The 144,179-nt window shown below is 42.3% G+C and overlaps 2 protein-coding genes across 4 annotated transcripts; both read left to right on the forward strand.

Moving 5' to 3' along the window:
* Positions 1 to 570: 570 nt before the first annotated feature.
* On the forward strand, positions 571 to 2,678 carry LOC115206069 (putative uncharacterized protein DDB_G0292636). Its single transcript, XM_029772639.1, has 4 exons — positions 571 to 699; positions 1,185 to 1,285; positions 1,437 to 1,661; positions 2,326 to 2,678. The coding sequence occupies exons 1-4, from the start codon at positions 678 to 680 to the stop codon at positions 2,350 to 2,352; spliced, it is 375 nt and encodes a 124-aa protein (XP_029628499.1). The 5' UTR covers positions 571 to 677; the 3' UTR covers positions 2,353 to 2,678.
* A 3,328-nt stretch (positions 2,679 to 6,006) lies between these two features.
* On the forward strand, positions 6,007 to 118,040 carry LOC115206070 (immunoglobulin superfamily member 11-like). 3 transcript variants are annotated; one of them, XM_029772640.1, is made up of 8 exons: positions 6,007 to 6,753; positions 35,654 to 35,683; positions 99,936 to 100,099; positions 106,949 to 107,156; positions 107,583 to 107,738; positions 108,899 to 109,021; positions 113,324 to 113,471; positions 115,921 to 118,040. In XM_029772640.1, exons 1-8 carry the CDS (start codon positions 6,693 to 6,695, stop codon positions 116,444 to 116,446), a joined length of 1,416 nt encoding a protein of 471 aa, XP_029628500.1. In that variant the 5' UTR covers positions 6,007 to 6,692; the 3' UTR covers positions 116,447 to 118,040. The 3 variants fall into 3 exon arrangements, with proteins under 3 accessions (XP_029628500.1, XP_029628501.1, XP_029628502.1); XM_029772642.1 differs by lacking the exon at positions 6,007 to 6,753 and adding an exon at positions 35,419 to 35,469; XM_029772641.1 differs by lacking the exon at positions 35,654 to 35,683.
* The last annotated feature ends 26,139 nt before the right edge of the window (positions 118,041 to 144,179 follow it).

The raw sequence follows: 144,179 nt of genomic DNA on the forward strand, positions 1-144,179 counted from the left end.
TGCGGACAATAAGGCAGCATGGTCCATCATCCAGAAGAAAATATAAAAACATTTTTTTTTCGGAATAAATGTTTGAATTTACAAAACTGTTTTTTATTGGGAAGGCAGATAATGCATTGTTATAAAAGCAATTACCTTTGCATGTGAAAACACAATCCCACTCATTACTACACGTGCGTGGCTATGTCACGTTTGTTTTGTCAGTGTTCGCGGTCGGCGAGCGCTGGGCACTGGCTCACGCCCCGGAGGCAGCCCCGTTCCAAAACGAAAGCAATCACGTTTCACCCGGTTCAAACTCTTCGGGCCAGATAAGCGAACCCCCTCCGTGATTGCAGTCTCAGACTAATTTGCCTATGTAGCGGACGACAATAATTTAGTTTTAATCGTCATGCTACCGGACTAAGACTCCACCAGGTAAATGCCACCCTGGCCCAATCAGGGGCTCTTTCAAAACCGTTAAAAAAACATGATCATTGTTATTGGACAAAATCAGATAGCCCCTCCTCCATTTAAAACTCCTTATGCCGTTTTGTGCCTTCTGACCAACATGAACGTGTGTTGGTCACGTGGTCGTGGGGTGGGGTCAACAGGTAGGTGCGTTGCATGAGTTTTTCCGTTGATAAAGTGCAACATTGCTCTTGCTGGCTGTAACTACTGCCGTGTGCTCTCAAGACAACATGGATTTCGATTTGGCTTCAGGTAAATCTTGATTTCTTGAATCATAATTGAATTCAGCTCGTTCCACTCTAAAATATTATCTGAAATACAGAAACTACATTGTATGCATTTCTCAATTGATTTGGTGGTTATTAGTCTAAGATGTGAGCCTAATATTTTCCTATTATTTGAGCTGATTGAATGCACTTCACACCTATTAAGCATTTCATTATTCTGAAGACTGCCTTAGTTGAGACAATATGTTTACATTAGTAATGACAGAAGGCAAATATGCCTCTGAAGGACTTATAAATATATATATATTACATGATTAGCAATCGAACATGGACAGGTGGAGTAGGCCTTATGTCCTTTCAGTTGAAGAATGCATAGTGCCACTATCTATTTATTGCTATTGAGGATGGTAACCTATAATTTTAATGAAAAGGTTCTGGTCAGTTTATTAGGCTGTGATTGTTCATGTAAAGATAACTAAGCCTACATGTTCTGTCTGTTATTTTCCACAGCTGTAGGTAAAGATGATCATGTGAAAAAGGATGATGCCTCTGGCCAGGAACAGAACGCCCTATTTGGATTGGGGAAGAAGAAGGACAAAGATGGGGATAAGGTAAGAAACATACTGTTACCATTACCTAAACCAGTTCCTTGATGAGTGCTTCAATTGTATTTCAGCCAACAATGGCAATTTGTGTGCAATTAATGCTGACAATCATGCACACACTGCATACAAAGTATTCTGACTGTATACCAACTTTCAGTGTGTGTCCAAGGACAAATCAAAGGACCATGACAAATCGAAGGACTGTAAGCACCATGACAAATCAAAGGACCATAAGGAGGACAAAGACAAGTCTAAGGAACATAAAGACAAGAAACATGGTGACAAGAAGGACAAAGGTCATAAGAAGAAGAAAGACAAGAAGCCAAAGGAGCATAAGGACAAAGATGATGGGTCATCATCTTCCTCGTCCAGCAGCGATGAGGTAGTGCACAATAGCCTTGATTTGTTATTTTTGTTGTTGTGATTATTGTTCCAACGAATGTTAATATATGACTGCTATAGAATGGGGTCCAACAAGTCGTGTTGACAACCACTCCTTTAGTTCAAGGGTTCCTTACTATCAATATGGGTAAGTCAATAGAGGCTGTGCAGGTTATGCCAGTTGTGGCAGTTTTCGGGTTAAACGCCCTAGTTATGTAGGTGTGGTTGTTGCCATTTACAACACTTGAGACTCAGAACTTCTACTATCACATGCGGTTCCATACACTATCAGCTAGTAAAACATCATTTTAGAAACAGATCTCCGTTTGCAGTCTATTCATGCTACCTCTTACTGTAAAGGTTATCTGTTGTCGCTAGGTATATTGGCAAGACAGTAAGACATGTAACCTTGGTCGTGCCGTTAATGTAAAAGAGGAAATGGACAAGAATGCTCTGAGTTACTAGGTGTGTCTGTGAAAACAGATCAGATAGGAGAGCAATAAAAAGGTGTTACCTGCCCAACAGTCACATCAGGGCCTGACTGCGTATTTCACCCAAGACAAGTGTTTATTATTAGTACATGTAATGGTTCATACTGGCACCTTAATGTGGTACATAATCACTAGGGTTATCTTTTATTAAATGTATGTCTTTTGTCATTTTAGGATGAAGGCAAGAAGAAGCATCACTGATTCTGGTGCTGTGAGGAAGTGCTACTGCCAGTGAACTTTTACAATGTTTTGTACTGCAATGTTGCATGCATGATATTTACTGTGTACTGTTTCCTTGTTGTTCCTGATCATGTTTTGATGTGCCAGACTGTAAAGTAGTGGTTTTACAACCGAATATTAAATAACACAACAACCAGGATATATGGTGAATGTCAGACTTCTTTCCTCCCTAGTAAAAAGTCTAATGTCCACCAGAAGGGGGAGGTGTTCTTCATTGAATGTTTATTTAATAGATTGAATTCAATTGCTTTCAAGTTTTTTTTGTTAAATTGTCCAGTTCAAAAGATTGAATTGCATTCTCTTTTGTTTATTTTAGCACAACTTATGGGAAAGCTCAATGTTCTTAGTTTGAAATAAAAAGCATAAGGGTGCATATACCTAAAGGTTTTCTCAACAGGGGATAGATAGTGTTGGGAGTGGGACATAGGTACCGTGCATGTTACTTCAGTACGTACGTATTGTACTCCATCTATGCAGAGTTAAGATGGCAGTCCATTCCTTGTCTAACCTGAGTTGACTTAGTGAGCAGGTGCACTGGCCTTGAGTAAATTCATTCTGCAAAAAACTAACTAGGAAAAGCAAAGCTGTACATGACTGGGGTACACAAAATGCGTGACATGGCAAAGCCAGGAAATGTTTCCGTAACACTGGCATCAATATTGAAGAGGACCTGAACTCTAACATGGGTTGTCAGGAAAGAGGAATTAAAACATTTAACATACGGAAATTGTTCACATACTTAATCTTTTATACCGGGCGGAAAAAGAAAATGGAGCGATTGCAAAATGTATCAATAAATAAATAAATAGTGTGTGGATGCTGCTATTGCTGTATGGTAACTCCTATCACACTAGGCTGTATCCCTGTTGGGATGCATAGGAGGGGAAATGAACAGATATACAGCCTGTCTTTCTAGTGAACTTGTCAGCAGAACTAGATGGTCACTTTTCATTTATGTTTTCATGGTTTATGAAATGAAAAACAAATGGTATGCTCATATGGTCTGTTGGCTACTAAACTCAGCAAAAAAAGAACCATCAACTGCGTTTATTTTCAGCAAACTTAACATGTGTAAATATTGGTATGAACATAAGATTCAACAACTGAGACATAAACTGAACAAGTTCCACAGACATGTGACTAACAGAAATGGAATAATGTGTCCTTGAACAAAAGGGGGGGTCAAAATCAAAAGTAACAGTCAGTATCTGGTGTGGCCACCAGATGCATTAAGTACTGCAGTGAATCTCCTCCTCATGGACTGCACCAGATTTGCCAGTTATTGCTGTGAGATGTTACCCCACTCTTCCACCAAGGCACCTGCAAGTTCAGACATTTCTGGGGGGAATGGCCCTAGCCCTCACCCTCCGATCCAACAGGTCCCAGACGTGGTCAATGGGATTGAGATCTGGCTCTTCGTTGACCATGGCAGAACACTGACATTCCTGCCTTGCAGGAAATCACGCACAGAACAAGCAGTATGGCTGGTGGCATTGTCATGCTGGAGGGTCATGTCAGGATGAGCCTGCAGGAAGGGTACCACATGAGGGAGGAGGATATCTTCCCTGTAACGCACAGCGTTGAGATTGCCTGCAATGACAAGCTCAGTCCGATGATGCTGTGACACACCGCCCCAGACCATGACGGACCCAAATCGATCCCGCTCCAAAGTACAGGCCTTGGTGTAACGCTCATTCCTTTGACGATAAACAAATCCGACCTGGTGAGACAAAACCGTGACTCATCAGTGAAGAGCACTTTTTGCCAGTCCTGTCTGGTCCAGTGTCAGTGGGTTTGTGTCCATAGGCGACATTGTTGCCTGTGATATCTGGTGAGGACCTGCCTTACAACAGGCCTACAAGCCCTCAGTCCATCCTCTCTCAGCCTTTTGCGGACAGTCTGAGCACTGATGGAGGTATTGTGCATTCCTGGTGTAACTCGGGCAGTTGTTGTGGTCATCCTGTACCTGTCCCACAGATGTGATGTTCAGATGTACCGATCCTGTGCAGGTGTTGTTACACGTGGTCTGCCACTGTGAGGACGATCAGCGTCCATCCTGTCTCCCTGTAGCGCTGTCTTAGGCGTCTCACAGTCCTGACATTTCAATTTATTGCCCTGGCCACATCTGCAGTCCTCATTCCTCCTTGCAGCATGCCTAAGGCACGTTCACGCAGATGAGCAGGGCATCTTTCTTTTGGTGTTTTTCAGAGTCAGTAGAAAGGCCTCTTTAGTGTCCTAAGTTTTCATAACTTAATTGCCTACCGTCTGTAAGCTGTTAGTGTCTTAATGAGTGTTCCACAGGTGCATGTTCATTAATTGTTTATGGTTCATTGAACAAGCATGGGAAACAGTGTTTAAACCTTTTACAATGAAGATCTGTGAAGTTGGATTTTTACAAATTATCTTTGAAAGACAGGGTCCTGAAAAAGGGACGTTTCTTTTTTTGCTGAGTTTATATTTTTATTATTATTTATTTTTTCACCTTTATTTAACCAGATAGGCTAGTTGAGTACAAGTTCTCATTTACAACTGCGGCCTGGCCAAGATAAAGCAAAGCAGTGCGACACAAACAACAACACAGAGTTACACATGGAATAAACAAACATGCAGTCAATAATACAATAGCAAAAGTATATATACAGTGTGTGCAAATGAGGTAGGATAAGGGAGGTAAGGCAATAAATAGGCCATAGTGGTGAAATAATTACAATATTGCAATTAAACACTGGAGTGGTTGATGTGCAGATATACATTCTCACACGTGTGTCAAATGAATTTAAGAATAACTCAAGTTTTACTGCTTTCTCAAATCAAAAGGTAGTTAGTTACCAGCGGTACTTTTAAGATACAGTAATCACATCTGATAACATATGCCAGGGTTCTATAAAACGGTAACAGTATATCAGAAATAAAACAATCTGAATGGCCTCGGGCAACCTAAGGAGTAGATATTTGTACCTAAAGTCAGGAGTGACAGACATATTCTTTGGAAACGCTGCCAACAACCCCAGGCAGTACGGAAGAGCTGGTTGAAACACTGGCCCTTGTCACGCCTTCTCCTCTTCTCTCATACATTTTTAATTACTCAAGTCTAAAAAGTTGAATAAGATAAAAAGTTTTCATCAAATGTTTGTCTACAAGCCTTGACAGATTAAAAAATATAATAATAATATATAAATATATTGGGACCAGAAGTGCTCAGGCTCTATGCATGCAGTGTTTAGTGAGACACAGGGAGTATTTTGTGCTGAGCTGTGGTGAGATCACATTTTGTTCAAGAGAACACATTGACAGTAGCCTCCCTTTGAGAGCTGTTGTTCTGTGTTGTTGGCTCTCTAATATGGGCGGTGGTGACAAAGACAACTGTGTTGGGCTTGAAAAATAACCAAACAGTGTTGGTTTGCTGTTACATGCATGCAGAAAACAACTTTTTGAAATTGAATTAGGCTTAAACTTTCTGAAAAGCTTGTCACTTCTGCAGAATTAAGATGTGCATGAAAGCTGGAGCAATCAATCAAACAAAACTTTTCAATAAACCAGATAAATGGTAACCTGGCAAGTCCATAGACTTTATTTACTTGATATCAGCTTTTATTCAGCACGTGCATTGCATTGTATGCATAATGCATTACATCCGTACACATTGGAGCTGGCTTGGAGCTGGCAGCCGCACAGTTTTATTTTTTTTTACACCAGAAGGGGGCATTACTACCTCTAGTCTAGACCGGCGTCACTGGTCTCCTGGCAACAGCCCGGGCGAGTTCTCGATCAAGGTTCCAAATAGAATGCTGTACAGAAAAGGAGTGCATGTTTTGCGTTGAGAAACATGGGCCAGCCTTGTACAAGAAGAAACAACTACCCTCCAAGAAATTGTACTGTTTCATGTCTTCTGTGAATGTGTATCTACAACAACAAGACTGTCGACAATTTTCAGACCGTGCGTAAATTAATTAAAGGTAAAATACCAAGTACTGTCAGCAGGCAAAATAGTGCGAGAGTGTGCGACCAACAACAAACAAATAACAGTGAACAACGAAAAGATAGGACGACCAAGAAGAAGCAAAGGTTTGGGGTGGTGGAAGTCTATGAGGAGATGCAACATTTTGTTACTCTTTCGACTTTTAGAAAATTTTAAATTTTGTTTTGCGACATTAAACGCATCTGATTATTGCGTAAACCATTGGGACTGTATTCATGTATGCTGTTTCGAGAGACCGCTATTTTCCATCAAATAAACTGTGAAATAACGATTTATTTAATCAAGAAGGCACACAAAACGACTTGCCAAGTAGTTACGAACCATGATGAAATTCCATAATTCGGACCTATGGATTGCTTGGCTGGTTTTATTTTGCATGGAAGGTAAGACATTTATTTATTACTTGAAAAAGTTTTTAGGCCTAGCTACTTGAGTGACAATAAACTGTCCCTGCGAGTCTAACACCATGACAAAATGTGATGGATTTTTTTTTTTTACCACTATTGACATTCATTTGAACAAACATAAGACCGGCCTACACAACAATTTTTACATGAGATGTTATATTATATCAATGTGATCATAAGTAAGTGATTGGGATACAATATTGCATTTATGTAATCTATGATTGCAATATAGGCGACTTTGGAATTACAATTGTGCCATGGAAGCAACCTCGCCAAGAGCGCATGCCATGCTTACGTTTGATCCTTCCCTTAATATATTTGAATCTCTCTGTAAATCCCCTCCATTTCAGCACAATCTAAAGCAATGATTTAGAATTACTTTGCTTAAATAGGTTTTCCCATATCGCATGAAAATCACTTTTGATTGCTTTCATATGCACACGATGTGCGTTTTTTTGGAACATCGGACAGGGAGCTCAAATCTTTATTCTCTGTTGTTGCCAATGCCATGGATACGGAGTGAAACATGTAGTGGAACATTCAGTGTTTGTCTGAGATAGAAACGAAGATTCGTCCAGACGACAAAGGGTGGCATCCGATAATCCGCGCGATTAAGAAGAGCACTCGATTCCCTGTGACGACGCGCCCTGGCCGCCTTATCGTTGTAGCTGTACAACCTCATAAGAAGTTTTCAGAGTATATAGATGGGAACTAGGTGGGGTTAGACGACAATAATATACAAAGTAATCTTTATATTACAACAAAGTATGTGCAGAACAAGTTGAAATGGCCAATGCTTGTGTAATATATTCGCTACATGAACCTGCACCCTCTGAATTCTCCCTCACATGGTTGTGTATCACAGAGAAGTGTCACTTTGCATTCTGGTTTGATCCAATTGAGTGCTAGTTATTTAACATAACACTATACTTTGCTATATGTTGTGTGTGATGTCTGATGTCATCCGTATTCAATAGTGGACAGAGACAGAGCATCCTTCTCCCCATCCCATCCAAGTCTACTCCTGTAATCAGGGTCTCACTTTATCTGCTCTGTACTTAAAGTAATCCAGTGGAAAATGCAAGAGTTCAAAGGGTGAGGTACAGCAGTTCTCCCTTGTACTCCAAAGAGATGACCGTGAGTGGTTCATACTGTACAATGTATCCAAAGAAGACACATAACTGAACACAAGCTGTTGATTTACTTTTCAAATATGTCATCTTTCTATCTAGGTGTTTGTCTATAAATACAGTGAACTGGCAATAGATTTCTTCTTGTTTCTGCTGTATATTGATATTGACCGCCCTTGGGTGCAATGTGCATCTCATGCATCATCACTCAGTTATATGAAGTGATCTGATCAACTCATTATAAACTCCCTGAGTTACATCTCTAGTATGGGGAAGCTAGGTCTGTTGATATGGTACTACTGGTTTGTTGGGGTAAAGTGTTTGGGTGAAGAGGAGAGATACAGTGCACTCTACTGGCCCGTATTACTTCAGCGTCACTTCCCACTGGGCACAAACTGGTTGAATCAACGTTTTTTCCATGTCATTTCAATGAAATTATGTTGAACCAATGTGGAATAGACATTGAATTGATGTCTGTGCCCAGTGGGTTGTCTCCCCGTGCTGTGCTGTGGTCTCTCTTTAGCTGACTGTGGCTGTTAGTTTCCGCTAGAACTCCCCTGTGTCTGGGAGAAACCGTGTCACAAGGGAACTCTCTCCACACAAGTGACGCCAGACATAGTCCCCTTCACACTGTCGAGTTCACTGAAAGTCCCTTCAAACTGTCAGCCTTAGTTGGAAAAGTAGCCTGTCCTCAAGCCTTCCAACATAAATGTTGCATTCCTGTCAATTAGCTAAGGCCAGGCAGACAGAGTACGGACATTCAGATACATGCAGAGCACAAAGTGATGCAGAAAAAGTTTTATGTAAAAAAAAAAAATCCACAGCTGGTTCAAGGGACTTTTAAAAGGACAGAATAAATGGCGGATTGGTTCTGCTTGTGAAATGATGCCCAGGGCCATACCCAGAGTGTGTCTCTCCGTGGCCGGCTCTAAAGATTTCACTAGATAGCTGGAGGGCTGGAGAACCAATCCGGCATGCTGATCAATTCTGCAAATTAAATTCATCTGAAGTGGTGTCCCTGAACTTTTCAACTAGTTGTTGTTGAATATAATGCATTTTAAATTGCCTGGTTCCACCAGTGCCGCGATGTAGTGGCATCTCGTTTGAAGTTCTCCGCACCCCATGAGTTAAATGCTGTGTTGGGAAGATGAAGAGTCGGCCTAGGCGAAACATAAAAAATCAAAAAAGCAGCAATGGAAAAACTCATAATAGCAGTAAGGTACTTTATCTGCATCAATTTAACACCGATTTCTTGGCAATAAGAGTTTCTATGCAGGGACTGTAAGCTTTAACCCTCCAGACATCAACAGGCTTTCTGAAATACCATAACCCGGGCAAAAAGTAGGGGTGTTAACCGGGTGGGTGTCTTGGCTGAATTTCCTGGTCCCTCATAATGCCATGGCCAGTTTCCTCTACACTGGTAATTTAGAATAAGTTAACGAATAGAACAGAATTGAACAGATAAATACGATTGACACTGGCAGAGGAATCTCTGAAAAGAGAAGCACTTGGGTGAGAGAGCTGGGAAAGCAGTGCTCAATACAAAACACACGGTCTCTGTGATCATCTGTGATCCTTCATGATGAGTCTCCCTTCGAAATTATATTGAATATATGATTTCAATAATCAATTATTCTTTAAAAACACATTTGAGTACGATTTATACATTAAATACGTGCTCAAGTCATTTGTGTTCGTTTTCTCTGGAAAATGTATGCAAAATAAAAATGTTCACCACTAAAAAGGAGCAGCTGGAATGTGTGTAGGACAGATGGAAGTTTCCACCTCGATTATTTTAAAGCTAAAAATATCTTCTCAAAAATTAAAAGACCTTTGGGACTACTTGCAAATTGCATGAGCGACAGAGACGAGCTAGGAGGACAAGCCTTCAAAAGACGACTGTGATAGCTGGTTCTGGGGAAATGTATAAATTAATGATGGAGATATTTGAGAGAGAGAGAGAGAGAGATACCACTGGCAGACCACTAACAGTACCCAAAAGAGAAGCTTGAGGCTATTGAGCCGAGGTCATGCCAAAACACCTCAGTGCAATGTTTCGTTATGGCTGTTTGGATTCGGCGGTTTGGTAGCCTAGCTGTCAAGGGCGTAAGGCCACTAACCAAAAGGTTGGTGATTTGAACCCCCAAGCTGACAAGGTGAATAATCTGTCGATGTGCCCTTGAGCAAGGAACTTAACCGTAATTGCTCCTGTAAATCGCTCTGGATAGGAGTGTCTGCTAAATGACTATAATGTCAATCTCATTAGTGTCATCAAACTGAGCTGTGAGAATACACACATTTTAATTGAGTAGAGATAGGAGAGAGTTTGTGTCAGAAGGGCAGTGTATTCAAACCCTTGCTGAGACGGTATATGTGCTCTGAAGGTTGTTGCTCTAACCACTAGACTGCACGCATACAGTATGCGCAGGGTTGGGGAGTAACGGAATCCGTAACATGTAAGGGATTACGAAAAAACGGTAACTGTAATCCGTTACGTTACCAGCAAATATATTGTAATCAGATTACAGATACTTTTGAAAAACTAGATGATTACTTCAAGGATTACTTTTAAAAATCAGAAAGGAAGTTTGCTAAAAAAAAAAATCTTTGACACTTCTGTTTTCTCAATGACATTCAAATCAGCATTGAAAAAAGGCGCACTTTTAAGTTTGTTCCACCTGAGCGAGTCTGACCACAAATCAGAGACCACTAGGATGACACACCAAATGGGTTTGAAGGATCGTGGGAAAGAGCTGGAATAGGCTTTTGTAGGCTACAGTCCAAGCTATGTCTTCCAATGGTGCGACTGCTGTCAACATCCAAAGATTATCCAATTTGAAAATACGCTTGGAGGTAAGGATGACAGCAGTGGTGTAGTCTACGGCGATACGGATATCACTTATTGTTGATTTCTACATAGCGCATTGATGTGAATATCACTCTGCTCCTTTCTCATTTAGCTATTTGCGCCTCATGGATTGTGGTTGTTGTGAATGGCTATTCACAAATCTAAATGTGTGTGTGAATTCAAGAAGTTTAAGCTGCCTATCAATCATTGTTTTTGAAACCAGTGGACAGACAATGAAAAATGCGCTCTTGCAACAGCTGCATAGTGTGGATTCCAGCCTATGGAATAAAAGTGTTGTTTTTATTGCTCAATCTAATTCATGGTGATAGACTTAAAGGGGCAATCTGTAGTTGCTACATCCATTTTTGGACTTATAAATTATATATGTGGTCCCGTGTGGCTCAGTTGGTAGAGCATGGTGTTTGCAACGCCAGGGTTGTGGGTTCGATTCCCACGGGGGACCAGTACGGAAAAAATGTATGAAATCTATTCACTACTGTAAGTCGCTCTGGATACAAGTGTCTGCTAAATGACTAAAATGTAAATGATATATACACATTTGAAGTCAGACGTTTACATAGACCTTAGCCAAATACATTTAATCTGTTTTTCACAATTCCTGACATTTAATCCTAGTAAAAATTCCCTGTTTTAGGTAAATTAGGATCACCACTTTACTTTAATAATGTGAAATGTCAGAATAATAGTAGAGAGAATTATTTATTTCAGCTTTTATTTCTTTCATCAGACTCTCAGTGGGTCAGAAGTTTACATACACTCAATTAATATTTGGTAGCATTGCCTTTACATTGTTTAACTTGGGTCAAATGTTTTGGGTAGCCTTTCACAAGCTTCCCACAATAAGTTGGGTGAATTTTGTCCCATTCCTCCTGACATAACTGGTGTAACTGAGTCAGGTTTGTAGGCCTCCTTGCTCGCACACACTTTTTCAATTCTGCCCTCAAATTTTCTATCGGATTGAGGTCAGGGCTTTGTGATGGCCACTCCAATACCTTGACTTTGTTGTCCTTAAGCTATTTTGCCACAACTTTGGAAGTTTGCTTGGGGTCATTATCCATTTGCGACCAAGCTTTAACTTCCAGACTGATGTCTTGAGATGTTGCTTCAATATATCCACATAATTTTCCTGCCTCATGATGCCATCAATTTTGTGAAGTGCAATAGTCCCTCCTGCAGCAAAGCACCCCCACAACTTGATGCTGCCACCCCCGTGTTACACAGTTGGGATGGTGTTCTTTGGCTTGCAAGCCTTTCCCTTTTTCCTCCAAACATAACGATGGTCAGTATGTCCAAACAGTTCTATTTTTGTTTCATCAGACCAGAGGACATTTCTCCAAAAAGTATGATATTTGTCCCCATGTGCAGTTGCAAACCGTAGTCTGGCTTTTATATGGTGGTTTTGGAGCAGTGGCTCCTTCCTTGCTGAGCGGCCTTTCACGTTATGTCGATATAGGACTAGTTTTACTGTGGATATAGATACTTTTGTACCTCTTTCCTCCAGCATCTTCACAAGGTCCTTTGCTGTTGTTCTGGGATTGATTTTCACTTTTCGCACCGAAGTACGTTAATCTCTAGGAGACAGAACGCGTCTCCTTCCTGAGCGGTATGACGGCTGCGTGGTCCCATGGTGTTTATACTTGCGTACTGTTGTTTGTACAGGTGAACGTGGTACCTGCAGGCATTTGGAAATTGCTCCCAAGGATAAACAAGACTTGTGGAGGTCAAAAAAAAAAATCTGAGGTCTTGGCTGATTTCTTTTGATTTTCCCATGATGTCAAGCAAAGAGGCACTGAGTTTGAAGGTAGGCCTTGAAATACATCCACAGGTACACCTCAAATTGACTCATATTATGTCAGTTAGCCTATCAGAAGCTTCTAAAGCCATGACATTTTCTGGATATTTCCAAGCTGTTAAAAGGCACAGTCAGCTTATTGTATGTAAAGTTTTGACCCACTGGAATTGTGATACAGTGAATTATAAGTGAAATAATCTGTCTGTAAACAATTGTTGGAAAAATTACTTGTCATGCACAAAGTAGATGTCCTAACCGACTTGCCAAAACTACAGTTTGTTAACAATACATTTTTGGAGTGGTTAAAAAATGAGTTTTAATGACTCCAAACTAAGTGTATGTAAACTTCTGACTTCAACTGTATATATTTATTCTTGAAGAATATAAGTTATAAAAACCTCATTAGCTTATATTAACTGTCACACTCCATGAGAGGCCAAAATATATTAGTTTGTTTTTCTCCAATGTTTGTAAACATTATAAATGTAAATAAACACTGTATAGCCTCATAACATGGTTAAAACATTACTTTTGACCTCATGGATGGTCAGTCCTTGCATCCATAGCTCTGTCTATTAATCTGAGAGTGGTTACATTTCTCCAGGCCCATCCCTCAGCTTTTTACCAAAACAGAGGCGGGACAACCGTTCATCTGTGGAATTGCCCTTTAAACAGCTGCATATTACCAAGATATGAAAGTGTCGCCAACAAAAAGGTAAACAATATGCCTATAGTAAATGCAGCATATGGCATTCATTTGTCACATGTAAATGGCACTTTTCAGTAGTGCTTAAAGCACGCCATTCCATGAGCGCAGCATTTATTTTTCAACTCGAATCAATGAGCCCAATCAGTCCTCAATAACAACAAAATCATAAACAACAGAGTAGGGCTGGCTAATAAATCCTTAGTTTTGGGGTTATGCTCAGGTAAAACAATTTTGACTAATCAATACTTCCATATTTCCAAGTCCTATTCTTGAAGATCAAGGGGTATAACATTTATTGGAATGACTGGAATTCTGATAGACTTTGTTTTTTAATGTAAAAATATAATGTAATCGTATTATTATATGTAGTAGAAAGCAATGGGTTAGAAGAAGCCTACATAACCAACCCATAAAGTAAAATGTAACATCCATATGGCCAGCTATGTAAACTTTACATTGATTTATCCTGCAATAGATGTTGTTCAATTGGTAAAATACATTTTTGTCTTCTTCTAATACCTCTTAAGGGGAAAGTAATCTAAAAGTAACTTAATGTAATCAGATTACGTTAATGAGTTTGGGTAATCCAAAAGTTACATTACTGATTACAATTTTGGACATGTATCTTGTAACTGTAACAGATTACATTTAGAAAGTAACCTACCCAACCCTGGGTATGATTGTACGGCCACAACTTCCTGTTGTGAAACTGTTGGGAGTAACTTTCTGTTTTGACACTTTTGTGAGTGAGGAGAGGGACACATCTGTGGTTCACACACTAACCTGTCTTTAATGTGGATTTCCTGTCCCTGTGCGTTGCTCCCAGGGCTTATGCATCTTTTAGGCGGATGTTGTCCTGCTGTAGTAGCATCCTGAGAATGGCCTCAAATTGCAGTTTTGATTTTCAGCTTCAGTGGCTTGAAATTTGATGGCCTTGCAAGGGAGGGTTTAGAAATATTCCTTGTCTATCTATCTGTAATACAGAGACAGTCTTGTATCGTGCTTTATGAAGATGGCTAATTTAGTGCTGTACCTTGGTTCTCCATTTTAACACCAACGTAAAATGTAAAGCTTGCATGGCAAGCATTTTAAAGCTATCATTAAACTTCCCAGGTGCAGTTATTATTCGTAAGCCACATTCTATCACATTTAAACCTACAACACCTATAAGACACCTTGCCTCCTTGTGCGTTAGCCTATCATAATCCTCCAACAGTGTCTGATAGAGGATTATTATGTATCAGGGCATTAGCAAGGATTGTTTGTTTATAAACCGAGGGGTCAGGGGAATCAATGGGTCAGAAGGTAGAGTAGTGTGCTCTAATTCCCTTGGCATGGCAGTGAGTGAGCATCCCAGAGGTTTAATGCTCTCCTGCCTTGTATGACCACATAGCTGCTGTAATCCACCTCACACACTGGCCACCAACCAGCATCACTTTATGTTTGTATAGTGTATGCATGTAAGCTTTTTCTCAGGTTCAAGGATTTATTCAATCTCAGCTTTTGTTGTATAGTGACATATAAGTAATATCACCATAGTGACAGAAAAGTAATATGTCACCTCAAGTGACATGTAATTAATATGTCAGCATAAGTGACATACAGGTAACTGCCAAAATAATAGTAACACTTGAATAAATGAGGCATACAAAGTATATTGAAAGCAGGCGCTTTCACACAGGTGTGCTTCCTGAGTTAGGTAATTAACATCCCATCATGCTTAGGGTCATGTATAAATATGCTGGGCTGGCCATTATTTTGGCTAAACCATATGCCATGGCCGTCTCGGTCACCAGATCTCAACCCAATTGAACACTTATGGGAAATTCTGGAGCGGCGCCTGAGACAGTGTTTACCACCACCCTCAACAAAACACCAAATGATGGAATTTCTTGTGGAAGAATGGTGTTGAATCCCTCCAATAGAGTTCCAGACTCCGAGCATGCGTGACCAACTGGCAAGTGTCTTCACTGACATTTTCAACCTGTCCCTGACTGAGTCTGTAATACCAACTTGTTTCAAGCAGACCACCTTAGTCCCTGTCCCAAGAACACTAAGGTAGCCTGCCTAAATGACTACCGACCCGTAGCACTCACGTCTGTAGACATGAAGTCCTTTGAAAGGCTGGTCATGGTTCACATAAAAAACATTTTCCCAGAAACCCTAGACCCACTCCAATTTGCATTCCGCCCCAACAGATCCACAGATGATGCAATCTCTATTGCACTCCACACTGCCCTTTCCCACCTGGACAAAAGGAACACCTACGTGAGAATGCTATTCATTGACTATAGCTCAGCGTTCAACACCATAGTGCCCACAAGCTAATCACTAAGCTAAGGACCCTGGGACTAAACACCTCCCTCTGCAACTGGATCCTGGACTTCCTGACGGGCCGCCCCCCAGGTGGTAAGGGTAGGCAACAACACATCTGCCACGCTGATCCTCAAACCTGGGGCCCCTCAGGGGTGTGTACTTAGTCCCCTCCTGTACTTCCTGTTCACACACGACTGCTTGGCCAAACACAACTCCAACACTATCATTAAGTTTGCAGGCTACACAACAGTGGTAGGCCTGATCACTGCCAACGATGAGACTACAGTAGAGGGAGGAGGTCAGAGACCTGGCTGTGTGGTGCCAGGATAACAACCTCTCCCTCAATGTGATCAAGACAAAGGAGATGATTGTGGACTACAGGAAAAGGAGGACCGAGAACGCCCCCATTCTCATCGAAGGGGGTTTTATGCAGCAGGTTGAGAGCTTCAAGTTCCTTGGTGTCAACATCACCAACAAACTATCATGGTCGAAACACACTAAGATAGTTGTGAAGAGGGCATGACAAAGCCTAGGGTCCTCAGATCCTCAAAAAGTTATACAGCTGCAACATTGAGAGCATCCTGACTGGTTGCATCACTGCCTGGTATGGCAACTGCTCGGTCTCTGACCGCAAGGCACTACAGAGGATAGTGCGTGTGGCCTAGTACATCACTGGGGCCAAGCTTCCTGCCATCCAGGACCTCTATACCAGGCGGTGTCAGAGGAAGGCCCTAAAAACCCTAGTCAGACTGTTCTCTCTGCTACTGCACAGCAAGTGGTACCAGAGACCCAAGTCTAGGCCCAAAAGGCTTCTTAACAGCTTCTACCCCCAAGCCATAAGATTCCTGAACAGCTAATCAAATGGCTACTCGGAATATTTACATTGTCCCCCCCATCCCCACCCCACTTTTACGCTGCTGCTACTGTCTGTTTATTATCGATGCATAGTCACTTTACCTCTACCTACATGTACATATTACCTCAATTACCTTGACTAACCTGTACCCCCGCACATTGACTCTGTACCAGTACCCCCTATATATAGCCTTGCTACTGTTATTTTACTGCTGCTCTATAATTATTAGTAAAAAAAGATATATATATTTTTTTACGTATCTATTTTTTTTACTTAACACTTATTTTTCTGAAAACTGCCTTGTTGGTTAAGGGCTTGTAAGAAAGCATTTCACTGTTGTATTCAGCGCATGTGACAAATACAATTTGATTCGACACTTGTAGAATCCAAGCCAAGGTGCATCGTGGTGGCCCAATGCCCTATTAAAACACTATGTTGGTGTTTCCTTTATTTTGACAGTTGCCTGTACTTTGGTTAAATGTCACTATTTTGACATATTCAAATGGAACCATGTTGCTTTTGTATACTGTAGGCAGAGGCAATTCCAACATAAGCACTGTGAGTGTGTACTTGTTACCATAAATTCCCCTATAGACTAGAAGGAATAGAGACATAACCTCTTGAACCTGATAGAGCTGATGATTGGAGGTTATGCCCCTGATCATAGTAATGGCTTCGAATTCCGAGATATTATGTGGTTGAAGACTATTATGTCTGATGTTTGTGATAAAATCACTGAATATTACACGGCTCTAGTGAAAACAGGAAGACCAGGAAAGTGTCTTGACCAGATAATTACCATTCTCTAAAAATACATGAAGGATAATTCATATTATTCTGAATGTAATTTAGAAAAATTGCACATAGTTGCACCCAGCGTGTCGTCTGGCGCTCTGTAATGGTGACTTCCGCGTTTCATCCCTCGAGGTACGGTTACTGACCTCCGTCGATAGCTTTCATGTGCCTGGGAATACTTTCACTTTTATATATTTAGTGTGCCAGCGTGAGGTGTGCAAAATTTAAATGCTTTGAAAAGGGTTTTCTGTTTATTGGCATTTCAATGTTAGAAGCTTTTAAATGTTAAGGGAGGTGGTGTGCTCTTACTGATGGCTGTATGTGACGCAGCCAGTGGCTAGTGTATGTTTCCTTTTTAACCCAGAAAACCCAACTCAGGGGACACTGTAGTACAACGTCAGTCAAGTGCCACTGTACTACAAAATGCCTTGTTTGTCTAGATTCTCTTCCTCTGGAACTGGTCATTCTATTGCAATTTCATGCTGTTCCTCTGACATTAAGCACAATTAATAGATATTTACGTCACCATTCAAGAGTTTGGGGTCACTTAGAAATGTCCTTGTTTTTGGGAGAAAAGCAGTTTTTGCCCATTAAAATAACATCAAATTGATCAGAAATACAGTGCAGACATTGTTAATGTTGTAAATGACTATTGTAGCTGGAAACTGACATTTTTTATGGAATATCTACATAGGCGTACAGAGGCACATTATCAGCAACCATCACTCCTGTGTTCCATTGGCACATTGTGTTAGCTAATCCAGGTTTATCATTTTAAAAGGTTAATTGATCATTAGAAAACCATTTTGCAATTATGTTAGCACAGCTGAAAACTGTTGTCCTGATTAATAAAGAAGCAATAAAACGGACCTTCTTTAGACTAGTTGAGTATCTGGAGCATCAGCATTTGTAGGTTTGATTACAGGCTCAAAATGGCCAGATAAGAATAACTTTCTTCTGAAACTCGTCAGTCTATTCTTGTTCTTAGAGATGAAGGCTATTCCGTGCCAGAAATTGCCAAGAAACTGAAGATCTCGTACAACGCTGTGTACTACTCCCTTCACAGAACAGCGCAAACTGTCTCTAACCAGAATAGAAAGAGGAGTGGGAGGCCCCGGTGCACACCTGAGCAAGAGGACAAGTACATTAGAGTGTCTAGTTTGAGAAACAGACGCCTCACAAGTCCTCAGCTGGCAGCTTCATTAAATAGTACCCGCAAAACACCAGTCTCAATGTCAACAGTGAAGAGGCGACTCCGGGATGCTGGCATTCGAGGCAGAGTTCCTCTGTCCAGTGTCTGTGTTCTTTTGCCCATCTTAATCTTTTATTTTTATTGGCCTGTCTGAGATATGGATTTTTCACTGTTGAAGTTGAGACTGGTGTTTTTTTTTTATCCTGTGATTTTCTGATGCTCAGTTTTAATGAAATCTGTAAAGGAATCATCCAGAGAGATCTTCAGAGAAGCAGCGGAATATAGAGACCCTGCTGCATTAAACATGCCACAAGTTTTTTTTACAGCCATAGGTAATGCATAACCTGACAGGGTGTTATGTTATCTCTCTCTTTTACAGCCATAGGTAATTCATAACCTGACAAGGTGTGGGTTTTTTTCTCTCTCTCTCTCTCTCTCTCTCTCTCTCTCTCTCTCTCTCTTGATGAATATACTTGTCACGTCCTGACCAGTAATAGGGGTTATTTGTTATTGTAGTTTGGTCAGGACGTGGCAGAGGGTATTTGTTTTATGTGGTTCGGGGTGGTGGTTTGTTTAGTAGGGTATTTGATTTATGTATTCCGGGGGTTTTTGGGCACTGTTATATGTTAGTGTATTTCTATGTTCTGTCTAGTCTTTCGTATTTCTATGTTTTGTTAATTGGGGTTGGACTCTCAATTGGAGGCAGGTGTTTTCTAGTTGCCTCTGATTGAGAGTCCTATATATAGGTGTGTGTTTGTTGAGTACTTTGTGGGAGATTGTTCTGTGTATAGGCTTGTGCCGTACAAGCCTGTAAATAGTTGTTGTGGTGGTTTCTTTGTGTATGTGTTTATTTTGGTTCTCCTTCTTGTCTGATTATAATAAAGAAGATGAGTGCACATTTCCCCGCTGCATTTTGGTCTAAATCTGACGACAGCCATTACAATACTGTACATCGTCAAAAGATCTCAGAATATGTATGCAGCACAGGTTCAGTCTGGCAAAAATGTGTTTAAACTAAACATGAATAAGGTTGTAGCTAAGTGATGGACAGCGACTAGCAACGGTACATTTAACACACTGTAGAAGTTTATTGCATGATATTTTACTTCTCCACCAGAGGACAGCCAGGTTAATGTGTGCTGAGTGTCTGAATTGATCCCTAATGGTGTGTTGTCTACACAAAGTTTTCACCAGTTCCCTTACCTCACCAACTTATAACAAGAGCCAAATGGCTTTCCAAGGCCGTGCAACATTACTTGAGTATGAACGAGCACGTCAGGTCTGATGCGTGTAAGAACTGCAGAGTGAGCATGCAGGAGATCCCATCTGTACATGGTTACAGCAGATTTCACTGGCCTCAGAGCCGGGGCCCCTGTCATAGAAGGGAGAAGGGCTACTGCAATGTGCGTATTCTGGGGGAGGGGGGGGATGGATTACGTCCCCATAATCCACTAAATTGTCCTCAGTCACTGACCACACTTTGAAACCATGCTCTCAGAGAAAAATGTGATAACCTCTACCTTCACGTCACTGTGTTACGATATCATGATCACATCTTTGCACATGATGCGCAAACAGACCAAACACAAGACACAAGCTTCGTTTGGTCTTGGCACAGTTTTCCCTCTCTGTTCCAATGCAGACATGGTCATGCAACACCAACCAACAGCAGATTTAATATGATTCACTTAATAAACAATGCTACAATGTACAGACTTATATACAAACATGGGCAGTAGAATGGCCCATACTGAAGAGCTCAGTGACATTCAAAGTGGCACCATCATAGGATGCCACCTTTGCAAAAAGTCAGTTTGTCAAATTTCTGCTCTGCTAGAGCTGCCCCGGTCAACTGTAAGTGCTGTTATTGTGAAGTGGAAACGTCTAGGAGCAACAATGGCTCAGCCGCGAAGTGGTAGGCCACCAAGTCACAGAACGGGACCGGCGAGTGCTGAATCGCGCAGCGCGTAAAAATTGTCTGTCCTCGGTTGCAACACTCACTACTGAGTTCCAAACTGCCTCTGGAAGCTACGTCAGCTCAATAACTGTTTGTTGGGAGCTTCATGAAATGGGTTTCCATGGCAGAGCAGCCGCACACAAACCTAAGATGCTATGCCAAGAATCGGCTGGAGTGGTGTAAAGCTCTCCACCATTGGACTCTGGAGCAGTGGAAACGCGTTCTCTGGAGTGATGAATCACACTTCCTCATCTGGCAGTCCGACCGACAAATCTGGGTTTGGCAGATGTCAGGAGAATGCTACTTGCCCCAATGCTTAGTGCCAACTGAGCCCTGACCTCAAAACCATCGAACACCTTTGGGATGAATTGGAACGCCGACTGTGAGCCAGGCCTAATCGCCCAACATCAGTGCCCTACTTCACTAATGCTCTTGTGGCTGAATGGAAGTGGGTCCCCGCAACAATGTTCCTACATCTAGTGGAATGCCTTCCCAGAAGAGTGGAGGCTGTTATAGCAGCAAAGGGGGGACCAACTCCATATAAACGGCCATGATTTTGGAATGAGATATTCAACGAGCAGGTGTCCACATACTTTTGTCCATGTAGTCTATCTATCAGCCCTGATATTAGTTGTGTCCCAGATGCCTTGTCCAGCGGTGTGTTACCTATTAGTGTGTGTTATCCCACAGCAGAAAGGATTTTAAGTAGATTCAGGCTATTGAGGGGCTTTAAGCTAGTGTGGGGCGTAATTTAACAGCCGCGGTTCGCAAGTACCACATGGACGCGAGACAATGTGTAAAATATTAAAGTGCTCCTCTGTTTATTTGCCCCAAATCGTTCGCTAAGACAGGCTTTTCGGCAGATTACAACCCTCAGTTCCCTATGCAGTGATTTATAGATTATAGATAGCTTTGGGTTTATGTATTCACGAGACTCAGTGGACAGCAAGCCTCTTTGGCCCTACCTCACATGAACGAATTCTCTCCTCTCTCTACTTCCCTTCTTGTTCTCCTCTTTCCCTCCATCTCTCTTCTTTTTTCTCCAGCCTCTCATCATCCCTCAGTCTGCTCTGCCCTCATCCCACCACCATCATTTCTCTTTTTCCTTCCTGTATCACCACACTTCCTGCTCCTCTTCCCTCTCCTCCCTCTGAGCCATACTTCACTCTTCTTCTGTGGATCCCGAGTAAAAATACAGCACAGTGTTATGGCCATGGGAATGAGCTAATGATTAGAGTTGAAAAGGTCTTTGGTTTGAAGCCCTGGTCCTGCGTGGTGTCTGTTTAGGTCCCCTGTGGTTATTTTTCAGTTGTCCAATATGCAATACACAGTGTTAACAATGCAATTAACATCAATCTAGTCAATATGGGTAATTAGCCATGCACAATTCATTATTAATTAATGAATCCCTGCATGTTATCACAGCTGTAATTAGCCCAAACCAACAATAACCATGCAATTGCCATGCTGTCCCATCTCTCAATGCCAACACGAAGAGTATTTCCTGTGTTGATAGATACTGGTGCTTTGAAGTGCTTTGAAAGGCTGGTCATGGCTCACATCAACACCATCATCCCGGAAATCCTAGACCCACTACAATTTGCATATCGCCCCAACAGATCCACAGATGACACAATCTCAATAGTGTTCAACACTATAGAGTCCACAAAGATAATCACTAAGCTAAGGACCCCGGGACTTAACACCTCCCCCTGCAACTGGATCCTGGACTTCCTGACGGGCCACCCCAAGTGGTAAGGGTAGACAACCACACATCTGCTACGCTGATCCTCAAAACGGGGGCCCCTCAGGGGTGCGTGCATGGTCCCCTCCTGTATTCCCTGTTCACCCACGACTGCGTGGCCAAGCACGACTCCAACACCATCATTAAGCTTGCTGATGACACAACAGTGGTAGGCCTGATCACCGACAACGATGAGACAGCCTATAGGGATGTCAGAGACCTGGCAGTGTAGTGCCAGGACAACAACCTCTCCCTCAACATGAGCAAGACAAATGAGATGATAGTGGACCACAGGAATAGGAGGGCTGAACACGCTCCCATTCACATTGACGGGCTGTAGTGGAGCGGGTCGAGAGTTTTAAGTTCCTTGGTGTCCACATCACCAACAAACTACCATGGTCCAAACACACCAAGAAGGTCGTGAACAGTGGTGGAAAAAGTACCCATCGTCATACTTGAGTAAAAGTAAAGATACCTTAATAGAAAATGACTCAAGTAAAAGTTGAAAGTCACCCAGTAAAATTCTAGTTGAGTAAAAGTATTTCTAAAAGTATTTGATTTTAAATATACTTAAGTATCAAAATTAAAAGTATAAATTATTAAAAATTCCTTATATTAAGCAAACCAGACAGCAAAAAACATTGTCTTGTTTTTTTAATTTATGGATAGCCAGGGGCACACTCCAACACTCAGAATTAACAAACAAAGCCTGTGTGCTATGAGTCCGTTAAGTCAGAGGCAGTAGGGATGATCTCTTGATAAGTGCGTGAATTGGATCATTTTCCTTTCCTGCTAAGCATGTAAAATGTAAAGAGTACTTTTGGGTGTCAGCAAAAATGTATGGAGTAAAAAGTACATTATTGTCTTAGGGAATGTAGTGAAGTAAAAGTAAAAAATGATAAATAGTAAAGTAAAGTACATATACCCCAAAAAACAACTTAAGAAGTACTTTAAATGTTTTTTTTCTTTACACCACTGGTCGTGAAGAGGGCACGACCAGTCCCCTTCAGTTGACTGATTTGGCATGGGTTCCCAGATCCTTAAAAAAGTTCTACACTACAGAATGCTGTGGTAGCCAGGCTGGTTAAGTGTGCCTTGAATTCTAAATAAATCACTGACAGTGTCACTATCAAAGCACCCCCACACCATCACACCTCCTCTTCGATGCTTCACGGTGGGAACAACACATGCGAAGATCTGCGTCTCACAAAGACACGGCGGTCGGAATCCAAAAATCTCATATCTGGACTCATCAGAACAAAGGACAGATTTCCACCTGTCTAATGTCCATTGCTCATGTTTCTTGGCCCAAGCCAGTCTCTTCTTCTTATTGGTGTCCTTTCGTAGTGATTTCTTTGCAGCAATTCAACCATGAAATTTCCGAGGCTGGTAACTCTAATGAACTTCTGCAGTTTAGATAACTCTGGGTCTTCCTTTCCAGTGGCAGTCCTCGTGAGAGCCAGTTCCATCATATCGCTTGATGGTTTTTGCGACTGCACTTGAAGAAACGTTCAAAGTTCTTGAAATGTTCCACATTGACTGACCTTCATGTTTTAAAGTAATGATGGACTGTCATTTCTCTTTGCATATTTGAACTGTTCTTACCTTAATATGGACTTGGTCTTTTACCAAATAGGGCTATCTTCAGTATACCACCCCTACCTTGTCACTACAACTGATTGGCTCAAATGCATTAAGAAGGAAATAAATTCCACAAATTAACTTTTAACAAGGCACACCTACTAATTGAAATGCATTTTAGGTGACTACCTCATGAAGCTGGTTGAGAGAATGCCAAGAGTGTGCACAGCTGTCATCAAGGCGGCTATGGCTACTTTGAAGGATCTCTAATTGTTTAACACTTTTTTGGTTACTACATGATTCCATATGTGTTATTTCATAGTTTAGATGTCTTCACTATTATTCTTCAATGTAGAAAATAGTAAAAAATTAAGAAAAACCCTTGAATGAGTAGGTGTGTCCAAACTTTTGACTGGTACTGTAGAGGAAATATTATTATAAAAAAATGTTTTGCCCATTTTCTCCCCAATTTCTTGGTATCCAATTGGTAGTTACAGTCTTGTCTCATCGCTGCAACTCCCGTATGGACTCGGGAGAGGCAAAGGTCGAGAGCCGTGCATCCTCCAAAACACAACCCAACCAAGCCACACTGCTTTTTGACGCAATGCCCACTTAACCCGGAAGCCAGCCACACCAATGTGTTTGAGGAAACACTGTACACCTGGTGACCGTGTCAGCGTGCACTGCTCCCAGCCCGCCACAGGAGTTGCTAGTGCACAATGGGACAAGGACATCCCTGCCGGCCCTCCCCTAACCTGGACGACGCTGGGCCAATTGTGCGCCGCCCCATGGGTCTCCCGGTTGCGGCCAGCTGCGACAGAGCCTGGACTCGAACCCAGAATCTCTAGTGGCACAGCTAGCACTGCGATGTAGGCTGAGCCACTTTGAGGCTGAGCCGTTGTTGATCACTTACAGTTGACCGGGGCAGGTTTAGCAGGGCAGTAATTTGACAAACTGATTTGACAAAGATGGCATCCTATCACTGCCACGTTGAAAGTCACTGAGCTCTTCAGTACGAGCCATTCTACTGCCAATGTTTGTCTATGGAGATTGCATGGCTGTGTGCTCGATTTTATACACCTGTCAGCAACGGGTGTGGCTGAAGTTGCCAAATCCACTAATTTGAAGGGGTGTCCAAATACTATTGTATATATAGTGTACCTGTCATTTCCTTTCAAATCTACAAAGGGAAGAAAAAAATAATCCATTTCATATTCATCATCTCCAGCACCACCCCAACATCAACATATGTGAAAATGTTTTGTAGTAAAAAAGATAGAGGAAGATAAGTGTTTCCAATGACATCATCGGTGTGCATCGTGTGATTTTAACCAATTATGAGCAGGCATTGCCTGGTAATTGCCTAGCAATTGGTTGATGATGTCATTGGAAACACTTATCTTCTTTACTACAAAACATAGAAACGCACCATTTTCATATATGTTGATGTTGGGGTGGTGTAGATGATGAATATGGAGCTAAACATTTTTGAAATGTCCCTTTAAGTGTACAAGAAAGGAAAGATTATTGAAACGCAATCAACATCCTCATTTAGGACCTAGAGAGGAAGGCCTGTTCATATTCATGGATCATAATCAGTGAGTGAATAACAAGAGATCAGTCAGCCTCCCATGTGTGGACAAGGCTGACATTTTCACTTTAAAATTAGCACAGGTATTTCATGACACTCTCCAGAAAAAAAGGAAGAAACAGAAATTAATGGCATTGTTGGGTCTGAGGTTGTTTTGAGCAGGGTTTTCAATACATTGGAGGTATGCTTCAGCTGTCTTATTGAAATTGCCTATTGACTTTTAGCTGTGACTAAAGCTTTAGGAGAGTGGAAGAGGGACTGTAATATGGTGGTGGGTGCAGAAAGCGATGGCTTCGCTATTAGAGGTAACACAATAGAAAATTGAGGGTGGTTGAAAATGACAGAGAGCCCCATTGAGCCAACCATCCTTTTGCTCACACAGCCACAAGAGATGCTATTTTCAATTGCTAAAAATGGCGCCTAGATAAAAGGGTAAACGCCTGCTCGACCCAGCTATAACTGATTATATGGCTATGCATGTCAAAATGAGCGGAATTTTAATTCATCCTTGTTTAACATTAGGATGAAAAATGAATTGCACATTGGTATGCAGATGAGCCTGTGTGAGACTGTGTTGTAGTCAGAGTTAATAAACCGTAAAAGGGAGTTGGTTTTAGCTGTGCCGTTAAAGTGTGAGCCCAGGAATAAACTGCATACTTCCCTTTAGTTATCTGACAGACACTCCTCAGGAGAGACCAGTTGACTGTAGATGGAGAGGTCAAAGTGAATCTTTTAGAAATGCATACATGGTTGAGAGAGTCACCCACCGAAGCACATTTCACACATGACTGCACAGCGTGGTAAGGGCTGTACTGCCTCTCTGCCTCTATCTTGAGGAGAGTCAGTCAGTCAGTGTACTGGCACAGTGCAACAGGATTACAAAGGAAAGAACTACAACACTTTGCTTGAGCTTCCTCTACCCACTCGACTTTCCTCCTTTGTGGTAACAGACCTGGGTTCAAATACTATCTGAAATCATTTAAAATACTTTAGCTGGGCGTCATTGAGCTTGCCTGTTGCAAAGAAACCAATAGAATAGCTTTGAAACGGCAAACCCTGACCATTTGGCACTCCAGGCAGACTGAAGCAAACTCAAAAAAATATTGGATTTTTTTCAAATAGTATTTGAACCCAGATCTGCCATGGTATCTGAAAAACAATTCTAAGTTAACATCTGGATCATACCAGCATGTCTTAAATCCCTGCTCTAACACCATTACCACTTGTTTGCATGCTGTCAGCTCTAATTTTGGGCAGAGGGTTCGAATCCAAACGCTTGATTTTTTGTTGTTGCTGTAAGGTTCTGTATTTATTTTCTTAGTCAACCTTGTGTTCTGTTTCATTGTGTTCTTGAACGTAGCCCTGTTTTTCATTTTTGTTCATTGATTTCACCTGTGTTAGTTACTCACCTGGTCTCATCAGCTCCTTATTTAGTTCAGTTCATTCTGTTTGTGCCTTTGTGAGGTATTGTTCATTTTGACTCTACTAAGCCTTTTCATAGCTCGTTTGTGAGAACCAGTTATAGCCTTCAGTCCTAGTTTTGATTCACCTGCCTGTTTACCTACCTGTGTATGACCATTGCCTGCCTGTGACCACGATTTCTGCCTTCTGCGAAGGCGAATTAAACACCTGCCGCGCTCTGTGCGTGAATCTACACCTTTTTCTCCCTGAGTTTTCATTATAGTTGCCTGGGGAGCAGTAAAATAATACTTTATTTTACATTTTATTTGGGCTTCGTTGTCTTACACCCTGCCTACAGTACCGAGGACTCAGGTGGACTGTGCATATAAGATAGAAACTAACAGCGATGACGTGTTTGGAGAAAATCACACATGCGACATATGATATTCAAAACAGCATTCCAATACAGCCTTTTACAGTAGGAAATATACCAAGGGTAGCTGTGTGTTTTTCTTTGCTGAAAGACAGTCCTCTGGAAAGCCTCGGTTCGTTCAGAGCTTTGTGGAATCCTTAATGCCCTCACTGTCCCTAGGCACTGTCAGGGTCCCGTTTCCAACTGGTCTCCTTGGCGATGGGTCTTTGAGAGAGGGCTAGCTGGTGCCAGGACACTGGAGGTTTTGATTGTCCTGCTGCATGGCTCATTATCATCTGAATACATCATGTTTCCTGCCACCATGTCAACGGGAACAAGAGGCCCCCTGTTCCACTGGCCAGAGCTTGGGTGAAGCCTGGGCTCAGTGTGGTTGGTTGGTTGGTTTCTTGGCTGCTTGGCTTTTCAATGGCACTACTTAGCAGACGTTTGTGAGCTGCTGCTGTATCACATCTCCTCCATATTCCGACCTGTAGATCTGGGGCACAATATTAAAGGGATAGTTTGCTGTTTTGAAGATTGAGCTTTTTCAACTTTCCTAAAGGGAACTATCCATTTAACCTGGCTATGTGGTGTTTCTTGGCCAAAGTGATGGTGTAAGTGCTAAAACACTTCACAACCTTAACTTAAGCCTTATTAACTGATCGTGCCCAGAGCCGGCTCCAGGAATAAGAGCCCCCGGCCCAAAGCGACCACTTTCTTTTTTTAAGGAACTGAGTCGGGGTTTCAACTTACTGTTGAGAGTTAGAATAGTAGAATACACAGAATGTAAGTTATAAATGTGGTTGTGCGTCAGCAGTTTTTCTGATATGTCAGTCACTGACAGTCACTCAATTAGTCATGTCAGCTAACAATTTTTAGATTGTTATTAAGTTAGTCTAGCCAGTTATTTAAACTTGTAGTAATCATGGCCAAATACCAACCTCCAGGGGGCCCCCGTTGATTTTGTTAGTCACTCTCAGTCAGATATCGTTAACATGGCATAAGTCATGGCAAAATGAGTAGAATTGCATAAAAGTTGTTATAAAATTGCAACAACAAAAAATCGTCCCATGGCATACAGTGCATTGGGAAAGTATTCAGACCCCTTTACTTTTTACACATTTTGTTAAGTTACAGCCTTATTCTAAAATGGATTAAATCTTTTTTTTCCCTCATCAACCAACACACAATACCACATAATGACAAAGCAAAACAGTTTTTTAGAAATCTTGCAAATGTATAAAAAAATAACAAATACCTTATTTACATAAATATTCAGACCCTTTGCTATCAAACTCGAAATTAGGTACATCCTGTTTCCATTGATCATCCTTGAGATGTTTCTACAACTTGATTAGAGTCCACCTTTGGTAAATTCAATTGATTGGACATGATTTGGAAAGGCACACACCTGTCTATATAAAGGTCCCACAGTTGACAGTGCATGTCAGAGCAAAAACCAAGCCATGAGGTTGTAGGAATTGTCCGTAGATCTGGGGAAGGGTACCGAACAATTTCTGCAGCGTTGAAGCTCCCGAAGAACACAGTGGCCTCCACCATTCTTAAATGGAAGAAGTTTGGAACCTCTAAGACTCTTCCTAGACCTGGCCGCCCCGGGCCAAACTGAGCAATCGGGGGAGAAGGGCCTTGGTCAGGGAGGTGACCAAGAACCCAATGGTCACTCTGACAGAGCTCCAGAGTTCCTCTGTGGAGATGGGAGAACCTTCCAGAAGGACAACCATCTCTGCAGCACTCCACCAATCAGGCCATTATGGTAGAGTGGCCAGCCGAAAGCCACTCCTCAGTAAAAGACACATGACAGCCCGCTTGGAGTTTGCCAAAAGGTACCTAAAAGACTCTCAGACCATGAGAAACAAGATTCTCTGGTCTGATGAAACCAACAATGAACTCTTTGGCCTGAATGCCAAGCGTCACGTCTGGAGGAAACCTGGCACCATTCCTACGGTGAAGCATGGTGGTGGCAGCATCATGCTGTGGGGATGTTTTTCAGCGGCAGGGACTGGGAGACTAGTCAGGATCGAGGGAGAGATGAACGTACCAAAGTACAGAGAGATCCTTGATGAAAACCTGCTTCAGAGCGCTCAGGACCTTAGACTTCCCCTTCCGACAGGAAAACGACCTGAAGCACTCAGCCAAGACAACGCAGGAGTGGCTTCAGGACAAGTCTCTGAATATCATTGAGTGGCCCAGCCAGAGCCCGGACTTAAACCCGATCGAACATCTCTGGAGAGACCTGAAAATCCCCATCCATCCTGACAGAACTTGAGAGGACCTGCAGAATTTTTTTGAGAAACTCCCTAATACAGGTGTGTCAAGCTTGCAGCGTCATATCCAAGAAGACTCGAGGCTGTAATCAATGCCAAAGGTTCTTCAACAAAGTACTGAGTAAAGGGTCTGAATACTTATGTAAATGTGATATTTCAGTTTATTTATTTTTTGTTGCAAAAATGTATAAAAACAGTTTTTGCTTTTTTATTATGGGGTATTGTGTGTAAATTGATGAGGGGAAAAAACTATTTAATCCATTTTAGAATAAGGCTGTACCGTAACAAAATTTTGAAAAAGTCAAGGGGTCTGAATACTTTCCTAATGCACTGTAATTTACATTTTACATTTTAGTCATTTTAGCAGACGCTCTTATCCAGAGCGACTTACAGTAGTGAATGCATACATTTCATACAATCTCATACATATCATACTTTTTTTTTTCTGTGCTGGCCCCCCGTGGGAATCGAACCCACAACCCTGGTGTTGCAAACACCATGCTCTACCAACTGAGCTACAGGGAAGGCTGTGTAGAACTGTAGAACTGTAGAAAACTTGCTTTAAAACTGCAACATTTTCTCTAAGCTCCTTGGCAAAATGTGTAGAATTGCAGGGAATTAACTTTAAAACTAAAATGTTTCTCTCCCGTCAAGGCCGCCACTACATTTTTAGCTGCTTGGTGAGGGGGGCCCCAACCAAATCTCACTTAGGGCCCACAAAAGGCTAGCGCCGGCCCTGATCGTGCTGACAACGACTAGTTCTCTTGTATATAAGACAACAGCAAAGGTCGGGCCTCAGCCGCGGCGGAGTGATTTCACTGGGACCAATTTAAAAGTGTAATAGGTGGATGGTGTCATGCCCAGGGCCTCAGGGGCCCCTGTGTACTGTGTGCATTCCCATCCTCCATATCACTGTTCTATACATGAGGCTATGGATGTGTAGCAGATTGAAATGTTACACACGCCGGTCTACCATGGTATAGCTAGGTTAGATAGTGGTGAAGACCGTTTCTCTTGCATGCAAGGCATACAGAGGAGGCCTAAGTATTTATTCTGGTTATGTTTGCATAATAAAAAATCGACAATCATGACACCTGGCAAATTTACTTCAAAATGTTTTGTAGCTTTAATGCGGCAGAAAAATGGTGGGTTCCATACACTTAGGAAGCAAGTGGGGGGGCGTCATGTATAATTGAAAATGGTGTAGAATTGTTTTATATTAACTGCAGATCTAGCACACTAGAGATAGAGGGTGGAGATGGTGCTGAAACCCAGAGACCTAGGAGAGCCAGTAGGCACTGTGCATAAGCATGTATCATACACCACCCTGTAGGTTTCCTCTGTAAGCTTCATCTCCAGTGTGTGTGTGTGTGTGTGTACAGCCAAAGGATTTAAAGCCCAAGTCTCCCTCATGTTCTGATCTCATCCTGTAATTAATGTTAACCTCTGATTAAGACAAATGTAATCAGTCAATCTGACTGTTGTTGTGGGCTTTTGGAACCAGGCTCCTCATCACCAGTCTTGGCAGATGACTTGGATCCCGTTTTCTCAATATTTTCCTGGCTGTGTCCAAGTGGTGGTCTAACTTTGTGGGGGACTCATCATTGACCTTTTGACATCCTTTTCCTTTTAGAGTGTTGCTGATGATCATTATCTTTTGATATTGGCCAACGATATATGGGTATTTAATTGCAGTGATGGGGTTACACATACTGTACAGTGATTGGTTTGTCGATTGTTCACAAAGCAGAGTAAGCAGTGACAGTAGTTAATTAATACTGGCAATCGGCCTATGGGTTTATCTTATTTTGCTATTTATGCTGCTTTTTATATACTGAAACATTGGCATTATGATTTTGCAGGGAATACTAGTCTGGGTGAAAGTACATTTGGGGTGTGTTTTGGATGAAATTATTGGTGGTGCTGCCGGTCCACACAAAAATAAAGGAAATATTGCACAGCATGTGTTCATTTAGGTGCAAATGTATTATATTTGAGCAATATTAAAAGGTCTGATCATCAATGATTAATAGTCGTTGTGCTGTAATCTAGGTTAGGGCCCAAGAGGGAGTGGGGATGCAAAATAAAACAAACAAATCATTCTGTATAAAGAAAACAACGTGTTTTACTATCGGGCCCAGATCCTGTTAATTATACAATATAAATGTACATTTGAATGACAAAATGATCAGTAACACGTTTACTGAGGGTTTCTGCATCAGACTGTCATTATTATTGTAAGACATGCTTGCTCACATGCACACACACACAAGCACACACACGCACAATTAAACAAAGAAGTTAATACTTACTCTTGAAATAAACAGCTTCAATTTTGACTCCTGAAAGAAAACCAGGTGCAAACACCTTGGGTCATGAATTCATGTGTGAAACTACAATCAAGTTGTGCTAATCTTCAAACGCTGTTGTTATTCTCAAAATATCTTCTAAGAGTACAGGGAAGCTTAACACACAGAACTGTGTTTTATAGGATTCGGGAACTTAGTCTGAGCAGAACTTGAAAAGAACTGGATGAATCAAATGGCAGAATCCTACACAGTATCAAGCGGACCATGACCCAATAGCCGCTCATGCTAGTGAGAAGATAGCTTTTTAAACCAAACCAATGGGACTTGATCATGTGCTGAACCTACAGACTCATTGTGGCACCATATGGGATGTGCTTGCAGATGAGGGATGTGTGATCAGATCGGTCTCATTCATTGCACCCAGTTATGAGGAGGTCAGTCTGAGTGCGGAGAGTATTGACAATAGGAGAGAGAGGATATAGGCTCTTGGAAGCATGAAAATGGTCTGTTTTTAGAAATAAAGGCTGCATGGACGAGGGCATCAGGACAGGGCTATCAATTATGTGTTAGTGACCTGCTTTAAGCTTGCAGGTCATTATACAATCTGGTCTTGAGAAGACTAAGGAACTGACCCGATAGCATTCTATTGAATCTATTTCTATTAACTGTACTTCCACACTCTGCTGAATCCTGCCACTGCAGTTGTAACATGTTTAAGTCCACTGCCAAGCTAAGATTTAGCATGGTTTACCTGGCGATTCGACCAACAAATACCAGTAACATTTAAACCAACTACCAAAGTACACTAAAGCCAGTGTCCTCTACCTCTCAAATTATGTCTTTCTGTGCTGTCATTTGTTTACATTGCCTTGATTCATATGTTTTAATCTCCTTTTAAAACTTTACTTTGAGTACCTCTGTGAACCAAAAAATCAGCAAGGGGAATATTAGCAAAGGGATACTTGTGCTACTTGTGTTGTTAAATATGAAAACAGATTCTCAAAATGAAAACAAACTTGATATCATCATCTCAGTGCTTCGTACTTGTAGTGTGGCGAGGAGGTTAGAGCCAGCCGTCTCCGTGGTAGCCGTCTCCGTGGTAACTGTCATTCTCTTTAAGGTGCTTGGCTGTTAGCGGACAGTTGTTTGCCTGGGTAATGGCTTGGAATTCTCACCAACGTGCTTCAAAGGTCGGAATTAAATTCAAAGGGGAACTTCAATGAAAATTGCCTTGTTCGGTTGGTGTTTCTATCTAAAAAGGCTTCTGTTACAGCCTGTGATTGTCAACTGTTTTCAAATATTCATGTTTGCAACCCTGTTTGGGTTTAACCCTGTTAAAAAGCACTTTTATACATGCTACAGTACATTCACATTAAGCATAAGACTGACACACCTGAAATAGAACAGGTCTAATGCTGTGTATGCTGGAGTGAGATTTACACAAAAATGATTATTGAACATTAAATCAGAATTTGTGGTCTAATTCTGTCAGTCATACGATCACTTCTCTAAATATCCAAACGACAGTGGTTTCTTATGTTTCCTGGCAGTTATCATTCATGGTAGAGGACAGCCTAGCTACTGTATATGCCTGAATCTCGGTAAACTACCGAGATTCCCTCTTTCCCCAGCAGCCAATGCTTTTGAAGGTAGCCTATTTCAGTCAGAGCACTCTGGCCCAGCTTGACAGCTGATTAAATGATTGCCCCTTCGTCTCTGAAATGAGAGCACTTTAGCGATACAGCAGGTACTATTAAAATCAATGGTGATAGCCTGTGAACATTCTCAGTATAGGAGCAGTGAGGCAAAACGTCAGCTTCACATCTCGTTGCCAGTTCATGCAGAAAATATAGAAGATTATTAAAGGAGTCCGCTGTGCTTTGGGTGCATGTTCCTCTCCTGAAGCCATGGGGGTTTTAAAATGCTCATTTACATCAACTGGGGAATTTCTAACACTTGAAGATGCCAATGTCCAGAATATCAAACTCCAACCATTCTCCAAAGGTAGACTATATTGCATTTCACATTGGGTGTGTAATGGCATTTAAAGTGAGCGGGGAGCGTACTGCGCATTTGAGAACAATAACATTATCTGAAATGCAGTGTATTATTTACATTGATAGCGATTTATTTGGCTGTCAACGTGGAAAAGGGGGATGGGGAAGTTGTTTGTATGATGCACCCTCCCTTACACGATACAGTAACAGAGAGTGGAACATTTCCCGTAAAACCAACTTAAGTATGACACCCAGCGTGGTCCTCTCACCCCATGCAGTGTTTTGATGGCATGCCTAATGAGCTCTAGTGCTGTTATTGGTATGCTGGTGCTCACTCCAGTGCTCACTCCAGTTTCTAAGGATTCTACTCTAGGACTGTACGTTTCAGCTCGGCAGAGAATCAAAGGTTCTGTATACTGTCCCCCAGAGCAGGGTTCATGAAAGCCAGTTTTTCACATGATTCTCTTCAGTTTATCGAGGCTGCTTGGGTTAGAGCTAGCCATGGAGACGCTGTGTGTTCTTCTGGGCCGTTGGATCTATGGGAGGGCACCGAGAGAGGTCCATTTAACACCAGTGGAGAGAGCAGTGAAGACGCCACCATATTGCAATCTCTAATTAGAAACATTCTAGTGTATCAGAGGAGAAGAGCCTGTTATTGGCCAGATATATCAAGCAGCATGCAAAGCTTGAAGAGCTTTATCACAGAAGAGCTTCCTCTCTCTCTTCAGCAGTTACTGTAACTACAAGTAATATGCTGTTTGTTATAATGTATCTCTAGATTAGGGAAATGTTAATTCCAGGAAAATAGGATAAAGGGGAATGAGAAAAATGGGATTTATGGAAAGACCCTCCTTTGGCAACATAGGTGATATTGCTTTAGCTTGAATTCCTCGGCGATGCATATTCAATTAATCTCTTAAATGCAGATGCAGTGTATGTAATACATATTTCTTATCATGCACTTTGTATACACAAGCTATGGGGTAGATAGACCCCCACACATTGACTCTGTACCGGTACCCCATGTATATAGCCTCGTTATTGTTATTTTTCTGTTACTTTAAAAATGTTTTACTTTAGTTTATTTAGTAAATATTTTCTTGACTCTTATTTTTCTTAAAACTGCATTGTTGGTTAAGGACTTGTAAGTAAGCATTTCACGGTAAGGTCTACCTACACCTGTTGTATTCGGGGCATGTGACAAATAAAACTTGATTTGATGTCAATACATATTATTATGATAAATGAAAGCCCTCCAGGACTTATATAAACTAGACTTAATATCCCTGTATCATGATGCCTGATTTATGCCTGTACGGTTAACTCACAATGTGGTCAATTATAGCCAATCGTAATGGCGACAGCGGTGCTGATTGTAGTGGCACATTGTGGAAAACCAGTCAGCGGTGCCATCGAGTCATTTGATCTGTTTGGCACACGATTCACTCAGTGGGGCGATGATGCAAAGCTTGTTCCCCGTTTGCAATGTGAGCTCTAGGGGATAATGGGGGTGATGGGGGCAGATCTATGAACTGTAATTACATTACCTACTGTACCGGGGGACCTTTTTAATTAAGTGTCCCATGTCAAACAGTATATGGAAAATAAATCGATGTATTCTGACACGCTGCAGCAAATAGAGCAGGGTGCATTGAGTTTGCCATCAATTAGTGTTTCTTTCTTTTTCCAGGGATCTAAAATCACACCCCCTTGACTGCATGAGCTCAATAGAGCAAGAACAATTACACTTGACAAGGTGCCCTACCAGGAATTCACTGTAGACGGGGGTGGATTGCCTTTTGAAAACCAACAGCTGTTCATGTTCTTGAAATGCATATTTGCATTACTTTATCTTTACTATGTATAGGCCTAAGCTCTTTTACATGCATGCAAGCGTTTGCTTCAATACTTAGCATTGTTTTCTTATTCTCTTTTCTCAGGTTCAAGATTTGATCTACACACAGGAACAGGTACCTTTTCAACACAGTTTTTGATGATTCAAGAAATAAATACAATGATGATCGTTGATTGTGCAGAATCCATCCACTAAGAGTAGGGTGAAGTGGTGGAGACGTATTGAAATGCATGATGAGAACGTCGCTCGGATGTTCAGGTGTGACACTAGTTTGAATTAAACCCTTTTTTAGGAATGGTAACTCATTAATTTGATTAGAAATTAGTCACATTCGTCCCCTATGTACTGTTAAAGCACTGCCCTTAATATAGTCCGGTCCATAATTATTGGCACTTTATTAAGATGAACAAAAAAGACTGTATAAATAAATAAATAATACAAACTGAGCTATATTGTATGCTACATTTTGGGGGGAAATTATATTTTATACTTGTACAATTGCTCAGAGAAAGAGATTTTGTTTAACAAGAAGCAAAAACAATCTGGTCCTGGGGCCCTTGTTAAGGTAAACGGCACCACAAACTGTACCTAGTACTAGCACATTTTACCCAAAAACCTGATACTTGGCCACAAGTGGATCTCTTCCAACAAGAAATTGTATATTGATTAATTGACCACAAAAGCTCCCTGTGAGGAGTCAAAGGAAATCAAAGATCTGGAAAGATTGTGTATAGAGGAATGGTCTAAGATCCCTCCCAACATGTTCTCCAATCTCATATATACAGTACCAGTCAAAGGTTTGGACACATCTACTCATTCAAGGTTTTTTCCCTTTGCCTCCATGACAGCTTTGCACAATCTTGGCATTCTCTCAACCAGCTTCACCTGGAATGCTTTTCCAACAGTCTTGAAGGAGTTCCCACATATGCTGAGCACTTGTTGGTTGCTTTTCCTTCACGCTGCGGTCCAACTTATCCCAAACCATCTCAATTGGGTTGAGGTCGGGTGATTGTGGAGGCCAGGTCATCTGATGCAGCACTCCATCACTCTCATTCTTGGTTAATTAGACACAGCCTGGAGGTGTGTTGGGTCATTGTCCTGTTGAAAAACAAATGATAGTCCCACTAAGCGCAAACCAGGTGGGATGGCGTATCACTGCAGAATGCTGTGGTAGCCATGCTGGTTAAGTGTACCTTGAATTCTAAATAAATCACTGACAGTGTCACCAGCAAAGCACCCCCACACCATCACACCTTGTCACGGCTGTCGTACTGGAGAGAAGACCAAGGCGCAGCGGGTTGCGTGTTCATCATGATAATTTATTAACTAAACGTGAACACAGAAAAACAATAAACAAAAGCGAACGACAGACCGACAGTTTTACAGGCTAGGTACTTACATACAGCGCAATGCAAAAACAACTACCCACAAAATAACCAAACCAAACACACACACCTCTATATAGGACTCTCAATCAGAGGCAACTAGAAACACCTGCCTCCAATTGAGAGTCCAACACCCAATCCTAAACATAGAAAAACTAAACTAGACAGAACATAGAAATACATACACAACACAAACCCCCTGCCACGCCCTGACCAAAACTAATACAATTACTCCCTCTGCTGGTCAGGACGTGACACACCTCCTCCTCCATGCTTCACGGTGGGAACCGTGAGATCATCTGTTCACCTACTCTGCGTCTCACAAAGACATGGCGGTTGGAACCAAAAATCTCCAATTTGGACTCATCAGACCAAAGGACGGATTTCCACTGGTCTAATGCCCATTGCTCGCGTTTCTTGGCCCAAGCAAGTCTCTTCTTATTGGTGTCCTTTAGTAGTGGTTTGATTGCAGCATTTCGACTATGAAGGTCTGATTCACACCGTCTCATCTGAACAGTTGATGTTGAGATGTGTCTGTTACTTGAACTCTGTGAAGCATTTATTTGGGCTGCAATTTCTGAGGTGCAATTTTTTATATGTTTTATTTAACTAGGAAAGTCAGTTAAGAACAAATTCTTATTTACAATGACGGCCTACATCGGCCAAATCTGGACGACGCTGGGCCAATTGTGCGCCGCCCTATCACAGCCTGGTTTCAATCCAGGGTGTCTGTAGGGACGCCTCAAGCACTGAAATGCAGTATCTTAGAACGATGCGCCACTCGAAAGCAACTCTAATGAACTTATCCTCTGCAGCATAAGTAACTGGGTCTTCCTTTCCTGTGGCGGTCCTCATGAGAGCCAGTTTAATCAAAGTCCTTATGGTTTTTGCGACTGCACTTGAAGAGACGTTCAAAGTTCTTGACATTTTCCGGATTGACTGACCTTCACGTCTTAAAGTAATGATGGACTGTCATTGCTCTTTGCTTATTTGAGCTGATCTTGCCATAATATGGACTTGGTCTTTTAACAAATAGGGCTATCTTCTGTATACCACCCTTACCTTGTCACAACACAACTGATTGGCTCAAACACATTAAGGAAAGAAATTCCACAAAAGTACCTTTTAACAAGGCACACCTGTTAATTTCTGTTAACTTCTGCTCGCCTCCCTACCTCTGCGGAAGCACAGTTCCCACTCAGCCCAGTCAAAACTGTTCGCTGCTCTGGCACCCCAATGGTGGACCAAGCTCCCTCACAACGCCAGGACAGTGGAGTCAATCACCACCTTCCGGAGACACCTGAAACCCCACCTCTTTAAGAAATACCTGGATAGGATTAAGTAATCCTTCTAACCAAACCCCCCCCCTACACTCCCCCCCCAAAAAATATATAGATGTACTATTGTAAAGTGGTTGTTCCACTGGATATCATAAGGTGAATGCACCAATTTGTAAGTCGCTCTGGATAAGAGCGTCTGCTAAATGACGTAAATGTAAATTAATGTAAATGTATACCACCCTTACCTTGTCACAACACAACTGATTGGCTCAAATGCATTAAGAAGGAAAGAAATTCCACAAATTAACTTTTAACAAGGCACACCTGTTAATTGAAATGCATTCCAGGTGACTACCTCATGAAGTTGGTTGAGAGAATGCCAAGAGTGTGCATGCTGTCATCAAGGCAAAGGGTGGCTACTTTGAAGAATCTCAAATATAAAATGCACTTTTTAGGTTAGTACATGATTCCATATGTGTTATTTCATAGTTTATTCTACAATGTAGAAAATAGTAAAAATGAAGAAAAACCCTGGAATGAGTAGGTGTGTCCTAACTTTTGACTGGCACTGTATATATTTTTTTTATTAATTGCTCATTGTCATTATCTTCGCAAGGGGAGGGTGCTAGAGTATTGAAAAAAAGGGTGCCAATAATTTTGACCTATCTTTTTGAGATTACTTGTTAAACAAAATCTCTTTCTCTGCGCAATTGTTTTATTATGAAATAATAGAATTTCCCTTTTTTTTGTGCAAACAATATAGCTCAATATTTGTATTATTTATTTTATACTGTCTTTTTTGCTAATCTTTTTCGAGGGTGCCAGTAATAAAGGACCTAGCTGTACATATTCAGTGTGCAAACAGCCATAATCAGTTTAATCACATTGACTACATAGTGTTTACCATGGTGGCGTTGGCTTTAGCATAGAGCTGGTCCTAATCACGGTAAATGGAGAGTGTGTTTGTGTGGACACTAGTAATAGTGCTCTAATATTTTGTAGGGACAGTCCTAATGAAACTGTTTGGAATTCCCTTCCCCTCTCGTCTCTTTAGTTCCCCTGGGCACGGCTGTTATTCTCATATTATTACTTCTAGTATTTATTGTTGTAATGAGTGAGCACGGACAGTGCGAAGCAAAAAAGCCCAACAACAACAGGGATATAAAAGAGGCATGCTAGTCGATTGAACGGTTCGTCCTGCTTTTATAGGTATTTCTAGCAGAATCTTGTTGCGATTTATGTCTCTAGCCTCCCTCAGTGGATCGCAGAGTATTTTAGTCCCGAATAATCCCCACCATCTGCTGTCTCCTCTCTCTCTCTCTCTCTCTCTCTCTCTCTCTCCTCTCTCTCTCTCTCTCTCTCTCTCTCTCTCTCTCTCTCTCTCTCTCTCTCTCTCTCTCTCTCTCTCTCTCTCTCTCTCTCTCTCTCTCTCTCTCTCTCTCTCTCTCTCTCTCTCTCTCTCTCTCTCTCTCTCTCTCTCTCTCTCTCTCTCTCTCTCTCTCTCTCTCTCTCTCTCTCTCTCTCTCTCTCTCACTCACTCACTCACTCACTCACTCACTCACTCACTCACTCACTCACTCACTCACTCACTCACTCACTCACTCACTCACTCACTCACTCACTCACTCACTCACTCACTCACTCACTCACTCACTCACTCACTCACTCTCACTCACTCACTCATACAGCAGATCCAGTCTGGCAAATGTAATCTGGACTCTGGTCAGGGTAGTGTTTCCTCCTGCCAACCCTATAGGGCCCTTACTGTTGGCTATTGACCAGTAGCATATTCATGTGCCTGGTGCTTACGCCTAACTAATGTCTGATGTCTGTTACTGTTTTATCCAGTAGCTAGATTTGAATTTAATGTTTGCTTAGTAAGCGTTATATTTGCTACACTATCAGGTAAACATAGTTTTGTTCCTCATTGACAGCCATAACAGTCAGCCATATGACCTTATGTGTACTGCTGCAGTGCGGTTTGCATATAAACATTCTCGGTTCAAAATATCAAGAGTCTGTTTCAAATGCCAGACAGCACTCTAGCATGAACGGATCATAAACAATGGTTGACCATGCACAGGATGTAGTGATTTCAAACAACCAGGCATCCAGGCCTACTGTATAAACACTATACCTTACATGTTCGTCCGCCATGTTCATGTTCTATGGATTACTAATGGTTATGAATGGATTATGGAGGAATAAAAATAAACTAGTGGTGACTAGTGGGGGCATGTGAGTATTTGATAAAGCCATCTATACCTCAACAGAGATAGACGTCTCATCATCAGGCACAGCTCTGCTAATGATAGATAGACACCCTCTGAGTGGATAGGATTCACATTTTCCACCCAAACCTATTATCCATTACCAGGACACAGTCTCTCTGCTCCGTTTCACATTGACTTTTCTCCGGATAATTCGTTTTTTCCTGAAACGATATGATAAGCCAGAGACCGTCAAAGAAAAACATTAGGGCCTATAAGCTTTTGCAGTGCGGTGTGGATTGTGGATTCCAACTGCCTAAAGTAGCTAGCTATCCAGTGAACCCATTGCAAAGGCCAATATCCAAATGATGTAATTCTGCTTGCCATACAGCAACTTCGAGTTAATTATCCTTACAGTGATTTGAATGTTGGATTATTGTAATAGTCATTAATCTATTGGTTATTGAAAAATACGCTCCTTATTGAATGCTGAAAGGCACTTTTGGGTAATCAGCTTTCAGCTTGGATATGTAATAGTTTGGAGATTCTTAGTACACAGAAACCACTAATCTTTATTAGAACTCAATTCAACCACATTTCATTGTGCTAATCTGCTGGAACAATGGGCACTGCTGCCGAAGTGAAGCAGTGTTGCAATAATGAGGTGATGAATCCTCTATTCACAACATTGAAGTCAGAGGTGTCAGACAGCCGCTCCACTTAACACATTGTCTGTCTGAGAATGAAATACATCTGCAATAAATTGCAAATGCTCTCTGTTATTCAGTTTGTATAAGCACATAAGCACATTGGTAGAGAACAGGGGAAAGCTCCGCACAACAGGATTTGATGGAAATTATACAACGGGTGGGTTTAATCCTGAGTGCTGATTGGTTAAAACCACTTTCCAGCCGGTGTCTATTACACAACTTACCACCGGCTAAATCTATGATGTCAAAATGCTTATTAACTCTGTTCCATCTGACTGCGCAATCCACTGTCTCATCAGCCCAGCCAGGCAATTTATAAACTTGATCTCCACTATAAAAAGCATCTAGACATTCCCACATTTCTTTTACACTAACATGTAGCTTTCAACAGCGGAGATTTCTATAAACCTTGCTGTCTGTCTCTCCGACATTTGCAACATTGTTTCAATTTTCAAATTCGATCTCCAGCTGTCCAGTAGTAATGAATGTGTTGGTAGTCGGGACGAGACAGACAGGCAGGCAAGCAGCGTTTCTCAGCCAGTCATCTGGCATAATTTTTATGGCTATATACAAAGAAATGTCTATTGAAAAAAGGAAAAACTAAATGAAGTGCAGCTAGTTTGCAGTCTTTCCAGCTTCAGTTTGAAGTGATTGTGTCAAAGGGGTCGTAAAATGGAGACCAAGACGCAGCGTGGATAGTGCTCATTTTCAAACTTTTTAATGAACACACTTAACAAAATAACAAACGACCAACACAGTCCCGTCAGGTACACTAGACTAGAACGGAAAACAACTACCCACAACCCCAAAGGAAAAACAGGCTGCCTAAGTATGGCTTCCAATCAGAGACAACGAAAGACACCTGCCTCTGATTGGAAACCATACCCGGCCGAACATGAAAACCAACACATAGAAAATGATAACTAGAAACAGAAAACCCAAATTACCTTCAAAACAAACCCCCCTGCCACGCCCTGACCACTCTACTATGGCAAATGACCTCTTTCACTGGTCAGGACGTGACAGATTGTGTTAGCTGTGTTGTTGGCTATCTCCTCTCAACAACAGTTTCCCGACGAGTGAGCAAATGTTCTATGCCAGGCGAAATCGTGCCTCATTAGTGCATTGTTATGGTTGTATCCAAATAAATGTCACTAGAAAACAGCCTAAACTAATGGAAATGCCGCTACTTTTCTGTTATTCTGGCTGCACTTTTTGACATGAATGTAAGTTAGCTGTAGTTGGCAAGCTAGCAAGCAAGGGATAAGAACGTTGTCAGCCAGTATTGCAATGGAACATTTGGAAAGAATGACTGGGTCGCGTCCATAGATACAGAACAAAAAGACTGAACGACTGGGTCGCGTCTCTAGCAACTCGACTTCTTCTCGGGCCTAACAACACCCATGCCAATATATCCTCCAAACACCGGTTTCTTGGGCATTATCACTTAAATAAACGGTAGAAATCAGATCCTTCAGTTTTCAGAGGAAGTGGATGATGAATTCTTAGTTCAATTCATTCCTTGGTAGCTACAAGCCCCATACTCTATCTAAATTCCTTAGCACACCATAGGTTTGTGGAACAGTAAGGCATTTGCTGCCATCTCCATATGAGTCATTGGTAGTGTAGCAGACTGTTAGCAGAGGTGCTACTTGGCCGTGTCTCATACCACTCATTCCTCACAACTCCGACCCATATCTGTTAGAGTCCAGCCTCTGGAGAGAAGAAATGTAGAGCAAGACCGCATGACCCAACACACAACACAGCTAGACTTGGACTCCTGGGAGATACTAAAGAAAATGAACATACCACTCAACCAACCCAGCGCCAGATCCTACTGGTTACATACTGTAGAGAACAAGGCCTGCATAGACAACAATACAGTTCACTATTTCCTTTTTGATTACTGCTAGTCAGGGTTGGGTAGGTTACTTTCTAAATGTAATCCATTACATTTACTAGTTACCTGTCCAAAATTGTAATCAGTAATGTAACTTTTGGATTACACAAACTCAGTAGCGTAATCTGATTACATTCAGTTACTTTTAGATTACTTTCCCCTTAAGAGGCTTTAGAAGAAGATAAAAATGTATGTTACCAATTGAACGACATCTATTGCAGGATAAATCAATGTTAAAGTTTACATAGCTGGCCATACATGGACGTTAAATTTTACTTTATGGGTTGGTTATGTAGGCATCTTCTAACCCATCGCTTTCTACTACATATAATAATACGACTAAATGATATCTTTACATTAATATATATAATTTATAAGTCCAAAAATGGATGTAGCAACTACAGATTGCCCCTTTAAGTCTATCAAAAGTGTGCGAGTTTGAGCGTGTGTCCATTAGGCCTATGGATGTATTTTCTTATCAGCATGAATTAGATTGAGCAATAAAAGCCCTACTTTTATTCGATAGGCTGGAATCCGCACTATGCAGCTGTTGCAAGAGCACATTTTTCACTGGCTGTCCACTGGTTTCAAAAACAATGATTGATAGGCAGCTTAAACTTCCTGAATTCAACAATTATTGGGTTCAAATATACATTTAGATTTGTGAACAGCCATCCATAATCCGTAAGGCACAAATAGCTAAATGAGAGAGCAGCAGTGTGATTCACATCAATGTGCTATGTAGATATCAATAATAAGTGATATCCACATTACTGTAGACTACCCCATTGCTGTCATCCTTACCTCCAAGCGTTTATTTAAATTGGATAATCTTTGGATGCCGACAGCAGCCGCACCATTAGAAGACATAGCTTGGATTGTAGCCTACAAAAGCCTATTCCTGCTCTTTTCCCGCGATCCATCAAACTCATTTGGTGTGTCATCATAGTGGTCTCTGACTTGTGGTCAGATTCGCCCTAAACTTGCGCCTTTTTTCAATGGTGATTTGAATGTCATTGAGAAAACAGAGAAGTGTCAAAGATGTTTTTCGCAAACATCCTTTCTGAATTTGAAAGTAATCCTCGACGTAATCATCTAGTTTTTCAAAAGTATCTGTAATCTGATTACAATATTTTTGTTCGTAATGTAACGGATTACAGTTACCGTTTTTTTAATCATCCCTTACATGTAACGGATGACATGTAATCCGTTACTCCCCAACCCTGCTGCTAGTGGATACAAAGATCAGATGCAAAGATCTGGATACAAAGATCAGAGAGAAAATTGATCCAGGATGTATAGTGTGTGTGAAAAGGAATCACTATGGTGCTTGTTCTCCCGGATCAATCGGTTGGATGTACACTCATAGATCTCTGTTAGATCTCATATATCTCTGTTCACTTGAGTATATATCTACAGTGCATACTGTTACATTTGCTTAATTTAGCAGACACTCTTATTTAGTGTCAATGCATTCAACTAAAGTATGTAAAAACAACCACATATGACAATATGTGATTTGCATACCACGCATACCACTTACAATTCACATATTGAAGTTGTCTGATAGCATTATCCCATGAAACCAAAAATGGGCAGTGCTAGCTAGCCATAGACCCTCTAGGCAGTGCTAATTAGCGCAGGCAGATGCCAACGATGGCAGAGAAGAACAAAAGAATGTCCTGATTCTCATTCTTCATAACACCTAAGTGTGTGTTCCCACCCGGTTCAAATCCAAAAGACCCAGGCCCCACTCATTAATGAGTCACAATTGGGGTGATATTTTTGCCATAGGCAACACATCATGTGCACTGTTGGAAATACACATCTGTCTTCTGATGAGTAGACTAGCAGTAGCTTCTTAATCCACCCTTGTATTTGGTTTTTAGAAAAACAGATAGCAAGTAGGCCTATGTTTGTGCTTTTAGATGATATATTATGTACACTATATATACACAAAAGTATGTGGACAGCCCTTCAAATTAGTGGATTTGGCTATTTCAACCCACAACCGTTGATAGCTGTATAAAATCGAGCGCACAGCCATGCAACTTCCATAGACAGTAGAATGGCCTTGTCATAGAATGCCACGTTTCCAACAAGTCTGTTCATCAAATTTCTGCCCTGCTAGAGCTGCCCCGGTCAACTGTAAGTGCAGTAATTGTGAAGTGGAAACATCTAGGAGCAACAACGGCTCAGCCGCAAAGTGGTAGGCCACACAAGCTCACAGAATGCGACCGCCGAGTGCTGATACGCGTAGCACGTTTAAATCATCTGTCCTCGGTTGCAACACTCACTATTGACTTCCAAACTGCCTCTGGAAGCAACATCAGCACAAGAACTGTTCGTCGAGAGCTTCATGAAATGGGTTTCCATGGACGAGCAGCCACACACAAGCCTAAGATCACCATGCGCAAAGCCAGTGTCGGCTGGAGTCATGTGAAGCTCACCACTGTTGGACTCTGGAGCAGTGGAAATGTTTACTCTGGAGTGATGACTCACGCTTCACCATCTGGCAGTCCGACGGACGAATCTGGGTTTGGCAGATGCCAGGAGAATGCTACCTGCTTAAATGCATAGTGCCAACTGTAAAGTTTGGTGGAGGAGGAATAATGGTCTGTGGTTGTTTTTCATGATTTGGGCTAGGCCCCTTAGTTCCAGTGAAGGGAATCTTAATGCTACAGCATACAATGACATTCTACACAATTCTGTGCGTCCAACTTTGCGGCAACAGTTTGGGTAAGGCCCTTTACTGTTACAGCAGGACAATGCCCCTGAGCACAAAGCGAGGTCCATACAGAAATGGTTTGTCGAGATCGGTGTGGAAGAACTTGACTGGCCTGCACAGAGCCCTGACCTCAAACCCATCGAACACCTTTGGAATTAATTGGAATGCCGACTGCGAGCCAGGCCTAATCGCCCAACATCAGTACTCGACATCACTAATGCCCTTGTGGCTGAATGGAAGCAAATCCCCGCAGCAATGTTCCAACGTCTAGTGGAAAGCCTTCCCAGAAGAGCAAAGGGGGGACCAACTCCATATTAATGCCCATGACTTTGGAATTAGATTTTTGGCGAGCAGGTGTCCACATCATTTTGGTCATGTAGTGTACACTATCAAATGATGACATAATGATGACATTATCAAAGACTGGGAGATGGGGTTGTGCATGGCGTTCACTGGGGTGAAGGTGTACAGCTAACCATCCGGCTTGCCCTCTGCCCTCCCCGCCCTGACCCCCTTTACCCCTCACCCATCCTTCCCTTCTCCCCGTGGGCTCCACCTGCTGCTGGTGCTGGCTGTGAGGCATCCCTCACAGCCAGGGCTCAGAGACGATTAGCGTCGCGCTAAGGGACAGCTAATTTAGAGCCTGCCGCGTCAGAGTAATAGGATCTGTAAACAAACTGCCTCCACACATCCCTGGCCGGCACCATTTAACTGAAGCACCTCCTCCCTCCTAGGGGAGGGAGAGGAGAGGGAGGAGGGGGGGGGAGATCTCTGGAGGCATCTGTCTCCTCCAGTGCCTCTGTGGAGAGGCCTGGTAATGATGTGTTGCAGATCACAGCTCCTTTAGCTAGTTCCTACGTGCCTCTTCCCCCTCAGGAGGTTGAAAAAGTTTGGCATGGGCCCTCAAAACCTCCAAAAGTTCTACAGCTGCACCGTTGAAAGCATCTTGACTGGCTGCATCACTGCTTGGTATGGCAACAGCACCGCCCTCGATCGCATGGCACTTCAGAGGGTGGTGCTGACAGCCCAGTACATCACTGGGGCCGAGCTTCTATACCAGGACTTCTATATATCAGGTGGTGTGAAAGGCCCAGAAAAACGTTAGACTCCAGCCTCTATGCTTCCGCACAGCAAGCGGTACCGATGCAAGTCTGTCACCAACAGGTTCCTGATCATCTTCTATCCCCAAGCCATAAACCTTCTAAATAGCTAACGAAATGGCTGGTTCTTGATATCAATGTGTTGGTGATGGATATGAATCACAGGCCACTTTACGGAGAGATCTCTGTCAGATCAAGTACAGGTGAATGGGATTGTGTTAAACCCTGAGCCATTAAGTAAATCATGTTCTTAGGTCAGAAAGACTCTCTCAGCCTTGTATCCGAGTCAGCGAACTCACTAAATGTGCTTACACACACACACACACACACACACACACACACACACACACACACACACACACACACACACACACACACACACACACACAGGCTGCTCAGTACAGGAATTACATTTTTGCACTCCAATGAATCATATAATTCCAATTTTTTACATGCTTCCTACATAAATGACCAGGCCCAATAAGAAACACTGTTGTGCCACAGCTTGGGTAAAACATACAGAGTGGTGGTGGTTGTGGTCTAACCTGTTAAGTGCCTTGCTGTAATTTCATAAACCCAGCCAGTAGCATAAAGCCACCATGTGCTTTAAGCCTAGAGTCTTCATGATCTGTCATATCTTATCTGGGAGGGAATGAGTGATGTCAGGCAACACATTGATATACTAAGTAATTATGAAGCAATTTGTTTTGGGGATGATTTGGACCACGCCACGCCATAGTGGAATCTATGAATAATGAATGTTCTCTGCTGCACAGGAGGAGAAAAGCAATAAACATTTGTATCATCTGTTATTCTTGGTGGGAAATTAAAGAATATTCCCTTTGAAGCACAGACCCATGGATCATGTTTTCCAGTCATTGTTTTTGATAACAGCTAAACATTTGCATGCTTTAATATTGTAACATTTGTCGTAGTGGAGAGAAGACCAATACACAGCGGGAATGTGGACACTCATCTTTTTTTAATAAAACATGAGTAAAGCATCCACAGGAAAAAAACAATACTCACGACACGAACAGTGTGGCAGGCTAAACAAAGCAGTGCTCACAAACAACTACCCACAACCACAAAGAAAAACACACACCTGTTTATAGGACTCCCAATCAGAGGCAACTAGAAACACCTGCCTCCAATTGAGAGTCCAGCACCCAACCTACACACAACACAAAACCTCTGCCACGTCCTGACCAAAACTAATACAATTACTCCCTCTGCTGGTCAGGACGTGACAAATATCTGCTCAAGGCAGGGATTGCATACGTCAAAGTCGCTGTATAGCGAGATAGCAATATTCTGTTTAAAACGAGACTATCCTCCTGTGGAATAGAAGTTGTACAGAGATCTGTTTTATGGATTCGTTTGGATTAGGGTTGAATATTTTCCCGGTATTTTACAAATGTTCCATCCTGAGAATAAATCACGTTTCTCCCGAGTAACCTGGTATTTCCCGCCGGAAGTGTAATTCAAACGCATTATAAAGCATATAAATAGGCCTATGTCTACAGTAGATTTGATTAGAGCTTTGATAGAAAATTCAAGCCTGATGCTACCTAAGCTTGATGGGCCATACATTAAAGACATTTAATGAGCCCAAGCCCAAAAAGCCCAAATGATTGTGCCGTTATCCAATACATACAGTACCAGTCAAAAGTTTGAACACACCTACTCATTCAAGGTTTTTTTTTTTTTTTTACTATTTTCTACATTGTAGAATAGTAGTGAAGACATCAAAACTATGAAATAACACATATGGAGTCATGTAACCAAAAAAGTGTTAAACAAATCAAAATATATTTTATATCTGAGATTCTTCAAAGTAGCCACCCTTTGCCTTGATGGCAGCTTTGCACACTCTTGGCATTCGCTCAACCAGCTTCATGAAGTAGTCACCTGGAATGCATTTAAATTAAAAGGTGTGCATTGTTAAAAGATCATTTGTGGAATTTATTTCCTTCTTAATGCATTTGAGCCATTCAGTTGTGTTGTGACAAGGTACTGTAAGAGTGGTATACAGAAGATAGCTCTATGTGGTAAAAGACCAAGTCAATATTTTGGCAAGAACAGCTCAAATACGCAAAGAGAAACAACAGTCCATCATTACTTTAAGACATGAAGGTCAGTCAACTTTGAAAGTTTCTTCAAGTGCAGTCATAAAAATCATCAAGCGCTATGATGAAACTGTCTCTCATTAGGACCGCTACACGAAAGGAATACCCAGAGTTACCTCTGCTGCAGAGGATAAGTTCATTAGAGTTACCAGCTTCAGAAATTGCAGCCCAAACAAATGCTTCACAGAGTTCAAGTAACAGACACATCTCAACATTAACTGTTCAGAGGAGACTGCGTGAATCAGGTCTTCGTGGTCGAATTGTTGCAAAGAAACTACTACTAAAGAACACCAATAAGAAGAAGAGACTTGCTTGGGCCAAGAAACACGAGCAATGGACATTAGACTGGTGGAAATCTGTATTTTGGTCTGATGGGTTCCTGCTTTGCTGGTGACACGCTCAGTGATTAATTTAGAATTCAAGGCACACTTAACCAGCATGGCTACCACAGCATTCTGCAGCGATATGTCATATCATCTGGTTTGCATTTAGTGGGATTATCATTTGTTTTTCAACAGGACAATGACCCAACACACCTCCAGGCTGTGTAAGGGATATTTGACCAAGAAGGAGAGTGATGGAGTGCTGCATGACCTTGCCTCCACAATCATCCGACTTCAACCCAATTGAGATGGTTTGGGATGAGTTGGATCACAGAGGGAAGGAAAAGCAGCCAACCAGTGCTCAGCATATGTGGGAACTCCTTCAAGACTGTTGAAAAAGTATTCCTCATGAAGCTGGTTGAGAGAATGCCAAGAATGTGCAAAGCTGTCATCAAGGCGGGTGGCTACTTTGAAGAATATAAAATATAAAATCTATTTTGATTTGTTTAACACTTTTTTGGTTAATACAGGATTCCATATGTGTTATTTCATAGTTGTGATGTCTTCACTATTATTTACAATGTAGAAATAATGAAAAACCCTGTGGGTGTGTGTCCAAACTTTTGACTGGCTACTTTGAAGAATCTCAAATATAAAATCTATTTTGATTTGTTTAACACTTTTTTGGTTACTACATGATTCCATATGTGTTATTTCATAGTTGTGATGTCTTCACTATTATTCTACAATGTAGAAATAATGAAAAACCCTGAGTAGGTGTGTGTCCAAACTTTTGACTGGTACTGTATATATGATATAGGCTACTGCACAACAGAAAAACAGAAAAACCCATAGATTTAGCTAGCTATATGCACTCTTGGGTAAAGAAATGAAACGAGCTCCAGTAGGCTAATCTTTTTGAGTGTGAACTGTATTGCTGTATTGTATGGACTGGAATTATGCACATCGTTCAAACCATGATGAAGCAGGGAGAGAACATGTGATTTTGGTGCAGCACATGCCTACAAAGTTACAAGTATAGGCTATGGACTTTGATTTAAAATGTTAAATAAAATAGGGCCTATTTGTATAACTAGTAGGCTGACGCATATATACCTTTCAGAATATTTCCCCTAATTATTAGCCCACCTTCTCTCTCTCTATTGTACTTTCATTCCTTACGCGCTTTCAACAGTTGAATGAAATACGTTTTGTTGTCCTTATCTTCATCATTCTAATGGCATCCTTGAATAATATAGGACTAGAATTAGATGCAGAAGGCTTTCACTTCTCTTCACGAAGATTGAATGGTTAGGGGTCTGAATAAATAACTGCTATAGCCTACCGCCGTAGCGGGTTGGCTCTTCTTTCAAACTACCTGTGAGTTCTATAGGCTGTTGTATTTAACATTCAGCAAACAAGAGCTTGTGTCCCTCTTTGAATAGTCTATTGGTATAAGAAATGCAAAAAATAAAATAATGTCCAGCAAGCTACAGTATGCTAGTTTAGATTTTCCTGCATGGGGCCTCCCAAGAGCCAAGGAGCGTTTTTTAAGGAGAGAGGCCAGCCGAGCACAGTTGGGTGCGTATTGCGCAAGAGACAGAGGCTATAAATTATAAGCTTCTTATGCATAATTAGTCACATAACATTAATTAGCTAAATATAAGGCTAATACTGCATTGCATTTATTACTTGAAAGAGGTAGGCTAAGACATCTATATATAGGGCTATATATCAATCTAGAACAGGATTATCTATTTTGGATGCAATTTGAATGGAGTTGATGGAGAGACAGAGACTGTGAGAGAGTGCAGTGATAGACTGTTTTAAAACTGCAGCTGCAATTTAAAGATAATCATCTTTTCAATATAAGGTCACCTTGAAAGTCAGATGGAGAGGGGTAAATTAGATGCGCATGGTCTATATATTACTGTAGCATAGACTATGCTGCAGCAAATGCAGGCCTACCTGCCACAAGAAAAAAAGTTACCATGATGAGATGATAGGTTTACATGCATTGTGAAATGCGCTCCATATTGAGATGGGCTGTCTGTCCCCACCCCGAGCATTGATGATTAATCGTGCAGAGGCCGTAGAGAAGCCAGATTTAGACATTGCATATCATTTAACAGTTCAATTTCACGCCATGCTGTTCACATAAATAATTTATTGTAATTTACTGGTTTCTCGCAGTTATTGATCACGGGAAAAGAGAGTGGTTTTGGCGGTAAATCTCGGTAACCGGGTTCATTCAACTTTAGTTTGGATGTCACGATACGTGAAGTCTCGGTTTGGAAATTCTCATTATTCAGCATGGTAGTTAATGCTACATACAAACTTCTGTTTTTTAGGTAAAGGCTACTAGACATGTTTTATTTAGTCCCCGTGCATTATTCAATAATTATTTCTACAGTCGTGGCCAAAAGTTTTGAGAATGACACAATTTTCACAGTCTGCTGCCTCAGTTTGTATGATGGCAATTTGCATATACTCCAGAATGTTATGAAGAGTGATCAGATGAATTGCAATTAATTGCAAAGTCCCTATTTGCCATGCAAATTAACTGAATCTCCCAAAAAACATTTCCACTGCATTGTCAGTGGGCAAACGTACAAAATCAGCAGGGGATGAAATACTTTTTTCCCTCACTGTAAATACCTTGGTGTCTGGCTAGACTGTAAACTCTCCTTCCAGACTCATATTAAGCATCTCCAATCCAAAATGAAATCTAGAAGCGGCTTCCTATTTCGCAACAAAGCATCCTTCACTCATGCTGCCAAACATACCCTCGTAAATCTCTCTATCCTACCGATCCTTGACTTCGGCGACGTCATCTACAAAAAAGCCTCCAACACTCTACTCAGCAAATTGGATGCAGTCTATCACAGTTTCATCCGTTTTGTCACCAAAGCCCGATATACTACCCACCATTGTGACCTGTATGCTCTCGTTGGCTAGTCCTCGCTACATATTCGTCGCCAAACCCACTGGCTCCAGGTCATCTATAAGTCTTTGCTAGGTAAAGCCCCGCGTTCTCAGCTCACTGGTCACCATAGCAACACCCACCCGTAGCACGCGCTCCAGCAGGTATATTTCACTGGTCATCCCCAAAGCCAACACCTCGTTTGGCTTCCTTTCCTTTCAGTTCTCTGCTGCCAATGACTGGAACAAATTGCAAAAATCACTGAAGTTGGAGACTTAAAGTTGAAGTCGGAAGTTTACATACACCTTAGCCAAATACGTTTAAACTTCGACATTTAATCTCAGTACCACTTTATTTTCATAATGTGAAATGTCAGAATAATAGTAGAGAGAATTATTTATTTCAGCTTTTATTTCTTTAATCAAATTGCCAGTGGGTCAGAAGTTTACATACACTCAATTAGTATTTGGTAGCATTGCCTTTAAATTGTTTAACTTGGGTCAAACGTTTTGGGTAGCCTCCACAAGCTTCACACAATAAGTTGGGTGAATTTTTGCCCATTCCTCCTGACAGAGATGGTGTAACTGAGTCAGGTTTGTAGGCCTCCTTGGTCGCACACGCTTTTTCAGGTCTGCCCACAAATTGTCTATGGGATTGAGGTCAGGGCTTTGTGATGGCCACTCCAATACCTTGACTTTGTTGTCCTTAAGCCATTTTGCCACAACTTTGGAAGTATGCTTGGGGTCATTGTCCATTTGGAAGACCCATTTGCGACCAAGGTTTAACTTCCTGACTGATGTCTTGAGATGTTGCTCCAATATATCCATATCATTTTCCTTCCTCATGACGCCATCTATTTTGTGAAGTGCACCCGTCCCTCCTGCAGCAAAGCACCCCCACAACATGATGCTGCCACCCCCGTGCTTCACAGTTGGGATGGTGTTCTTTAGCTTGCAAGCCTTTCCCTTTTTCCTCCAAACATAACGATGGTCATTATGGCCAAACAGTTCTATTTTAGTTTCATCAGACCAGAGGATATTTCTCCAAAAAGTACGATCTTAGTCCCCATGTGCAGTTGCAAACCGTAGTCTAGCTTTTTTATGGCGGTTTCGGAGCAGGGGCTTCTTCCTTGCTGAGCGGCCATTCAGGTTATATCGATATAGGACTCGTTTTACTGTGGATATAGATACTTTTGTACCTGTTTCCTCCAGCATCTTCACAAGGTCCTTTGCTGTTGTTCTGGGATTGATTTTCACTTTTTGCTCCAAAGTACGTTCATCTCTAGGAGACAGAACGCGTCTTCTTCCTGAGCGGTATGATGGCTGCGTTGTCCCATGGTGTTTATACTTGCGTACTATTGTTTGTACAGATGAATGTGGTACCTTCAAGTGTTTGGAAATTGCTCCCAAGGATGAAACAGACTTGTGGAGGTCTACAATTTTTTTTCTGAGGTCTTGGCTGATTTCTTTTCATTTTCCCATGATGTCAAGCAAAGAGACACTGAGTTTGAAGGTCGGCCTTGAAATACATCCACAGGTACACCTCCAACTGACTCAAATTATGTCAATTAGCCTATCAGAAGCTTCTAAAGCCATGACATAATTTTCTGGAATTTTCCAAGCTGTTTAAAGGCACAGTCAACTTAGTGTATGTAAACTTCTGACCCACTGGAATTGTGATACAGTGAATTATAAGTGAAATAATCTGTCTGTAAACAATTGTTCTAAAAATGACTTTTGTCATGCACAAAGTAGATGTCCTAACCGACTTGCCAAAACTATAGTTTGTTAACAAGAAATTTGTGGAGTGGTTGAGAAACTATTTTTAATGACTCCAACCTCAGTGTATGTAAACTTCCGACTTCAGCTGTATATCTCCCTCACCAACTTCAAGCATCGGCTGTCAGAGCAGCTTACCAATTGCTGCAGCTGTACACAGCCCATCTGTAAATAGCCCATCCAACCAACTACCTACCTCGTCCCTATATGTTTTTTTCTCTTTTTTCTGCTCTTTTGCTCACCAGTATTTCTACTTGCACATCCTTACCTGCACATCTGTCACTCCAGTGTTAATTGCAAAATTGTAATTAGTTCGCCACTATGGCTTATTTATTGCCTTACCTCCTTACTTCATTTGTATACACTGTATACAGATTTTCTATTGTGTAATTGACTGTTCGTTTGTTTATCCCATGTGTAAGTCTGTTGTTGTTTTTGTCGCACTGCTTTGCTTTATCTTGGCCAGGTTGCAGTTGTAAATGAGAACTTCTCAACTGGCCTACCTGGTTAAATAAAGGCGAAATAAAAAAAAATGAAAAAGATGGACTTTCATTATTGGTGATCTTAAAGGTGATTTGTTTATCATTATGGTAACACAGTATAATATATATTTCAGTGCTTTCGGCTTCTTTTCCCCTCCCATTTCTTCACAAACAGGCTGGTTGCTGTAGATTTCCCTGTGACAACCTCACCTACTCATGTCATCACTTGGCTCCGCCATGATTAAGAGGGCTCATATGAGTCTCCTTAGGTGTGTTGAACATCATCTATGATATGTGCTAAACATCATCCATGACAGGGGTAGGCAATCATTTTGTCTCGAACGGCCACATTGGGATTTCAATATTCAGCGGGCCACACAGATTATTTTCTGTATCGAATGTTCATCAAAAGCAATGTGGGCCAGAAAAAGTGTTTATTTGAAAACGTATAGGTCCATTAGAATTTCTATACACTTTCTATCTAGTTTTAGATGTTCAAGAGTGGCATGGAGTGATTTGTAACCCCAAATAATTCCCCAGATTGTATGGGCTCACGGGCCAGATCCGGCCTGCAGGCATCATCCGTGATATGTGAGGATAACAACAAGCTGTGTGTCTGATACAACAAGGATCATCCCGGATATCTGTTTTTGTGGAGAGTGTATTTTCCCCAGTGGTCTGCTAAAGTGTTCTTACAAGGCTGTAACCTCACATGATGAAGTGGGCCATACAACGAGCTTAAAAAAATGCAAGTAAAACTGAGTGCATGCTCTTCAACCGATTGCTGCCCGCACCTTCCCGCCCGACTAGCATCACTATTCTGGATGGTTCTGACTTAGAATATGTTGACAACTACAAGTACTTAGGTGTCTGGTTAGACTGTAAATTCTCCTTCCAGACTCACATTAAGCATCTTCAATCCAAAATGGAGCTATACACATCAAAATAGCTTAAAAATATTTTCCTCCCCACCAGAACAGGAGGTATCTTTTCTGTCAAAAACGGCCTCTATTTAAACTATCAAAAAATGAGGAACATATGTTGTTAATAAATAAAATTTAAAAAAAGCTTAACAAATATAAAAAGGGCCATTATGGCCTCATAAACTACTTAAATCTCCAAAGACATTGGAGTGACACAACTGCACACATCATCGCATCTGTTTTTCCTCTTTAGAGGAGGAGAGGACAGAGCTTTTAGGAAATGATCTGTCCTGATACATTTGTGTACATGCAGGCCATTTGGCAGAGAGCGCACTGCACAGCTTTTTCTGAATACGGATTATTACTTTACATTACAGATGGTTTTACTGTAATGTCTGTTGTTTTACAGTCTCCCGTGTCTGTCCCCTATGGTCAGTCAATATTAAGACAGTGAAGAGTCAGAGCTCGCTCATAACAGATGAGCATACAGATGTAGGATCTTAATTTGTTCACCTTGTTGCAGGAGAACTTCCCTACAGTACAGGACAGTGTGAAACTTGTAGTGTATTTGAGGTTTAAAAAGGCTTCTGAAGTTTGTAATTTCCCATTTGAAATTTGACTTGATTTTCCCTTACGAAAAATGAATGATCCCCTACAAAAATATTGAAATGTCCATGAATTATATTCCACATAATAATTCACATTTCCTGTTGCTGCAGGAATATTTTCCCACTGTAGCAAACTGACTCAAATGTAGATCTTACATGTGTACTCATATTGCTCTCTCTATTTACTTGTTAATGGTGAGGCAGCCTGTGATATTTTCTATCCTTCTTTCTATTAGACATTTAGAAATGGGGATGGCTGGAATTTCAGAGGAGTTATTCCCCCATATGACTCAGAGAAAGTATCACTGTGCACATCATCTATATGCATTCTAATCCTCAAAGGAGTGTGTTAGAGGCACAGGCCAGACTGAAATGGAGAACCTCCCCTAGGAGGTAATTGATGTTATCGCATACATTTTCATCAAACCAAGATAAGGTACTGTACGCTACCCCTCTCTTGGAATCCTAGAGATTAATACAATTTCTACATTTCAAATTAGATTTTCTTTCTTTGCCAGAAGCAGGGTTTCTTTTTTTCGACAGGCTTTTGTTAGAGTGCAAGAATATGTGAGGGGCCAAGAGACAAATTGAAGGCATAAAACTATTCCTTTTCATGCAACACAAGAAAGGGAGCTCTGTTAGCCCTTGACATTCCACTTAATTTGATTCATTATGGGATGCTGCACATGCACAGTAGTTCCAGCTGAATACAGGCAACGTCTACTTATAGAATAAGGTTCCTCAGTTCTCCATATAGGCTAGTGGTCAGCAGAGAGATAGTCAGCTGGGGATCCATATTCCAAATAACAGCAAAGCATTTTTCAGTAAATCTGTTCACTGTAGTAGTCATTTTCTATCCGAGGGTAGAATCAGGGTGATGGATATTACTGGTGATACAGTACATTGGCACCAACCACAGTCTATTTGTCTGCTTGGTGTTTCATGACTCATGAACGCACTCGTTTGCATGCGGAGGCTGCCAAACAGTGTCAGTTCATTTACCAGGCAGTGAGCTATACAGAGGGAACCCCCTCACGGAAAATGAAAGATCTTAGGGAGGTCCATGCAGTATGATATGAAATTGGATTGAGTGTGATTGAACATTTTATTTTAATATTCACTCCCCTGACTTTGATGACCAGACAATCCATGAAATGTACCTGTATAAATGTCCTTTATGTCAGTTGGAAGGAAGAGCCAGAAAGCAGAGTGTCTTTAGGCTTCATATTGGTCAGCAGTGTCAATGGAATCAATGTACAGGCTATTCTCTGTCACTGATCAGACAATGACAAAAAACCTGTAGTGGACAATGAAGAATACAGCTTTTCAGCAGCCAGTCCATTTTTCACTGTCAATATCAAACGACTTCCTGTCACTGGCATCCCAAAGAGTTAGGGATGGAGAGTTTGCTATTGTTCTCCATGACAACCCACAAATCCATTTAATACCCAAACAGAGATAATCGGAAATAGGACTTTAGTGTGACTGTCTACCCTGAACCTTGTTTTTTTTTTTTTTCATTTTGTATGTTGAATGTAATAACAAGCCTAGTTTCTCTCTGTGTAAAACATACCTTCTCCGATCTTACCCAGAATGCTGATGATCCACCATCTTTCTATACTGTAGTACTCTATTTAAATACCATACAGTATCACTACTGCTGCTGCTCTCCACCATCACCACCTTAAAGTCATTTCATTTCTACCACCTCCTCGGGTGTGCCATAAATCACCCTATACAATAAATCATCCTATACCGTAGGCCACCGAGGCACTGGCAAGGTGACACATATCCACCTGGCACAAACCCAGAAACACTGTCAGCACACCACAGCACTGGAGGTAGGAAGATCATTACCCATAAAGGAGTGTAGAACCTCTTCCCAACCCGTCTTAGTGGGTGGGTTGTCTTTCAAACAAACTTGATTCACATGTGAACATTAGAGAGATAGAGACATGGAGTACACTTTATTAAATCCCAGTGGGATCTATCTACCTTTAGGAAAAGTACATGTTTTCAGTTGTAGAATTGCAGGCTTCCTATGGGCATTAAGGGCACTGGTGCACAATAGAAGCCTGTTGTCGTGTCTTAATCAACTCTGATCCGATGACTCCTTGTAGATCTTGTGATTCTCACATCATTTAACCAGTGTGAGCTACTGACCCATACAGTGTGGCCTGTGAAGCAGGACTGTCTCTTTGCTGTATAGTTCATGTCTAACACCCATGTACACCAGTCAGTTTCGGTTCCACGCATTTAATCACTGTGACTTGAGAAATATGCTAGTTTAACCTGTTATTTTTTACTATTGACAAGTGAATATTAGGTCAGTATTTCAATGTACATGAATAGCCTACTGTACAACTTGCATCACATTCACAACATAATCATATCACTCTTTTGACTGTATTTTGATCTTATGAGCTCTTGCATCCTTTACACAATCTAAAGCAGGGTTCTACAACTGGTGGCCCGTGGGCAGAATTTGGCCCACAGTTGATTTCATTTTTATTTGTTGGACATAACACGACTTAAAACATCAGCAAATCACCTACAAGTGATTTTAATTGTGGAAATCTGTGCCAAAGTATTCCCACGCATAATCGAGAGATATATGTGATTGTATACATATGTAAGCAAGGTTTGAAATGGTTGTTTTAGTCAAATGTTATATCTGTTTGGGATTCTTGCAGTCAATTTGCAGTCTACAAATGATTACAAAAATAAAAATATAACATACAATAATTTCAATGATTTTATTGAGTTACAGTTCATATAGGAAATCAGTCAATTGAAATAAATTCATTAGGCCCGAATCTATGGATTTCACATGACTGGGCAGGGGCGCAGCCATGGGTGGGCCTGGGAGGGCATAGGCCCACCATCTTGGGAACCAGGCCCACCCACTGGGGAGCCAGGCCCAGCCAATCAGAATTAGTTTTTCCCCACAAAAGGGCTTTATTACAGACCGAAATACTCCTCAGTTTCATCAGCTGTCCAGATGGCTGGTCTCAGACAGGTAAAGGAGCCGGATGTGGAGGTCCTAGGCTGGCGGGGTTACACGTGGTCTGCAGTTGTGAGGCCGGTTGGACGTACTGCCAAATTCTCTAAAATGACGTTGGAGGCGGCTTATGGTAGAGAAATTAACATTACATTATTTGGCAACAGTTCTGGTGGACATTACTGCAGTCAGCATGACAATTGCACACGTTCTCAAAACTTGAGACATCTGTGGAATTGTGTTGTGTGACAAAACTGGACATTTTAGAATGGCCTTTTATTGTCCCCAGCGCAAGGTGCACCTGTGTAATGATCATGCTGTTGAATTAGCTTTTTGATATGCCACACCTGTCAGGTGGATGGATTATATTAACAAAGGGGAAATACTCACTAACAGGAATTTAAAGAAATTTGTGAACAACATTTGATAGAAATAAACTTTTTGTGCACATGGAACATTTCTGGAATGTTTTATTGCAGCTCATGAAACATGGGACCAACACTTTACATGTTGTGTTTAGATTTTTTCAAAAAAATTGTCTCCCTCCTTTCACCTTCACTCAATCTTTATCTGTGCATAGTGTGTATCTCACACAAAGTGTATATCAGAGTCAGACAATGGGAGTACAGAAACCAGCTTTCACAGTGCTACATTCAACACCTTGAAGTGTAATGAACTCAGGCCAGTAAAGGAGGGAAGGTTATGAGAATAGCTCAGCAGTAGGTAGCTATGCAATCACCACCATCTCCACAGAGGGTATTACAGTACCATTTTCTCACTGCTGAGCCAAAAGGAGCTGAGCCAAGTCAAGCTGTACTAGGATGGCCTGGTTACGCATCCAACATAGTTGCTGAAGAGGGCATAAAGAAAATAAAATATCTGAGCCAGCACAGTACAGTTCGGGTCAGCCCTATAGTGGGAATCAAGCACAGGATGGATGTTAAAAATAAACTGCAGACTACACTCTGTAGTTGAGGGTTGAGGGTCAGGTGGAGACTCCAGCTGGTTCTCCAGTTCTCGATGAAAGGCATCGTAGATGACAGGATATGCACAGCTGATTAAGCCTCTAAGTTTTTTCTGTTGGTGTCAGCTTGACATCAGCTCACGCATGGCTTCCTCTCAACAAGTACACCCCCCCCCCACACCCCCCGAACTGAAACACAGCACAAAGAGCAAAGCAAGTTCTTAAAACCATTCCTCCGTGAAGCTGTTTTTTTTTTATCTCACTGTGTTTTTTAAAGACATATACAGTACCAGTCAAAAGTTTGGACACACCTACTCATTCCAAGGTTTTTCTTTATATTTACTATTTTGTACATTGTGGAATAATAGTGAAGACATCAAAACTATGAAAGAACACATATGGAATCATGTAATAACCAAAAAAGTGTTAAACAAATTCTTTAAAGAATTCTTTAAAGTAGTCAACCTTTTCCTTGATGGCAGCTTTGTACACTCTTGGCATTCTCTCAACCAGCTTCATGAGGTAGTCACCTGGAATGCATTTCAATTAACAGGTGTGCCTTGTTAAAAGTTCATTTGTGGAATTTCTTACCTTAATGCGTTTGAGCCAATCAGTTGTGTTGTGACAAGGAAGGGGTGGTATACAGAAGATAGCACTATTTGGTAAAATACGAAGTCCATATTATGGCACGAACAGCTCAAATAAGCAAAGAGAAATGACAGTCCATCATTACTTTAAGACATGAAGATCAGTCAATACGGAAAATTTCAAGAATTTTGAAAGTTTATTCAAGTGCAGTCACATAAAACATCAAGTGCTATGATGAAAATGACTCTCATGAGGACCGCCACAGGAAAGGAAGACCCAGAGTTACCTCTGCTGCAGAGGAATAGTTCATTAGAGTTACCAGCCTCAGAAATTACTGCCCAAATAAATGCCTCACAGAGTTCAAGTAACAGACACATCTCAACATCAACTGTTCAGAGGAGACTGCGTGAATCAGGCCTTCATTGTCGAATTGCTGCAAAGAAACCACTACTAAAGGACACCAATAAGAAGAAGAGACTTGCTTGGGCCAAGAAACACGAGCAATGGACATTAGACCGGTGGAAATCTGTCCTTTGGTCTGATGAGTCCAAAGTTTAGATTTTTGGTTCCAACCGCCATGTCTTTGTGAGACGCGGAGTATGTGAATTAATGATCTCTGCATGTGCGGTTCGCACCATGAAGCACGGAGGAGGAGGTGTGATGGTGTGGTGGTGCTTTGCTGGTGATACTGTGTGATTTATTTAGAATTCAAGGCGCACTTAACCAGCATGGCTACCACAGCATTCAGCAGCGATACGCCATCCCATCTGGTTTGCGCTTAGTGGGACTATCATTTGTTTTTCAACAGGACAATGACCCAAAACACACCTCCAGGCTGTGTAAAGGCTATTTGACCAAGAATGAGAGTGATGGAGTGCTGCATCAGATGACCTTGCCTCCACAATCATCCGACTTCAACATAATTGAGATGGTCTGGGATGAGCTGGATCGCTGAGGGAAGGAAAAGCAGCCATCAAGTGCTCAGCATATGTGGGAACTCCTTCAAGATGGTTTGAAAATCATTCCTCATGATGCTGGTTGAGAGAATGCCAGGAGTGTGCAAAGCTGTCATCAAGGCAAAGGGGGGCTACTTTGAAGAATCTCAAATATGTTTTGTTTTGTTTAACACTTTTTTGGTTAATACATGATTCCATGTGTTATTTCATAGTCTTCACTATTATTCTACAAATGTAGAAAATAGTAGAAATAATGAAAAACCCTTGAATGAGTAGATGTGTTCAAACTTTTGATATGTCTTTTTATGTCAGCCCTTGTCATACATGTCTGTGCCTGCTCATGGCTTTTATTTAGTGGGCTATGGAATGGAGTGATGCCCAGCTCTGTCAGGGTGTATTGGGTAATGCGCACACACACAGACACACACACACACAGTCGTCTTTCTTGCTGTAGTCAATTCTTCTGCATGGCTTGAAGTGCTTCTAGCTTGCTCGATGGAGACATTTCGTTTTCCAAATTCATTCTACGTACAATAACCCTGTATACTCAACCTCTCCTTCTAGTGAGACAGACTCTCACCCAATCCCATACATAACTCTAAATAGATCTGAACAAAGCAATTCTCTCTCTGGTTGTCTGCAGTGAGTCTGTTCTCTTCATACCACTTTTGAAGTGCTACTTTTGTTTTTACATTTGATCAGAATTCTAAATGTAAAAATAGAAAATGAAAATATAAAAATAGCTAGAGACGCATGGACACTCTCACTCTCACTCTCTCACGTACACGTACACACACACACACACACACACACACACACACACACACACACACACACACCTTGAATGACTGTTCTCACCAATTACATCCTTGCTCGTTGCCTTGCTGTGATGTGCCAGACAAATATCATTGAGAGTTTCACACCTAAGCATTTCATTACTTTTGCTCGACAAGTGGTTCTGTTTATAGCCGTATCCCCACTTGATCACACATGTATAGCCTAGTTGACAATATTTCAAAGCAGTTTGGTCCTGCCAAGTTATTAACCAAGGCAGAATTGTACATATTTTGCCTGATGATAGCGCACAATAATAAAGTGCCCAGAATTGGAAATGTTAGATTGAAAATGAACTCATATTTCCTGGGCTATTTAATACACACGGGATGAATTAAAAGTTTGCACTTAAACTGCAAGTTGTCTTCATTTCATACTTAGTTTTTCCTCAGGCAGATGCTAGACTCTATATACAGACCGTTTCTCCTCAATCCTCAGATGCTAGACTCTATTTGCAGGCTGTTTCTTATCATACCTCAGATGCTAGACTCTATTTGCAGACCTTCTCATCAATCCTCAGATGCTAGACTATTTGCAGACTGCTTCTCATCAGTCTTCAAACTGGGATGTCAGTGAATTCTGTATGTGGCACGTGGAGCTCCAAAATACACTGTTGAGCTCCAAACTACACTGTGGAGCTGCAAACTACACCGTGGAGCTCCAAACTAAATTTTTGCATATAGAGGATAGTCTAAAACCACTAATTTGTACCGATGTGGCCCTACAGCTACGAGACTAGTGTGTACGGTATTGTAGAGTACATCAAAAGTACAACTGAATCTTGCTCATGAAAAGCCTTTGTGGCTGTGTATAGCTCTGCCAAAGATGTCCGGGGAGGGGAGTCGAACAAATATTAATTAATTGGCAAGTGTTCCATTCCAACTTTGGAATGCACTTCAAAGTCTAGGGCTCATGTGTTAAACAATTAGTGCCTAAAGTGAAATAGGTTGAGAGAGCACACACTTGAGGATGACTGCTGCGCTTCTAGGGGAAAGGCAGCACACACGCGGCTGTTGTTGTTATTGTTGTTGGAAAAGCCTTCAGGAGGCATGAATGTTCTCGCTACATGGATCATTTAACGCTACTGAAGCGGGAGCGACTTAGAGCGCTTATATTGACTTATTGGTTAACCAAATATGCATGTGGGTTATAGAATGTTTTGTACGGAATGATTTGTTTTAGAGCTTACTGTTTTACATAGTTTTGTAGTGGAATTTGAAAAGGCATACTGGTGTAACAGCTGCCCTATGCTATTTGACAAAGAACAACATTCCATACAGCACCAACCCAAATATACAAAATATTTAAAAGGTCAAAACATTTAGGATACTAATGCATGTGATGATTTACATTGATTCCCGAGAATGTAGTTAGGGAGAAATGATCTACTGCACTGTACAGAGAGAACGGCTTAGCTATGCCTCTTTTTCATAAAGACACAGTTCCATCTTTCTGACAGTCAAGAGGTTTCTCCAATTTCCCCACCAATAGCCTACTGTTTCTGTTTCGTGTTTCCCTGGCTGTATCTCTGACCCAGCTGTCCCATGTCCCTGGCCTCTCTCTCTCTGACTGTGGCTCGCAGTGGCTCTGTGTTACCATCACACCTGGGTTCAAATATAATTTGAAATAATTTCAAATACTTTATCTGTGCTTGTTTGAGCATGCCTGAGGCAATGACACCAATAGAAAAGTCTCAAAAATACAAACCCCGCCGACATTGCATTCCAGGCAGGGTTAAGCAAATGCTCAAAGCATTTGAAATATTTAGAATAGTATTTGAACCCAGGTGTTGTTACCATAGAACCCTTTTCGCTGGGTATTGGTGTACATCTATTCCAGGGATCTGAAGAAAAAGGTCAGCCACGTAATCTACAGTCTGGGCAACCAACGTGGGTCACATAATTGGTCACATGATCCCTCCTCGGTCTACTCCCCGTCCAGTGGTGCCAGCTGTCGCTTTAGTGTGAAATAGAAACAGGCCAAAACCAAAAATCTCTCTCCCAATCCTCAGTGCACGCTCTTCTTCATAACTCACTCTCATTCCACTCTCTATTTCGCCCTCTCTAAATCCTCAGCGCACACTCTTCTTCATAACTCACTCTCACTTCACTCTCTCTCTCTCTAAGTCTGTCTGTCTGTCTGTCTGTCTGTCTGTCTGTCTGTCTGTCTGTCTGTCTGTCTGTCTGTCTGTCTGTCTGTCTGTCTGTCTGTCTGTCTGTCTGTGTATAGACTCTCCACTCTGGTCTCAATCTCCTCTTACCCATGCCTGACAGACCCTCTCTAAACTCACTGGCTTCTCAGATGATTCTTGGTCCTCTTACTTCTGCTCAATGCAAACTCTTTCCCTGAAACCTAATCACTGCAGAGAATGACTACTGCTCAAGGGCTGGAGGGACTATTGTGAAACATTACAACATGGTTTATTTTCAAATATATTAATCTGTTCAACACACCCCAATCAAGTAAGAACCTTAAATAACAGGTTTTAACTGCATATGTTTCTAACAGTTTAATATTTAAGCCATAAATATATATTTTGACCTTTTTGGTGGTTTGTAGAGCTGGCAGATAAGCTCCAACTGATTTAGGCAGCCTTCAGGAAATTACCAAATATATATCTTCCTCCATTCGTAATGGACATTCCAGGAAAAGTATCAGTATGTCTGGTTTTAGGTAGACATTTGATTTAGTCCACATTTGTCAAACTCTGCAGGTTTTCGCTTCTCCCTCGTACTTGATTGACGAATTAAGGTCACTAATTAGTAAGGAACTCCCCACACCTGGTTGTCTAGGACTTAATTAAAAGGAAAAAAACTAAAACAAGCAGACACATGGCCCTCCATGGAATGAGTTTGACACCCCTGATTTAGTCCAACAACAACTATTCCAAAACAACTGGAACTGAGGATCATGAAACATGTCGATCCATTCTATTTCTACACATTATATTTCTATTAAAACAAATCTATACATTCTACTTCTACACATTCTATGCTGGGGAATAGGGTTATACATTTTGGGGAATATTCAGAGGTGGAAACTTTACGTGGCAATTAACGAGAATATAGGGGAATTAACGGAAAAATATGGGTATTAACGGAAATATATGCAAATTAATATTAATGCCATTTAAACGTAGATGTTTTTTTGCATTTTATATACACTGCTCAAAAAAATAAAGGGAACACTTAAACAACACAATGTAACTCCAAGTCAATCACACTTCTGTGAAATCAAACTGTCCACTTAGGAAGCAACATTGATTGACAATAAATTTCACATGCTGTTGTGCAAATGGAATAGACAACAGCTGGAAATTATAGGCAATTAGCAAGACACCCCTAATAAAGGAGTGGTTCTGCAGGTGGGGACCACAGACCACTTCTCAGTTCCTATGCTTCCTGGCTGATGTTTTGGTCACTTTTGAATGCTGGCGGTGCTTTCACTCTAGTGGTAGCATGAGACGGAGTCTACAACCCATACAAGTGGCTCAGGTAGTGCAGCTCATCCAGGATGGCACATCAATGCGAGCTGTGGCAAGAAGGTTTGCTGTGTCTGTCAGCGTAGTGTCCAGAGCATGGAGGCGCTACCAGGAGACAGGCCAGTACATCAGGAGACGTGGAGGAGGCCGTAGGAGGGCAACAACCCAGCAGCAGGACCGCTACCTCCGCCTTTGTGCAAGGAGGAGCAGGAGGAGCACTGCCAGAGCCCTGCAAAATGACTTCCAGCAGGCCACAAATGTGCATGTGTCTGCTCAAACGGTCAGAAACAGACTCCATGAGGGTGGTATGAGGGCCCGACGTCTACAGGTGGGGGTTGTGCTTACAGCCCAACACCGTGCAGGACGTTTGGCATTTGCCAGAGAACACCAAGATTGGCAAATTCGCCACTGGCGCCCTGTGCTCTTCACAGATGAAAGCAGGTTCACACTGAGCACATGTGACAGACGTGACAGAGTCTGGAGACGCCGTGGAGAACGTTCTGCTGCCTGCAACATCCTCCAGCATGACCGGTTTGGCAGTGGGTCAGTTATGGTGTGGGGTGGCATTTCTTTGGGGGGCCGCACAGCCCTCCATGTGCTCGCCAGAGGTAGCCTGACTGCCATTAGGTACCGAGATGAGATCCTCAGATCCCTTGTGAGACCATATGCTGGTGCGGTTGGCCCTGGGTTCCTCCTAATGCAAGACAATGCTAGACCTCATGTGGCTGGAGTGTGTCAGCAGTTCCTGCAAGAGGAAGGCATTGATGCTATGGACTGGCCCAGACCTGACTCCAATTGAGCACATCTGGGACATCATGTCTCGCTCCATCCACCAACGCCACGTTGCACCACAGACTGTCCAGAAGTTGGCGGATGCTTTAGTCCAGGTCTGGGAGGAGATCCCTCAGGAGACCATCCGCCACCTCACCAGGAGCATGCCCAGGCGTTGTAGGGAGGTCATACAGGCACGTGGAGGCCACACACACTACTGAGGCTCATTTTGACTTGTTTTAAGGACATTACATCAAAGTTGGATCAGCCTGTAGTGTGGTTTTCCACTTTAATTTTGAGTGTGACTCCAAATCCAGACCTCCATGGGTTGATAAATTGGATTTCCATTGATTATTTTTGTGTGATTTTGTTGTCAGCACATTCAACTATGTAAAGAAAAAAGTATTTAATAAGATTATTTCTTTCATTCAGATCTAGGATGTGTTGTTTAAGTGTTCCCTTTATTTTTTTGAGCAGTATATTTACCATATTATATGGAGACAGAAACATAAACCTTTTATCTTATTATAGGTAGACATAATTGCAAATGATTAATCCTTCCAATAGAAATAAAAAAAACAATTTAGTTATGAATTTAACTTTAATTAAATGAGTTGACTCTTCACATGGGATGATTTCACTGAAGAACAAAATAAAGGGAATATTGAATGATCCCCAATGATCCATCACATCTCCCAAAAACGTTTTCAACATACATCTGTAAAATGATAGTCTAGAAACTACAGCTTTGGTTGTCTTCCTCTCAGGCTTCCATGTCTTCTACCTGGACCTCTTCAATATCCACCTCTTGAACATCAGACTCTGAGGCCTCATCGTCACTGTCACTTTCCGACCTTGTTGAGTATGGCTCGTTGTAAGGCTCAAAAAGCCTCAAATTTACCCTTGTATTGGCTAGCCTGTTGCGTGCTTTGGTGTGTGTGTTCCCAAACAAGGACCAGTTGCGCTCTGAGGCAGCTGATGTTGGTGGGATTTGGAGGATGATGGGGAAATAGCCTCAGATACACAAAGCCCCTTCCACCAGGTGGCTGATGAGATATGTTGGCACGACTGCCATATTGCATCTCCATCCCAAAGCCCTTGCTTGGAAGTGTACTTTGCCAGACTGCCAAGAACCTTGCCCTCATCCAGGCCAAGGTGGCGAGACATGGTAGTGATGACACCATAGGCCTTGTTGATCTCTGCACCAGACAGGATGCTTGCCAGCATACTTGGGGTTCAACATGTACGCTGCGGCGTGTATGGGCTTCAGGCAAAAGTCTTCATGCTTTTTGATGTAATGCAGAACTGCAGTTTCCTCTGCTTGGAGCAACAGTGAAGTGGGCAGGGCAGTACAGATTTCTTGGAGAGACTCCTTCCCCTTCAGGAGACTGTCAAACATGATGGCAACACCACCCCAACGGGTGTTGCTGGGCAGCTTCAATGTGGTGCTCTTATTCTTCTCACTTTGCTTGGTGAGGTAGATTGCTGCTGTAACTTGATGACCCTTCACATACCTAACCATTTCCTTGGCTCTCTTGTAGAGTGTATCCATTGTTTTCCGTGCCATGATGTCCCTGAGGAGCAGATTCAATGCATGAGCAACACAGCCAATGGGTGTGATGTGAGGTTAGGACTCCTCCACTTTAGACCAAGCAGCCTCCATGCTCGCAGCATTGTCTGTCACCAGTGCAAATACCTCCTGTGGTCCAAGGACATTGATGACTGCATTCAGCTCATCTGAAATGTAGAGACCAGTGTGTATGTTGTCCCTTGTGTCTATGCTCTTGTAGAATACTGGTTGAGGGGTGGAGATGATGTAGTTAATTATTCCTTGCCCACGAACATTCGACCACCCATCAGAGATGATTGCAATACAGTCTGCTTTGTCTATGATTTGCTTGACCTTCACTTGAACTCTGTTGAACTCTGCATCCAGCAAATTAGTAGACAAAGCATGTCTGGTTGGAGGGGTGTATGCTGGGGGAAGAACATTCAGAAATCTCTTCCAATACACATTGCCTGTGAGCATCAGAGCATCACAGCTCGAGAAAGACATTCATCAGCATTTCTCTGACTACGTTCCTCCATTGAGTCAAAAAAACTTGATTCCAGGAGGACCATGAGCTGTTGCTATCAATACGGTTCATAATTTTAACCTTGAATAGAAATTTACCGGAAAGTTACGACCCTTTGCAACCCTACCGGTGATCTCTCGATTGCCCTGTGGTGCAAATGCTTGTCTTTTGGAATGCACAGAGTAGCACTAACAGGAATAAGCTTCATATAGCAGACAGGGTATCAACTGGTTTCATGCGAGTATACACTGCAAAAACAGCACACAGTGTAATGGAGAAAGCCAGTATGGTCTTGTGCATGGATTGTCTTCCCGGCAAGCTAAGTTACCGTACCTAGCATTGCCTTTCAACTGTAATTCACAGAGTAAGCTTCACAAGATAACAGAGAATGGAAAAAAATGATCAAACACATCTCATGTCAACTAGATACTAGCCCAAAAAGAGATCAGATATATTTGGATTTTAACTATGCCCTCTCTACTTGTCTGTGGAGTTTCACCATGCATTTTCCAGCAAATGAATTAGCATTCTATCATTGATCATCTCCTTATGTGTGACTTAGCCTCACATTTTTTTTGAGACACCTCAAGACTCTTTTTTTGTAAGTCCCAACAGCTGTGGCATTTGAAAGATTGAGAAATTGTGTAAACAGTTATTTACAGCAAAGGCAACCAGGAAGGCAGGGATCAGACTTTGAAGGCCTGGCCAAACTACTGGGGTAGGACCAATGACTCCCCAGCCTGGCCTGTTATGTGAAGCCAGGGAAGATAGAGTTTCCCATGTCGCTGAGTGAGATGGTTATTCCAAGGATACGGTTTAATCTTTGCAATGTTCAAATACCAAGGCTGTGACTGTCTCAAGAAGTGAGTTCTAATTCGGAGCCCCTTCTCAGATAGTGTCACATGCCGGTAGATGTGCGTCTCTTTCCAGGACTTGCACTTTATGAGAGCCAGTCCGAGTGGGGGAATTGAGGGCGTCAATCAGAGTGTCAAGGTGCTCTTGGTCGGTAAATATTGCAACTTAAAGCCCCGTATTTGTCAATTACTGGATAATTGCCTTGATAATTCCTTCTTGTACTGGATAGGAGACTTTTGACATGATCTATTCTGTTGATTGATCATTATGACAAAGCTGTGAGAATTGTTTTCTTGGGTTGATCTTCTCTTTAGGTCTTTGAGAACTGTGGTGCATATGATACGATTTGCAAGCGATCACTTTTAACCATTCGCGCTGCATAGAGGTAGTGTTATGCACCTCACGTCAGCGCCAATTAAGCCAGTGCAAACCGGAGCCCCTTAAGTGTGATTCTTCACAGAGGGAGCGTGAAATCCCGAGGATGAGATCCAAATTACACAAAATCTATATTCAGACCCTAAACTGAGCTGCTGCCCTTATACCTCCCCATGCCTATGAGTCAATATTCCCCACACGTCCTTGTTGAGGCCCCTCAATACCATACAAGTATATCTGCTCTGCTCTCTGGTGACACTGGATGAAATGTCTGACAGGTTCTATGGATAGTTTTCCAGCAGAATCACTGGATGGATATTCTCAAGTCTGTTCATGTTGGTAACTCTGTATGTATTGTGGTTAGCTACGGTGTGAACTGACAGTATTTTTAGACACACAGTTCTCTCTCTCTCTATCTGATTGCACTAATGGAGTTCACACGTGTGGTATCACACTCCGAGGTGTGAATGTCTGAGCCAGGTGTGTATACAGTACGTGGTTCCAGAGAGAGACGGGACTCAACATTTAATTAGGAACTAAAGTGTCTTAAATGATTTCTGTACTGTTGAGTGATCGTAAAAGGCTCGTTAAATTGTGAGGAGACACGATGCCCTATTTGAAGTAGTATTAATAGCAAACAGTCTTTAATAGTTGACCGTTGCCTGAAATAAAAATGGCCATTTGTCTCAATGTTCTGTCTGGTGTAGAGGAGGTCATATAGGCTGCAGTCTTGTCTTCTTCCTATGCCCAGGGATGTAGTCATTACTGCAAACCGCGTTGCAAAATTGGAGTTTCTATTGGGCAAATTCTGACAGGTCCCTCCCCGTTTCATCCTGTTTGGGTTCCTTTGTCCTAGTGAGTACATCCCAGGACTGTGTTCTTTAATAAGACAGCATAGCCCTGTTGAATAGACTGAATCATAGGACAGTCATGACCCAGTCTGGCTCCATGAATGAAGACTACAGAACCACTAACAGAAGAAGACAGTGGCACTGTCATGTGGAAAGAGAAAAGGACTCTATGGGTTTCTGTGTTCATTCTTCAGTTAGGTTAGAGCTTTCTTCGTAATATTTGGCTGGCTTGGAGGGGCTCGGATTTCAAACCAGTGAATATGCTGTTGAGGGCTTGTCACAGACATGTGGTATGATGGAGTATCCAATAAGCAACAGAAACCTATGGAAATTTGGAAGTCTAATCTGCCTTATGCTGACCAAGATAGGAGTGCAGCTGATGTGCTGTTTACATAAATTCATATTACAACTACTGATCCTTTGGTCTACCTCCTTCTCACGGTGTAGTATGTGTTGGCCAGATTCATAATCCTCACTGTTAGTAGCATAACTGTGACGTCCTTGAAACAGCCCATGGGTCAATCATGTGAATTATCTTTCATTTAAGAAGAGTGGCCTTATTGTCCGACACCCACACATCCAAAATACATTAGTTACAGTCCACAGTCTCAAATACTTTTTTCTTAAAATTAGAAAAAAACTCTCAAACCCTATTTTCTTTATTTAAAAGGGGTGGGGGATAGAATTTAAGAGAATCTGATTATGCTAATTGATATTCGAAACTTGCACATCTCATGCCGTTGGCAAGGCCAATTTCTATTTAATTATATAGGATAACTTACAAAACTTTTTTTTTGGTCTATCTAAGCATAACTTTAGATTGCACTACTTGATTTCTTTTAGCAGACAACCTCCAGAGGACAGTCTTCACTTATTTCTCTCAAGAGCGTTATCATCAAGTTTTAGGAAACCATCTTGATAATAGTCACTCAGCAGACAAGTTACCTTACAACTGGCAAAAGCATGTATTGTAATACAACTTCACCTCAACATAGCCCACATGCAGTAAACAAGTTACTGTAGTTGAAGAAAACAATATATTTTCCTAGTACTGTAATGTTGTTTCCTGAAGTCTGAGAAGGACCTTCTGGCATGTCTAGAATCTTGGCTGTAGCTGTCAGGCCAATCTGTGCCATTATAGTGATTTTCAACATGATCAGGAGCATGGTACAATAGATAGGTAGCTATTTTGGTCAGACAATAATGCCATATGTCTTAGAAAGAGGACCATCCCCAAGACAAGACCTCTCCAGCAGAGTCTTTCTGGGACCATCCCCAAGACAAGACCTCTCTCACAACTGTTCCAAGGTCATCCATTTTTCTTTCTGCCTTGACAGCTCCGTGGTAATAATGTGGGTCAGGGTGTTCGAGCACGTGCTCAGTTTCACCTTCATTCATTGGAAAGGAGATCTGGAAATCTCATTGGTTTAGATAATGAACCCCGTTTTATTGACGTACTATGGTGTCAAGACATGCCCTTACCATAGACATTCTAATTCAACGTGTCCCTCTAGATTTCCTGCATGTCATTGTCAATCATCCCTCAAATCTGTCTTTACCAATGGCATCGCTCATTTAGCCACACTCATTGTGGTTATTATTAATCAATGATGTAATACACACTGAAAGGTGATCTCAACACTAGACTGTAGTGTTGATTCGTCTTCTGTCTTACCACATAATAGACAGTCACGGTACCCATGAGTCCATTATTAGAGAGCAGTGAATGGAGACGATATAGCCACACATTCCAGCTTGCTCGTTTAGTCATTTTGTCATTGTCCAAAGCCGTAGATACCCATGTGTTTACAGTAACTCAGTGAATATTACCTGTTTGGTTGTATGTTTTTAACAAGTAGTGTACTTGGAGGAATGTGAATACACTATTATGGTAGTCTATTGCATAACCATTAGGCTCAAAGGGAAGAGTCATTTGATGTTTTCATGTGTATCTGAGCTATTGCCATTCAATCAGGCAGAAATTTGGCCAGGTATGTTGAGAATTGCGATAAAGCCGCTCTCACTATACTGGAAGTTATGTGACTTTTAGATTGCGAAAACGTCTATCATACATGTCAGATTTCATAACGTGGTGGGTTGTCTTCTCTCGAATGAGCCATTAATCATATTTTTGTGATATTCCTACCTAAAGAAATATGTAATTTAACAGAGGGTTCACCACATTTCTCCTCTTTGTCTGCCTCTTCAGTCCAGGGTGCATTGCATGGTGCTGTTGCATGGCCATTGCGAATGTCAAACTCCACTCTGTGAGGCACGTCAATCTGCAAGTTGAACATGGTGAGACATTTGTGCCATTTTCTTTAGAGATATACACTTTTTGTGCGTATGGAACATTTCTGGGATCAAACATGGGACCAACACTATACATAATGTGTTTATATTTTTGTTCAGTGTATTTTGTCATTTTGAAAATGTATAATGAAGTTTGAGGAGGCATATACATGATTCTGTTCTCGTCATATCTGTCATCTATTTAGGCATATTTTACAGCATACTGCACTTTCATGTGATCCTAACTCACGAAGCATGTTCAGAGTTACGTAACCTAGAGTTAACCATATCAATTTGCAGCCTCATCCATAATCCAAAGGAAAAACATTAGCTGGCTCTCTCATGTCCGACTAGTCTATGTTCAGGCTCTCTGACTGCCTCTGCACTGTCTGAGGCAGTGGTGATTCAGAGGAGGAAACACAGGAGTAGGATGGGAGCTACACTGAGTATACAAAACATTAAGAACACCTGCTCAGTTCATTACATAGACTGACCAGGTGAATCCAGGGGAAAGCTATGATCCCGTATTGATGTCACTTGTTAAATCCACTTCATGAAGGGGAGCAGACAAGTTAAAGAAGGATGTTTAAGCCTTGAGACAATTGAGACATGGATTGTGTATGTGTGTCATTCAGAGTGTGTGTGTGTGTGCCTGTGGATCTGGGTCGATCAGGCATCCCTCCCTACACACTCCAGGGTGACTGCACGTTCTCAGCGATGATGAGATTACGTAATAACAATGTTGCCGAACCTTGATAGTTGATAAACCCAGTTTACCATGGATTATTCCCCCCCCCCCCCCCCCCCCCATCTCTGTGGTCCTCTGTGGTCCTCTGTGTGTTAGGGGGGAGGGGGGGGGGCAGTGGTGAATGACGCCGTAAACGCTAAAGCCAGATGGGACAGGCCTAAGCTGCTTAGAGTCACATTAATCATGGGGCTAAGTTGCCATCAACGGTGTGGCATCTCATGCTAGAAGGGGTACACTGTACACACACGCCCATATCAGTGAAACGCTAGAGAGACGGAAAGGGAGCAGAGCAGTAGGAAGCACAATTAGCATATTAGTAGTGTGTTAAAGAGAGCTAGAGAGTGACAAAAGAGACAGTATTACGCTCATCCTCATGCTACCAAGATATTATACACAAGAATATGGAAATTACATGGTGGGTGTCACACTAGAAGTATGAAGGCCTTAGGGAATGGAGAAAATCAATATTGTTTTGTCAACAGCAATCTGTTCGGAATTGAAAGTTGAAAAAAATGTATTAAGGAGAAAAGAAATACAGTGAAATGTTCAGTGACTCCAGCCTTCCATCCCTTCCACAAATACACAGCAGACATGGAACATCCAATCACAAGTCATGTGTTTTGATGTGCTGACTTCGTTGCGTAAACACATGAACCATACCCATGTTATGAAGTGTTCTCTTTCAAACATTTTATTTTTATCTGCACACCCACTCTGAGGGAGAGCCTTCACCACAGAAAAGCTGCAATACCCACGAGAGTGCGTTGCATGAATGTATTTACCTACATCAGTATTCAATAATGAGGCAGTAGCACTTCACAAAGGGAAGTAATCACTAATTTATGTATTCGTGTTTTTGATATGCCATACAATCACAGATCCCTGTTCTCAAGCTCCCCAAAATCAGTATAGGAAATACCGTGGTTCACAGTAAAACTAACCGACGTAAAGACCACTATCTATACTACTATAGCCCGCTAGATCAATGATGGACATTAGAATACGGTTTTTATAGCCCTTTTTATGGTCTGTGTTTATAGTGACTGAGCTGCCGGAGAGTATCGTAGTCTTTGAAGGTAGAGTGATGACAACCAGTCCACTCTCCCCTCATTAAATATGCAGCTTGCTTTTGATGGTATTCATTTGAATACAAATGTCCTCCTGATGAAAAGCTCTCATTGCCTGAGTTAAAATGTTACCATAGTAATAGTAACACACGTATTATCCTGGAGCTATTGGAGGTGTAATCTCCCATTTGTTAGGAATGTCCTGAAGCAGACATTTTGATTGAAAATCAACAATCCAATGGAATTGGGGAACCCATTAACACGCTAGCGTAATGAAATTCCTTATCAGTCTATAGAATTGATCAATTAATTAATCAATAAATGTTTTACTGTTATTTCTTAATTGTCAATAGAAAGCCAAAGGATCTAGATGACATTGTGTGCGTATCAACATGCACAGGGCAAAATAATGTGAAATGTCACAGTGCTGCTGTCACTGTTACATAGAATACCAATTGCTAGCTACAGTAGCTACATTGCTTGGTTGTTGTCAGTGGAAAGGTTGAAGTAGGTGTTAGCATTCTCTAAATGCAGCTACAGTTAGATTTGAGGGAATGGCTTTGTGTCACGTTCTGACCAGTAAAGGGGTTATTTGTTATTGTAGTTTGGTCAGGACGTGGCAGGGGGGTATTTGTTTTATGTGGTTCGGGGTGTGTGTTTATGTAGAGGAGGTTTGGTTAGTGTTTTCCGGGGTTTTTGGGCTATGTTCTATGTTAGTATATTTCTATGTTCTAGTCTTGTTAGTTCTATGTTTAGTTTATTGATTTGGCCTTCAATTGGAGGCAGCTGTTCCTCGTTGTCTCTGATTGAAGGTCCTATATAGAGGGGTGTGTTGTGTTTGGGTTTTGTGGGAAGTTGTGATTGCATAGCTGTGTTTAGCCTGTAATTCTTAAGTGTTCAAAATAAATATATAATGAGCACTCAACCCGCTGCGCTTTGGTCCACTTACTACGACGACCGTTACACTTTGTCTGTGTTCAGTACATTCCAATCTCTGTGTAAAACGACTACAGTACTCCTGGAGGTTTTCGAAGTCTTTCAGTTGACTCCTGAATTCAAACTCTTTGTTTTCTGTACTTTTCACCCTAAGGCTTCATCCTCCCTTCATGTCCTATCTAGCCCTCAGGACTTCTCTTCCCAGCGTTGTCTTCTTTTTCACATGCCTTTTGCCCTCTTTCCTTAACTTGCTGCTTCGTAGAGCTCTTTTCTTATTGCGTTTAGGGTGCATGCTAACTTGCATTTCAACCCTTCCACTTCACCTATGTTATCTTTCCTCCACTCCCATCTCTCACTCTCTAGGGTCTCCTTCTAGATTATATTGTGGTTATATAAAATTCGATCATATACAATTTATATTTGAAGAAGTGTATCCTTCTATAACCACAATGAATCACTATGTATGTTCATTTGATTGTAGGAGTCATCCTTCCGACCTGCTGGGGATCCAGCCAACATAATATAAGGACTCTCCTATAGTCTGCTGCACCCCAGGCTTGTCTTTGACCTATATTGATACCACCTATCATTGGGTGGTGAAAGCACTCCCCTGTTCACCCCACCCTCATATACTGTATCACCTGGCATTTAGCCTTCACATCTCATATCTCTTCCATTATGTCATCATATCCTCAGGATGATGGGCTCTTCACTTTTTACCTCCATATTTCATGTTACAGTAGCACTCTTCCTGAATCTACCCTTCTTAGTCCGTCCAAGAACGAAAGTTATTGAACATAACCCATTTTATAGTCCATTCAACATGATAGTCTTACATCTCTCATTATTTTTTCATTTGCAACACTATGGATTTCCATTAGATTAATAGATGAGGGGAAATGGTAAATGAATGAAATTGGACTGAAAACTCAAAGTTGTATTTATTTTGATTTTTTTTTATTGAGCGGATGGTAGGTGGGCTGGAACATATTAATTTGAAGACCTTAAGAAGCCAAAACAGATATAATATTTGACTAAAACATAATAATTTCAAACCTTGCCTACATTTGTTCACAATCACATATTTCTCTATTATGCATGGGAATACTTGGGATCATATTTCCAGAATTAAAATCATTTGCAGCTAATTTCTGGGTGTTTTTACAGTCTTTTATGTCCCCCAAAAATTATAAATAGAAAATAGATGGGCCCAGAAAACTTGGGGCCAAATATGCCCGAGGGACACCAGTTGGGGAACCCTGCTATAGACATTTTTTAAGCGATTGCGTTTAATGTTCTCTTTGGCATACGAGACAACAATAGAATATGGAGGGTAACTGTTTGTATGGTAATTACAGTCTGAATATGTTCACTCCTGCAGGAGATGGGTGTGAATAGCTCAAGTGGTTATTGAAGACTAGGTGATTGAAGGAAATGAAAACAAGGATTTGGAGAGACTTGAGACCACAGTCAGCCACAGCAGTATTAGCAGCCACAGCTAACACAGTAACTGTTGACCGTATGGCATCATACGGTCAACCATCAATGCTCTGCAGTTATAAAGTGTCATAGACGTCTTATGAGTGGTCATAGAACCCTCTCACTGTCAGGTGGTTGTTTTGGGTGGTTTTGGGTTTTCTGTTTATATTTGGGCTTTTCCTAGATTTCTATTTCTATGTTTTGTTTTCTATGTTTTGGCCGGGTATGGTTTCCAATCAGAGGCAGGTGTCTATCGTTGTCTCTGATTGGAAGCCATACTTAGGCAGCCTGTTTTTCCTTTGGGTTTTGTGGGTAGTTGTTTTCCGTTTTGTTCATGTACCTGACGGAACTGTTGGCTGTCGTTTTTGTTATTTTTGTTTAAGTGTCGTCATTAAAATAAATATGAGCACTTTACATACTGCGCCTTGGTCCCCTTCATACGACCTTTGTTATACTCACTTTAATATCCCACCACAGTGCAGTTTATCTATTGAAACAGAAGCATGATTTGTAGCAACACGGCTCTTGTACTTGTGTAAAAGGGTGTAACATATCACGCCTTCAACATTTAACCCCCAGATTGGATTGACTCTGGGTGAGGGCTTGGAGTCTGGCCTCATAGGGGCCTATATAATGGGATTCTCTCTGCTCTGACTGGTGTGTTCGGCAGGTGATAATCTATCTGCCTGTGGAGGCTATGAATGCTGGGTAGGGGGGTTTAAGAGACAGATCCTGCTTTCTGGGACCCCCAGGGTCCTAATATCTTAATGCCCTACGTCAGCACTCCTAGCACCCGTCTCTCGTCTCCTTCATCCCCAAGCTCTCAGTCCAACAAGCTCTCACAGTCTCACTGAAAACGTCAAATTTCAAAATGTTTTTGACACCCTGGGTTGCCCCTGCTGCTCTGTATCGTTCCTTTTCTCCAAACACATTGTTCTACTGTGCGTAGGGTCCTTTGGGGGGCATGGTGGTTGAGTTGGAGGGAGGGTGGGTGGCTAGATGTAATTTACACCATCTTTGTGATTAATCTGGGCTACAAATTACAGGAAATCGGAGGAACGTTTGTCTCTTTCAGAGTGAATACATCAGCTGTTGTGATGTTTGCAGCCGGCCATCATGATGCACCTGAATTGTGTCTCGGGTTCCTGTTTCTTCTCGCTCTCTCTTATCCCCCTCTCTCTTTCTCTTCTCCCTCTCTCTATTCTCCCCCCTCAATCTTATGCGGAGGAGGAGGAGTGCTTACCAGCCCATATGGCTTTGCCTCAGGCTCCGGAGCAGATGTGCTTGGCATAGGGCTCCGCAACCCTGTGCTGCACGCCTGTTACCGACTGTAGAGGTCACACACTTAAAAAAACCCATACTACCCCCACTGCACTGGCTGTCATGTACATGCAGAGCAAAGCACATAGAGCGGCTCACACTCATTAGCTAGCTTCGTAACAGGAAGCATTTTCCCCCTCTAATAGAAGGCTATACACTGAAAAGAAAAGACAGTCAGATGCAGAAAATTCACAAGTGTGCCGTTGAGTGAGTGGTTTATGATGTACTGTAACCAGCAAATGAAAGTCCACTTTCTGTGTGGTGCTCTATGGGGGCTCCATACAGTGTTTTCTCATTCAGTTTGGGTTGTAGGCTAACAGGCTAACCCATTGCTGGTGGGTATGTTTTAAAAACCATCCAAAGAAAGTGTCGGTAGTTTCCGTGTACTTAGAGAAGCAACCTGTTAGTGCAGCAAGAGAGATAGCCAAGTCAGCTTATTTGTGTTGATTTTCATCCCTGCTTTTTGCTGAATACTGGGGGAGAAGGAATGCAAATGATGACCAGCGTGCGGTATGAGAAAGTTTCCCTGAGCCGTTTGCTGAGGCAGCGTTTGGCCTGCAGACCCCCAGAGCAGACAAGGCGCTAAAAACCTTAAAAACCTCATGGTCAACACTTAGACATACAGAATATCAAAGGGAAATCCAGGCCTCAATCTAACATCACTTGCTGTACAGTGCCTTCGGAAAGTATTCAGACCCCTTGACTTTTTCCACATTTTGTTACGTTACAGCCTTATTCTAAAATTGAATAAATACTTTTTTCTCCTCATTAATCTACACACAATACCCCATAATGACAAAGCAAAAACAGTTTTTTCGATTTTTTTGCTAATTTATTACAAATAAAAAACTGAAATATCACATTGACATAATTATTCAGACCCATTACTCAGTACTTTGTTAGATCACCTTTGGTAGCAATTACAGCCTCGAGTCTTCTTGGGTATGACGCTGCAAGCTTGGTACACCTGGGCTCCCGAGTGGCGAAGTGGTCTAAGGCACTGCATCTCAGTGCAAGATGCGTCACTGCAGTCCCTGGTTTGAATCCAGGCTGCATCACATCTGGCCGTGATTGGGAGTCCCAAAGGGTGGCGCACAATTGGTCCAGCGTTGTCCATTGTAAATAAGAATTTGTTCTCAATTGGGGAGTTTCTCCCATTCTTCCCTGCAGATCTTCTCAAGCTCTGTCAGGTTGGATGGAGAGGGTCGCTGCATAGCTATTTTCAGGTCTCTCCAGAGATGTTTGATTGGGTTCAAGTCTGGGCTCTGGCTGGGCCACTCAAGGACATTCAGAGACTTGTCCCGAAGCCTGTGTTGTTTTGGCTGTGTGCTTAGGGTCGTTGTCCTGTTGGAAGGTGAACCTTCACCCCCAGTCTGAGGTCTTGAGCGCTCTGGAGCAGGTTTTGATCAAGGATCTCCCTTTACTTTGCTCCGTTCATCTTTCCTTCGAGTCTGACTACTCTCCCAGTCCCTGCCGCTGAAAAACATCTTCACAGCATGATGCTGCCACCACCATGCTTCACCGTAGGGATGGTGTCAGGTTTCCTCCAGATATGACTCTTGGCATTCAGGCCAAAGAGTTCAATCTTGGTAATCAGACAAGAGAATCTCGTTTCTCATGGTCTTTGCCTTTTGGCAAAGTCCAAGCGTTCTGTCATGTGCCTTTTACTGAGGAGTGGCTTCCGTCTGGCCACTCTACTATAAAGTCCTGATTGGTGGAGTGCTGCAGAGATGGTTGTCCTTCTGGAAGGTTCTCCCATCTCCACAGAGGAACTCTGGAGCTTTGTCAGAGTGACCTTCAGGTTCTTGGTCACCTCCCTGACCAAGGCTCTTCTCCCCCGATTGCTCAGTTTGGCTGGGCGGCCTGCTCTAGGAAGTGTCTTGGTGGTTCCAAACTTCTTCCATTTAAGAATGATGGAAGCCACTGTGTTCTTGGGGACCTTCAATGCTGCAGAAATGTTTTGGTACCCTTTCCTAGATCTGACACAATCCTGTCTCGGAGCTCTACAGACAATTCCTTCAACCTCATGGCTTAGTTATTGCTCTGACATGCACTGTCAACTGTGGGACCTTATATAGACAGGCGTGCGCTTTTCCAAATCATGTCCAATCAATTTAATTTACCACAGGTGGACTCCAATGAAGTTGTAGAAACATCTTAAGGATAATCAATGGAAACAGGATGCACCTGAGCTCAATTTTGAGTCTCATAGCAAAGGGTCTAAATACTTATATAAATATGGTATTTCTGCTTTTTGAATTAATTAATTTGCTAACATTTTCTAAAAACCCCGTTTTCACTTTGTCATTATGGAGTATTGTGTGTATATTGCTGAGGAAATTGCTTTATTTAATTAATTTTAGAATAACGCTGTAATGTAACAAAATGCGAAAATGTCAAGTGTTCTGAATACTTTCCGAAGTAACTGTATGTACCGATTGATATTTGAAGAATATCACTTATAAATGCCTCATGAGCTTAGTTCAACTGTCGTACCCCATCAGAACCCAAAATATATACGCCCAAATCAAATAATTTTTTATTGGACACATACACATGGTTAGCAGATGCTAATGTGAGTGTAGCAATATCTAACAAGTAATCTAACAATTCCCCAACAACTACCTAATACACACAAATATAAAGAGGTGAATGAGAATATGTACATGTAAACATATGGATGAGCGATGGCCGAGCGGCATTGGCAAGGTGCAATAGATGGTATAAAATACAGTATATACATATTAAAGTGGCATTATTTAAAGTGGCATTGTTTAAAGTGACTAGTGATCCATTTATTAAAGTGGCCAGTGATTGGGTCTCAGTGTAGGCAGCAGCCTCTGAGTTAGTGATTGCTATTTAGCAGTCTGATGGCCTTGATAGAAGCTGTTTTTCAGTCTTTCGGTCCCAGCTTTGATGCACCTGTACTGACCTCTCCTTCTGGATGGTGTGAACAGGCAGTGGCTCGGGTGGTTGTTGTCATTGAGGATCTTTTTGGCCTTCCTGTGATATCGGGTGCTGTATGTGTCATGGAGGGCAGGTAGTTTGCCCCTGGTGATGCGGTCTGCACACCACCCTCTGGAGAGCCCTGCGGTTGAGGGCGGTGCAGATGCCGTACCAGGCTGTGATACAGCCCAACAGGATGCTCTCGATTGTGCAGCTGTAAAAATTTGTCAGGGTTTTGGGTGACAAGCCAAATTTCTTCAGCCTCCTGAGGTTGAAGAGGAGCTGTTGCGCCTTCTTCACCACACTGTCTGTGTGGGTGGACCATTTCAGTTTGTCTGTGATGTGTACGCCGAGGAGCTTAAAACTTTCCACCTTCTCCACTGCTGTCCCTTCGATGTGGATGGGGGGTGCTCCCTCTGCTGTTTCCTGAAGTCCACGATCATCTCCTTTGTTTTGTTGACATTGAGAGGTTGTATTCCTGCCACCAAACTCCGACTGCCCTCACCTCCTCCCTGTAGGCTGCCTCGTCGTTTTTGATAATCAAGCCCACATAATCAAGTGTCATCTGCAAACTTGATGATTGAGTTGGAGGCGTGCATGGCCACGCAGTCGTGGGTGAACAGGGAGTACAGGAGGGGGCTGAGCATGCACCGTTGTGGGGCCCCGTTGTTGAGGGTCAGCGAAGTGGAGATGTTGTTTCCTACTTTCACCACCTGGGGTCGGCCCGTCAGAAAGTCCAGGACCCAACTGCACAGGGCGGGGTTGAGACCCAGGGCCTCCAGCTTGATGATGAGCTTGGAGGGTACTATGGTGTTGAATGCTGAGTTGTAGTCAATGAACAGCATTCTTACATAGGTATTCCTCTTGTCCAGATGGGATAGGGCAGTGTGCAGTGTGATGGCGATTGCATTGTCTGTGGACCTGTTTGGGCGGTATACAAACTGAAGTGGGTCTAGAGTGGCCGGTAAGGTGGAGGTGATATGATCCTTGACTAGTCTCTCAAAGCACTTCATGATGACAGAAGTGAGTGCTACAGGGCGGAAGTCATTTAGTTCAGTTATCTTTGCCTTCTTCGGTACAGGAACAATGGTGGCCATCTTGAAGCACGTGGGGAGAGCAGACTGGGATAGGGAGTGATTGAATATGTCCGTAAACACACCACACGCGCCAGCTGGTATGCGCATGCTCTGAGGACGCAGCTAGGGATGCCACCTGGGCCAGCAGCCTTGCGAGCATTAACACATTTAAATGTTTTACTCAAGTTGGACATGGAGAAGGGGGGGGGGGGGGCGCAGACCTTGATAGCGGGACGCGACAGTGGCACGGTATTATCCTCAGAGCGAACAAAGAAGGTGTTTAGTTTGTCTGGAAGCGTGACGTTGGTGTCCGTGACATGGCTGGTTTTCTTTTTGTAGTCCGTGATTTCCTGTAGACCCTGCCACATATGTCTCGTGTCTGAGCCGTTGAGTTGCGACTCCTTTGTCCCTGTACCGGCATTTCGCTTGTTTCATTGCCTTGAGGTGGGAATGACTACACGCTTTATTTTCAGCCATATTCCCAGACCTCTTTCCATGGTTAAATGTGGGGATTCACGCTTTCAGTTTTGCACGAATGCCACCACCCATCCACGGTTTCTGGTTAGGGTAGGTTTTAATAGTTACAGTGGGTACACCATCTCCAGTGCACTTTCTTATGAACTCACTCACCGAGTCAGCGTATAGATTGATGTTGTTCTCTGAGGCTGACCGGAACATATCCCAGTACGTGTGATCAAAACAATCTTGAAGCGTGGATTCCGATTGGTCAGACCAGCATTGAATGGTTCTAGTCACTGGTACATCCTGTTTGAGTTTCTGCCTATAAGACAGTAGGAGCAAGATGGCGGCGTGGTCAGATTTGCCGAAGGGAGGGCGGGGGAGGGCTCTGTATGCATCGCGGAAGTTAGAATAGCAGGGATCGAGTGTATTACCCCCGCGAGTACTACAATCAATATGCTGATAGAATTTAGGTAGCCTTGTTCTCAAATTTGCTTTGTTAAAATCCTCAGCTACAATAAATGCAGCCTCAGGATATATGGTTTCCAGTTTACATAGAGTCCAGTGAAGTTCCTTGAGGACCGTCGTGGTGTCTGCTTGAGGGGGAATGTACACAGCTGTGACGATAACTGACGAGAATTCTCTTTGGAGGTAATATGGCCGGCATTTGATTATAAGGAATTCTCGGTTGGGTGAGCAGAAGGACTTGAATTCCTGAATGTTGTTATGATTACACCATGAGTCATTAATCATGAAGCATACACCCCCGCCCTTCCTCTTCCCAGAGAGGTGTTTATCTCTGTCGGCGCGATGCATGGAGAAGCCCGGGGGCCGAAACGATTCCGACAACATATCCCGAGAGAGCCATGTTTCATTGAAACAGAGGATGTTACAATCTCTGATGTCTCTCTGGAAGGCAACCCTTGCTCGAATTTTGTCTACCTTGTCAATATACTGGACATTGGCGAGTAGTATACTCGGGAGTGGTGGGCGATGTGCACGTCTACGGAGCCTGACCAGAAGGCCGCTCCTGGTCATAATGTTGGTAAGTTGACGTCGCTCTTATATCCAATAGTTCTTCCCAGCTGTATGTAATAAGACTTAAGATTTCCTGAAGTAATAATGTAAGAAATAATACATAAAAAAACAATATACTGCATAGTTTCCTAAGGACTCGAAGCGAGGTGTCACGCCCTGGCCATAGAGAGGGTTTAATTCTCTATTTTGGTTAGGCCAGGGTGTGACTAGGGTGGGCATTCTATGTCCTTTTTTCTATGTTTTGTATTTCTTTGTTTTGGCCGGGTATGGTTCTCAATCAGGGACAGCTGTATATTGTTGTCTCTGATTGGGAGCCATACTTAGGCAGCCTGTTTTCCTTTGGGTTTGGTGGGTGGTTACTTTCTGTTTAGTTCATGTTCCTGACAGAACTGTTTAGCTGTCGTTCGTTTTCTTGTTTTGTTGAAAGTGTTCTATTAAAAGTTAATGATGAGCACTCACCACGCTGCGCCTTGGTCTACTCCTTTCGACGGCTGTTACACGAGGCGACTATCTCTGTCGGGAACCATCTTGTGAAGCTTGATTGGTGGTTACATTTCTCCAGCCCCATCCCTCAGTTTTTTTGCAAAACAGTGGTGGGGAGTGTAGGTGTGGAGAGCTTTGGAAAATAATCTGTCCATTTGCAAACATTTCTAAAAACCTGTTTTCGCTTTGTCATTATGTGGTATTGTGTGTGTATATATATATATATATACACTGCCAATTGGTCTACCAACCAAGGAAACACTTATTACTCACATAACCTTGGGCTTGTTTCCTTCCTCTCTGCTGTAGTGCGTTCAGAATAAGGCAAATCAACCTGGAACCTTGATGCTTAATTTAATTATTTGGGGATTTCATAAGAACTACTGCCCATCCTATATACTATTTTTTGGGAGTTTATTTTTGACCAGATTTCATCAGAACTAAACCGGATCACATCCATTGTCTGATGCTAGACCACTAGCATAGCGCAATCTAAATGAGATTATTAAAATAGTTTACAGGAAATCCCCCAAAAATAACATTGCATTGCATGGTTATTTATCATCAGGATTTCTGTATTCAGTGGGACCAGTTGTCCATAGGGTCTCATGACCTTTGCCCTCTGTACATTTGACCTGCTGTGGACGAAGGTCACAGGGGTCGTGTGTGTTGCTATGCCTGTCAACTCTTAGAGGACTAGAGGGCAGTCAGATAGACTCAGTCAGCCTTCTGCTTTCTCTGCTACCTACCTTGTAATGACCACTGATCTGACTTAATTGAGCGAGGTTACTACAATACCAAATTACTTTGACAAGTTCAGTCAAGTCAGATGAGTGGTTTTTACCACAATGAACGAATGAAGGGAGAAGGGATTGTAATAGTATCTGAACAGGGCCGGTGATTTCCTTTCTGGGGTTGAATAGTGATGACCGTTGGGATTAAATGGTAATGTCCATTGTCAGATCCTTTGGTTGGTGGCGTTGCCCTTGTCTGACCAACAGTCCCTGTGCACTTTTCAGTCCTTTGTCTCTCTTCTGACTGACACTGATCTTGTCCTGTAAAGTACGCACTCAGCCTCTTTTCTACCCTCTCTGTCAATTTCTCTGTCACTCAGTCAACTTCTCTTTCTCTGTAAAAAAAATGAAAAGCTACAACCTTCGGTACAGGCATTTTCTCCCCCACTTCTCCCCTCTGTCCTGCTTTTTACATCTAGTGCATTTAGAGGCTCAGTCTAACAATCACTGCCATTTTCCCCATTTGACAGAGCCTGGGGAGAACTTTGCTACTTATACAGTAGTTTCCTCTTGTCTTACTCATGTATTTTATGCCATTGCTTTAGGCGTACGGTAGCTAGATCACTAATGGTTTACCTGTCATGGAAGTGAAAGCAAACAATTTCATCATGCATGCTAGGCTATGATTAGTCCATGAATGTTCTATTACGATGCATAGAATAAGTAGGAGTTGAGGTTGAGATTGAGTTCATCGACGAGTTAAAGTAAGATGCTGATAAATACTGTTGGCCCTGACGACTTGAGCACGACTGACCAACTCACCGGCAGTCAGACAGCCATGGCAGGCAGAGCTCTTTATCGGCAGGCAGTGAGAGGGAGAGCCAAGAGATATTTTACAGGAGAGGCTATTATCTACAGGCAGTATGGAGGCCAGCCAGAAAGGGAGGGAGGCCAGCCAGAAAGGAAGGGAGGGAGGGTTTACCTGCAGCCACAGCAAGGAAGGAGGTCGTTCCTGGAATAGCCCCTTATCTGCAGGTGGTGTGAGGGTATGCCAGGCCGAGACGCGAGAAGAAGCGGCTTACCTGTCCTGTCCTGCAGATAGACAGTGTGGAGGGGAGGCCCTATCAGTACCCAATGGCAGCAGCCCCAGTCCTGGAGTGGTTGGCTTGGCAGGGATACTGTCTGTCTGTCTCTGTAGCAGTACAAAGAACGGGGAAGTCCCTATACCGACCAGCCATTGGAGATGGAGCTACTTTAGTCACGTCACGGATGATGCGAAAGCTGTGCTGACCACCGCTAGCTGCGAGGATAATGCTGTGCTTATTCAAGCATTGCCTCTAGAGACCCAGGAGCACATGACAACAGCACATCTGTTTTTCTTTTGTTGGGTTGCCTCACTATTCTGATCCAGTGGTTGTATGTAGGCCTGTTGGTTATATGTTGTATGTATTAGTTGTATTACAATATGTATTACTCTACCCTGTTTGTCTTCTGCAGGCAAGGCTGAAGCTTGGGGACAAATGTGGTGGTCCTATAGTGTTAAAACCTGTACACTGCACTACTGCACAAAGGCAACGTAGTCAAGGCAATAATGCTCATGCACACAGACAATTTGTGGCTGTGCTCTGTCCAAACTGCGCTCCCTGTGTTAACAGTGGTGCTAAATAGCACTAGCCTACTGCTGTGTGTGTAAAACCACAGACACTCTCTGGCCAGGCTGCATGTGCGGGAGACCAAGCCATCTGTCTGCAGCTTTAGCAGTCTTCTCTTCCAGCACTAGCTAGGTGGGGTTAATCCGGGCATGAGGGGCCCTGGCCTACTTTAATGTTCTGCTCCTCTCACTGTCGCTGGTCACTCACTGTCCCTCGCTGCAAGGCTCTTGTGTTCACAGTCTGACCAGTCTGGAGTGCTGAGAAAGACCAGGACAGAGTGGATGGCTGGATGCAGTCCCCTGAGATAGACAGTTTACAGAGAGCTCTGTCTCGTTCCACCCGGGCCTGTGTTTACACATAAACAACATCTCTCACAAAAGCCCCTCTTGTCACTGATTGTCAATAATACCAGTGAAAGGGGACATCATGGCCAAGCCCTGCACTAGAAGGCTACTTTTAACTGCAGTGATGCTTCAGTGCCATCCTGTGCATGGCTACTAGCACTTTCTCACCAACCACCACTCTCTCTGACCTGTGTGGAGACTGGGGAAGCTAGCCTTCTCAGCCCTGTGAGGGCTAACACAGTAGTGTGTGGGCTACTGTGCGGCGGGCTAATTTCAGTGTAGGTGGAGCGGTGTGTCTGTGTTAGACTGGTTGGTCAGTTGGTGCTGAGTAGTAGTAGTAGTAGTACACTGCAGTGGCAGTGTAGGGCAGTATTAGCCTAAGTTATGTTGAGCAGGCTGCTTCAGCATGTGTGGGCTGGTGAGAGAGGTGGCTGTGGCTGGGGGTCACGCGGGCTGGGGCCGGGCGGGGGAGGGTGAATGGGAGGGAGGATAGGGTTTATGGTTCTTTCATTAGGCTTGGCATAGCGGGAAGAGGGGGCCAGCTGGATTAAGCCTGGACAGTCATGTGAAAAGTTCTGGCAGACAGCTGACATTTAAAAAATATATATATATATTTCACCTTTATTTAACCAGGTAGGCAAGTTGAGAACAAGTTCTCATTTACAATTGCGACCTGGCCAAGATAAAGCAAACCAGTTCGACACATACAATAACACAGAGTTACACATGGAGTAAAACAAACATACAGTCAATAATACAGTAGAAATAAGTCTATATACAATGTGAGCAAATGAGGTGAGATAAGGGAGGTAAAGGCAAAAAAGGCCATGGTGGCAAAGTAAATACAATATAGCAAGTAAAACACTGGAATGGTAGATCTGTAGCGGAAGAAAGTGCAAAGTAGAAATAGAAAAAATGGGGTGCAAAGGAGCAAAATAAATAAATAAATAAATAAATAAATATAGTAGGGGAAGGGGTAGTTGTTTGGGCTAAATTATAGATGGGCTATGTACAGGTGCAGTGATCTGTGAGCTGCTCTGACAGCTGGTGCTTAAAGCTAGTGAGGGAGATAAGTGTTTCCAGTTTAAGATTTTTGTAGTTCGTTCCAGGTTTGGCGACGAGTATGAAGCGAGGGCCAGCCAACGAGAGCGTACAGGTCGCAGTGGTGGGTAGTATATGGGGCTTTGGTGACAAAACGGATGGCACTGTGATAGACTACATCCAGTTTATTGAGTAGGGTATTGGAGGATATTTTGTAAATGACATCGCGAAGTCGAGGATCGGTAGGATGGTCAGTTTTACGAGGGTATGTTTGGCAGCATGAGTGAAGGATGCTTTGTTGCGAAATAGGAAGCCAATTCTAGATTTAACTTTGGATTGGAGATGTTTGATGTGAGTCTGGAAAGAGAGCTTACAGTCTAACCAGACACCTAGGTATTTGTAGTTGTCCACATATTCTAAGTCAGAACCGTCCAGAGTAGTGATGCTGGACGGGCGGGCAGGTGCGGGCAGCTATCGGTTGAAGAGCATGCATTTAGTTTTACTTGTATTTAAGAGCAGTTGGAGGCCACGGAAGGAGAGTTGTATGGCAATGAAGCTCGTCTGGAGGGTTGTTAACACAGTGTCCAAAGAAGGGCCAGAAGTATACAGAATGGTGTCGTCTGCGTAGAGGTGGATCAGAGACTCACCAGCAGCAAGAGCGACATCATTGATGTATACAGAGAAAAGAGAAGGCCCAAGAATTGAACCCTGTGGCACCCCCATAGAGACTATCAGAGGCCCGGACAACAGGCCATCCGATTTGACACATTGAACTTTATCAGAGAAGTAGTTGGTGAACCAGGCGAGGCAATCATTTGAGAACAAGGCTATTGAGTCTGCCGATGAGGATGTGGTGATTGACGGAGTCGAAAGCCTTGGCCAGGTCAATGAATACGGCAGCACAGTATTGTTTCTTATTGATGGCGGTTACGATATTGTTTAGGACCTTGAGCATGGCTGAGGTGCACCCATGACCAGCTCTGAAACCAGATTGCGGTGGGATTCGAAATGGTCGGTAATTTGTTTGTTGACTTGGCTTTCGAAGACCTTAGAAAGGCATCGTAGGATAGATATAGGTCTGTAGCAGTTTGAGTCAAGAGTGTCCCCTCCTTTGAAGAGGGGGATGACAGCAGCTGCTTTCCAATCTTTTGGAATCTCAGACGACACGGAAGACAGGCTAGTAATAGGGGTTGCAACAATTTCGGGCAGATAATTTTAGAACGAAAGGGTCCAGATTGTCTAGCCCGGCTGATTTGTAGGGGTCCAGATTTTGCAGCTCTTTCAGAACATCAGCTGACTGGATTTGGGAGAAGGAGAAATGGGGAAGGCTTGGGCGAGTAGCTGTGGGGGGTGCAGTGCTGTTGACCGAAGTAGGGGTAGCCAGGTGGAAAGCATGGCCAGCCGATGGAAAAATGCTTATTGAAATTCTCAATTATAGTGGATTTATTGGAGGTGACAGAGTTTCCTATCCTCATCATCCGGTGACCAGCTGAATTCCCCAGACAGTCAGCATTGACGTTGTGCAGGGCAGACTGAAGACACTAGGCTAGGCTAAGCCCCTTTGTTTTGCTCCAGCCCAGCCAAGGTTGTGTGCAGAAGCTATGGGGGCACCGTGATAAAATATGAATAGTTTCTTTAATGTAGTCCCTCAGGTGGCTTCAGAGTGAGCGACTCGAGTCTCATCCCCCCTCTGTTCTGTTCCACACATCATGCAAGGAGCTGCATGTTCCTCAGAAACAGCTTTTAGAACACTGTTTTTTACTTTTTTTGTTCATGTCAAACATTTATGACGCTGTACTATTGAGTCCGAAAAATTCACAGGTTTCAAAATCAGAGACGAGATGGGTAGTCATAGTCCGTTCATGGAGAAGTTCTTTGATATAGAGGACATCTTAAAGGTTAGCAAGTTAAAAAGTGAAGCTTGAAAGATGTACGCTAAAGCAGAGACAAAGCAAACAGTGTTGCTTGTTAGAGGAGTGCAATTTCCGAGAACGCTTGTTTTTTCCACCCCTCTCTGCGACGCTTTTAGCGGAGTCATTTGGAAGGTGCCAAGAAGCAGCTGGGCCCAGCTACCACCTGAGTTTCACACGGTAGGGCCTCGCGGGGCCCTCACAGATCACAGGCCCTCTCTGTGAAAGCACCGTACTGTGAAGCCCCTGGGCCCCAACAAGGCCAGGGACAAATAACCCTTGGTTTGTGTGTGTGTGTGTGTGTGTGTGTGTGGCTCCATGTTTCTGCCTCCTACTGACTTTTTGTCTTTGGGAACACTTTGGTCTGGTTCCAGTCGTTCTGTTGCTGTCCAGAGGTTCAACAGTCATGGCAAGGCCACTGGGAGTGTGTATGAATTCAGAATGGTGTATATGTGAGAAGAGATTGGGGAAGCAGGGATGTACCCAACACAAGCAACTTGGTGCCATTCACATCAGCTTTCCTTCCTTTCAAGAGCATTAGAATAGCACTCATTTTTGGGTGCTGGTAAAGAAATCCCAAAAGGGACTATTTTTCATAGATGAATAAAAAAGGGACTATGTTTCCGTAGTGACCCAGCTGAGTGATGAGGTCAGATCTTTCCACCATCCTCGAGTGCGGTGTTTGTTTTAGCCTCAGGCCACCCAGTGATGGTACAGCAGCAGTGTACGCCAGCCCAGCAGCAGTAGATCAGAGCATCAGGGCATCTGTTGGAAACAGAAATGAAAGTAGCAACATGAATAAAAGAAACCCATGAATAAAAGCACGGGCCTGTGATGCAAATGAGCTGGCTGGGAGAGAGGAATTTAGAGTGAGGCTGACTCGCCCATGGCAGAGGTGCTACTGTGATGGCATGGAGAGCTGTACACAGAGCGAGAGAGAGATAAAATGATGTGTTTTCACTTCCATCCCCTATGCTCATTTGTAGCATGGCAGGCTTCCTATAGGCATCAAGGGCACTGGCGCACAATAGAAGACGGTTGTCATGTCTTAATCAACTCTGATCCAATGACTCCTTGTGGATTTTTTGATCTCAGTAGGATATTCTCACATCATTTAACCACTGTGTGTGTAAGAGAGAGAGAGAGAGACAGATCTCCTCACAGTGGTATGGTTCCCATGCATTAATAAACAGGAATTCTTAACACTTGGCTCCTGGATGAAAAGAGGAATCTGTTTTAAGCGAGATGTCCGCTGCAGGCTCTTTTAGGACTGCCTAAGGTGACTTTTTCCATTAGAGTTCCCTAGGAACACAAACACAGCCTCACTCCCACTGTCGGTGAATGGACATATATACTGTACAGTACAGTCGGCCTCCAGAGAAGAGGGGTAGTGCATAATAAAGCCCAGTTAGCGGTAGTAGTAGTGTACTCCACATCCTTCCAGGCTGGCTCCGGGGCTTCAGCAGTGGAAAGGAAGACAGGATGTCTATTAAAAGTCATGGGACGAGTGGGGTAAACAATTTCGTGTGACATTTAGCTCATTAGCATTACACACTGTCCTACACAAGCCGAGAGAGGGGGAACACATCGATATACAGTACTTAGCACTCAAGCGTGAGTGGTTCAACTCCAAACTCATACGCTGGTAGGTTTGATTACCAACAACGACGAGACGGCCTACAGGGAGGAGGTGAGGGCCCTCGGAATGTGGTGTCAGGAAAATAACCTCACACTCAACGTCAACAAAACAAAGGAGATGATCGTGGACTTCAGGAAACAGCAGAGGGAGCACCACCCTATCCACATCGATGGGACAGTAGTGGAGAGGGTAGAAAGTTTTAAGTTCCTCGGCGTACACATCACGGACAAACTGAAATGGTCCAACCACACAGACAGCATGGTGAAGAAGGCGCAGCAGCGCCTCTTCAACCTCAGGGGGCTGAAGAAATTCGGCTTGTCACCAAAAACACTCACAAACTTTTACAGATGCACAATCGAGAGTATCCTGTCGAGCTGTATCACCGCCTGGTACTGCTACTGCTCCGCCCATAACCGTAAGGCTCTCCAGAGGGTAGTGAGGTCTGCCCAATGCATCACCGGGGGCAAACTACCTGCCCTCCAGGACACCTACACCACCCGATGTCACAGGAAGGCCAAAAAGATCATCAAGGACAACAACCACCCGAGCCACTGCCTGTTCACCCCGCTATCATCCAGAATGCGAGGTCAGTACAGGTGCATCAAAGCAGGGACCGAGAGACTGAAAAACAGCTACTATCTCAAGGCCATCAGACTGTTAAACAACCAACACTAACATTGAGTGGCTGCTGCCAACATACTGACTCAACTCCAGCCACTTTAATAATGGAAAAATGTATGTAATAAATGTGTCACTCTTTAAACAATGCCACTTCATATAATGTTTACATACCCTACATTACTCATCTCATATGTATATACTGTACTCTATACTATCCACTGCATCTTGCCTATGCCGTTCTATACCATCACTCATTCATATATTCTTATTCATTCCTTTACACTTGTGTGTATAAAGTAATTGTTATGAAATTGTTAGGTTATATTACTCGTTGGATATTACTGCATTGTCGGAACTAGAAGCACAAGCATTTCGCTACACTCGCATTAACATCTGCTAACCATGTGTATGTGACAAATAAAATTTGATTTGATTTGAACTACAAGACTAGGTTTGAGCAATTCAATATCTACACCAATGCTTTATCATAAAAGGACGGTTCCCTTACTCTTTCTGTGGACACTTTATTTATTCATGAGCATTTCCTTTTTCAGAGCTTCCCCACTGGGTACAGACGTCCCTTAAATGTCTAGTTTTGGTAGAGTTGTCAGCTGACGTGAAATCAACAGAAAATGTCACCATGTCTGTGGATTTAGGTTTAAAAAAAGACTAAATTCTCTTACGTTGATGACTTTTTGCAATTTCCCATCAGTTTTCCAAGTTGATTCAATGTCATCACATGTCATTTTTGTTGTTGAAATTACGTGGAAACAATGCTGATTCAACCAATTTTTGACAAGTAGATCCAGGCTGTATCACAACCGGCCGTGATTGGGAGTCCCAAAGGGCGGCGCACAATTGGCGCAGCGTCATCCGGGTTTGGCCGGGGTAGGCCGTCATTGTAAATAAGAATTTGTTCTTAACTGACTTGCCTAGTTAAATAAAGGGTAAATAAATCTATAAAAATAAAGTAGAGCTGGTGCAGCTTTCTCTCACAGAAAAGAGAAACATAAAAAAACTAAAACATGTGAAGTGGTCAACTGATTATTCATGTAGTTTTTCGAACAAACATTCACATTCTGGTGACCTTATGAGGGTTTAGTAAAGTGGGCGTACAGGAATCCATTGCCAAACCATAAATTAAAAATGTTTCAGGTGGTACTGTACATTTCTCCTTGAGGCCTCTTATCTAAGGATGGCGCAGGAACGGGTATGGGAGTGGATTCTGGCTGGTATGCTGGGGCTGTTCTGAGTCCTCATCAGCCCATTACATTTTAAGATACATCACTAAGTACTTTTAGTAGTCCATTATCCACCCTTAAGTACTCACAAGTTTGGGTATACCATTTAACAGTCTTGGACATGGCCATTTTCACTTTTCCACCAACAGGTTAAGCACTGCAAAACTATCAGGCATGCCAGCCGATCACTTTGCCTTCCTTTGGTGTTAGATCTAGCAACGCAAATGTCACTCAATTTCCCCGATGCTTTGTGTGTTCCCAAGGGATGGCCAGGCCATGTGCATTCATCTCTCCAGGCAGTAAGATTTGAGTGTGGTGGATTCTGCAGTCATGAGAGCTTAGGTTCTTGAGCACTTGTCCCCATAATCCAGTTTTTTGAAAAGGAGACTCCAGCTGTTCGGGGCAGAAAGCTGCAGCCTTGGAGGAGTTTGGAAAAGATAAGCGCTTGTGTCTTCCATTTTGCCTCAAGGTCCTTTTTCTTCTCGTGCGACTGGCTTTCTTTCTTTCTTTGCACTGCTTTATCTACTTTTAGAATACACTTATTATAGGGCTGAGAAAGTATTAAAAATGTATGTTTGGCCTCCCGAGTGGCGCAGTGGTCTAAGGCACTGCATCACAGTGCTAGCTGTGTCACTAGAGATCCTGGTTCGAGTCCAGGCTCTGTCTCAGCCAGCTGTGACCGGGAGACCCATGGGGCGGTGCACCATTGGCCCAGTGTCGTCCGGGTTAGGGGAGGGTTTGGCCGGCAGGGATGTTCTTGTCCAATTGTGCACTAGCGACTCCTGTGGCGGGCCGAGTGCGCAGTGCACGCTGACACGGTCGCCAGGTGTATGGTGTTTCCTCTGACACATTGGTGCGGCTGGCTTCCGGGTTAAGCAGGCATTGTGTCAAGAAGCAGTGTGACTTGGCTGGGTTGTGTTTCAGAGGATGCACGACTCTCGACCTTTGCCTCTCTCGAGTCTGTATGTGAGTTGCAGCGATGAGATAAGACTGTAATTACCAATTGGATACCATGAAAAAGTGGTAAAAAAAATAAAATACATATGTTCATGTCTTTTGGGTTCAGAACAGACCTGGGTTCAGATATTATTTGAAATCGTTTAAATATTTTAAGCGTTTCTGTCATGTCCTGGCCAGTATAGGGTTAATTAGTATTGTAGTTTGGTCAGGACGTGACAGAGGGTATTTGTTTTATGTGGTTCGGGGTGGTGTGTTTTTGTTGAAGGGCATTTGGTTTAAGTATTCCGGGGTTTTTGGGTACTGTTTGGTGTTCTGGTATTCTATGTCTAGTCTAGTATGTCAGTTTCTATGTCTGGTTAATTGGGGTTGGGACTCTCAGTTGAAGGCAGGTGTTGTCTGTCTGCCTTTGATTGAGAGTCCCATATATGAGGGTGTGTTTGTGTTTGATGTTGTGGGTGATTGTGCTGTGTTGAGCATAGGCTTTGCCAGACTGTTTTGTTGTTCGTTCGTTTTCGTGTTTTGTTGTTTTGATAGTTAAATAAAAGTCAAAATGAGCATACACGTACCTGCTGCGTATTGGTCTACCTTTTCTGATGACGATTTCGTTATATCGTCTGAAGACGAAGATATTCGTGACAGTTTCATTGTGGCGGCCTGGAGTGCCAGATGGGCGGGGTTGGGACTTTTGGAACAATTTCATTGGCTCCTTTGCGCCAGGCTAGCTCACTAAGTGCAGCTAAAGTTCTACTAGAATCCAGATTTGGTTGTTTGGGTTCAGAGGTTTGAGTTGTTCCATTGAAATGGGACCTCCATGGCTTTGAAAAAATCTCCTGAGGTCAAGGATGGATCACAGTCACCTAAGGCCGTACATAGCCTGTGTTATATTAATTTATATTCCTTTCTTGTTGTATTAACTTCCTTCATTTCTCACTAATCTGAGATAAATGTAGAGATTGATTTAGAAACAAATCATTGGAGTTTCTCAGTATTAGAGATGAATAGACTGACCTTTACAATTATTGACAGTGACTTTTTTAGATTATTTTATAAACTTTCTCAGATTTGACCTGAAAGACAATACTAGCCTGACAGCCACATTGTAAAGTAGAAGCCAAGCTTGAGAGCAATTGAGTGGCAGTAGCCACAACATCTTAATATGTTTGTAATATCGCAGAGAAGTGTTTCAACCAGGCCTACCTTTAATGCTTTAGTCTCTATTGCATTGGGTTTAAAGGCCCAATGCAGGCATTTGTATCTAAATATCAAATTATTTCTGGGAAACAATTTACCTTTCTCTAATAGTTTTCCCTTAAAATGGTAAAACTTAAACAAAAATAACAAAAATAATTTCTCAAGCAAGACTTTTGCTGGAACCGGTGTGAGTGGGGAGGGGAAAATTGAAAACTGTCTGTTTCTGGCAGAGAGGTTTGGAACTCTTTGTTATTGGTCTATTCAAACTTATACTGCCTGGTGATGGCACCAGGCAAGCGAAAACCCGCTGATTATAACGTCCTGTGTAGAGGATCTTTTCAACCAGAAATTATCAGGAAATAACTCTGATACAATTTTTTCACACATTTACAGTGTTAGTTTCAGCAGATGTCAAATCAAATCAAAGTTTATTTGTCACGTGCGCCGAATACAACAGGTGTAGACAGTGAAATGCTTACTTACAAGCTCTAACCAATAGTGCGAAAAAAAGGTTGTGTGTGTGTGTGTGTGTGTGTGTGTGTGTGTGTGTGTGTGTGTGTGTGTGTGTGTGTGTGTGTGTGTAGGTAAGTAAAGAAATAAAACAACAGTAAAAAGACATTTGAAAATAAGAGTAGCAAGGCTATATACAGACACCGGTTAGTCAGGTTTATTGAGGTAGTATGTACATGTAGGTATGGTTAAAGTGACTATGCATATATGATGAACAGAGAGTAGCAGTAGCATAAAAAAGAGGGGTTGGCGGGTGATGGGTGGGACACAATGCAGATAGCCCGGTTAGCCAATGTGCGGGAGCACTGGTTGGTCGGGCCAATTGTGGTAGTATGTACATGAACGTATAGTTAAAGTGACTATGCATATTAGAGGTCGACCGATTATGCTTTTTCAACGCCGATACCGATTATTTGAGGATTTAAAAAAAGCCGATACCAATTAATCGGCCGATTTTGTATTTTTTTTTGTAATAATGACAATTACAACAATACTGAATGAACACTTATTTTAACTTAATATAATACATCAATAAAATCAATTTAGCCTCAAATAAATAATGAAACATGTTCAATTTGGTTTAAATAATGCAAAAACAAAGTGTTGGAGAAGAAAGTAAAAGTGCAATATGTGCCCTGTAAAAAAAACGTTTAAGTTCTTTGCTCAGAACATGAGAACATTTGAAATCTGGTGGTTCCTTTTAACATGAGTCTTCAATATTCCCAGGTAAGAAGTTTTAGGCTGTAGTTATTATAGGACTATTTCTCTCTATACCATTTGTATTTCATATACCTTTGACTATTGGATGTTCTTATAGGCACTTTAATATTGCCAGTGTAACAGTATAGCTTCCGTCCCTCTCCTCGCCCCTACCTGGGCTCGAACCAGGAACACATTGACAACAGCCACCCTCGAAGCATCACTACCCATCGCTCCACAAAAGCCGCGGCCCTTGCCGAGCAAGGGGAACAACTACTCCAAGTCTCAGAGTGAGTGACGTTTGAAACGCTATTAGCGCAAACCCCACTAACTAGCTAGCCATTTCACATCGGTTACACCAGCCTAATCTCGGGAGTTGATAGGCTTGAAGTCATAAACAGCTCAATGCTTGAAGCACAGCGAAGAGCTGCTGGCAAACGCACGAAAGTGCTGTTTGAATGAATGCTTACGAGCCTGCTGCTGCCTACCATCGCTCAGTCAGACTGCTCTATCAAATATCAAATCATAGACTTAATTATAAAATAATAACACACAGAAATACGAGCCTTAGGTCATTAATATGGTCGAATCCGGAAACGATCATTTCAAAAACAAAACGTTTATTCTTTCAGTGAAATACGGAACTGTTCCGTATTTTATCTAACGGATGGCATCCCTAAGTCTAAATATTGCTGTTACATTGTACAACCTTCAATGTTATGTCATAATTATGTACAATTCTGGCAAATTAATTACGGTCTTTGTTAGGAATAAATGGACTTCACACAGTTTGCAACGAGCCAGGTGGCCCAAACTGCTGCATATACCCTGACTGCTTGCAAGATAAGTGACACAATTTCCCTAATTATAAGAAATTCATGTTAGCCTGCAATATTAACTAAATATGCAGGTTTAAAAATGTATACTTGTGTATTGATTTTAAAGAAAGGCATTGATGTTTATGGTTAGGTACACATTGGTGCAACGACAGTGCTTTTTTCGCGAATGCGCTTGTTAAATCATCACCCGTTTGGCGAAGTAGGCTGTGATTCGATGAGAAATTAACAGGCACCTCATCAATTATATGCAATGCAGGACACGCTAGATAAACTAGTAATATCATCAACCATGTGTAGTTAACTAGTGATTATGTTAAGATTGATTGATTGTTTTTTATAAGATAAGTTTAATGCTAGCTAGCAACTTGCCTTGGCTTCTTGCTGCCCTCGCGTAACAGGTAGTCAGCCTGCCACGCAGGCTCCTCGTGGAGTGCAATGTAAGGCAGGTGGTTAGTTGGACTATTATCCGGAAGGTTGCAAAAACGAATCCGAGCTGAAAAGGTAAAAATCTGTCAGGCAGTTAACCCACCGCTTCTAGGCCGTCATAGAAAATAAGAAAGTGTTCTTAACTGACTTGCCTAGTTAAATAAAGGTGTACATTTTTTTTTACACATTACCGATTGTTATGAAAACTTGAAATCGGCACTAATTAATCGGCCATTCCGATTAATCGGTCGACCTCTAATGCATATAAGATAAACAGAGAGTAGCAGCAGCGTAAAAGAGGGGCGTAAAAGAGCAGCGTAAAAGAGATGTACTATATGATACAAAACAAAGGAAAAACACTTTTGTACTGCAATGGGCCTTTAAAACTCTGTTGCTAGCCTGTGTGGTACACTGTCTCTCAAGACGTGCTCACTGAGATTCTCGTGTTTCTCTCCTTCTGGAGCTTGGGCTCCGGGCTGAAGTGTTCTTGCCAGAGGAACAACGCGTAGGAAGTGATTTTAGTCAGACAAGGAAGGAGCAACGTGTCAGTGATAATAACGTGACAGCTGGCTACATGCATACTCCTACCTATACAATTGGTTTATGTCAGCATCATCATCCTGCATTATGGACTCAGGACATGCCAAATTTCTCTAAGTTGATTATGGGCATTGTGTTCCTCACTATGTCCAGATAAGATTACACCCACCGGACCTTGAACATAGATAGATACATTTTACGGTAGGATGTAACTCAATTGAGGCTTTAATATGTTTAGCAGCTCCAGAAATAGGTTGTTGTACAGCCCCCCCCCCCCCCATCTATCTATTTCATGACAGCTAAACAGGATACCGATTGGTTCATTTGGGATGATAGCAAACCGATCCTACTGTTCGTATAGATAGAGTTGGTGGCCTATAGAGGGTTGGCAAAAGTACACATGATATAGTCATTAGTATTCCTGCTTTTCTTGTATATGTTTAGTTTGATGTGATATTTCAAAATAGACTTGGATGTTTGTTTGGCTGTGGAGAACATTTTAAGGAGTAGCTCTGATATTACATTGTGTTTATTTTGCTGTGCAGATGGAAATGTTGAGATAGGGTTGGGTATGACGTTGTGCCATAAGATTAAACGTGACCTTTCGGTTTGAAATATACTGCATATCCATTTAGAGGTACATTATGCTGGAACTTTACTCTTCAACCATAGGAGATTTGAGAAACAATTATTGGACTTATGGAGTGACTGAAGTACTTTCTGCCCATGATTCACCAATAACTCCAAGAGCAGGGATCTCAGTGATATCTAGTTTAAATGAGTTAACCTTACTTTTAGGCTATATCAAAACAAAAGCATTTAAATGTTTTCGAGTATGACTTGCTGTTAAATATTTCAGATACAGGAAATGTCTCTATCCACAGTAAATTTTTACAGAAATGTTTCTATCCACCCACTAAATCTCTCGGTATGTTTTTCTCTGTAGTGAGTGTGAGGGCGTTGGATGTCACAGTGACCCAGAGCAGCATCCAGGTAGCCCGCGGCCAGGCGGCCATCTTGCCCTGCTCCTTCTCCACCAGCGCTGCCCTCAACAACCTCAACATTATCTGGATGGTCATCCCGCTGTCCAATGCCAACCAGCCCGAACAGGTAAACCTCCTCTAAACATGTTTATGTGATCTGCGTAGTCTGTGTGCCTCAAAACCGTGTTATCCCTTTGAACTAAAGCCTAGGCATTAGCTGTAGAAAGCTAACACGTCTTCAGGACTCAGACAAGGTTACCAGCCCATACACCACCATCACATCCTTCTCCACAGTTCCATACACCTACGCTCCCTCCCTAACCAACAAAATCTCTCAACACAACTTTATTGACATGCCAGACTGGTCACCTCAGTGAGGATTTGTGAATATACTGTACTGTTTTCCCATGGGACCCATATGAGTCACACTCGGGACAACAATCACACTGCACGCATCTGTGCCAGGCTACCCAGGTATTGTAGTGTTTGGAGTGTGGCGTATGGCACATACAGCACACGCCTGGCACACTGGACTAGTCCCTGTGAACATGAAGCATGTGCAGACTTTATCTATAGCCGAGCCAGAACCGGATGTAAGCGGCTGCTCCTGTATGCCCAAAGAAGGCCGCTGTTGTGTTGTAAGGCAATGAAACAAAGCACGCAGGTTTCTCCTGGCCCTTTGATTCGGTCTGATTTCCTCTCATCTGCAGCTGCAGGCGTCACAACCTCACCTGCCTCCAACACATTTAACCTCATCCACATAACATAATAATCTTATGCACTAATTAACCTGGAGCAGCTGTTCTCGCCACACACACAGGCACACATGCACACACACACTCAGATAAACACACGGATGAATGGGAGCACGCACACACATTCACACAATCAGGCAGACAAGCACACACATGCGTGGACACACACCACATACACACAGACACACGCACACACACAATGAGAAGTAATAACAGGGGTGTAACTTTGGTTTTAGAAGTGGGGGGGGCATAATTATATGTATATATTTATTCAGTCAGATAAACACTCCAAACAGCCTACCCGACCGCTCGGAGGCGTCTGCATGGTCCTAAAGCACAACGTTGCCTCGTTTTGTATCACATTCCAATGATAAAACTGGGTGTGACAAAAATGCAATTACAGAATGTAACTTTCACCGTCCCTGGTGAAAGTTGCGCCCCTGTGTAATAAACACACATACATGACACACACACACAGTGTAACCACACTCAGAAAAACATACTGTACATCGAGGTGCGTGCAACTGAAAAATACTTATCCAAATGTGCACACATGTGCACACACACGCACCATGCTCACACACCACACCTACACACACGGTTGCACAGGTATCTACATGCACACACACACACAGAGGCTGTTTTGACACAGTCAAACGCACAGATGGAGAGTGAATTGCTAACATCGAGCAATTGGCTGCCTTAACCTCCTTCACGCCTGTCTGAGCACCCTTTTGGTGTAAACGGCGAGGCTCGGGAAACATTGTGTCTGGATGATTCTAGCAGGAAGGAATTATTCCACCACATTCATTTGGTGACGTAGTCTCAGAGGAGTACAGATGTGCCGTGTGTATATGTGTGTGTGTGTGTGTGTGTGTGTGTGTGTGTGTGTGTGCGCACGCCACTTCAGGCTTTCAGGCACCACTACAAAAGGATGAAGACAGAGTCAGCTCTAGGCTCGCACGACAACACCTCATCAGAGCTACAGTACAGTATAGAAGGCACCTACATTCATCAACTTGGGTGAAGTAGTTTGAGTGCAGCACAAGCGTGTAAAATTGTCCACCTGTTACAATAGATATGTTTTGAACCAGAGTCAATACCAGTAGAATAACCAGTTGTAATTACCCGGTAACAAGCTAATAAATACATACAATTATGACCTAATGTACTTACCACTTCAGTTCGGTAAGTACTGTGTCATTGTCTGTAGTTGACATGCTTATTAAAAGGGTAGTTACAGAAGATATTCTCTAAGAGTAATAGTGGAATAGTACCAGTAATATAAAGTATTGCCGTAAACCATTACAACATTTCGTACGGGTGCAAGTTCAGTGAATGCTTCAAATAGAGAAACTTTGCCATTGTTTTTAGTTCTATCACAAGCGTGCTAGTACTGCTTCTTCATGTTGTCTGGTGGGCTGTCTGAAAAGTTCACTGTGGTTTGAGTGTACACCGCTGCCAGTGTTGCGACAGCACAAGGCCACTCTTTAGGAAATGGCTGTCATGAATGATTATGGTTCGAGCCATACACCATGGATCATTTCTGAAATGATCTCATGAATGTAAGTTTATGACGCACGCATCATTTCTTTAATCGAAAATAGGCAATTATGAAAAGGGTACAGTCATTTAAAGTCCAAAAGTTTTGTCACATGTGAAGTTTGATCACAGTGTTCCATTTTATATGATATAAAAATGATATGATTTATATTCATTTATATGATAAGTCTTTCTAAAAGAACCACAGGAGTGTTATCACTGGAAATGTCAGGCTTTGTGGGACCCCTACTTTGAGCAAATTACGAGTCTTTTGGGCGTCAATATTCTAATGTTGGGACCGGTATCCAATTTATGGACTGAAAGGAAACCTTTACAATGCACACTAACTCTTCCTCACATACCAGACATAGGCCTATGCATACTTGTTTGTTTATTAGTGCAGACTCTCTCTGACTGCTTCGTGTATTTGGTATCTTTTAGACCATCCCTGAGGTCATGAATAATATATAAATAAGTTGTTGATAGAGTTTAGTTCACCCAGCTTTAGATTAAACGTGAGAACATCAGTTGTGCTCCTCAAAGACCCAACACTTAGAAACCAACCTTTTAGGCTGACTGACGATCATATCCCTCTGCTCACTTTGCGAAGAGAGCTCTTCTAATTCTTCTGTTTGTTTATTCTAATCTTTCATGTTTAGCCTCAGATTAAAGGGGCAATCTGCAGTAGCTACATATACTTTGGGACGGATACAGTGCCTTCGGAAAGTATTCAGACCCTTTGCCTTTTTCCACATTTTGTTAGGTTACAGCCTTACTCTGAAAGTGATTACATTTTGTCCTCATCAACCTACAGTGGATCGTACTTTAAAAGTTGCTGCGTACTGCAGCACAGCTTGCACGGTGCCGCAGAATTCTATGGCACGTTATTTAAGTGTCGGCCATTTTTGACCATTAATGCTAGTTAGTGCTAGTTTGACCACCAGAGGACATCTTTGAGAAGGCATTTGATAGCCTTCAATAGTGGCTGTACTAGGGAATTTAAAAACTTTTTTGTAAGAACAAAGTATATGGGACTGATTTTAAGAAATGTTGTACACACAATACCCCATAATGACAAAGCAAAGACTAGTTTTTAGATTCTTTTGCTAATTTATTAATAATAGAAAACTGAAATATCACATTTACATAAGTATTCAGACCCTTTACTCAGTACTTTGTTGAAGCACCTTTGTCAGCGATTACAGCCTCGAGTCTTCTTGGGTATGACACTACTAGCTTGGCACACCTGTATTTGGGGAGTTTCTCCCATTCTTCTTTGCAGATCCTGTCAAGCTCTGTCAGGTTGGATGGGGAGTGTGGCTGAACAGCTATTTTTAAGTCTCTCCAGAGATGTTCAATTGGATTCAAGTCCGGGCTCTGGCTGGGCCACTCAAGGACATTCAGAGACTTGTCCCGAAGTCACTCCTGCATTGTCTTGGCTGTGTGCTTAGGATCATTGTCCAGTTGGAAGGTGAACCTTCGCCCCAGTCTGAGTTCCTGAGCGCTCTGGAGCAGATTTTCATCAAGGATCTCTCTGTACTTTGCTCAGTTCATCTTTGCCTCAATCCTGACTAGTCTCCCAGTCCCTGCTGCTGAAAAATATTCCCACAACATGATGCTGCCACCACCATTCTTCACTGTAGGGATGGTGCCAGGTTTCCTCCAGAAGTGATGCTTGACATTCAGGCCAAAGAGTTCAATCTTGGTTTCCTCAGAACAGAGAATCTTGTTTCTCATGTTCTGAGAGTCTTTAGTTGCACCTTTTGGCAAATTCCAAGCGGGCTGTCATGTGCTTTTACTGAGGAGTGGCTTCTGTCTGGCCACTCTACCATAAAGGCCTAATTGGTGGAGTGCTGCAAAGATGGTTATCCTTCTGGAATGGTCTCCCATCCCCACAGAGGAACTCTAGAGCTCTGTCAGAGAGACATTCGGGTTCTTGGTCACCTCCCTGACCAAGGCCCTTCTCCCCTGATTGCTCAATTTGGCCGAGCAGCCAGCTGTAGGAAGTGACTTGGTGGTTCCAAACTTATTCCATTTAAGAATGATGGAGGCCGGTGTGTTCTTGCGGTCCTTCAATGCTGCAGAAATGTTTTGGTACCCTTCCCCAGACCTGTGCATGGCACAATCCTGTCTCTACGGACAATTCCTTCGACCTCATGGCTTGATTTTTGCTCTGACATGCACTGTCATCTGTGGGACCTTATAAAGACCGGTATGTGCCTTTCCAAATCATGTCCAATCAATTGAATTTACCACAGGTGGACTCCAATCAAGTTTTATAAACATCTCAAGGATGATCAATGGAAACAGGATGCACCTGAGCTCAATTTCGAGTCTCATACTGTAGCAAAGGGTCTGAATACTTATGTAAATATGGTATTTTTGTTTTTAATACATTTGCAAAATTTCGAAAACCTGTTTTCGCTTTGCATTATGGGGTATTGTGTGTAGATTTCTGAGGAAATTGTTTTATTTCATCCATTTCAGAATAAGGCTAACGTAACAAAATGGGGAAAATGTCTTTCCGAAGTCACTGTATATATCGATGGATTCTTGAGGAATATCACTTAAATGCATCATGAGCTTAGTTCAACTCTTGTACTTCATCGGGACTCCAAATACAGTAGAAGCTTGTTTTAGTCCAATGTTTGTAAACAAAGTTTATGTAAACAAACACTATATAGCCTCAAAATATGGTTTAAACTATACATTTGATATCATGGATGGTCAATACTTGCATCCGTAGCTCTGTCTATGAATTTGAGAGTGGTTACATTTCTTTAGCCCCATCCCTCAGCTTTTTAGCGAAACAGTGGTGGGGAGGGTGCTTTGTTATTGTTTCAACTGCTGATTGCTGCTTTAAGCCCGATTGCATGCAGACGGTGAGGCCTGGTGTGAAATGAATCTGTCCATTCTCCTTTACTCCCTAATAAACCACTGCTGTATCCTGATGCTGGGTTTTATAGGAAGTATAGGAGATGATCCAGACCAGGGTCGTACACCCTAGGGTCCTATTCACTAGGCACGAAATGGAAGAAAATGGGCCGAAACTATCTGAACTTGCCCAATGAGAAACGCTCGTTTTCAACATTTTGCAACGTTTTGCTATACGTTGTGCCCGAATGAATACAACCCATGTCATGGCTGATGAGAATGTTGGGAGGGGGGTTTGTTCATTGGTTTACAGGCAGGGAGAGGGGATGGGATAGCAAGAAGAATATGGCAGTGGACATGGTCTTTGGGACCATGCCAGTTCTTACTAGGGATCACTGCCATTTGCACACTGGAGCGTTCAGCACTCAGGAAACTGCGGCGCCGCAATTTACATGGGGTTAAGCAGCAGGTTGTAGGGAGGGATGTAGGAAGAGACGGAGGGAGGAAGGGAGAGGGGAGAACATCACGCAGCGTTACTGAGATGGTTCTGTGAATCCCTGGGTCCTTTGAACAGAACAGTTCAATGGGTGTTTCAATCACCGCTGAATAGCCTCCCTGATTCCCCAGCATGCTTTTATGTGCCTGGCTGAAGGGTTAGGTGTTTTTTTTATTTAGAAGGTGCGCACAAATGACTGCTTCTATCAGAGTTCAAAGCAACAAACAGCTTTTGAACACCTCCGACTCTCAAACCTGCAGCTCAGAAGAGCTCAAATCAACAGGTTTCATTTCAATAGTACTTATATTTTTCTGGATGTTTTTCCACTTGGCATCACTTTACTGAGGAGAAATTGCATTGCAGATGAATTGACCATGTCAATGGGGCTAGGCTTCTTCATATTATTACCATAGTTACCATAGTTTGGTGTTTTAGTTCCTTGTTGTGTGTGATGGAAACAGTATGTTGACTATTGAGCTGTGCCCCTCTTTTTGCTCACAATTTTAAAGCTTGGAAGCTGCTCTTGAATTCATGTTTGTTGTAATTTAACATACTTGTATAGTTCAGGATATTTTTAAATGATCATATTCTGTGTATTATCATTCAAGAACATCTATGTTATACATGGATGGACCACCTTCCATCCTTTCAGTTGTCAAGCGATGCTTCGGTATATACTGCAACACTAGGTCGCCCTCTTGTGAAAGTTTATTGCACCTGCACTCTTTAGTATCCAGAATCCTCATCCACTCACTTGCCTGGCTGTTGATTCTCTGCTGTTTGTTTTTATTTAACTGTGGGATGAAGTATTGCATTTTAATTAACTTAATTAAACATTACTTGTTGAATTATCTCTAGTGTGTACCAGAGAGAGGTTTTTGAGTAACTTTCTACGATTACATTTAACCTCAGTGATTGTTTTTCCATTCACATTTAAGATACCGTCATACCCTTTATTTCCTCAAGATTAATCAATTCATTATGTTTGTACCTCAATATAAAGCTCGGCATCAATTGACATCTAGGTAATGCACTTTCCTCTGCTGACCCAGGATGGACACAGTTGGCCATAGTTTCATGAACTCACATCTGGATCTACAGTGGACAGAACATCTCTGATGTTCCATTGAAATAGAAGTGGTCATTCGCACATGCTAGAAAAATAACAGAAAGGCCTGCACATTGTACGTTCCTAATGACCACCTATTGACCATCATTTCGATCCATAGGATCTTTGTTAGGTCAAACTAATGATATTCCATAGAAACGGTGTGAGTGAATCTCTGCCTTTTTGTCTTTCTCATCTCAGGTGATCATCTACCAAGGTGGCCAAGTGTTCAGTCTAGCCAACCACTTAAATGGCCGGGTGGGCTTCGTGGCCACCATGCCGAGCACAAGTGCCTCTATCTTCATCAACAACACCCAGCTGTCAGACACGGGGACCTACCAGTGCCTGGTCAACAACCTCCCCGACAGAGGGGGGCGCAACATCGGGGTCATCGGCCTCACCGTGCTGGGTAAAACACACACTGCTGCATTAGAATTACAATTAAGGGGTTGCATACTATGCACATATAGCCTGGCAACTCTAACTTGACTACTGACCAGGCTACTGTGCATAGCCTACTGTGATAGAATGGATGCATTAAAAGTAGGAAGTGTAAACACATTGCATATTGTAAGAATTCTATTGTGTGACATTTATTGTGACAAATGAGTGTCCTAAGCTGGTTTAAAAGAGGACTCTTATAGCATGTTGGCACACCACAGTTCTGTTTGTGTATGCTATAAGAAAAATACCTGCTTTAGATAGGTGCATCTGTTAAATTACTCAAATGTAACGTAATGTGTGAGACCCAATGCCTCTTCAGGAGGCTAGGATCTGTCTGTGCTGATCGCTAATGTACTAACTACACCCATCTATCTCCTTTCGGTCTCTCCAGTGCCCCCGTCGGTGCCCTCGTGCCGTGTCCAGGGCACGCTGGACGTGGGCGCTGACATCATGCTGATGTGCAGCAGTGAGGAGGGGATTCCCACACCCAGCTACGCCTGGGTGAAACTGGAGTCGCTGCCCAAGCTGCCCCACACCGCCATGCAAGGTATTAAACCCCTGGCCATGGGCGTGCCCTTTTGCCCCACCTTCGCTGGTAAATCAACAAGTATCTTTGGTAACGTCACCGTGGCTTCCGCCCACCCGCCCCCAACTCTGCCCCTCAGGGTGCCACCACCCACCCTGGTCCAGTTCAGAGCCTGCATTCACAAAGCATCTCAAAGTAGGAGTGCTGATATAGGATTAGCTGGTCAACAGTTCCAGTCATTTTATTCATTATGATCTACAAGGCAAACTGATCCTAGATCACCACTCTACTCTGAGACGTTTTTTTTGAATACGGACCCAGTTTTGTGTGTGTGTGTGAGCCGTGCAGTGGCCTCTCCTCTCTCTCTCCAGCTGTGTCATCACAGCACAGTGTGATTCTTACCGTACTACACTACTGCTCACTTCAACACAAGGCTATCGTCCACAAGGACAAATCGGCTTAGGTTTCCTAAGGTTTCCTCACTCCTCTTCCTGCCTGTCTGTGTTGTTTTACACAGTAGATATCAACTGTACCAACACTGCCACCATGATATCTGTCTGCAAAACAGCCCATGTTACAGAGAAGAGGGTAGGGGTGAAATCTAGGCCAGTAATCTGGATTAAGTGTTTATGTGGTTTGTTCCAAGCTCCTATGGTAGCCTTTTCTTAAAGGCAGTAGTGTAATATAATGTAATACTCCATATATTATCAGACGTATGAACAACGGCACTGTAATTGGGTTTATATCAGCAAGGCACTGTATAATGTACAAAATATACACCAGACGTTTTACGGTAAGTGATTTGGTGCCCTCTATTGGGTTTTTGCCAGTAGTCCCAGTTACTGTACCTTATCCTAAAGCAAGTTGAATAATGCTGTTATTTAAAGTAACATATCTGCATAATACTAAATAAGATGTGCTCAACAATAATTTCAACTGCCTAAATTATTAGAAATGATTTTGGTTATTTAAATTATGTAAGTAATGTATGAATGTTTTGGAACACGTTACAAGCAAATGGTTACATGAATTATTAGTCCTAAAGGAATTTCATTCATATTTAATCCCAATGTATTTTAATTAGATGTTTTTGTGTCTTGTCTATTTGTTCGGAGATTGTGGATGGTGTTCCCCAGTGATGTTTTAACCCTAGACTGGCATGGTTTGTGTTTAAACCCCAGACCAGATGCAAGGGACCGTAACACTAAGGAACATCAGTACCAGTACCTCTGGTCTGTACCAGTGTACAGCCTCCAACGCCATCGCCAAGAGCACCTGTCTACTCAACCTGCAGGTTGTGGCACGTAAGTACCCAACATAATGATGACATAAGCATGGTTTTGTGCAGTACCACTCAGAATAAAACATTTTAAAAAACCCTATTGGAACTTATCAATGTTAAATCCTTGGACCTGACCTTAAAAATATAAATGTTATTGTTCAAAATGATTTCACTCTGGAAATACTCAAGGATTTATATTTTATTTTTTAATTTGTCATTTTTTTAAAGGGGTAGATCAGCTTTAATATTGCAGATAGACTGTGGCTTCTATCAAAGTAATTGTCTGCATAATTTCCAATACCGCATATATATTTTTTGTAAATATATACAGTACAAGTCAATAGTTTGGACACATCTACTCATTCAAGGGTTTCTTAATTTTTATTTTTTTCTACATTGTAGAATAATAGTGAAGACATCAAAACTATGAAATAACACCTATGGAATCATGTACACTACCGTTCAAAAGTTTGGTGTCACTTAGAAATGTCCTTGCTTTTGAAGGAAAAGCACATTTTTGTTGTCCATTAAAATAACATCAAATTGATCAGAAATACGGTGTAGACATTGTTAATGTTTTAGATGTCTATTGTAGATGGAAATGGCTTATTTTTAATGGAATATCTACATAAGCGTACAGAGGCCCACTTTCAGCAATCATCACTCCTGTGTTCCAATGGCACGTTGTGTTAGCTAATCAAAGTTTATCATTTTAAAAGGCTAATTGATCATTAGAAAACCTTGTTAAACAAATCAAATCAAAATATATTTTAGATTCTGGATTCTTCAAAGTAGCCAAACTTTGCCTTGATGACAGCTTTGCACACTCTTGGCATTCTCTCAACAAGCTTCATCTGGAAAGCTTTTCCAACAGTCTTGAAGGGGTTCCCACATATGCTGAGCACTTGTTGGCTGCTTGTCCTTCACTCCACAGTCCAACTCATCCTAAATCATCTCAACTGGGTTGAGTTCGGGTGATTGTGGATGCCAGGTCATCTGATGCAGCTCTCCATCACTCTCATTCTTGGTCAAATAGCCCTTACACAGCCTGGAGGTGTGTTTTGGGTCATTGTCCTGTTGAAAAACAAATGATAGCCCCACTAAGTGCAAACCAGATGGTGCTTGCCTACGGAGCTGTGAGGGGAACGGCACCTCCGTACCTTCAGGCTTTGATCAGGCCCTACACCCAAACAAGGGCACTGCGTTCATCCACCTCTGGCCTGCTCGCCTCCTTACCTCTGAGGAAGCACAGTTCCCGCTCAGCCCAGTCAAAACTGTTCGCTGCTCTGGCACCCCAATGGTGGAACAAGCTCCCTCACGACGCCAGGACAGCGGAGTCAATCACCACCTTCCGGAGACACCTGAAACCCCACCTCTTTAAGGAATACCTGGGATAGGATAAAGTAATCCTTCTAACCCCCCCCCCAAAAGATTTAGATGCACTATTGTAAAGTGGTTGTTCCACTCGATATCATAAGGTGAATGCACCAATTTGTAAGTCGCTCTGGATAAGAGCATCTGCTAAATGACTTAAATGTAAATGTAATGGCGTATCGCTGCAGAATGCTGTGGTAGCCATGCTGGTTAAGTGTGACTTAAATTCTAAATAAATCACTGACAGTGTCACCAGCAAAGCACCACCACACCATCACACCTTGTCCTCCATGCTTCAAGGTGGGAACCACACACGCAGAGATCATCCATTCACCTACTCTGCATCTCACTAAGACAGTGTTTGGAACCAAAAATCTCAAATTTGGATTCATCAGACCAAAGGACAGATTTCCACCAGTCTAATGTCCATTGCTCGTGTTTCTTGGCCAAAGCAAGTCTCTTCTTCTTATTGGTGGGATTTATTAGTGGTTTCTTTGCAACCTTTTGACCATGAAGGCCTGATTCATGCTCTGTCTCCTCTAAACAGCTGCTGTTGAGATGCATTTGTTACTTGAACTCTGAAGCATTTTTTGGGCTGCAATCTGAGGTGCAGTTAACTTTAAGGGATGTATCCTCTGCAGCAGAGGTAACTCTGGGTCTTCCTTTCCTGTGGCGGTCATCATGAGAGCCAGTTTCATCATAGCACTTGATGGTTTTTGCGACAGCGCTGCAAATTTTCCATATTGACTGACATTCATGTCTTTAGGTAATGATGGACTGTCTTTTCTCTTTACATATTTCAGCTGTTCTTGCCATAATATGGACTTGGTCTTTTACCAAATAAGGCTATCTTCTGTATACCACCCCTACCCTTGTCACATCACAACTGATTGGCTCAAACAAGGCACACCTTCTAATTGAAATGCATTCCAGGTGACTACCTCATGAAGCTGGTTGAGAGAATGCCAAGAGTATGCAAAGCTGTCATCAAGGCAAAGGGTGGCTAATTTGAAGAATCTAAAATATATTTTGATTTGTTTAACACTTTTTTGGTTACTACATGATTCCATATGTGTTATTTCATAGTTTTGATGTCTTCACTATTAATCTACTGTAATCATGTGCGCTGAGAGTTGGGAAGCAAGTTCAGGGAGTGAGTGTTTTTATAAAATAAATGGAACATAATACAAAACAAGAACCTCGAACAACGCACAGACAAGAAACAGAAACAATGACGCCTGGGGAAGTAACCAAAGGGAGTGACATATATAGGGTAGGTAATCAAGGAAGTGATGGAGTCCAGGTGAGTCTGACGACGTGCAGGTGTGCGTAATGATGGTGACAGGTGTGAGCCATATCGAGCAGCCTGGTGACCTAGAGGCCGGAGAGGGAGCACACGTGACATCTACAATGTAGAAAATAGTAAATATAAAGAAAACCCTTGAATGAGTAGGTGTGTCCAAACTTTTGACTGGTTCTGTATATATTTTTTTAAATGTTCTTTATTATTTTCCCCTAACCATACCACCCCTCCCCTAATTGGAGTAAATTAAGTGACAACAATAATTTCTCTTCCACTTCAGGCTTATACATACTACATACATTTCATGGACAGTACATTTTATATTAGTTATATTTTGTTTGTTTTTAGTCCTATCCTTCAGCTACTCCAGGAAAAGGTTGTTCTCACGCTCCCCCTCTCCCAATTCCACCCCTGCCAGTGGCTAGTAACACTGTCACCTGAGTTATTATACTGCTACTGCACTCGCCTGACCCTGCCTTAGAGTAGTCAGTCGCTGACACCAGTGGCAAATTTAGTGAGTGGCTCGTTTGGGGTTTGTGACTGTCAAGGAGTAAATGGCATGTCACCGGTTGTCACCAGCGCGGTAGCTGTGGCTGTGATGAGTGCTCTGACAGAGGCACAGGGGGCTGTCTGTATGTCTGTCAGGGAGGGGACCCACTATAGGATCAGGAGAGTGATCCTATAAAAATCGTTATCGCCACTCAGCAATCTGTTCAGCTGTCAACAACGACAGCATCATTCTCCCAGCGTATGTTGCAGCATGTATGATTTAACACCTTCCACTGTACTACTGTCTCTGATCTGTAGAACAAAATACTGACCTAAAGCGGCCCTCATAGTGGAAATGGCTAGTATTAATACACATTTCTGTTGTGGTTTTTAAAACTCACTAACAAATCGTTTTCTGATAAAAGCACAATGGTACAGGTATTATAGATATTATGGTTCAGATATTATGCTAAAATTCAAACATCATAATAGACATCCAAATGAAATCACACTTCAGTCCAATTAAATATTTCCTCCAATTCACTATGGTAGCATAATAGAGCCATTTGCATCCATGGATATATTCAATGCACTGTATTAACATAATTAGTGCAAGTAGCTTTGTTGGCACAAATGAAAAGTTGCCTGATCAAATAGACAGTGACCGCTGTGTGTATTTAACTCATTAAGAAATATTCACAGACAGCACAAACTCCCTGTGAACACAGCTTTTCTTCTCCATCCCTCCCTCCCTGTCCCCCTCTTCAAAGTGTTTACCTGGGGGGATGAGTGAGGACATCATTACAGGTCCTGGAGAACCATGGGGCATTTTGTTGGCGTTCCACCAAAGCTCCTCAATGTTTTATTCATGTCATAATGCGCCTGCAGCTTTGAGTGGCTTCATGCCACGAATGAATAGCTGTGTGTGCTGAGTTTCAGGAGCTAGCAGTATTGAAAGTAGCTGTTGTAGAGGCATGACTGGTCGTGTGTGATCTAGGTCCCGTTTCATTAGGGAAAACCGAGCAAAACGTTATGTATTGGAAAACAAGTGTTTCATAGTTGAGAGGTTCAGGTAGTTCCTTTTCTTCTGTTTTGTACTTAATGAACATGACCCCAGGACTTAGTCTCTCTTTCTCTCTCTCTCCCCTGGTCCTTCAGCCCAGCCCCAGAGTGTGGGTCTCATAGCTGGCACTATCGCCACGGGCGTGTTGGCTGTCATCATCTGCTCCCTACTGGTGCTGGTGACACTCTTCTACTGGAAGAACAAGAACAAATACGAGGAGGAGGAGATACCCAACGAGATCAGGTGGGTTTTCCATTGACTTCCTGCTTTCTTCCATTTCCCGCACCTCTCTGTCCATCTATAGCAACACACTAGTCTAAACATTAGACTCTGAACTCACCGTAACTGTTCTGGTGCTGTGCATTTGATAGGCTACATAGACTATGCCGTAGACAAGTGTTGAAAACGGAGATATACTGTATCTTTGAAATTGGATGATTACCCTTTTGAAGTTAGTTTTATCCATTTGTTAAGGTGTTCAAACTTTTCTTCATCACACCCCAATTTGTCATTTCAAATACTATGTGAATTCTCTGTCGCTTGTATTAATGGCCTGCTATTCTTCCTCTAAATTACTTCATAAATCAATTTGAAGATAAATCATTGTTGAAATGTTTCAGCTCTGAGCGAGTGGGATAACATCTGCCTCATTTGGGTGTTGATAATGTCCCTGAATATAAATGTGGTCTCAGTGTGGTGCCTCTGCACTTATACCACTGACAATTAAAACAAAATGTAAACAAAATGTATCAGGACCAAGCTGTGGAAGTGAATGTCACTCCTCATAGAGTGATAATAAGTTTAAGAATGTACCTCTTAAACCATATTTTTTTTCATTACAGTTTTAACCACTTGTCTTTATTTTATTTTGGCCATCCCAATCATTACAAGCACTATTCCGACTAATAGGATACCAGTATTGCATTTATAATATCATGAAACACAACAGGCCACTGTGGCTCATCTGAAGCCAGATGTAAATATGATCTCTCTGGCTAATGTAGGTGTGCCAGAAGGTGCCTCATACTGTATCTGTTTAACTATACATTTTTAAGATAAGTCATGCATATTGCATGTTCATTTAATAGACTGTCTCACTTAAATCCCTTTTTATATCAGAGACATCCACATCGGTATCAGGTGCACTAAGTTTCATCTGCGAAGAGAGAGTGTTCAAAACAGTGTTATATCTAATTAGTGGAGATCAAACACAAAACCTTCTTGAAAAAGTTTTTACATTAAACATTCGCAGTAAGGAACACTGACTGCTCAGACTGGTGTTGCAAATGGATTTGCCTATTTAAATGTTCATAACCTTGAAAGAAACAGGTTTTTTAAACCAATCCCACTATTTGCAATTATGAGTCCATTTCCGACTAGCGTTTTCATTAACAGCACAGTCAAACATGAAGAAGACAAAGAAGAAAACCCAGTCGGACTTAAGCTGCAGATTACTTCATAGGGCATTGACTAAACAGTCAGAACTGGAAGGGAAACCTAATTGTGTATTAAGATGAAATTTGGATGTTGCAACACACTTGTTAACGTAAAAGCACCAAATACGATGGCACGTTCCAATGGCACGTTGTGTTAGCTAAAAAAACAATTTTGCAATTATGTTAATACAGGTGAAAGTCCTCAACTGGCAGCTTCTTTAAATAGTATCTGGAAAACACCAGTCTCAACGTCAACAGTGAATTGGCAACTCCGGGATGCTGGCCTTCTAGGCAGAGTTGCAAAGAAAAAGCCATATCTCAGACTGGCCAATAAAAATAAAAGATTAAGGTGGGTAAAAGAACACAGACTCTGCCTAGAAGGCCAGCATCCCGGAGTTGCCTCTTCACTGTTGACGTTGAGACTGGTGTTTCGCGTTTACTATTTAATGAAGCTGCCAGTTGAGGACTTGTGAGGTGTCTGTTTCTCCAACTAGACACTCTAATGTACTTGTACTTGTCCTCTTGCTCAGCTGTGCACCGGGGCCTCCCACTCCTCTTTGTATTCTGGTTTGAGCCAGTTTGCGCTGCTCTGTGAAGGGTGTAGTTCACAGCGTTGTACGAGATCTTCAGTTTCTTCGCATTTTCTCACATGGAATTGACTTCATTTCTCAGAACAAGAATAGACTGATGAGTTTCAGAAGAAAGTTCTTTGTTTCTGGCCATTTTGAGCCTGTATTCGAACCCACAGATGCTGATGCTCCAGATCCTCAACTAGTCTAAAGGCAGCCAGTTTTATTGCTTCTTTAAATCAGGACAACAGTTTTTAGCTGTGCTAACAAAATTGCAAAAGGGTTTTCTAATGATCAATTAACCTTTTAAAATGATAAACTTGGATTAGCTAACACAACGTGCCATTGGAACACAGGAGTGATGGTTGCTGAAAGTGGGCCTCTGTACGCTTATGTAGATATTCCATTAAAAATCTGCCATTTCCAGCTACAATAGTCATTTACAACATTGACAATGTCTACACTGTATTTCTGATCAATTTGATGTTATTTTAATCTACAAAATGTTTAGCTTTTTTCACAAACAAGGACATTTCCAAGTGACCCCAAACCTTTGAACGGTAGTGTACGTCACATATGATGTTGATGGAAATAAGATTAAGAGTGACATACAACTTAAGAGATTGAGTTGGATATGAAAAACTGTTAACCCTATAGTGACCTCCCCGTGCCCTTTGTGCTTTACAGGGAGGACGACCTGCCCCCTAAGAGGTCGTCTTCAGTGAAAGCGTTTCACGCCGACGCCTCATCCTCTGAGAACGACACCCTGACGTCCACCAACACCTACAACAGCCGGTATTGGCACAACCCCAAGCCCAACTACGACACCAACTCCTACACCCGCTACAATGGCGACACGCGCCAGACGTTTTCTACGGGGCAGGCGGGTCACACAGGTCAAACTGGGGGACATGCAGCGCACACAGGACACGGGACGCTAGCTCCGCCGGGCTCCGCCCCCCTGGCCCGCCAGGCCTACTCCAATGGTAGCCACACCCTCCCCCCACCTAAGACTCTGGTGGTCACCACCAACTCCGCCCCCTCCCCTCCCACCATGGTGCGCAGCAATGGCTCAGTGAGCCTGAAGCCCGTGACGGTGGCATCGCATGGCGGGTACACGCACTCGTACGCCGTAAGCCAGGCCACGCTGGAGCGCATGGGCGCCGTGCCCGTCATGGTGCCAGCCCAGAGCAGAGCAGGCTCTCTGGTCTAAAGTAAACTGTTACTAGGCTGAACCAGCCTGCCTCCCCACTTCTCTGATTCTCCCTTTTTAACTCATAAACAGGATTTTACAATACCGACTTCATCTAATGCCAACGTCTCCAAGTACAGGACCCCGTTTAAAAGCAGCTCCAGGTGTTCTATTCCTATTGGTTGGTTTTGTATGTCTTCTTTGGTGTGGTTGTCTCTCACTGGTTCCTTGGATTAAATGGCTGTAACCAGTGGGATTATCGCACAAAAGTTACACATAATCTTCAGACTTCTTAGGTGATTGTGGCTGTGGGACTTGGAGTCATCACGACAGTGAGCATTACCCGTTTAATCTCTGTTTTAACCACATCTAGACACTCCGAATCCTGCAAGTCCCAGGGAGAGGCATCCGATCGTGCATGTATATTCCATTGAAAACTAACAACCAGATTCTTGCTATTATTTCATATCACTCAGCTATTGCGGTGATATTAATTGTTTCGTATCTTAAAAAATGACAGATGTTCTTTGATTCACTGCAGTGGTCTTACATGAACAGAACCATGGCGGTGGAAATGGCCTTAGAAGAGCAGAGAGTTACGGAAGGGATTTCTGCTGAAGTACCAAATAGCAGAGACAACAGAATGGCACAACACAGTAGGCTGGTCCCGTAACTGGACAGGGGTTTTCTGATTCTGTCCATTAGTTCCAACTTCAACATGTTCATTTGTTTTTGCACAGTAGCACACTTTCATCACCAACTCCTCTGAAGAAATGTCTTATTACAGAACGGTCTTACTGAATGCATCCCCTTACCTCTACAGTGTTACGAATGGGAGAGATATACTGTAGCCTCTCCAGCGCAAACTTGTAAGGGTTCAGCATTTATATTGATTAGGTCCAGTATTGATAACTATGGTCTTACCTCAAGATTCTATTATATATTAAAAAAAAAATCCCTGAAACTTGAATCTGCAGTTTGAGATGTACTGACAGTGTTTATGGAAGTATGTGCTATTGTAAACATGCTGCTGATTCGTTTTAACAAAATCCAAATCTCACATCAGTGCTGCTTTGACAATAAAACATAGGTGGCATCTTATTTGATACATCCTTTCTAAGAAAAATTAGATTTAAGGGGATTTCCCTTGAGAATGCTAATAATTACTGTTTTGTACCTACTGTAAATATTGTAACTACTGGTAGGCTTGGTTGTGAATTGAAAAGAAATACTTTTATTTCCAATGGATGCATATTTTACAACTCGTGTGTCTTAATATAAGAGGTCTATTCATTTCTGTTAACAGACACTGAACTGTGTTTTGTAGACTCTTGTCTTGCATTTGTTACAACTAGGAGTCCTCTGTGGGTGCAGCTGCAAGTTTGGGCAGTGCAATTCATACAAAATGGCAAAGTATCACAGAAACCTGTATACTAAAATGACTGTCTGCATCTCTTGATAGTAATAATAATAATAATGTAACCCTAGTGTAAACAAATGTATACTCTACCAATTGTTTTCCAGGGCAGTTTGATTTTTTTACAGCTCCAAAATTCCAGCACTAAATATCCACAATGATAGTTGAAAATAAAGTGAATACCACCTGTATGAAATATCTAGGTTTGTTCCAGCAGTGTTATAAAGTGTTGCTATTGAGGTAAGAATCAGAGCGTTTCGGAGGGCCATATTTTTTGACAGTTTTTAGACCTGAAACTGCTGATTTATGTTTTATGTGAATTTTACAATAATATCTATCCTGCTCTTTGCATCGAAAGTCCTATTAATATTCAACTTAATCTTTCACTTGAAAGACAATATTGATATTGTGTGATATTCAATTTAAAAAAAATGTACTATTCATTTTAGGGTAACCAAAAAGATACTTCACTGTTGAGAAAAAGCGTCTCCTGTATTTGGTGTCAGGATCTTTCTCGTTCAGTCTCTACGTATACTGTACTCAATGATAGCTGTGTTCTCTACAGTATGAATTCGGCCATTCAATGTGCTCAAGCTGAGCGTTATTGAAGTTCATTGAAATATGCCCCAGTAAGAATCCATTAGATGTATTCAATTAAACCTCAAGTAAATCAATAAGGATGGTAAGCGGAACTTTCTGTCCTGAAGCAATAAAGACCAACCAGGTGAACCACATTAGGAGGACTTGTTGATGTACAAGATCTTTATCAAACTGTTCCTTTTCTCACACACTCAGCTCATTGGCTGAGGTCCCTGCTCATTGGCTTATGTGTTATGTCTCATTCCATCTGTCAGGGAACCAAGATTATATTCATAACTTAATAATTCAAAAAATATTGCTTAATTTTAGCTCAAATCGGCCATGACTAAAACACTGTTGGGTATGATCAGGTAATACTCACAACTTTGGAGAGTATTCTTTGTGTATGTTTGGCATTCAGAGACTTGTTTCAACATCAGAGTGCATCCATATGATTTATGTATGTACTCTTATGTACAGTGCCTTCAGAAAGTATGCATACCCTTTGACTTATTCCACATTTTGTTGTGTTACAGCCTGAATTTATTGAAAAGGAAATACAGAAATATCTCATTTACATACTGTATGTATTCACGCCCCTGAGTCAATACATGTTAGAATCACCTTTGGCAGTGTTTACAGCTGTCAGACTTTCTGGGTAAGTCTCCAAGAGCTTTGCACACCTGGATAGTACAATATTTGAACATTATTCTTTTCAAAGTTCTTCAAGCTGGTTGTTGATCACAGCTAGACAGCCATTTTCAAGTCTTGCCATAGATGTTCAAGCTGATTTAAGTCAGAACTATAACTTGGCCACTCAGGAATATTCACCGTCTTCTTGGTAAACAAGTCCAGTGTAGATTTGGCCTTGTGTTTTAGGTTATTGTCCTGCTGAAAGGTGAATTCATCTTCCAGTGTCTGGTGGAAAGCAGACTGAACCAGGGTATCCTCTAGGATTTTGCTTGTGCTTGGCTGAAAAACTCACTGGTCCTTAAATGATTTCAAACATACCCATAACATGATGCAGCCACCACTATGCTTGAAAATATGGAGAGTGGTACTGAGTAATGTGTTGTATTAGATTTGCCCCAAACATAACACTTTGTATTCAGGACAAAAAGTACATTGCTTTGCCACATTGCAGTGTTAATTTAGTGCTTTGTTGCAAACAGGATGCATGTTTGGAATATTTGTATCTTTGAAGTGACTTGGGTGTATTGATCCACCATCCAAAGTGTAATTAATAACTCCACCATGCTCAAAGGGATATTTAATATCTGCTTTGTTTTCACCCATTTACCAATAGGTTCCCTTCTTTGCGAGGCATCGGAAAACCTCCCTGGTCTTTGTGGTTGAATCTGTGTTTGAAATTCACTGCTCGACTGATTGTATGTGTGGGGTATTGTATGTGTGGGGTAAAGAGATGAGCTAGCCATTCAAAAAAATCATGCTAAACACTTATTGCACACAGAGTGAGTCCATGCAACCTATTGTTGGTATTGGTATTTTGTTAGGATCCCCATTAGCTATTGCAAAAGCAGCAGCTACTCTTCACATAATATGTGAGCACATTTTTACTCCTGAACTTATTTTTGCTTGCCATAACAAAGGGGTTGAATACTTATTGACTCAAGACATTTCAGCTTTTCAGTTAATTTGCGAACTTTTCTAATAACACAATTCCACTTTATGGAGTATTGTGTGTAGGCGAGTGACAAAACAATGATCTAAATTGAATCCATTTTAAATTCAGGCTGTAACACAACAAAACATGGAAAAGTCAAGGGGTGTGAATACTTCCTGAGAAGGTAGTGTGTATGTACTCTGCAGATAACCCGGGGTTGTTCACTAGCTTGTTGTGTCTGGTCAGACAGACACAACTGCTCTTTAACTCTGAAAACTATTATTAAAGAGCCACAGGTTCATGTCAGATGAGGTAAGGGTATCTGTTTTCTCGGTTAGACATCTCTTGGGGCGAATCCTAACTTCCACTTAAATGTTTACTTAGTCATGCATTGATGTCAATGGGAGACTTAAGTCGAAATTCAACTTAAAAGTTAGGATTTGTCCATTAATGACCCTGGCCCGAAACACAACTACTTGAACTAAACCCAGACAAGTGATGGTGGATTGTCTGCTGTGGCCATACGTTCATCAGGTCATGTGTATATAGATATTATATTGCCAATAGTAAACATTGTAAATATGTAAAATATATATTGTGTTTAAAAGTTGGATTGATATGAAATATGACATTAACACTGGAAGTTGTAATTAATAAATATTGTTAATACATTCTAACTGTAGTTGTGTTAATTGACTTAGTCATTTTAAGACGTATTATTTTAGGAATATAGCTGATCTTATTGGTAATATACACCGAGTATGCCAAACATTAGGAGAACCTTCCTAATATTGAGTTGCAACCCTTTTGCCCTCCGAACAGCCTCAATTCGTCAGGGCATGGACTCTATAAGGTGTCGAAAGTGTTCAGTAGGCTGGCCCATGTCGACTTCAATGCTTCCCACAGTTGTGTCAAGTTGGTTGGATGTCCATGCCTTGAGACAATTGAGACATGGATTGTGTATGTGTGCCATTCAGAGTGTGAATGGGCATGACAAAAGATTCAAGGGCATTTAAACAGGGTATGGTAGTAGGTACCAGGCGCACCGGTTTGTGTCAAAAACTGCAACGCTGCTGGGTTTTTCACACTCAACAGTTTCCTGTGTGTATGAAGGATGGTCTACCACCCAAAAAACATCCAACCAACTTGACACAACTGTGGGAAGCATTGGAGTCAACATACTCATTATTTTTATTCACTGTGTGTTTATTCCTTGTGTCACTATTTCTTTTTTGGTTCAATGAAAAAAAAGTTATGATAAAAATAATTCCGAATGAATCTGGATCTGCAATAATTCCGAATAAGTAAGTGAATTCTCTTAAACAGTGAAATTGGTAATTCAAATGGACCAATATGCTTATTCAATGTTAATGGACTTTCTGGGTTTGAATGGTTGTTGCTGATGGATTTAGATTACTCAAACTAACTGCAGTGTTTAGCTAATCAACTATATTCATATATTGGAGCAATGGCAATAAGCATATTTAAATCACAATAGTCCTCAAGGTGTTGCTCGCCATACTCTGTCCTTAGTGTTTGTTTTTTTACCTTCCTCCTCCAATGGAATCCTATGAGGGATGGTTTGTAACAGAGGCACTAGCTCTGCTGTGATAAGAGAAATTGGTGTTCTTAGTGTCACTCCCTGACCATAGAGAGCCCTTGGTTCTCTATGGTGTTGTAGGTCAGGGTGTGACTAGGGGGTGTTCTAGTCGATTCATTTCTATGTTTGGGATTGAGTATGGTTCCCAATTAGAGGCAGCTGATTACCGTTGTCTCTAATTGGGGATCATACTTAAGGTGTCCCTGTTCCCACCTGCTTTTGTGAGATATTGTTTGTATATGTGCTTGTTGCACTACGTTACTTCACGTTTCGTTGCTTGTTTGTTGTTTTGTTGAGAAGTTTTCATTTAATAAAAGGATGTGGAACTCAAATCACGCTGCGCCTTGGTCCGTCCATTATCACGACCGTGACAGAATATCCCACCATTCAAGGACCAAGCAGTGTGCTTGGGAGGATAAAGTGAGTTGGACCTGGGAGGAAATCCGGGCAGGATGCGAGACCCTTCCTTTGAGAAAATCGCAGAAAGATCAGGAAGGACAGTGACAACGCCGGGGACCGCGGCCACAGAAACCCCAATAATTTTTTTTTTTGGGGGGGGGCCCGTTTGGGAGTCGGTGAGGAATTCAAGGAAAGATACCGGAAAGAGGTGGTAGCGAGAAGTATGCTGCAGCGCAGGCGTGCTGAAGACCGTGACACCAGTCCGGTGCCATCTGCGCCGGCTCCACGCACCAGGCCTCCAGGGAGCCTTCTCAGCCCGGTATGTCCTGTGCCGGTTCCTCACACTCGCCCTAAAGAGTGGGTCATCAGTCCGGTGCCATTTGTGCCAGCTCACCGCACTCGTCCTGAAGAGCCAGAGACCGTCAGGAAGGCGATGGAGAAGTTGGGAGAGAGGAGAGAGATGTTGTGCAGGTGTGTTAGACTATGGAGGAGCCCCGGCACATTTACACCCATTATTTATGATCCATAATGAAGAACATGATGAAAAGTGGACGCAACTATAAATATGAGGGGAGGGGCGGGGTGGGGGATGAGAACAACATTCGACCTGAAGAGCCTGTCAGCAGTCTGGTGAGTCCTGTGCCAGCTCCCCGCACCCTCCCTGAAGTGCGTGTCAACAGTCCGCTGCCACCTGTGCCGGCTCCACGCACCAGGCCTCCAGTGCGCCTCCCCAGCCCGGTACATCCTGTGCCGGCTCCGCGCACTCGCCCTGAAGAGCATGTCATCAGTCCGGTGCCACCTGTGCTGGGTCTACGCACCAGGCCTCCAGTGTGCCTCCCCAGCCCGATACGTCCTGTGCCGGCTCCCCGCACTCGCCCTGAAGTGCGTGTCATCAGTCCGGTGCCACCTGTGCCGGTTCCACGCACCAGGCCTCCAGTGCGTGTGTACAGTCCTGAGACTCCAGTGACGGTCTACAGCCCGGAACCTCCAGCGACGGTTCACAGTCCAGAGCTTCCAGCGACGGTTCACAGTCCAGAGCTTCCAATGACGGTTCACAGTCCAGAGCTTCCAGCGACGGTTCACAGTCCAGAGCTTCCAGTGACACGGTGTCCAGTCCCGCTCCCTAGCAGGAGCCTTCCTCTGCGCCGGTGCCCTGTCCAGGCACGGCATCCAGTCCCGCTCCATGGCAGGAGCCTTCCTCTGCGCCGGTGCCCAGTCCAGGCACGGCGTCCAACCCAGCTCCATGGCCGGAGCCCGCCTCTGCGCCGGTGCCCTGTCCAGGCACGGCATCAAGTACCGCTCCAAGGCCGGAGCCTTCCTCTGCGCCGATGCCCAGTCCAGCCGCCACCGACACTAGTCACCCCCTGACCCTCCCCATTTGGTTTCAGGTTTTGCGGCCAGAGTCTGCACCTTTGGGGGGGGTACTGTCACTTAAGGTGTCCCTGTTCCCACCTGCTTTTGTGGGATATTGTTTGTGTATGTGCTAGTTGCACTACGTTACTTCACGTTTCGTTGCTTGTTTATTGTTTTGTTGAGAAGTTTTCATTTAATAAAAGGATGTGGAACTCAAATCCCGCTGCGCCTTGGTCCGTCCATTATCACGACCGTGACATTTACATTTACATTTTAGTCATTTAGCAGACTCTCTTATCCAGAGCGACTTACCGTAGGGAATGCATACATTTCATACTTTTTTTTTTTTCTTCTCCATACTGTGACACTCAATTAGTGAATTTGCCCTTGAGACAAGCGGTGTGAGCTATTGGGGGGGGTGAAGATTTTTTTTATTGGGGACTTGAATAGCATGAAGCACAACATATTATCAACCTCCACACAACGTACTATCAACCTCCACACTGGGCCAAAGCTCTAAAAGGGTTGGTTATGGCTGTGTTTTTATCCTTAGGCTCCCTGATCTCCCTGCGCTGTCCTTCTTAACCCTGATAAATGTATTTATAGCCAGGAATGACAATCTGGAGTATAATTTAAGCACCTGCTACTGTTGTTCACTGCAGAAACCTTTTAACTTTATTAAACTGTCAGAGTATGGCCAGTCTTTTATGCCTGGCCATGGACATAGAGTTTTACATGAGATGCCATAAATGTGGCCTTACTGCTGCTATATATGAGACTGACGGGACACTGCATATGGGGCTTTTCTACATTGGCTGGATAAGACCCATTTTTTTATAGGTCTCACAGTGTATCATATCATATTTAAATATATAGCTCAGGATTTACAAGTAAATGACAGACTTTCTTGATATTTTTTAAAGGCTCAAAATAAGTTTTGCTTATCAATGTTGATCTATAACACATTTCCTCATGTTGAATGAACGTTTAGACGACATTCTCAAAACTCTAAAGGCCCGATTGATTAGATTTTCCATGTATTTCTTTCTCCCAGAGAAAAGTTGTGTTTACGTTTGATTTGGGTTAAATGTAAATGTCATCCATCCTGAGGGCATTGGAGAGCGATGGCTGAACAAATCTCTTTCATCCGTTTTCCCAAATGTTCATTCTAGTATAACTTTACTCTAACACTACCCCCAAAGCGACACACCCCATCTTCATCCATCACATGATCTCAAAGACAAATGGGTAAGCAGGGACGAGGTGAGCAAATTGAGACCATTTAAGGGCCTTGCGTTTCAATTTGAATGCACTGTGGTTCTCTCAGGAAAGCACTTGAACATTCATTACATGCCCAAATCCGAATAGATTTTTGTTCGCAGCATTTGTGTATCTACAGAACACCCAGCACATAATAGCCTCCCAGAGCTAGGGTTCCATTTTTATTCTCCTGGCTGGCTGGCTGTCTGCTATGGCCCTATTTAGGCCTTTGTTATTCATGACTTGGGGATGCAGAGGAAGACTGCTGCCCAGTGCTTGGTGATGCAGGGGCAAAATAATTGGCCTCTAAATGAAATTGCCATATAAGAATGCACTCTCTGAATACCTCATCAACCCACGGTGCAACCCACATACATTAAACAGTAAGGTGCATACAAAGTATAAATTGTTTGCTTGGGTGAAAAATATATTTCTTCAGTATAAGTACAGGCTGGCATATCATAATATGTGATTATACAATGCTTTATACAAATGTGACTAGTTACAAGATCCTAAGGTTATTGTAATTTTTTAAAACAAAAACTGTTCTTTACAGTTTATAAAAGTACAGACTCAGACCTTCAAAATGGCATATCATACACTGCAATTGGAAAAGGTAATGGGAAAGTTATGCTGGAATGAAAGATGGCGAGGTCAGTACAGGCACATCAAAGCTGGGCCCAAGAGACTGAAAAACTGCTTCTAAATCAAGACCATCAGACTGTTAAATAACCATCACTAGCTGGCCTCCACCCAGTAACCTGCCCTGAACTTACTCACTGTCATTAGCCGGCTACCACCCGGTTACTCAACCCTGCAACTTAGTGGCTGCTGCCCAATAAACATAGACATGGAATCACTGATCACTTTAATAATGTTTACATACTGTTTAACTAATTGAATGTGTATATACTGTATTCTAGTTAATGCCGTCCTATTCAACTATTGCTGTACACACACACACACACACACACACACACACACACACACACACACACACACTATTCTACAGATATACTAAACACTCTATCCACATACTGCCCATAATGTCTATACTTCCCATCACATATATATACAGTTGAAGTCGGAAGTTTACATACACTTAGGTTGGAGTCATTAAAAATCTTTTTTCAACCACTCCACAAATTTCCTGTTAACAAACTATAGTTTTGGCAAGTCGGTTAGGACATCTACGTTGTCATTTTTCAAACAATTGTTTACATACAGATTATTTAACTTGTAATTCACTGTATCACAATTCCACTGGGTCAGAAGTTTACATACACTAAGTTGACTGTGCCTTTAAACAGCTTGGAAAATTGCAGAAAATGATGTTATGGCTTTACAAGCTTCTGATAGGCTAATTGACATCATTTGAGTCAGTTGGAGGTGTACCTGTGGATGTATTTCAAGGCCTATCTTCAGACTCAGTGCCTCTTTGCTTGACATCATGGGAAAATCAAAAGAAATCAGCCAAGACCTCAGAAAACAAATTGTAGACCTCCAAAAGTCTGGTTCATCCTTGGGAGCAATTTCCAAATGCCTGAAGGTACCACGTTCATCTGTATAAACAATAGCACGCAAGTATAAACACCATGGGACCACGCAGCTGTCATACCGCTCAGGAAAGTGACGCGTTCTGTCACCTAGAGATAAACGTACTTTGGTGCGAAAAGTGCAAATCAATCCCAGAACAGCAGTATCTGGGATTGATTTACAAAAGTATCAATATCCACATTAAAACGAGCCCTATATATCGACATAACCTGAAAGGCCGCTCAGCAAGGAAGATGTCACTGCTCCAAAACCGCCATAAAAAAGCCAGACTACGGTTTGCAACTGCACATGGGGACAAAGATCATACTTTTTGGAGAAATGTCCTCTGGTCTGATGAAACAAAAATAGAACTGTTTGGCCATAATGACCATCGTTATGTTTGGAGGAAAAGGGGGAGGCCTGCAAGCTAAAGAACACCATCCCAACCGTGAAGCACGGGGGTGGCAGCATCATGTTGTGGGGGTGCTTTGCTGCAGGAGAGACTGGTGCACTTCACAAAATAGATGGCATCATGAGGGAGGAAAATTATATGGATATATTGAAGCAACATCTCAAGACATCAGTCAGGAAGTTAAAGCTGTGTGGCTCAGTTGGTAGAGCATGGTGTTTGCAACGCCAGGGTTGTGGGTTCGATTCCCACGGGGGACCAGTACGATTATTATTTTTTTTAAATGTATGAAATGTATGCATTCATTACTGTAAGTCGCTCTGGATAAGAGCGTCTGCTAAATGACTTTAAATTTTTTTTGGATGATCGTCGTAGAGAGGAGACCAAGGTGCAGCGTGGTAAGTGCTCATGATTAATATTTATTATAACTCAGAACACTAAATCAAAACAACAAACAAAGGAAAATGACCGTCACATTCTGCAGGCTTTACTGAGCTGTACAAAAACAAGATCCCACACTGAAGGAGGGAAAAAGGGCTGCCTAAGTATGATTCCCAATCAGAGACAACTATAGACAGCTGCCTCTGATTGGAACCCATACTCAGCCAAAACAAAGAAATACAATGACATAGAATGCCCACCCCGCCCTGACCTAACCAAACAGAGAAAAACGGTCCTCTCAGGTCAGGGCGTGACAGCAAATGGGTCTTCCAAATGAACAATAACCCCAAGCATACTTCCAAAGTTGTGGCAAAATGGCTTAAGGACAACAAAGTCATGGTATTAGAGTGGCCATCACAAAGCCCTGACCTCAATCCTATAGAAAATTTGTGGGCAGAACTGAAAAAGCGTGTGCGAGCAAGGAGGCCTACAAACTTGATTCAGTTACAACAGCTCTGTCAGGAGGAATGGGCCAAAATACACCCTAATTGTGGGAAGCTTGTGAAAGGCTACCCAAAACGTTTGACCCAAGTGAAACAATTTAAAGGCAATGCTACCGAATACTAATTGAGTGTATGTAAACTTCTGACCCACTGGGAATGTGATGAAAGAAATTAAAAGCTGAAAACAACCATTCTCTACTAGTATTCTGTCATTTCACATTCTTAAAATAAAGTGGTGATCCTAACTGACCTAAGACAGGGATTTTTTTACCAGGATTAAAGGTCAAGAATTGTGAAAAACTGAGTTTTAATGTATTTGTCAGATGATTCTAGGAGCGGTGGTTGGAGTCAGGCGCAGAGAGCAGAGGTAAAGTATAAGGTCTTTATTTTCTCCGGCAACAAACTGGTCACGCCAAAACAGTAGGGCGCGTAATAATAATGACCAACCCAAAACACAGGGCAAAACGGTCCGAAGAGAGAAATAAGACGTCAGCCAGCACAAAACACAAAAAATACAAAAGCATCCAAAATACAACCAGCGAAGCAACTACATTCACAGGCCCACCGTCCTGAGTGGACAACAAACAATCCCGCACAAAATCCCAACTGAAAACACACATTAAATAAGTCCCCACTAATGACATACACAAAACAGGTGCGGAACAGACAGACAAACTAAACGAAACTGAAACAACGATCGGTGGCAGCTAATAGGCCGGCGACGACGACCGGCGAGCGCCGCCCGACCGAGGAGGGGCGCCACTTTCGTTGGATCCTGTGACAGTATTTGGCTAAGGTGTATATAAACTTCCGACTTCAACTGTATTTCTACTCCGGACTCCGACATTGCTCGTCCTAATATTTCTACTTAATTCCATTATTTTACTTTTAGATCTGTGTGTATTGTTGTGAATTCTTCGATATTACCACCCTGCTGGAGCTAGGAACACAACATCTGTTAAATATGTGTATGCAACCAATGAAATTGTATTTGATATACTTGTTTACCCAGTTTTGAGAAAAATCCCTTCAACGTTTTTGTAGAGGTTTTTAGATTTGCTGAAGAGCACTTCTTTGTGTAAGCCCATTCAGCATCGTTCACATCCTCTTAACTCGAACCATATCATTAAAGATGTCCTCCAGCGATTTTTTTACTTTTACTGTTGAAAAGCAATATCACAAGTATAAATACAATAAAGTACATAAACTAAAGGGTATAAAAATATGTTTTGAGCAAAATCGTGTTTAAGAAAAGGAGTATGGCATTCAATGAGTTGGTTTGATGGGAATTCGTGATGTCATCGGCCTCCCCCCTTGCTTGAGGAACAATAAAGGACGAGTATTTAGCAGATGTTATCAGCGGTGTAATAAAATGATTATGTTCCTAACAATACAAAACGATACACACAAATCTAAAAAAGGTAAAAAGAAAGGAATTAAGAAATACCGAAATATTAGAAAGAGCAATGTCATAGTCCGGAATATAAATATATATGTACAGTACAAGTCAAAGGTTTGAACACACCTACTCATTCAATTGTTTTCTTAATTTTCTCTATTTTCTACATTGTAGAATAATAAGTGAAGATATCAAAACTATGAAATAACACATATGGAATCATGTAGTAACCAAAAAAAGTGTTAAACAAATCAAAATATATTTTAGATTCTTCAAAGTAGCCACCCTTTGGCTTGATGACAGCTTTGCACACTCTTGGCACAGTGTTTTTCTTGAAGCGGCAGGTAAAGGTGGTGTTTAACTTGTTCTGGAGCCAGATGTCGGCGTCTGCGACATGGCTGGTTTTCTCTTTGTAATCTTTGATTGTCTGGAGTCCCTGCCACATACGTCTCCTATCTGAGATTCCGATTGGTCAGAAGAGTCCTTACCATGGGTACTTCCTGTTTAAGATTCTGCCTATCAGAAGGGAGGACCAGAATGGAGGCATACTCTGATTTGCCGTATGGAGGCAGTAGCAATGGTTCAGAGGAAGTAGAGCAGGCGATGTGTTGATAAAACTTCAGTAGCGTTTTCCTCAGATTTTCTTTATTAAAGTCCCCAGCTACAATAAATTCAGCCTCAAGATATGCAGTTTTCAGATAGCACAAAGTCCAGTGTAGATCCTTGAGAGACCTCACGGTGCCAGCTTGAGAGGGAATATACACGGTTGTGATGAATTCTATCGGGAGGTAATGCGGTCGGTATTTGATAGTGTGAGGTATTCCAGATCGGGGGAACAAAAGGACTTGAGTTCCTGTACGTTACCACAGCCACACCATGAGTAGTTAATTATGAAACGTACACCTCCGTCTTTCTTTTTCTCGTGGAGTTCCTTCTTCGTGTCCGTGCGATGTACTGAGAACCCAGCAGGCTGTTTGGGATGGGACAGTATAACCGGAGAGAGCCATAATTCCGTGAAACAGAATATGTTACAGTCCCTGATGTCTCTCTGGAAGGAGGTCTAAGCCTTGAGATCGTCTACTTTATTGTCCAGGGACTGAACACTAGCGAGTAATATACTCGGAAGCGGTGGATGTTGTCCAAGCCTCCTGAATCGGACTGAAAGTCCACTTCGAATTCCTCTTTGCTGTTGGCAGCATCTATAAAGAACATACCTGGACCACCTATTGAGATCTACCTTTTGTTAAGTAAATCATGTTCAGCAAGACTCGCGCCACCTCCTTTCTCTCCACATCATCCCTACGATTGCGCTATTGATCTCCTCCCAGGCATAACTTCGCCTATATTCCCTGTCTGGCGCTGAGACCAAGGACATGGAGGAGTACATTGAGGACTCTCTGGCTGCTGGGAGCATTCGTCCTTCTTCCTCCCCTGCTGGCGCAGGGTTCTTCTTTGTGGAAAAAAATTACAAGACCCTGCGTCCATGTAGTGACTATCGGGCCGCAAGTCATCACGGTGAAGAGTCCTTACCCTCTACCACTCCTCTTCTCAGCTTTCGAACCTCTCCAGGGGGCTACCATCATTTCCAAGTTGGACCATTGGAATGCCTACCACCTAGTTCGAATACGCGAAGGAGACGAATGGAAGACGGCCTTCAACACAGCTAGTGGACACTATGAGTACCTGGTCATGTCGTTTGGACTCACCAACGCTCCTGCAGTGTTCCAGGTCCTGGTCAACGGTGTGCTCAGTGAGATGTTGAATAGATTTGTGTTTGTCTACCTTGACGACATCCTTGTTTTCTCCTGTTCTGCTCAAGAACACTTCCTCCATTTCCGCCAAGTCCTTCAGTGCCTCCTAGAGAACCAGTTGTTCGTGAAAGCTGAGAAGTGCAAATTCCACCGCTGCACTATCTCCTTTCTGGGATACGTCATCGTTGAAGGGAATGTTCAGAGGGATCCTGAAAAGGTGAGAGCGGTGGTGGATGGCCTCTTGGGATTTGCTCATTTCTACCGCCGCTTCATTAGGGGCTACAGCACCCTGGTGGCTCCTCTCTCTGCACTCACTTCTCCCAAGGTGCCGTTCACATGGTCCCCAGCTGTTGACAGGCCATTTTTGGACCTCAAGCGTCATTTTACTACAGCCCCCATCATCCATCCGGATCCGTCCCATCAGTTCGTGGTTGAGGTCAACGCTTCTGACATTGGTGTGGGGGCCAACCTGTCCCAGCGATTTGCCCAGGACCAAAAGCTGCATCCCTGTGCCTTCCTGTCCCATCGTCTCAACCCCGCTGAGAGAAACTGATATAGGAAATCGGGAACTTCTCGCAGTCAAGATGGTGTTGGAGGAGTGGAGGCACTGGCTGGAAGTGGCGGTACATCCATTTTTTTGTGTGGACCGATCATAAGAATCTATAATATCTCCACACTGCCAAGCCCCTTTAATTCTAGGCAGTCCCGTTGGGCCCTGTTATTCACCAGGTTCGACTTCACCATTTCCTACTGCCCCAGGTCCAAGAATGTCTCAGCCTTCATCGCTGCATGCACTGTATGTGCTCAGACCAAGACTCCATTGCAAGCTCCGGCTGGCTTCCTTCCGCCACTCCCTGTTCCTCATCGCCCTTGGTCCCATATATCCCTGGATGTTGTCACTGGGCTTCCTCCGTCTGTTGGCAACACCACTATCCTGACAGTAGTGGATAGGTTCTCTAAAGCCACCCATTTCATCCCTCTCCCCAAGTTACTTTCAGCCAAGGAGACGGTCCAGCTCATGGTGCAGCACGTCTCCCGAATCCATGGACTCCCTATTGACATTGTCTCTGATCGTGGTCCTCAATTGTCATCCCAATTCTGGAAGGCGTTCTGCACCCTCATTGGGTTGTCAGCCAGCCTGTCCTCCGGGTTTCATCCCTAGTCTAATGGCCAGTCGTCGCGTTCCAATCAAGACCTGGATACTGTGCTTAGGTGCCTCGTCTCAACCAACCCCACCACCTAGAGCTGGCACGTGGAGTACGCCCAGAACACTCTTCCCTGCTCGGCCATTGGGTTTTTGCCCTTCAAGTTCTCATGGGATATCAGCCTCTGCTCTTCCCAGAGCAAGAAGAAGTCAACATACCCTCGGCCCAGATGTTCGTCTGTCGCAGTACCTGTAAGAGAGCTCGGTCTGCTCTTAAGGCCACCTTCAGGTATCGTCGACAAGCGGACCGCCACCGGACTCCGGCTCCCCGCTATTGTCTCAGGCAGAGGGTATGGCTATCTACGAGGGACCGGCCCCTCCGGGTGGAATCCCGTAAACTTTACCCCCACTTTGTTGGTCCTTTCCCCAACTCTAAAGATCTTAGTCCCACTGCTGTTCATCTTCTGTTGCCCTGTACCCTCAGGATACATCCCACTTTTCATGTGTCCAGGATTAAGCCCTTGTCTCACTGTCCTTTGTCTCCTGTTTCCAGAAGAAAGTCTTTGTTTCTGGCCATTTTCAGCCTGTAATCCACAAGTGCTGATGCACCAGATACTCAACTAGTCTAAAGAAGGCCAGTTTTATTGCTTCTTTAATCAGAACACAGTTGTCAGCTGTTCTAACAATTGCAAAAGAGTTTTCTAATGATCAATTAGCCTGTTAAAATGATAAACTTGGATTAGCTAACACAATGTGCCATTGGAATCACAGGAGTGATGGTTGCTGATAATGGGCCTCTGTACGCCTATGTAGACATTCCATTAAAAAGCAGCCATTTCCAGCTACAATGGTCACTTGCAGACTTGCAGACTTGTTTACGTGCTGCTGTGCGTTTTGTTGCCAATCTTACTTTGCTACCTGACTACCTCACGGTTTTTACTTTTTCATTACCGTATATTTTTAGTTTTTCCCTGGAAAGTCAATTAGGCTATTCTAAGAATTGGAAGCAGAGAACAATTGAAAGCGGCAGCTCTAGCCTTTTTATTTTGCTACACTTCCATTTTTATAATGTTATTTGAGGATTTATTTTAAAGCTGGCTTTAGGCTAAAAACAAACTGCTAACTGCTAGCCTCCGGGCCCAAAACCACCTGTCTCTCATGGCTTCGCTCACCCCTGGATGTACCACCTGCCAGTATCTGAGCCAGAGAGTCGCTGAGCTGGAGGGGAGAGTATCTGTCTTGCGCCAGATCAAGGAGGACAAAGAACTCCTGGACTCCATGGTTGCACAAACCACCTCCAAAATCAACGACGTCACCTGCCCCTGGCTCGGCACCTCAACTTTTGGGGAGCCTGTAAAGGAGAAACTCCATTCGGTTCCCTTAAACGAGCCATGGCCCAGGCTAGGAGCTAAACCGAAGGGCCTGGTCTGTTCCACCCCTTCTGCTCCGCCTCAGGATGCCTGGATTGCTGTCCGGGGAGTAAAGCACTCCAGGAAACGGAATCCATCAAATGTTTCGGAGATGCTACAATTGGGGAGAAGATTCGAGGTCCTGGAAGACCTGGAAGTGCATTCCAATCATATTGTACAGGGTCCCTCCGCTACATCTCTACTGCTGCGGTCTCACTCTCAGGTGGAAGTGCCCAAGCATACTCATCTGCGCTCCTTGCCCGCCGCTAGGTCGTTAGACTCAGCTGCTAGCCCCCCTCAACCTGCTAGGAGGCAGATCACCCGGGAGAGGCCCTGTCATTTACCCAGTAAACCCATCTGTAGTCCTTCCGTTCTCGTGGTGGGTTCATCCATGGTCCGAAACGTTTCCATCCGGAAAGCTGAGACCTTCTGCTACCCTGGCGCTAGGATCCCTGACCTAAATTCCATGCTACCACTACTTATTAGCAAGCACTCCGCCGCTTCAACTGTCATTGTCCATGTTGGGTCTAATGACATTAAACTCCAGCAGTCAGAGAAATTGAGAGACGATTTTAAAACATTGATAAATACGCTGCTGGAATCTGGGAAGCAGTGCGTTGTTTCCGGTCCATTTCCATCCCCACGCTACACGGATATGGTTTTTAGTCGTATACGCCAATTACACACCTGGCTTAAGGGATACTGCTGCACGATGGGAATTCCATTTGTGGATAACTTTGCAGCTTTTACAGACCGACCATGTCTATTTCTTCGGGACAATTTACATCTTAACACTAATGGCTCCAGCATCCTCTCCACCAACATGTCTCTTACTCTTGCCTCATGTAGAGCCTTTGATACCTGACATTGTGTATTTTCGGGGGTTGACTTTTGGGATTGTACGCTCCCCTATCAGACTACGTTCAATGCTCCTCTCCCAGTTTCATTAATTAGTCCCTCAATTGCAAATATGGAACAAACTACAGTTAACAACCTTTCTGCAATTCCTAGATTATTGTCCAGTCACCGTATTGCGAATACTACTCACATGCAGAGAGGTATTGTTAGTAGTAATCTTGTCCCCATAAAATTGAGCTCTGTCAATAGCTCGAAAATGGTTTATTGCTCATCCAGTGCAGCTTCAGGTGCTACCTTGGATACTCCATCTGATATGAATTCTTTTAGCAATGGCATTGGAATAATTCATTTGAATGCTAGAAGCCTGATACAAATTTGGACTTTATTGAAATTTTGGTCTCACAATCAAATGTTGACGTATTGGTTGTATCTGAATCGTGGCTGTGTGATTCTGTGCCTGATTCAGATGTTCAGTTGATTGGGTACAATATTTATAGAGCTGATAGAGTTGGTAGAGGTGGTGGTATCGCGATTTATGTAAAATGCTGCCTAAATGTTTCTGTGTCCATATCAACCTCTGTCCCAAAGCAATATGAATGTCTAGTTTTAAATGTGGTACTTGGTAATAATGCTCGTTTAACTCTAGGAGGGGTATATCGCCCCCCCTCAGCTCCTCCTTGTACTCTATGCAAATTATCTGATATACTGTCTAATTATGCAAACTCTGAATTACTGATTTTGGGAGATTTTAACCTGGATTGGCTTTCACCAGTATCTGATAAATTAAAAGACATTTGTACTGAGCTAAATCTAACTCAGCTGATAACTAAACCAACCCGTCCCAACTTTAAGAACCCAGTAAAATCTACTCTACTAGACATTATTCTAACAAATACCCCCCATAAATACACAGCCAGTGGGGTTTTTGCAAATGATATCAGTGACCACTGCCCTATTGCTTGTATTAGAGATACCAGGCTGAAACACTCTGATCCCTGTATAATCTCTAAGAGAAATTATAAACATTTCTCACAGCAAGCTTTTACCCTTGACTTATATCACTCGGAGTTTTTATCCGCTTTCTGGACCCGGTTTTAGCCCTTGCTTTTTTCTCTTCTATTGTTACCTCTATGTCTGATAAACATGCCCCGCTTAAGAAACACAGAGTAAGAAACCGAACCAGTTCTTGGTTCTCTCCTGAATTGTCAGGTCTTTTCCTGCAAAAGAATCGGGCCTGGGCCTTGGCGAGGAAAACAGGTACTCCAGCTGATTGGCTGTTTTTTAGGCAATTGAGAAATAAATGTACTCCAGCTGTCAAAAAGGCAAAATCAAATTACTTCCTTAATGCTATGACAGATTCTGCAGGAGATCCTGCAAAATTCTGGAAAACCGTTAATTCACTGAAACGGGGGAATTCTGCTGTTTCTCTTCCTAAGCAAATTACCTCAGATTCCTGTATCCTAAGTGAAAAAAATGATATTTGTGATGCTTTTAATAAGCATTTAATCTCTGCTGGTTTTTTATTTGAAAGGAAAAGTGGCCATTGTGGCACTGGCCAGTTAGTTGATTTTTCGTCTTGCTTTTCAACCGTTACTCTGAAAAATGGTAACCCTGTTTTTAGTTTCCAGAAAATAACCGAAGCAGAGGTTCTAGCTGCCCTGTGTGCCATTGATACTAAGAAATCCTTAGGCGCTGACAATTTAGACCCGTTCTTACTTAAGTGTGCTGCACCTATCATTGCTGGTTCAGTGACACACATTTTTAATCTAACATTAAGCACAGGAATTATCCCTAAGGTGTGGAAAGCAGCTTTTGTTCTGCCATTACATAAGGGAGGTGACGGTAGTGATTTGGATCACTATCGACCCATCTCTAGGCTCCCTTGTCTGGCAAAGATCCTAGAATCTATAGTCAACAAACAGTTACAGTCTTTTCTTTCTGCTAACAGTATTCTTAGCACCAATCAATCTGGTTTTAGATCTAAACACAGTACCACATCGGCCACTATGCTTGTTGTAAATGATATTGCAAATGCCTTAGATGATAGAAAGCACTGTGCTGCGTTGTTTGTAGATTTGTCAAAAGCTTTTGACACTGTAGACCATGCTATCCTTTTGAGTAAGCTGTCGTCTATAGGAGTGAGCACGGATGCCTGCCGATGGTTTTATGACTATCTTAAAGATAGAACTCAGGCCGTCATGGTCGACGGGGTCAAGTCTGACTCCTTACAGTTACTTAAAGGGGTCCCTCAGGGTTCAATAATTGGCCCACTATTGTTCTCACTTTATATAAACAACATTGGTGATGTCAGATATTGTAAATTCCATTTATATGCCGATGACACAGTGATGTACTCTATTGCTCCAACAGCGGACCAAGCTTTAATGCAGTTGGAGTCTGATTTTAGGATACTACAGGGGTCTCTTTTACAGCTTAAACTTGTTTTAAACGCTAAGAAAACAAATGTCATGTTTTTTTCTAGGTCTAAACTCTCAGTTAGAAACAATTTTGTAATCACTAGCTTGGATGGTACTCAAATCAAACAGGTCTCTGCATATAAATATTTAGGGGTATGGTTAAATGATAGGCTTTCTTTTAAAAAACATGTTACTGAATTGGGAAAAAAGCTCAAATTCAAGATAGGGTTCCTTTATAGAAACAGGGCTTGTCTGTCCTTTGTAAATAGAAAACAAATTGTGCAGGCCACTTTTATGTCCGTTTTAGATTATGGTGATATTATCTATATGCATGCATCGGCAAACACATTAAAACCACTGGATGCTATTTACCATTGTGTACTCAGGTTTATCACGGGTGATAGTTACAAAACTTATCACTGTATCCTTTATCAACATGTGGGTTGGGCCTCTCTATCTGTGAGGAGAGAGCAACATGCTCTCTTGTTTATTTATAAAGCGCTTCTTTTAAAACTACCTCCATATATATCATCATTAATTTCCACTAGATATATACATTTTAAAACCAGATCACAGATGTGGATTACATTAGAGACTCCTGCGGTCTCCACAGAGTTGGGTAGGACTGCCTTTAGTTCCTTTGCGCCTTATTTATGGAACAAACTGCAGATCCAACTTAAGTTAGACACTCTGGTGTCTCTTGCCCATTTTAAAAATGTTATGGAGGATCAATATGATGTTATCTGTGATTGTTTCTGTTGAATTGTGTCTTTGTTTTGTATGTTTGAAATGTTCTTGTCTGTATGCCTAAAACTGTATATGTCAACATGTTTACACAGGGCACAGCCGTAAAAGAGATCCAGGTCTCAGTCTGTTTTCCCTGATAAAATAAAGATTAAAAAAATATATATATATTTTTTTTTACAACATTAACAATGTCACACTGGATTTCTGATCAATTTCATGTTATTTTAATGGACTAAATGTTTTATTTACTTTCAAAAACAAGGACATTTCTAAGTGACCCCAAACTTTTGAATGGTAGTGTGTGTATATATATATAATATATATATTTCAACCAGCCCTACTGTTTAGTAGGAACTCGCATCAAATGTCCACCTTCCCGAATCCGTTCTCAATGGTTTTCTTTGAAGGCAGCATTGGGAGGACCATGCTTTTATATACAGTATGCAATATATGCATTCCGAGTATCCTGGAAAGAGACATCACAGCCTACTCTTTAACTCACAGTTGATAATTCTTCATTACCTCGTGCCTGCTCTATAAATAAGGAATCCAGCTGCATTTATTCAGTGAAATGTAATAATTTTCTGTATTGAAAAACCAGTGGAGCAGAAAGAGCGCTTTATAATTACTCTCCTTGAACTAACTCTTGTAATTCTCCCTCTCTCTCTGGCTTATTTCTTCCCCTTTGCCTGATTGCTTCTCAGTCCAGGCGGGAGAAGAGCAGAACAATCCCTATAGTCTAAAGCATAGTGACAGGAAACACAGCTCTGTGACTTCAGTTGAAACAGGGAGCCGAAATGGCCGTCTAATAGTGTTCTCTGTGTATTGGGGCATTGACTGAGCCTCAGCCCTCTGGAGAGCCGTGTGAAACTGTCTAACTGTTGGAGCTGCTGCATTGGACCGTTGCTCTGACCAGAGGCGAAGTGGTGCGAAGTGTCCAAGTACAACAAGAGCAAAACACTCATTAATCAAATGCTCTCAACAGAGTCGGAAATAATCAACTGTGGGGGCCATGTGACCGAGCCCACGGGGTAGTTTCACTGAAAATAGACAAAGGAATGATTTATCAAGAGTTACAATTGAAACTGGAGCTTCAACACTCATTAGTGTTATGCTTTAACTACTGTGCGTCTCCGAGATGAAGATGCAAAGTCTCCTCTTTTGTCGTAATTACACATTGTCAGGGTCAGTCATATGCTGAATGTATAAGTATAAATCTAGGTCATGTGTTTCTCAGGCTTTAAAAGTTCCTAGTTATTCTAAAGAACATTTGTTTAATCTTTGTGATACGATATAAAAGATGACTTGTGTTTATTGATGAGGTTGCTATATTTGCAATGCATTTCACAGACGCGGTATGTAAATCAAAGTCGAGCTGTACAGTGACGAAGAGGAGGATCCAGAGATCCACCAGCTAGACAAGAGACTTACAGCCAATGTCAAACCAAAAGGCAGCTGAAGCCTACTTTCAGGGCATCGAGCTAAAGCATTTTATGTTGCCTTTTAAGTCTGACTGACACAATGAACAAAGTGATTTAATATCAATTCACAAGCATTGTTTACATGAGGTCATGCACCTCCAATCTGAATCTTTAATTGCTAACAGGAAGTGGAAGACAGCCATCTTTAAATTAGGAAATGTATTTTTCATTGATAGTGGAGGAAAGATGATTAAAAAAAAGAGTGGGATTTAAAGAAAGCAACATCCATGAAGTCTTTAGGTGAGCTTTCGCTTGAGGTGGCAAAAAAAGGAGTGTCTTTTCCTAATAGTATTGACTTTGCTGATAAATGCATTGTTGAGGGAAATGTACTTTATACAATTGTCTCACCTACATATTACATTTTAGTCATTTAGCAGACACTCTTATCCAGAGCGACTTATAGTAGTGAATACATACATTTCATTTCATGCATTTTTTTTTTGTACTGGCCCCCCATGGGAATTGAACCCAAAACCCTGGCATTGCACACACCATGCAGGCGTTGCAAACACCATGCTCTACCAAGTGATTACAAGGAAATCCTAGCTATCTTAAGATGAATGCACCAATTGCAAGTCGCTCTGGATAAGAGCATCTGCTAAACTACTAAAATGTAAAATGAAATATTAACAACCATGAAGTCTTGAGAGAGATAAATAATCACCATTACAGCAGGCGCAACAGTAGTTAGTGAGAAAAAAGAGAAGCTGTCTTCTGGCTGTTTTTAAAATGGCAGGCCCATGAATGCCTTGTCTCTCAAAAGAGAAAGGGTATAAAACATGCACAATGACATGGACTTGACAACAACAAAAAAGCATGATTTTTCAGTGATTTGATTATACGGTTACGAGCAGGAGAGGGATGAGTGTCAGGTACACGTGTATTTGAAGGTGGTGGAATGTTTAAGGTGTTTCGTGCTTTTGATTTGGAAACTGATTGATTTTAATGCTCAGTCGGGTTTCTAGGTTTCTACTCAGAGTAAGGCAGCTAAACAACCTTCCTATAATGCAGACATACAAATGAATGTTACATCAACCAACCGCACAAGCAACCCAGCATAAGGCCCTTACCCACTCAAGTTGTACATTTGATGTACAACGCATTTGGCACAATGGTTGTGATACTACAGAGTTTTTCTGCAGAAACATTATTACACAAGAGTTCTGGAGACACAGCACAATTGTAAAAATGTTTGTGTAGACAAACTCTCCATTACAAAAAGATCAGTTGCATCACAACCATTGTGTCAAATACGTGGTACATCAGTTGAACAACCTGAGTGTGTACGGTGCCACAGTGAAGAACTCCATTTGGTGTCATGATATTATATATAAAGTCCTGTTTCCTTAATACATACAAAAATTTGCAGTAGATTCATAAATGGACAGCAGTTCATCCCAACATTGTATTGAATGCCTACTTGCATGTCTAAAATATATTCTAATAGCTATTCAAGATGTCTGTGGGTTTTTAGGAGTTTCTGCTCATCTGTGACATTTGAATACATCACAACTCACAAGTGGTCTGCTCTGGCTTGATTTTAAATAGCTCCTGGAACACGAGTGCAAAAGAGAGGTGCTTCATTATACACAGTCTGCTCCAGAAGCTTTAAAGCCGAGTAATAAATGAATAGCTGATTTCAAAGACAGTGGCTGACCTGTTGATGAATCAGTATCGTTTCATCTTGCCATGAGTCAGTGTTCCATAATGAGGACTAGTAACAAGCCAATGTGCAGACAAAATAGTTATTAACAAGATCTTCTGGCTTTAGAAATGATAATGGTGAGACAAAAAGTGTAATATCTGTACGTTCTCACCCCAGAAGATGAGTTGAAAATGAATTTGTACTGTAGAACATTGTGGAACTTTCAATACATGTGATAAAGAGATCAATGAAACTCAGACCGTAGGGGAAAGAGCAACGATGCTGTCATTGGTACACATGAAAAAAATCAGATTTTACAAAGTGGATCTTTTTCAAATCCGTCATTATTTTTTTTGTTCTAAAGCCTTGTTCACACTATAGACCTTAATGTTCAAATCAGTTTTGTTTTTCAAATCCATTTTGGAATAGTGACTGTCCAAACAGCAAGTTACAAGTGACCAAATAGGATTTGTGTCACAGTCATTTGCTGACATGGCTACACTAGTTGTCATAGTAATGACGGGTGTGTGCGCAGTGGTATAAGTTGTTTGGTGGTGGTGCTTGTGGTTCCTATCACTCAGAACTTATGTAGCAAGCTAAGGTGAAAACAATACCTGCCATGGATGTTTCCCAGTTGCTTTGAATGTTCAAAATCATAGTGTAAGAACACTTTTAAGGCATCCAACGGGTCATTTTTGGCTAGCCACAGCTAGCTAGCTGTTTAGCTTTCTAGCTCATTCACTAATGTGTTTGTAAACAATTAACAAGTTAGTTAGCTACCACATGTTCTTGTCAAACATTCAACAGAGTAGCTAGCATTCAACAAGATATGCCACTTCATGGCAAAAAAAAATCAGATTTTAAGGTTCAGACACAATTTGCATGGCCAGGAATCATTTGTATCTAAATTGTATCATTTGTATCTGAAATGTGGCTTGAAATATACAATTCCATGTGCTTTTTGGCTGTTCAGACTGCAAGAAAATGATCAGATTTGAATAGGATTTGAGTTATTTCGAACCGCCAATGTCAACAAGGCTTAACAGGCTCACAATGTGGTTACTTAAATCCAATTTGGATATATTTGGCTATTTTCACTGCATAATATTTTGAAATAGTAATTTTTGGGGTTAGAAAATAAGTCTGCTAAATGCTTCTCCTGTTCGTATAAGCTGGCAGCATATCTAGCCATATGGAAATCAATGGTGGTACTTGAAGCTGTTTTTAAGTGTAATGCAGTTGATTGGTGACTGACATGAACATGTATTGGGGTTGACATCCATACAAGCATTATACTGCAATTTTTACCCTAAAATAATGTAGGCAAATTCTGATTCTGAATATACGCCTGAGTAGCGTTACCATGGCATTTCCATTGTTTTGGTCAAGTTCCATTGATCTCTTTTCAGCATCTACTGTTACATCTGCTCCTGCCACGCCCTCTAGTGCTCATCCTGTATCTCCTTGACCTGCCGCCTCTCCCCCAGTGCTCTCTCCCTGTGTCTGTCTGTGTCTGTCTGTCTGTGTCTGTGTCTGTCTGTCTGTGTCTGTGCCTGTCTTTGTGTGTCTGTCTATGTCTGTCTTTGTGTGTCTGTCTTTGTGTGTCTTTGTGTGTCTGTCTTTGTGTGTCTGTCTTTGTGTGTCTGTCTTTGTGTGTCTGTCTTTGTGTGTCTGTCTTTGTGTGTCTGTGTGTCTCTGTGTGGGCAAGACAGGTGTGCTGGAGTCAGAGCAGATCCCCACCAGCACAGGTGTGTTATCTTGATTTGATCAGTTTCTCACAGCAGGAATATAATCCTGCAGCAACAGGAAATGTAAATTATTATGTGGCTTGTAATTATTGGACATTTTTGTAGGTGTTGATAACATTTTAGGGCAAATTAAGTCTGACTTTTTTTATGGTAAATTACAAAATTTAGAAGCTTTAAAAAAAAACTCTAATAAGTTTGCATTTCCTAGGAACATTCTCTCTGACAACAGGGCGATCAAATTAACCGAGGGGTATACTACCAAGAAAGATCAAGGAGTTAGCCAGCTAACTTGCCTGAATATTCTGAAATAATGTTCATTTTTTAAAAGATAAGCTTGTAATGGGCATGGTCTAATTCACTCAACAACCAAACACACAACCATGTTTAGCTTTCTTAATGAACAAGAAAATCAACTGTTATTTCTGGTTGTTTATCAAAGTTAACTGGCTAACTCATTGATCCTGCTTTGTAGTATACAAACCTACCAAAACCAGAAACCGTGGATAGACGGCAGCATTCGTGCAAAACTGAAAGTGAGAACCGCATTTAACCCTGGCAAGATGACTGGGAATATGGTTGAATAAAAACAGTGTAGTTATTCCCTCCGTAAGGCAATCAAACAGGCAATAAGTTAGTACAGAAGTCGCAATTCAACAGCTCAGATACGAGACGTATGTGACAGGGTCTACAGACAATCACGGATTACAAAGGGAAAACCAGCCACGTCAAGGACACCGACATCATGCTTCCAGACAAGCTAAACATCTTCTTCGCCCAGTTTGAGTGCCACCTACGGGGCCCACTCTTAAGGACTGTGGGCTCTTGTTCTCTGTGGCCGACGTAAGACATTTAAGCATGTTAACCCTCGCAAGCATGTTAACCCTCGGCATCCCTAGCCGCGTCCTTAGAGCATGCGCAGACCAGCTGGCTGGAGTGTTCACGGACATATTCAATCTCTCCCTATCCCAGTCTGCTGTCAAGATTTCCACCATTGCTTTCTTGGGTACAGGAACAAAGGTAATTGAACTAAATTACTATCATCCCGTAGCACTCACTTCTGCCATCATGAAGCGCTTTGAGAGGCTAGTTAAGGATTAATTTGCTTACCGCCCCAATAGATCCACAGACAAATAAGTTTAATTAAAGGTTACACATCCACAGACGATGCCATCGCAATGCACACTGCCCTATCCCATCTGGACAAGAGGAATACCTACATCAGAATGCTGTTCATAGCTCAGCCTTCAATACCATAGTACCCTCCAAGCTCATCATTAAGCTTGGGGCCCTGGGTCTGAATTCCGCTCTGTGCAACTGGGTCCTGGATTTCCTGACGGGTCGCCCCCAGTTGGTGAAGGTAGGAAACAACACCTTCACTTCACTGATCCTCAACACACGGGCCCCACAAGGCTGCATGCTCAGCCCCCTCCTGTACTCCCTGTTCACCCATAACTGCGTAGCCATGCACGCCTGCAACCCAATCATTAAGTTTGCAGACGACACAACAGTAGTAGGCCTGATTAACAACAATGACGACACAGCCTATAGGGAGGAGGTGAGGGCCCTGGCGGAGTGGTGCCAGGAAAATAACTTCTTCCTCAACGTCAGAAAAATGAAGGAGCACGCCCCTATCCACATTGATGGGACCGCAGTGGAGAAGGTGGAAAGCTTCAAGTTCATCGGCATACACATCACTGACAAACTGTAATGGTCCACCCACACAGACAATGTGGTGAACAGAAGGCTGATCAAATTTTACCTGGCCCCTACGACCATCACAAACTTCTACAGATGCAAAATAGAAAGCATCCTGTTGGGCTGTATCACCGCCTGGTACGGCAACTGCACCACCCGCAACCGCAGGGCTCTCCAGAGGGTGGTGTGGTCTGCCCAACGCATCACCGGGGGCAAACTACCTGCCCTCCAGGACACCTACAGCACCCAATTTCACAGGAAAGCCAAAAGGACATCAACCACCCGAGCCACGGCCTGCTCACCCAGCTATCATCCAGAAGGCGGGATCAGTACCTCAAAGCTGGGACTGAGAGACTGAATAACAGCTTCTATCTCAAGGCCATCAGACTGTTAAATAGC

This window comes from Salmo trutta, chromosome 13 (assembly GCF_901001165.1).
Source record: "Salmo trutta chromosome 13, fSalTru1.1, whole genome shotgun sequence".
NCBI classification, from domain to species: domain Eukaryota; kingdom Metazoa; phylum Chordata; class Actinopteri; order Salmoniformes; family Salmonidae; genus Salmo; species Salmo trutta.

Coding starts and splice junctions, on each gene's coding strand:
- LOC115206069 (XM_029772639.1), top strand. CDS start 678: ATGGATTTCGATTTGGCTTCAG. Junction 700..1,184: donor GGATTTCGATTTGGCTTCAG/GTAAATCTTGAT, acceptor TATTTTCCACAG/CTGTAGGTAAAGATGATCAT. Junction 1,286..1,436: donor AGGACAAAGATGGGGATAAG/GTAAGAAACATA, acceptor ACCAACTTTCAG/TGTGTGTCCAAGGACAAATC.
- LOC115206070 (XM_029772640.1), top strand. CDS start 6,693: ATGATGAAATTCCATAATTCGGACCTATGGATTGCTTGGCTGGTTTTA. Junction 107,739..108,898: donor GCCCCACACCGCCATGCAAG/GTATTAAACCCC, acceptor TTTAAACCCCAG/ACCAGATGCAAGGGACCGTA. Junction 113,472..115,920: donor GAGATACCCAACGAGATCAG/GTGGGTTTTCCA, acceptor TGTGCTTTACAG/GGAGGACGACCTGCCCCCTA.